Source organism: Cryptomeria japonica, chromosome 11, assembly GCF_030272615.1.
Source record: "Cryptomeria japonica chromosome 11, Sugi_1.0, whole genome shotgun sequence".
Taxonomy (NCBI): domain Eukaryota; kingdom Viridiplantae; phylum Streptophyta; class Pinopsida; order Cupressales; family Cupressaceae; genus Cryptomeria; species Cryptomeria japonica.
In genome coordinates, this window is record NC_081415.1 from 493,707,994 (window position 1) to 493,852,172 (window position 144,179).

Here is a 144,179-nt window from a genome sequence, read left to right on the forward strand (position 1 = left end):
TACTCTTAATCATACCGGTTCACCATTTTTTCACTTTATAAAATCTGCTCCAACTTTATTTAATACAAATCTAGGATACTCTCCATATTTTATGCTCTTGGTGTGCTCAAATTACCAATGCATACTTGTTAATCCCTCACATAAATTTTTGCTCTAAATCTACTTTAAATCAAATTATATTAGATTGTGTTTCTTACTATTCTTACCACATTTCATGTTGTTTTATACCACATAAAAAAGGTGTGATTTCTTCAAGAGAGACGACCTCTTGAAGAGATTTAGCCTTAATAGAAAATACTTGATTTATTTCAAGTGTGTCAAGGAGGTTATGCTTTCTTAAAGGGGTAAGCCCATGAATAATGATTGTATTGAGTAGGTTCACTAGCATTTATATGATAAATGTTCTTTATAGAAACCTCATGGGTCAGCCTAATAAAGATAATGTAATAATATCAATGCTTTATTGAATGGGGATCAAAAACCTTTTGATCTATCATTTGCCCATTTAAGCATACTTTTCCTTGACATCAATGATAACCATTTTTCCAACACATGCCTCTTCTAATGTTCTATTGTTAAAAAATAGGGTGAAGAAAACTTCCAATATAAACTTCTTTATGTGATTGCAAATCCTAAAAATAAGATTATCAATTATGAAATGTAAATGTGATTGCACCATTCAACATCAATGAAAAATCAGCAAACCAATAAGACATCAAATTTGTGTGAGGAAACCCTTTCCAAAAACAACTTCACTAGGGAAAGAGGGCAAGTATATTATTGATCATCAAAAGACAAATAACAACAATAATAAACTTCACTTCTCCAACTAAACCTGGAATCACCTAGAAACCTACAAATAACTCATGATAAAACTACTATAGCATGGCTCTAATTTATATCAAATTGAAAGGGGTAAAATGATGGAAGAGCATCTAGGGGTGTAAGAGTAATCTTGCATCAGCCAAAAAATATATATTATTTTTTTTTAAGATTGGGTGACTAATCTTCAATAAAGGCTAAATGCAAGTTGATATGTGTCTCCATGTTCCTTGCAAATTGTTCAAGGGGATATAGGGAATAAAATAATTTATTATTTGTGGCCCATATCAAATGGTAAATGTAATTTTTAAGGGTGGACACACGTCAGTGGTGGTTATAAGGCTTAATGGAGGAATTTCCCACCTAGACATCCATTGTGGGAAGTGGAAGAGTCTTGATTGTACATGTTTGTAGAGGATACAAGTATTAATGGAAGATTCTCTTTCTTAGGCACCCACTTTGGGAATTTGAGGAGTCTCTTTCTTAGGTGGCCACTTTGGGAATTTGATTCCTCTATTTGCTAGTTGTTGCCTTTCTAGGTGGTAATATGTTTCCCAGTAAAAAGGGTGTGGATTTTCCAAGTGGTTTTATCTCTTGGTTTTGGATTACCACAATGGTTTCCCTTCCACAAAAATTTTATGAATTGGAGGGGGGGGCCTTGAGCTATTTATTTCATCATTCAAAGTTGAGAAGAAAATAGCTCGTTCATATCAAATTTTCAAAAGTGCAGCTTGTAGCTCTAGCTTGTAGATTTTTTTCTAATTAGAAAGAATGTATGGATATGGTTTGTAAGTCTTTCTAAATATTGTAATTCATTTTATTGAAGTAATATAAAATTAATTATATCTTTTTGGCAATTTATATGCTATTATCTATTATTTTTAAGTATGAAAGTGTTGGGTGGAGTATACCTTCATCACTGATATCAAAACATGTGTTTGGGTGTGTAAGGAGAGTACCCCTCATGAGTGGTATCAAAGCATTTGTCTGGTTGTATAAGGGGATTACCCTTCATCAATGGTATCAGAGCATATGTTTGGGTGTATAATGGGAGTACCCTTCATCGTTGGTATCAAAGACATTGTTCTTTAGCGGGTAGATAAAACATCAAAATGTGAGGCACTCTACAACAAGTATGTGTGGGTGGAGTGTGTGATTTTGTTACTATCCTCTAACAAAGGTTGAGGCTAGGTAGAACGTGGATAGAGAGAGGTTTGTCTTCTATAAATATTTGTTGGGTGTGCAAGTTGAAAGAGGATGTACATAAAGGATATGTGAAGCAATTTTTCCTGAGAGTGTAGGAAAGACACCACATGTGAGGTAGTTTCTACAATGAATTGAGGGCGTTGGTAAGAGGGCCTATGTAGAGGCTTTGAGAAGCTGAAGATTATGAAGATGGAAAACAGAAAGAGGAAAATAGAAATTTTCATTAGATGGATTTTAAATATTCCTACACTTGTGAGAAGAGAGAGAGAAATAAAAGACAAAATGATAGCTAAGATGCAACTACAACCACATGATTTAATAGCAAAGTTTGAAAAGATAAAATGATGTTTTGATTGCAAGAAAGATGGAAGATATAGTAGAGTTTCATGTGTGTGGAAATGAAAAAGAAGAAGAGGCTATAGTAGGAGACTTGGAAGGTCCAATACTTGATAAAGATGAGCTAATGAGTTTGTAGCAGAGACATGTATATTGGAAAGCATGGAGAATGATATCAAAGAGGTTTTAGTATAGACTAAGATGATGGACTTTGAAGGTCCCTTATTTGATGAGCAGATTAACAAAGGTGAGGATGTTATCTTAAAAGAGAAACTAGAAGAATCAATAGCTTCTTGGAAGTTGAAGCTAAGAAGAAGGTGAAAGGGATTGCAACAAAGGCAAGTCTTTGTGATGGCTTGAATAAATTGATAATAGAGGAGGAAAGTAAAGAAAGAGGTGCAACAATGGATGAAATTGAGATTGCAGCAATAGAAGCATAATGGATCACATTGATTGCAAATAAAAGAGATGATGCAATAGCAATGTCTTGTTGAAGGCATGAAAGAAGAGAATGAAACTGAAGTTAAAGCAAATGGGAAGATAAAACCTTATTTTATTAAATGTAAAAGAGATGAAATTAATGCAAACTTGAATTTTGTAGAGATGAGAGAGGAAAAGTAATAAAATGCAGAGAATTTGGTTTTGCTAATTTGTATGTAGAAAATTAGAAATAGATGTATTGTGTTGCAGAGGGTGGTGTAGATGCGTATTGGTGGAGGTCACTATAATATGATGGATTGGATCCCACAAGATTAGAGAATAGTAAGAATTGCAATTGCTAGAGGAGGTTGGATATTGGTGGAGCTAGTTCTAAGTTGAGAAAAAGCAGCAAAGAACAGAATTGTCAGAGGAGAAGGATGCTTGTACGAGCCAGGTGTTGGAAGAGGAGACACAACTAATTTGAAGCATTTATTATAGTGATTTGGTTTGTTGAAGGTTGTTTACAACTTGAAGGGATTTCTTTATCATCTAAATCTATTTTGTAATACCAAGTTCATAAAAAAAATTCCTACTTTGTGTGTCTGATGCAGGAGCATCCAAGGTGTAAGAGTAAACTTGCATGACCCAAAAATATTAATTTTTATTTTTATTTAAGGTTAGGTAAATAATTCTCAAAAAAGGCTAAGTGTAGGCTAATATGTGTCTCCATGTTCCTTGGAAAGTGTTCAATGAGATATATGGGATAAAATAATTTATTATTTATCACCCATGTCAAATGGTAAATATATTTTCCAAGGGTGGACACATGTTATTGGTGTTTATAAGGCATAATTGAGTAATTTCTCACCTAGGAATCCATTGTGGGAAGTAGAAGAGTCTTGATTACACATGTCCATGGAGATTACAAAGAGTAATGGAAGAGTCACTTTTTTCGGCACCCTCTTTGGGAAGTTGAGGAGTCTCTTTCTTAGGCACCCACTTTGGGAAGTTGAGGAGTCTTCTATTGGCAATGTGTTACCTTTCTAGGTGGCCATATGTTTCCAACTAAAAATAGTATAGATTTTCCAATTTATTTTAGCCCTTGGTTTTGGATTACCACTACTATTTCCATCCCACAAAATTTCTAGAAATTGGGGAGCCTTGGGCTAATTGTTTCATTATTCAAAGTTGAGAAGAAATTTGCTCCTTCATTTCAAAGTTTCAAAAGTATTATCTTGTAGCTCCAACTTGCAAGTATCTTTGTAATGAGAAAGCCCATGTGGCTATAGTTTGTAAGTCTTTCTGAATATTGTAAATCCATTTTATTAAAGTAATAGAAGATCATATATATCTTTTTGGCAATTTCTATGTTATTATCTATTATGGTTTTGTATAAGAGTGTTGGGTGGAGTAATCCTTTGTTAGTGGTATCAAAGCATATATTTGGGTGTGTAAGGGGAGTACCCTTCATGAGTGGTATCAGAGCATGTGTTCGGGTGTGCAAGGGGAGTACCCTTCATCAATGCTATAAGAGAATGTGTTTGGGTGTGTAAGGGGAGTACCCTTCATCAATTTTATCAGAGCCAATGTTCCTAAGCATGCAAATAGAGCATCAAATATGAGGCATACTAGCACCAATATTTTTGTGAGGAGTGTGTAAGTTTACTATTATGCTCCAACAAAGGTTAAGGCTACGCAAAAGATGCATAGAGAGAGGTGTATCTTCCTAAAATATTTGTTGGGTAGAGGGTAGATATATGTGAGTTTTTTTGCAGGTGTATGTGCAAGTTGAAAGAGGAGATACATAGAGTATTTGTGGAGAAAGCTTTCCTACGTGTACAGGCAAAATGCCAAATGTGGGGCAATTTTTGCTAGGACCTAAGGGTGTTGGTAAAAGGATCTATGTAGAGGCTTCGAGAGGTTAAAGATTATAAAGATGGAAAAGAGGAAGAAAATGAAATATGTCATTAGTTGAATTCTAAAGATTCCTACACTTGTGAGAAGAGAGAAAATTAAGAGATAAAATAATAGGTGAGATGCAATAGTAGATGTATGATTTAAGAGAAAAGTTTCAAAAGAGAAAATTAGAGATGAACAGAAGTGAGGGTGATTAAAATTATTTTTCGGTATGACAATGTTGGGTGGATTAGCCCTTCATCAATGGTATTAGAGCATGTGTTTATGTGTTGAAGTGGAGAACCCTTCATTAGAAAACCATTATTGTTTCACCAAATAAGAGGCAAGAAACCACTTGCAAAAACCCAAGCCTAGGAAAGTGGACAATCATGAGACAATAAAAATATAAATTTCTTTCAATGGCTCTTGTAAACACCTAAATTTGTTCATACCTGACCACACTTGACCTCATTCCATTCTAACCAATTATAAATATATAGTATTTATTTAGTTCATCCTTTATCTTTACCCTTCATCCTTAATTAAATAGATTTATAAAAATTAAATTAATTCTAAATCTTATCCTACATATCCTCCAACTAAATCAATTAGTTGATACATAATTAATTGATTTAAACTAATTAACCTTTGTTACTATGTGACAAGTGTCCCTACCCCTCTCTTGCTCATACGTGTGATCATGAAAAGTCATGTCATAGCCACCCTACCTCTTACACATGTCATAGACATGTCACTTTCACAAGCAACCTAACTATTTACACATGTCACTTTCACAAGTCATCCTACCTCTTCCACATGTAAAGACATGTCTCTTTCATGAGCTTCCACATGTTTTCTCACGCATGGGAGAACACCTAGAACTCTTGCACCTCCCTTCTTGTCACAAAGTTAAGCCTCCAATATAGGCCCTCACTCCCATTCAATCCTAACCATCCATTTAATATTAAACCTTGGCCACTATTTTTCCTCATTAAAAGTCCATAAATTGAGGCCTCTTCTTCTATTTTGATCATCTCTCCATATCCTTTCACTATGTTGTCCATTTTATCACTCTATCACCTTCACCATGAAACATCGTGTTGATGGATCAATGAGCAACCACATCCAACCTATCAACATATTAACCTAGTTATCATTTTAGGGTTTTCATGTAGTTGTTTTAATAGATTGAGTTTATATGCATATTTCACTTATACATTTGGAAGCATACAACTCCAACATGAATTCCTAACACATGGCCACTCAAAGATTTAGCTTTCCATATGCTTCATAACTCATTAATGACTCTTCAGATCTCCCAATGGACAACCTTTCTCCTTCCAATCTTAGGAGCTCAATGCATGGCCCTTAATATGCCAATGTGGATGTCTTAAAAATGATAACTTATCCATTTTATCAATTCCTTATCACTATTACTTATATCTTGAAAATGCATTTACAATTGGCTATAAAGTATAAATATTAAATATTTTCCTCACATGTCCTATGGAACACTTCCCAAGGAACATGGAGACACATGAATGCAATAGGATTTGCAAGGTTTATGTATCCTTATCCTAACATTCTCTCGCTTGACATTATACATTTCAATTACATCCAAGAGATATATAAAATAAAATCAAGTACAGTGATCAAGGCCCATGGCCTCCTTGCACCAAGAGAACTTTTTTGTGGTAATTGGCTTCGTAAAAAAATCTAGAAGATTCTCCAAAGTGTCAATCTTATCTATCAAGACCTCACCATTCTCAACCATTTCTCACATAAATTGATACTAGAAATCAACAATCTCGGTACAAGCATGATTCATGGGATTCTTGGTCAAATAGATAACACTCTAACTGTCATATTCAATCCTTGCAATCCTTCAATCAAAACAAGTGTCTCTATAACTATACTGCCTCCTTAGAGCCATGTGTAGTAGCCATATACTCTACATCAATGGTACAAAAAGAAATTGTGGATTACCTCTTAGTGATCCAACTCATTGGTTCTCCAAACAAATTAAATACATAGCCACTGGTGGACCTTTGACTATCCATGTCTCCTAGCTAATTTGCATCAACAAATTTATGTATGTCCAATGAATTAACTACATAATTCATACTATTATAAACCAAACACTAATTAGAAGTAGCTTTCAAAGATCTAAACACCCTCTTAACAAAATTTCAATGCTCTATGCTAGGATTAGAAATAAACCTGCTTAGAACTCCCACTGCTTGGGCAATATTTGGTCTAGTGCAAATTATTGCATACATAAAACTCTCAAGGGCGCCAGCTTTAGGAAACTTAGACATATCCTCAAAATTATCATCAAAACTCAAACACATGTCTAGGCTCAACTTAGTACCAACCAAAAATGGAAAGCTAACTGACTTACAATGTTGCATATTAAACCTCTACAAAATAGTATCAACATACTACTATAGCTTAACCAAAGCTTTTTGTGAAGTCAATCTCTAATGATCTCCATCTCAAGAATATATTTTGTAGCCCCCAATTCCTTCAATTCGAATGTGTCAAAAATCTTAGATTTGAGTTCTCTAAGCATTACCTTGTTGTTACCAATAAACAATATGCCATCAACATACAAGACAATAATTAGTATTCGATCACCAATAACCTTATTATAAATGCAATGATCTTCCTCACTTCTCATATAAGCCAAGTTCAATGCAAAAGCATCAAACTTATGGTACCACATCCTAGGTGGCAATTTCAAACCATACAAAGATTTATTTAACCTTATAAAATAATTACTATGTCCCTTTCACAACAAACCATCAAGTTGTCACATATAAATCTCTTTCTCAAGATCCCTATGCAAGAAAGAAACTTTATCATCCATTTGCTCCATCTCAAAATCACAAACAATAGCAATTTAGACAATAAGAGTCTAATAGAAGTCAATTTTGCAATAGGATAAAATTTCAACAAAATCAACTCCCTCTCTTTGGGAGTGGCCCTTGGCCACCACTTCATCCTCGTGTCGCTCTAACTAATCATTTGCTCCAAACTTCATTTTAAATACCCACTTGCATCCAATGAGCTTCCTTCCTTTGGGCAAACTAGTAAGATCCTAGACATCACAATTGTCTAAGGGCATCATCTCCTCTTGCATTTCTTGCATCCAAGGTACACTTTACTCCGAAAAGATAGCCTCCTTGAAAGATCCAAGTTGATCATCGATACTTAACAAAACAAATACACAATAGAAATTTGGTTGGCTATACCTATCAATTGGTTTAACTTGCCTTCTAGATCTCCTCAAAGTAGGAGTAATTGGTTGTACCTATTCATCTTCTTCTATACATTTGAACTCTATGAATTGTCTTCTTCTTCTCCATCCTCAAATTCATCCAACTATTCTTTCACATGTGCATGTCTTGAAGTGCATTGTCTTTGTTTTCTTCTTTGGTTTTCATTTAAACAAGCTCTAAACTCCCTGAAATTATCATCTCTAGAAAACACCATTTTACAGGTTAGAAGATTTCAAAGCTTATAACCTTTTTCATTCTCACTATAATCAACGAATATGTATTTCTAAGTTTTTAGATCTAGTTTAGATCACTTCTTCTAAGGCGCATGAGAAAAAGTCTCACTACCAAAGACCCTCAATTATGGAGTTAAAGGCTTTTTACCTGTCCAAATTTCATTAGGAGTTTTCTCAATAAGAGTTGAACATGGTAATCTATTTATTAAATAACCAACAGTACCAACAACTTCTACCCAAAAGAATCTATCAAGCTTAGCACCACTTAACATGCTCCTACATCTTTCTATTAAGTTTTATTTCATTTTTTAGCTACCTCATTTTGTTGGGTAGTATAAGTAGTAGTCTTATGTCAAACAATACATGCATGCTTACATAACTCATCAAATTCCCTAAAACAATTTTCTCCCCCATTATCAAATCTTTAAACTTTTATCTTATAATTTGATTGCCTCTTAATTGAGGCCTTAAATTCTGTAAACTTAATGAAAACATCATATTTAAAATGTATTAAAAAAAATCCAAGTTTACTTTCAGACACCATCTATGAAGGGAACATAATGCCAAGATTTACCCAAAGAATCAACATCCACTAAACCACCCACATCTGAATGAATAATATCTAATACTATCTTTGCCCTATAAACCCTTTTAGTAAATGATGATCTATTTTTTCCAAACACACAATGCTCACAAAAGTCATTTTAACCAAAATAAAAATTAGAAAAGCAGTCAACCAACCTTTTATTTAGAATGGTCTTAAGACCTTTTTCACCAATGTGACAAAATCTATGGTACCAGAACATGCATTTTCAATGCTAGTTACATTAGCATAGTCACTAAACATATAGGCAACTAGCCTAAACAAAGTCCCTATTTGAGATCCTTTAACTATCACCAAACACCCTCTTACTAACTTGCAACCAAACTTATCAAATGTCACAAGCATTCCATAATCATTCAACTTGGATACAGAAAGAAGATTTCTTGCAACCTGGAATATGTAGAACATTATCAAGAGTTTTTATACTCCCATCACTGAAACACAACTTTACCTTTCTCTTACCAACAATCTTCTTTGTGTTGTTGTTGCCAAGGAAAATCTCTCCCACATCATATGTTTCATAAGGAAAAACCACTCTTTGAGGGGAATCATGTGGTTGGAGTAACCTAAATCAAACATCATCACTAATAATGTTAGCTAAAATAAACGAAGCATCAAAATCATTATCGAAGGACTTTTTTGTGGAGGAATCAACATTATTTTTTCTAAATTTACATTTCTTCTTCCCATGCTTTCTTTTACCGCAACTCTAACACCCCTAGACTTGTCTCCTTTAATTCCTATTTCTTTGGACCTTCCCTAGACATGTAAGGCATCTTAGGAGCCAACATTCATAGACTTTCTCATCTCTTTTGAATGAAGTTTAACAATGAAGTTATCCGTATTCAAATTGCACTACTATCACTTGCGGCAACGATTACATTTTCTCAAGATTTAGGCAAAGAGCAAAGCAATAAGATATACTTATGCTCAACACAAGATAACCCAAAATCAAATTAAATGCATTCCAATGATCAACAATGGATTTACCATCTTTCATTTTTTAAGAATACAACCTCCTTTTGAGATATAACTTATTCAAGAAACTTTTAGTTTAGTAAATATCACATATCCTCTTCCACAACTTGCATGTGGAATCCAAATAGTTCCTCATGCCTTCTTGTTCAACTTCTTCCAATCTTCATCAGTCATGGTAGATGGCTTTGTATCTTGTGAAATTGACAACCACTAATCTCTTTCTTCCAAAAGATCTTCCATCTTCAATTTCCACATCTTATAACCAGTGTCATTGAATTTGTTAATATATGTGTGAGAAGTAGAAGTCATGGCTTTCAATCCTTTCTCCAATTTGAAAAAACCACACAACAAAAGCTCCCACTATAACAAAAAAAACTTCAACACTTAAATAAGATAGATATCCCCCTCTCAAAAAAACTATTAGCTTTGATATCAAATGTTGAAAAACAAGATGAAGAAAGCTTGCAATATAAAAAAAATTATGTGATTTCAAATCTAAAAATAAGATTACCAAATTTGAAACATAAATGTGATTGCACCATTATTATATCAATGAGAATTAGCAAACCAATAAGACACCAAGTTTACATGGATAAATCTTCTTCTAGAAATAAATCCACTAGAGAGAGGGCAAGTATATTATTAATCTTCAAAAGAGAGATCACAACAATAATACACTTCACTTCTCCAACTAAACCTAGAATCGCCTAGAAAGTTGCAAATAACTCATGATGAAGTTACTATGCCATGGCTCCAATTTATAGCAAACTGGGAGAGGAAAAACCATTATTGTTTCCCAAAACAAGAGGTAAGAAACTACTTGCAAAAATCCACACCTAGGAAAGTGGGTAGGCATGAGCATAATAAAATATTTCTTTCAAATGGCTCCAATATGGGTGCCTAACGCATAACAACTCAAACATTTAGTTTTTTGGATGCTCCATAGCTTCTTGATGACTCTTCAAATTTCCCAAAGAACCCTTTTGCTCCCAATCTTAGGTGCCCAAATCATGACCCTTCATATCCCAATGTGGACGCCTAAAGGAGGGTAATTTATCCATGTCTTATCCTTATCACTATTACAGTTCACCTCTTGAAAATGCAATTACAATTAGCCATAAAGTACAAATATTAAATAGTTTCCTCATATCCTAAGGAACATGGAGACACATGAAAGACATGGGATTTGCAAGGTTAGTGTCATTTTATCCTAACATCTATATCCCACAGCTCTACTTTAATGAAATATCCATAATTTTTATTTCTAAGAGCTCACAAATCGTCTTTGTAAAAATTATCCTCACATTAAAATCTCCACCAAATAATACAGCTGCCTCTCTCTGAGTGTGAATCAACTATTTGACTTGGGACAAAAAATTATCCTTAGATGATAAAAATTGATGAATAAAACATTAAAGGTAGTGTTCAAACATTTGATTTAGTATGCCAGCCATTGCTTAAAAAGAGAGAATCAATTGTCATTGATTGAGGATTCCACATAATACATAAGTTGCTTACACATCCTTTTGCTTTCTTAGAGGTCATAAGGGTTGATGTTCTTATTCTAAGACAAATCTAACTCTACTTTAGCCTAAAAAAAATTAAATATATTTATCCATTAGCCTTCCAAGGAGCCTTCTATTGAGGAGGCATTGAAATCACTTTTATTCCAAGATATTAGCTATATATTATAAAGGCTTTGGTCTCTTGGTGCTCACCAAGATATCTTCAAGTTGGGAAGGATTCCTACCATAATATCTATCATTCCAGCATTTTAAAGAATATCATGTTCGTTGGTGTTCCCTTCTCTAACATTTTTGTCAGCCTTCCTCTCGTCATTATGTGTGCATCCCTTGATATGAACTTGAACTTCCATAATTCTTGTACCTATCCTAAATGTTCCTTCGATTGCATGTTCGATTTTGTAAATACAACACATTCGCTAATCAGATGGTCATATTCACAGCATCCCCTAAATCCAATTTGAATGCTTTTGTAGTCTAGAGGTCATTCTCAATCCATTTCCCTAGGTTTTAGATGATGTTTTATGTAGTAGCTTTATTAAATCTACACAAATCCTTACATTGTTGAAGAGACATTTACCATGGAATGGTGTCAAAGTATCAATCACTCGTAGTTTCCTTCGATAAGGTTGGGCATGTTTCTGAAAAGCATATCTAGAACAAAAATCTTGTGGTGAATTACACGATCTTATCCAAACAGAGGCTATAATTGGGATCTCCTTTGTCTTAGTGTTCCTTCAATTGCATGTTGGATAATGTAAATACAAAACATTCCCTAATGAGATGCTCATATTCACAGCATCCCCTACATCCGAATTGAATGCTTTTATAGTCTTGTTGGCACTATTTTCAAAAAAAAAATGCGCATTTTGTATTAGAGTTGCAATCATCAAGACATAATATAAAAATAGCAATCAAAGCTCTTAGGCTTACAGATTTGAGGAGGATCGTGTTTTCTTGCCATGTGGCTTTATAATGCCAAATCTACAAATTTAGCATGAGGTAGTGGGGGTTTGGGGCTAATTTTTATTATAGAAAGAAGATAAACATAAAAGTTCTACAAGGAATTTCAGTCATCACAAGGAGCTTATCATTTCCTTCACTCTTCATTCAAGTTGCTTTGGTGACAGTCCCGTTTTTCATCAAAGGGGGTCATATAAAGGCAGCCATACTTGAGAATCCCAAAACTTGATCAAAATTAATGTTTATCATTATGTTTAAGGTTCCATAATGAAAATTTTGTCTTAGTGTCTTATGCTGAGCAGATTTCTGAGGGTTCCAATGCATCAAGTTTTGAAAGTTTTTGGAGATGGACAAGACTTCGTAACTGCATCACCAAGAAAAGCCAAATTCATGTCATGAAAATTGTTTAGCGAGTCATCAATGGTGGTAAAGGTTTCAGGTTTCTTGAATCTACCAAGCTCAAAACAAATTAGCTGCTTCAAAAACATTGAGAAGTGTCATTCACGCATCAGACAGGTTATTTGTTCTAATTGCCATTGTTGGAGGAGCACCATTCTTGGATAAATTGATATATGAAACATTGAACGAATAACCTTTATAACCTTAGATATGGGTTGCTATACACCCAATCCCAGAGGAACATTGTTACATCCCTTGAGATAATCATATACCATCAAAGATAGTATTTAACCTTAACTGAAATATACAAACATTGAACAAATTACATATTGGTTGCTCAACATCCAACTGTAATGTTGAATTGAGTCCCACCCGAGAGGTAATGATCCTATAGCCCTCCATAACTCGATATGATAAGCTAAATTGAAATATCAAAACATCGTATGAACTGTAGCTTCAGAGTCATTGAATCTAAAGAAATGATGTTTTGATTTGTATTAAATAGATGCGTTACACATAACAGAATATAATTAGGACATGATTTACAAGATGTTCATATAATGCCTTTTAAAGTTGTATGGTATGATGGCCTCATATAGCCGTGCCTAGACCTCATGTCATATATGTCGGACCTCCATATTTGTAGAGAGAAAAATGATTCCGCTACTGGACTTCCAGTGATATAATTTGTAGGGGGATAAGACCCTAAATACATGATGACATAATCCCTCCCTAATCTGGGCACAACAAATATAATATTACACCCACTAAACAAATCTTGAGAATATTTTCCTGGTAACAAAGAGGTCACAAATACCTGAAACTCCTAGTGCCATGTTTTGCCTAGGATTTTGTAGGTTGACTTCAAGCTAATTATCTGTCCTCTAAGTTGAAAATACATATAGATCCCAATCATTGTAGAGATAGTTGCATGTCTGAATCACATTTCAAACAACCTCACTAAATAAAAAACATTTTTTACAAATGATACAAAGGTGTTTGAAAGCGTCCAGGAGGTGATCCATGAAAACTTTCTATCGTGTGAAAGAATAACTGTTGTTTATGTTGTTCTTGTCTTCCTGCAAGAGAACTCGTAAAAATAAAAAATTATCACCTCATGTGCCTGTTGTTCCTAAAATTCCCAATTTTATTTTAATTATGTCGCCACCTTTTATAGATGTTTTGTGGTAGTAACTGTGATTTATAAATAAAACTGTACCACTACCAAACTTGAAAATCTATGTGCCATATTTTATTACTATAATTACCAAAGTTAAATAGGTAAATGATACTTTATTCCAATAATAACAATAATTGATGTCAGGACTATGGATTACCAAAACTAACTGGAATTTGTATTTAATAATAACTAATAAGTGATTCTGGATGGGGGTGTAAACCAACTCCCACTGCAAATGACAAAATTTAGATGTCCTCCTCCTGAGACAAATTCCAGCATTCTTCTTAACATTACCACTCCTCAGAGTTTTTATCTGCTGTGACACAACTGAAATTAAACCAATAGCTCAGATATTGGATGAGATATTATACTTGACATTTGCAGGCATAAGTTTTGACAATATGCCTCGCAAAAGTGATACCCCACACATGGATATCAAACATAATCAGTACACTCTTACACTCACCAAATACTTAAGACACCTATTTGGTATGAGTAAATTTCACAAGCAATCTCCAGTAAGTGATGAAACCATGTGGTTCCAGCTCTTGAATATGGAGTCCCCTTCATCTATGCTTGCTTGAAAGTTTGTCTAGTGTAAAACATTAATTGCAATCGCCTTTGTTTATATCCAGGAATATTTTCCAGTGATTGTGATTTCATGGAAGCAGAGTAGTTACAAAGAAAATTTAAGATTGAACACTAAAAGATAAGCCAAGCCAATCCTATCCAAACCAAAAAAAGGAATTCGCAGTTTGTAAGCCTCGTTTATCAAGCACAACTATAATCACAGTGAAGCCAAAGTCTATCCTTATTCATTTAAAATTCTACAAGCAATCCATGTCACAACAGCTCACACCAGCTGAGAACAAATCTCTTCGTATTAAAATTGAGCTCCTGCAAATTGGGTAAAATCACGCATCTTTGCGTACATCCAACAATCATCCCTCCTATGCACATCTCTACTCAAATAATGTTCTTAGTACAATGCATTCTCTTTAATGACAAGGCACAAGTAACCAGCAGCTCATGGTATAATAAATATAGATGCACAAAATTACAGGAATGCTTACATCAGAAAGCTCCTGTTAGTGCCATATTCTTGCACATGGTCAGAATACAATAAAAAATTTATCCAGAAGCACTTTGTAAACACATATTGATCGCATACACTCGAAGTCCCACTAACTATTCTAATGGTATAGCTCTTTGGGCGCCTCCAACAATACACAGAAAACATGCAGAACTTTGTGTGCTGCCTCAAAACCTTGTACCTGCGCATTTACGATGAGATGCCAATGCTGCATGAGCTTCAATAATAGCTCTGCTGGGAACACTTAAAGGAAGGATATGTTGGGTGGCCAACAATAAAAGAATGGCAGACATTCAAATACTGGAATCAAGAGCTTTACACATCTGATTCAAAAAAAGCTCTGCAAGTTACATCCACCGCCACATAACAGCTGCACATAGATAGTACCCTACACCCAAGAACTATATATCGGGGTGCTACAACAGGATATTTCATGGAGCAATGCAATTGAAGAACACATAAGCTCTTGAAGATCCATTAATACAGTGTGGCGAACGGACACACAAGAATATGTTAGACCACATAACAAATTCCTAACACGAACAACAATGACAATTAGAATAGCACCACAACAGCTGATCAACAAACATTTTAGACGCCATATTTCAGCAACCTCTCTTTTACTGGAGGCTCAAGGGCACCCATGCATTGGTCCCATGTAGTTCCAAGCATCTGATCCAGAACAAAGCAAGGTCTCCCATCTCAGATAGTGAGGTCACACAGAAATAAGTGAACAAATAAAACTAGCAAACAAAAGCGAAATGTATCATAATCTACAGACTTGAAGTAGGTAATAGGATAAAAGCATTACAAGATTTACCTGCTTATAACCATGGAGAACATGGCATATTTCATTGTGTAGATCCTCACAACGTATTTCCTGAATGTAGACAGGACAAGTCACTAGGAAAGGTTCTCAAATCTAAATCTAAATTTAAATAGTAAACCTAAATGATCAGGGAAAATGTAGTTGAGGCAGTTACTTACATGCCAGCTTGCAATGGCTTGACACATATGAACAAGAGAGCTCAAAGCACCAGGAGGATTTGCTCTCACCTGTACACATTCATTAGTTTAATAAAAAATAGAAATGTTATAACAGAGAATCGCATTAAAGTGTTCTACAATATTCATTTGATGCATACCATAGCACACAGGCCTCGAAATGCATCCTCTTTCTCAATGTCATCACGAATCCTGTATGTTAACATCTATGATATTAATTGTGGGTTTATTCTTAGAAATACAAACAATAGATTTCCTATTTTCCAACATATTAAAAACACAGTGAATATACTAAAACCAATTAGAAAAGCAAACAGAACAGTCCGAAACTTGCCAAATGGAAAATTCTCTTGAGAGCAGTCTTCTATAATGAGCTGGGTGCTCAATAAGGGGATTTCCAACCTATTACATTCTATTTGTTGTAAATTGTTTTACAAGGATTCCTACCACAAATAAAAGACAGACCATTTAAATCTGCTTAAAAATTTCGCAAATACTAAATGCAACTTGTATTTTATTTAAAGCCCTCCCATAAATGAATTTTCAAAAGAGCACAAGAAAAATCCCCTAAAAATGTGATTTTGCAACAACAATTCTTACATGGCACCCAGCTGTTCCAAAAATTGTTACATGAGTACCACCCAGGAGTAAGTTAACATTGGTCATTAAATATAGTTAATTCTTTCATAAAAATTTTATGGCTATATCTTCTGCATAGATCCTACTTCAAGTATTGTTCCAACAGCAACGTTGACCAAAGGAAACACAAAAATACATCGGTATAGAGTAAATAACATGAAAACTGATTGTGCACTATCACTCACATTATGTGTATCCTGGGGCATGTGTCCAGGTACTAGAATAGAGGGATAAAAGAAGCACCACCGACACTGGCTAATGCATCCCACAAATTCCCCATTCAATTGCCATCATGATCCACATATAAAATTTAGATTGCATCTCAGAGTGTAAGAGGATGTGGAACATCCTCTAAAAAACAAGCTTTGGAACATTATGTACATCATCATAAAGTCGATACTTTTTCTGATCCACACATGATCATCCATATTTCTTTATATTCACTCTGTTGATATGACCAATGATGCTCTCAATACATGTTTCTACTCGCTCAAAATGAAGAAAAACATGCACACAATGTGTGCAGGATAATCTGCAGAGTCAATGGAAGAGAAGGCCCTGGGGTGGTCTGGACAATACCTTTCCAACCTTGAAAGAACATAAGTCAGAAGCTTAATTGACTCCAATCCATCATGCCATCTGTGCATGATCTAGTGTTAGGAACATTTGGCTCCAGCCAAATTGACAATGTCATCCAGCAGAAACGTTACAAGGCAAAAACATTCTGCTTCAGTTGATTTGCATACTGTGACTATGGCTGAATAGGACAAAAAAGTAATCATCTTTACTGGGGGTTTGATTCTCCTTGTTACTGTTTCTCAAGCATCTAATGCCACAATATGAACACTATTGAAAAATGGGTGTGGAAGATCCTCAGTGAAGGGCTCTTCAAGATCTATGAGATCATCTGATGGGGAGCAAATTGTTTGCTTACATATAATTCAGTGGGAAAAGGGCCAATGTCTGTTAATATACGTACATCTAAAACTTCCACGCACTAAGTGAAGATTCTTGTTGTACACGATTAGACATGATTGGAGGATACAACACTAGGATCAGGGACCCTGAAACAATAAGAGACCAAAATATATATTAAACAGATATTAGAAACGTTGAATTGTTAAAAGACATGTTGGATTTTAATTGATAATCAAATGAAGCAACTGGAATATTGGGTCTATAAGGGAAATGGGGAGACACAGACTAGAAACTAGCTCAGATATCTTAAATATGCCCTAGCTGAAAACGCCAATAGATATCCATATCACACACACACAAACACACACATACATTATATTTAAGACATCTGTTCATTACTTCTCCATATGTGTTTATTCAACTTTGAGTTCATTAACTCTTAACAAAATATGGCAAAACTCTTCTGCGAAAGAGAAGAACATTTCATTTTTTTAAAAAGAACATTCTTACAGAAAACTAATAGACTTGCGTGCAAAGAGAAAAACGCGATGGTGACATAAAATGTTCAAATGCAGTGAGCCTATCTTTGGATAAAACCCATCCCAGGCTCCCTAAAGTTATAGCAGTGCTTCCTAGAATAGATTCACACATAAAGTGTATCCTCATAGAAAAATAATACTTCCGTTCAAAGAGAAAAACATCATTGTCACATGAATTGTTCCATGAACTTCCATCCTATCTCAGGAGAAACCCATTCTACTTCCAGAAGTGATTCTCACACACAGAGTGTATCCTTACAGAAAAATAAGTGACTTACATGTGAAGAGTAATACACCAAATTCACATGAAATGTTCCATCGTATCTCTGAAGAAACCCATCCCAGTCCCACTAGAAGTGATTCTCACTCACGCACTCACACACACAATGTTAAAGATACCTATCCATTTCTTCTGCCTATCTTATGTTTTAACTTTATGTTCATTAACTCTAACAAAATATGTTGAAAATCTTCAGTGAAAAAGAGTAGTATAACACTAAGAGACTTACGTGCGAAGTGCAAAACACCATGGTCGCATGAAATGCTCCATATGCAGTGAAACTATATCTGGACAAACCCATCCCAGCCTGCCTAGAGTTATAGCACTGTTTTCTAGAAGTGATTTATTCAAACCCTGTAAAATCAAACACAAAAATGAACTCGGCCAATTCAATATAATAATAAAAAAATGGGGGAACAAATTGGAAAATGACTAACACCATGAGAACACCGTCCCATAGATTAAAGTTGAACTGATACCTCAGTATTAGAGAGGATTGGAACAAGACAGGACATAATACTCATTGCTATGGGTGATATCTCCTGTCGAAGCTGAAAAAATTTCAGATATCAGAATTAGAAATAAGACGGAAATGGGATACTTCATATCTATTGATTAAACAGTGAGAAAAATTGATTTACCTATTCTAAGAAGAAAAAAATGATTTGTACAAAAACCCACCTTTATAGCAATTTCCCCAATAGCCCAACAAGCATTATTTGCAACAGAAACATTTTCCTTCACTTCTGCCGGTTGCTGATCATTCCATAATCAAAACATTATATAACCAAATTATTAATTATTTTCATACATCATATATCAACATCCCTATCTTCATAGAAAGAGACAAACAAGCAGGAAACAATACAGAGACAAACAAGAAAGAATAATCTTTAAAGAAAGCTAGCATTGAACAATTACCAATTGCTTGGCAGCAGCATTCAGGAAATCAGCCAAATTTGGCTGCAAATGCACTGCACAGACCTGTTCAGTAAATGAAGAAGCAAACACGATACAAAACAACATAGAACAAGTAAGTTTCTCTTTACTTTGAATTTTAAATAAAACATGCTGCACAGAAACATGAATTCTATATACAGATTTGATAAGGTTACTTGCTTTTGCAAGGTCGCCAAGTAATGCAAGGGCACTTTGACGAACATCAGCAGCCTCGTCTGCACAACATTGTAAAAGTAGATTTCTTAAATCACTCCTGGCAACCTGCAAAAGGATCCATAAATGAAGACAGGTGAAAAAATGTCATGAGAAAATAAGAATATATTGCATAAATATTCAAACAATACAATATTCATCCAGTTGACAACCTTGCATCAAAATCTAAGTGTCTCTGACCTTTCAAATTATTAGCCATTTAATTGTACAAATAAACCAGACTCCAGTGACACAAACTGAAGATCATATTGTGAATAATGAAGGCGCTTGAAGGCAAGCTACATATTTCAGACAAAAACACATAACACAAACAAGACAATATGTAAAAATAACATGTGTGACATCATGTGATAGCTATAGAACATTGACTGATAACACTGGACAAATGCCGCCAACAATTGATATTAAGGTTACAAGATTAATAACAAACCAGACTTTCGATTCCACTTCCAAGGCCTTCAGCAAGCCCGGACAGCAAGTCCAACGAACAAACAATAAACTCCTTATCATATGTAACACCTGCCTTTATAGGATCAGCCTGAGTCACAGAAAATGAGAAAATTATTGAATCTACAAATTTTCAGAGAAATGGTTTGGATTACATTTTTTTTATTTTAAGGTTTAGAAACAACCAAACAGCATCAAAATAAACAAAATGACAAAAACTAGATATGATAAGATTGTAAGATATATTCTGAAGTTTAACAGAAGCTCTTAAAACGGTGGTACATTCAACAGCGTTGAATTTTCAACAGTACTTCTAGGCATACCCATCTTTTTTTTAAAACGATTGCTCATAGTGACTCCTACATGGAACATGCCATTAAGCAGAAGGAAGCAAAATAGTGGAGATTTTAAATTAAAAAATTACCTTCACACTTTGCTGGATTCGTATCAGGTTGATACATCTCAGGAATACAGGTTCAGCATACTGAGTAAACCCGGGACCCAATGCCTGCACAGTTCAGAAAAAATCTTGAAGAAGGTTCATCAAATAAGAAATACCTTTGAAATTAAAAAAATCAATAAATATAAACTAAAAGCTCCAATATAATAATATAAGAAAACAGCTGACATAGAACAGAATCAGAAAAGCATGGCAAATCAACCACAGTAAATTACAAAACCCTGCCACAAAATGCAGATATGAAAAGAGCAGCACTGAGACTTGACAATTGCTTTCTGTTCACTTAAGACAGAATTGCATATGTTCAATTGTGTCTTTATCTTTAGGAGTTCAACAGTGGAATGAGTTTAATCAACAGCAGGGTTTCAATAAAAGAGTAATAACAAAAACATGAGGCTGTAAACATTTAAAACACTAAGTATAATAATCATGCAAACCAACAGCTCAAATGAGTCAGAAAAGTCAAATGATCTATGACTAACAACTAATTGCAGCACTTGACATTCATCATAGCGTTCTAACAAGTTCTACAAGAGATCCATAATCAATATACATGCTGAGAATCGTGGCTACAAAATGACACGCATTAATTTTCTACAGCTTTGATTACTTCCAAGTTAGAATGAAAGATCTGTAATCACATAAAAATAGACAATTTGCAATGATTTTTAACCTACAAAACCCCAAGTTTGGGAGGAAAGTCTAAATGACAGGTGCCAGTAACTATCCTACCACCTTTGCAGAAAAAAAAAAGATAAATATTATTCATATATAGAAAAAGTCCAAATGACACATGTCTGCTCTATGAGACAAACTGTATGAGTGTTCTTCACTCTGCAAAGGGTTCTATGTTCACTTCATTTGTCTAGCAGCCTCCAAAATCCCTCTCTTACTTTTGTGAATTGCCAAACTTTACTCCTGTGCACTTGACTATCCTAACCATCCAAACATCTGAAGAGTAGGTTGGTTTTTCCACCTTCACCCATCAATTGTCATTTACAAAAATATTGTGTCAATTCAATTCAAGTTTTTGTCAACTCCACTGCCACCTCTTGTACACAATACTGTCCTGGCAGTCATGTAATAGCTCCAGCGGAAATGTTTCTATCCACTCATTGATTACCAAATTGCCCCCTAGTGAAATACCAATTTTGGCTGTGTCAAAATAGCAAGTATTTCCCAGAGTCCAATTTTTAAATCAATCATTTTATTGCATATTTCCACGGGGACAAATCCCCTGCCCCTCAATCACAATCAGGGAGGAAACTTTCCAGGATGTCCTGTTGCAGCAGAGGATATTTCTTGGTATTCCCACCCCCCCCCATTGCTGAGGACATTGAGGGAGAATCAGGAAGTCCCTGACAGCTTGGGAAATTCAAGAAGTCCCTCAACTGTCTCAGAGATGCAAAGGAATCTCAAGGCACATTTGACTACTAAAAGAACTGTTACTGTTTTTATTTACTCAGATGCACGCCCTCTTAACTTTATGAAGTAGTTGTTTAAATATTTCTTAATTTAAAGTTGTACATCACTGACACCTTGCTTCATAGATAACGGAGGGAGTAGTGAGTGCAGGCAGGTGGTGGATGTCATCAAGTTTTCATTAATTCATGAGTTCCTGCTGACTGCTGTAAGGAATATTTCAAAACTCATAGACTAGAAAACAGACAAGAATATAAGTAAAAAGATTCAAGAATGACAATATTACTGTTTTCAGCTACATAGCCCTTTGTCATTTAGACAGGTCAGATTCTCCACCTTCATTGTTAATTCTTTGAAGAATGAAGATTTGGTCCAAAAAAATGAGAAATTCATGTTACGAAAAACAGTGATAAAATTATGAAAAATTGCATGCCATGCACCATGGAGGTCTGTGTGGTCTCGAAGGCCTTAATTTGTGCACATCAACCCCACCTTGTACCACAACAAGGAACACACAAGGAGCATTGCAACCAAATGCCCCCCACCTAACTCATGGTCCTCAACATTTCCCTATGTACCATCCTAAAAATCTATGGAACAATGTTTTTTGAGCCTCTAAACCTCCTTGATTCTTTTGAATCATGCCTCCCTTCAGAAAGAGGCTTTTACTTGCTAGAAAGCTTAATTAGAAACAAGATGAGGAAACAATGCCCCCTCCTCTTTGTTGTACTAGCCCTACTTGAAAAAGACTCATGAACCTCATTCCTAGTCTCTCTCTACTTCCACTAAAGCACCACATCCTCGAAGAGCAATACCCTCTTTTCATACACTAGGTCTTCCTTCAAAGGTACCACTAGCTCTTCTTTTCCTTCATTCCACAAGGATGGTTCACACATCTGGAGATGTTTACAATTGACAGCTAAGTTGATTTTCATGTAAGATAGAAGATCCAACATAAGTGCATTCTCCACAATTGACAAGCTATTCATACACCCTTGTTTGGTCTTGAGAGTGAATTTCCACATATCCTTCGCCTTCAATTTCTCTTGATATCCTGATGTTAGATCAAATTTTGTAAAAATAATTGGCATGTTTCAATTAGTTCAGCAAGTCATCTATCCCCGCTCTAAAAACTATTGCAGTGGTTCCTTCACCTTATTACTCTCCATTAATGATTGTCTATGCAACCTATGTTGGGTAGAGAAGATTTGGTAACTAGATTGAACTCAAGTTCTACCTCTCTTAGGAGGAAACCCCTTTGAATCACAAAATAAGTCCTCAAATGATGCCACCAATTCTTCCAATGCCTTTTCATTTTGCTGCTATGTAAACATTCAAAAAGTTTTGACTACCTCTTACTACTAATCTTTAAAAAGTACAAGACAAAATTACGTGTTTTCTTGTATGAGCTCAAGTGCTTGATTAGTACCTGCTATAGCTATCCTTGACTTGCCATATTTGATTTTGTCCTAATGCATCAATACTTGTTTGCCCTTCTCATGAATATTGCATCTATGTCAAATGCATCAAGAGAAATCACATGTGCTTCAACTAAGTATCGTGCATTTACAGAAAACAAAAACTGCACCTCCTTTTAACTTGTATCCCTAGACCTTTCTTAATCCAACCCATTAAAAAAGACTATAGATGATAGTAGTTTGTGAACCAAGCTTCTCAACTATATGACCATCAATCTTGCAATGCAAACAATAATTCTTTAAATATTTTCATCGTGTACAATAATATTACAGTCTTTCCTTTGTCAAGCAAGGAAATTGGACTGCAAAGAAAATCCAAATATTATATTAATGCAAACCAGAAATCATATACATTCAAATGAAATGTAATGTACAGATTTATCCATGTGTGACCTTTCAGTTCATAAATGACTCTTCAATTCATCTTCAAGATAAATGTTCAAATTCTACAAGAAATTAAAATATCATTATACTATAGCCAAGGATTATATGCATAATATTGCATCCCTCCAAATCCATAGGGAATCCATAGGGGTTATAGTGAGACCAAGCATGCCTCTAGATTTTTCAAATTTCACTCTTCCAAGCACTTTTGTCAATATACTTTTCTATAGTTGGACCAAATATCAATTTGACATTGTCATCATTCACAGAGTGTCAAATCAAATGGAGTTCAGAGTTGATGTGCTCAGTTCAATCATGAAATACTTAATTTCTTGTCATTTTGTTTGCAGGAAGTGTTGTCAATCATGAGTGATGTTGCTGAAATTTGTCTCTTTTTTGGACAAATCCTCAAGAATCCTTATGAACCACAATACTTCCTTGGTTACCTCTAAAGATGCCATATATTCTACTTCTACTGAAGAAAGAATTGGCACTATCATTGGTAAACTTGATGAGATTTCCCATCTTCAAATTCACCTACATAGTCTGAATCTGACCATCCAAATAGTTTAAAATATGGTTCCTTAGAGTATTTTAGCCCAAACTCAAGTTCCCTTCAAAGAAGAAAGATCTTTCTTTGATGCTAACCAATGACTTTTCTTGGTTGTTGCACCAATCTTCAACAACAAAATAAATGTTTGCTCTAGTTCTGGTTGCATAGATCAAACTTCCAATAAGTTGTATATACTTAGTTATGTCTTCAAACTCTACAATTCATTTGATACCGACATATTTTGTTGCATGTGTGTGCTAGGTGGTTTACTTGTGTCATAAAATTATAATTCAAGTTTATTTCAATAAACAAATAGTACTAAAGTTCACTCAAATCTACCATTTCAAAACCTTTAATCAGTTCTACTTTCATTATTTCTTATTATGAGTAGATCATCCGCATATACAACTAGGTAAACAACTATTTTGTTAGTTGTCTTAACAAAAAGTGCTGCATCTTCACATTCAAAACATTTTCAGTTCATGCTCAACAAGTGCTTAGTGATTTTTTCATTCCAAGCTCTTCGGGCTTGTTTCAAACCATATAGCAAGTTCACCAACTTGCTTACTTTTTGTTCTTGACCTTCAAATGCAAAACCTTCTAGCTAAGACATAAATCATTACTTTGATATCACTTTTTAAAAAGGCAGCTTTCACGTCCATCTGTTTCGTGTTTGCAAAGCCAACAAAACCAAAATGATGGTCTATTTTGTTATTAGTGCAAAGGTCCCCTAATTGTCTATCCCTTGTTTCTAGCATATTCGTTAGCAACAAGCTTTATTTTATGTTTATCAAGTGAACCATCTGCCTTGTATTTGTTTCAAAAGACCAACTAACAATCAATGGATTATAATTGAGTGGAAGACCAACAAATTCCTAAGTTTCATTATTACTAAGGCATCATATTCAATTTTCATTGTTTTATCCACATCAAGCTTTTCTAATTTCAGCTTGTTTGAAGGAAGTTGATTCTAAATAAAAAGCAATATTGATTTATTCTTCATGATGCCATTCAAAGGTAGACTTTTCTAGATTTCTTGAATTTATTCTAGGGATTTTTCTTCTTGATGTCTAGTTTTGTATGCAGTTCTAGTGCATGTTTTTCCAACTCCACCAAGTCTAACATCTCTCAATGCACGTGTGCTCCAATTTGGAATCTTTTTCCATGTTTCTTGTAGAGCAATTTATGCCTCAATTATTGGAAGCAAACAAATTCAACAAACTACAAACTATGCCTCACCAATATTTGGAATTTTCATATCATTCTCCTTGGAAAAGTCAAATTTTGCAAATTGATTGTCAACTTAAGTGCCAATCAAAGCTAGCTATGTAATTTGTGGTTTCACAAAACAAATCTCTTACACTGAGAGGTTTCTTGTTTTTCTCATAAAAAAATTTTATAAACCTTTCTAGACTATAAATATCCCAAAAGGATGCACTTTTTACTAATAGTCCAACTTGTTCCATTTCTCCTTTGGAATAAATGTATAACAAGTGGATCCAAAAATTTGCAGATGTCGCACTAATGAAAGGTGGTCACACCAAACTTCACAAGGAGTTTTCATTTGAAGTGTTGCCTAAGGTACCATATTCCAAGAATACACTAGTGTTTAAGGCTTAAGCTGATTTTGCGCAAAACTGCAATTCAACTCCTTTAAATACAACATTGTCCGAACCTTATTCATCACAATCTTGTCCACCCTCTCAAATACTCCATTTTGTTGACAAATGTGAGGAACTACAAGATTACGTCTCATCACATTTTTATCAACATAGTATTCAAACACTTTTGACGTGAGTTCTCCATTGTTATCAATCCTCAATATGCCAATATGAGATTATGAATTATTTTCAACCATTGTACGAGACTTGAAAATTTTTGAGAGCTTCTATTCTAATTTTTTGCTTCAGAAACTAGATCCAAGTCACTCTGCTATAGTCATCAATGAACAACATTAAGTAATTATTTCTGTGAACTCAAAAGATTGATAATGAACCAGACAAATCAAAGTGGACAACTACAAATTCCTTTCAACTCTCCATTTTGACTTTTGAATTGGATCTCTTTGTTGTTTAGCCAAGATGCATGCTTCACATTTTACAATTGTTTTGGCAAAGTTGGCAAACCCAGAACATCATTTGAATATTGTGATAGTCGGCATGCCCAAATATTGCATGCCACAAAAAATTTGTTGGCATTCCTCCACCAATGTGAGCAAAGTTTCCTGAAATTGATGGCTCACCTTTGAGTTTCAACAACTTTGTAATGTCCCCACTTTGAAATAGAATTTAATGGTAAATAACAATAACAAAATCAAAATTCAAAAGAATAAAAATAAATTAATATTAAATTATTAAATAATATCATTAAATATAATTGAAATTTAATTAAGTTAATGAATGGTCAAAAGACATGGAATGAAAAGTTATGACTCCCTCAAACATGAGATAAAAGGGATAAGAGAACCTCATTTGAGAGGGGGGATAATTTGGGAATCAGAAGTGCAGATCTGATCATGAAAGGTTGTGTCCCTTTCAAAGGGCAGATATAATGAAGAGTTGCACTCTTTCAAAGGGTGTTAAGGGTGGAAAGGGTGTATCTATGATTCTATTGCCAAAGCCGCATACATGATGAAGAGGTGTGACCTCTCCCTCACATTGAGAGATATACAGGAAAGGAATCAAAGCATCCAGTGACATCACCATTGATCAGATCAGATCAGATCTGTTATTAAGTTACAGGCAGTAACATCCTTGTTCTTGGTAGTATGCAAGGGGATGTGATTCATATATGCAGCCTGATAATGCTGTTACGCAGAATTTAGTAGTAATATTAATATAGACTGCAATATGTATGATAGTCATACTTAATTTCATATATATTCATAATACATGAGAAAATAGTATACTTATAGTCTAAATCATGTTATTACTGTCAGTATTTAAGAAGATGGTATGGATTTGTTTCCAGAGAGGGGCAGTTTGAATCCAATCAATAGGATGATTCCCAAGATAGGGTAAGGATCAGCATCCCGTAAACTTTGAGGGCATGGTCCGAAGATAGGGTAAGGGCTTGGATCCATAAACTTTTAGGGAGCCTAGTGTATTTTGGTCTCTAAGCGCTTTGGTAACGTAAACATCCTCTTCTTCCTTAGAACTGTAGTAACAAAGGTTGCTTTAAGAATTATGGATGATATAAATCAATTATCTAGTATATTAGAATTAATTATCTAGTATGGGTAGATGAACAATTTACTTATTAATAATTGATAAATTAATTGAACTATGGAATATCACAGATTTGATTCATGTTAAGATACATTTGCCTCCTAATCAATTTAGTTTAAGTCACAAATATATTGAAATAGATTAATTAGGGTTAAAACAGGCCTAAACCTAGTAGGGGACATTACAAGGGAAAATTACAAACTTTCCTTCCTCAACTAGAGTCAAAACAACTATATATATTATCACATTTTCCTTTGATTATTAACTCTCCATCGTCCAACAAAATGGAGTGACCATGTTGTCCAATGAGAACCAAGGACAATAAATTCCATTTTAATTGAGGAAGGTATAAGACATTATAGACTACAAAATCTGGAAACCCAGGTGACTTAAGTTTAATTGTCCCTTTTCCTTCAAGTAGGAGTCTTGTTTTGTTTGCCAAATATAAAAGAACACATCTTTCTTCACTAAACTCCACAAAGAAGTCCCTTTGAAAAGCCTCAAATATCAAGGACTCAAGCATTATACCAAGTTGAACTTTTTGAAACAGATGAAATTAACATCACCTCATATAGAAAGAACACATTCACTTGTGAAATGAGCCAAATCTGATTTTGAGATTCTTCTTTTATTTTTGTCTCTCGATCTTATCCCATTCATAAACATAATCTTTTATTTTTCTCCAATATCAAGGACGCAAGCATTATACCAAGTTGAACTTTTTAAGACATAGATGAAATTGACATCACCTCATATAGAAAGCACACATTCACTTGTGAAATGAGCCAAATCTGATTTTGAGATTTTCTTCTTTTATTTTTGTCTCTCAATCTTATCCCATTCATAAATATAATGACTACTTTTCCTAAAACATTGTTTACCAAACAAATTTTGTGTCATTTTCCTTCTCATGGTGCTGACCTTGTTTCTACAAGTTTTTCCTCCTTGTCCTCCATTTATTCCCTTTCCTCCATCATTTCTTTCACTCTTGGATAATGAGATATTATCGGAAGAATTCTCTTTTTGATGAGCTTAGAAATTATTCTCATACATGCATTTTAAGTTTTCTTCAAAAGACCTTTTTCTATCTTAACCACATTTTCAACCAACTAATCAAAAGTAAATGACTTCATTTGATTGCTTGTTTGAATTTTTTTATGACTCCAAATAGGTTTATATGTAGACATAAGGGCATTTATAAAGGCAATTACTTGTGCATCAATTTTAACCCTAGTAGCTTCAACACCATGCTTGATGGCACAAATTTTGTTAAGCCTATCTCATTACATCACCATTTTACAAACCAAGGTTGAAAAACTTCAATTGCAATTGTACAATTTCAATTTTGAATGAGAACGATCTCCATCCACTAAGGCTCTTGTCAAAGCCAATGCCTTAGAATTTTTATGCCTCCAAATTTGTATTTTTAACTTTATAGTTGTTTTGTCTAGTTGTGTCTCCATCAAAAATGAAATTATTAATCATTGAAAATGAGAGTATTCTCAACTTGCCTAGACAATTCTGGCCAAGAATCATTCCTAGTTAGTCTTGTATCAACTATTCATGTAATTGAATACATTTTGTTGTCAATGGAAGATGGATAGGTTCCTAATCACTCCAATAGATTTTCTTTTCTATATACTACCAAACCAATAAACCAAACTTCTCATATGGTGTCCTTCCTATATATCTGTTGAAATGTAACAGAAGTCATTTTGACATACCCATCGATATCCGGTAGAAGCTTGTTCTCTCAGTATACTCATCAATACAAGGAAGAAGTTTGTCCTTTAAGTACATGAGAGCAAAGTGGTGCATGGCTCTTAGGCAAGACATAAAGGATTTTCCCAATCAATGGCAGCCGCTTAAAAAGAAATCCTTTTACATAAGTCATACTTCCCAAAATTCTTGAAATTTCTTATTGTCAGACTTAACATCTAACAATAGAGATGAATGGATAATGGAAGGAAACCAAAAAATGAAAAAAAAAAAAAAAAAACAGATAGTTCTCCCCAACATTTATAGGGTCTTAAACATCACTGTGGTCACTATATTACACATTGTCTGCGCATGGCAACTTTACCCATAAATGTGAACCTTGAAACTTGAAAGGAAAAATGTTGAGGTTATTAATTCCTCCTTTAGTCACTCGATCCTTCTAGTATAATCAATTTGCTTATATATAAATTGCTACGTGAAGATGCACGGCAAATGATCTTTATCAATTACACAGCAATTGTAATATCCCGACTTCACACGTATATTTTCTGCAGACCACAAACAGATATATATGTGTTAGAAGAGAACAGCATAACCCTCTATATCGTATACACTAAATTTACATCAGCCTCTCCTATGACGTATATGTCCGATCAGTATTGGTCTCTCACAACCACACGCCTAGCAATTGCCCCTGATAGAAGATAAATACTCGTTCAATTTCGGTGAGGGGTTGTGACCTCAATCAAGGTGGCATACCAAATGAGGGGGTGCGATGTGTAATCACCGATAGGCAAACAAGACATAATACGTGCTAACTAAACATAAATAATTAATGAAAGCAATGTGCATATTGGTGATTAGAATGATATATAAATTATTAAATGTTGAAGGCCTTAAGGCCAATTTAACATTTAATTTTATCCGACTGAAGCTATAAATCATCAACACTCCCTCTTAGCTAGGAAGGATAAAAGATATTGGAAGCAATATTCATAAATCGTATGATGCTTATCTTGAGACCATAGTTTCAAGATGTGAATTGCCTCTGTCGGCGATTCTATTCACAAATTCTTGAGTGGATTGCCTTTGTCGGCGATTCTATCCATAAGCTCTTGTGCGGATTGCCTCTGTTGGCGATCCTATCCACAAGCTCTTGTGTGGATTGCCTCAGTCGGTGTTTCTATCCATGAGCTCTCACGTGGATTGCCTCAGTCGGCGATACTATACACAAGCTCTTACGTGGATTGCCTCAGTCGGCGATTCTATCCATGAGCTCTTGTGTGGATTGCCTCAATCGGCGATTCTATCCACAAGCTCTTACGTGGATTGCCTCAGTCGGCGATTCTATCCATGAGCTCTTGTGTGTGGATTGCCTCAGTCGACGATTCTATCCACAATCTTGAGTTATTGTAAGATCGTCACCTTCCAATAACTTCAAAAAATACAAGTGGAAATCATTTAGAAGTCGTCACTTCCTTATGATTTACACAGGGCCCATAAAATAATTATTAGTATTAATAATAATAATCAATATTTACAATTTTACCTCAGAAGTGCTCAATCTTTATTAGTAAGCTCCCTCTCAATCACAAGGTATCTTGAGTTTCTTCTAGAGAACATATTTTTCTGAACATACGTCTGAATTTCTGACTTCAGCAAGGGAAGCTTGTAGTTTAAGTTTGAGAGGACAAGTTCTTGCAATGTCGCCATATTCGTCACATATGAAACATTGTACTTTAGAGAAGTTTCTAGGCTTCTTGAATGATCGATTACCAAATGTCTTTTTGTCCTTTTTCCTTTTCAAACTAGAGACTAGAACTTGAACATCTTCATCAACAGGTTTCATGATTCCTCTTGATATTAGGTTACACTCTTCTTGAATGCAGTCAGCTTTTAGTCTATCAAATTTGGGAACTTTGGATCGAGCAATAACTCCTTGTCTAAAGTTTTCCCATGAGATAGGGAGCCCATTTAGAGTTATCATAGTTATCTCCTTATTATCATAAATGTGACCAATTGATGACAGTTGGTTCCTTAATTCTATTATCCTCATAAAATATGAAGTGATAGTCTCTTCCTTACTCATTTTAATATTAGAAAGTTGATTTTTAAGTGCGAGTATTCTGCTCGTGTTGTTAATCTCAAACATATCTTTCAAGGCTTCGAACATGTCATATGCAAAATCTAACCTTGTAATGATAGGTAGTAGATGACTCTTTACTCCATCTACTAATAGCTCCATTGCTTTAATATTGTTCTTTTCCCACTGACTCTGTTCGTCTTTTCCATCAAGTTTAGAGGGATTCTCTATTATTGTTTTTAACTCATTCTTCCTTAGTACCAACATCATTCGTAGTTTCCATGAATCATAGTTTGAGGCACCTTCAAGTCTGTCTTCGAATCTGATTCCATTCGTCATTTTAAAATACAAACTTTCAAGGAGATATCAATCTGATCTTAGTTGGATCTTCCTTCAAGCGGTTAGGCTTTATAGAAGGAAACCTGGCTCTGATAACATGTTGAGGTTATTCATTCCTCCTTTAGTCACTCGATCCTTCTAGTATAATCAATTTGCTTATATATAAATTGCTGCATGAAGATGCACAGCAAATGATCTTTATCAATTACACAGCAATTGTAATATCCCAACTTCACACGTATATTTGCTGCAGACCACAAACAGATATATATGTGTTAGAAGAGAACAGCATAACCCTCTATATCGTATACACTAAATTTACATCAGCCTCTCCTATGACGTATATGTCCGATCAGTATTGGTCTGTCACAACCACACGCCTAGCAATTGCCCCCGATAGAAGATAAATACTCGTTCAATTTCGGTGAGGGGTTGTGACCTCAATCGGGGTGGCATACCAAATGAGGGGGTGCGATGTGTAATCACCAAAAGGCAAACAAGACATAATACGTGCTAACTAAACATAAATAATTAATGAAAGCAATGTGCATATTGGTGATTAGAATGATATATATATATATATATGTTATTAAATGTTGAAGGCCTTAAGGCCAATTTAACATTTAATTTTATCCGACTGAAGCTATAAATCATCAACAAAAAATGAAACCTATCAAATTGTTGTTCCCCATAAAAATGTCACGATGTCTCTTATCAAAACTTATCAATTTGGCCCACAGATTGGAAGCCACAAACAAAAATGGCCTAAATACTCCACAAATGCCATGTGTTATGCTTCTATAGCCTTGTATGTGTAATTGCTTGTTGTGAGAGCCACAAACTGGGTTGGTATTCCTTGTTTATGCAATAGAGGAAGTGAGAAAGAAGAAAGCATTTGAGAAACAAATGTCTTGCAGCATGCAAGAGTATTGAGCATGGGAAATACCAAAGATAAGCTGGTGTATCGAGCACACACAGCTTTTAGGGAGGAACGTGGATTTTAGGCAAGCACATGGGTATTGCAGCACAAGAAATGATTCGCCCACTGTAGATTCAAACCCTTGCACTTCCTGAAAGCTTTGAATAACACATGGAATGATTCACCCATCGTAGATTCGAACCCTCAACCTTGCTGTGAATAGCACATAGAACAGTGAACAGAGAAGATTAAAAAAAAGACAATAAAAAATGCCTTCCTTTTAGTTATAGTAGGAAACAAGAAAAGAATGTTGAGGATATGAGCTGCCAAGAAAGGACAGAAAATCACATAAAGATGGTCACAACTTTTAGAAGGAAACAAGAAAAGAATGTTTGAGGAAATGATAGATTAAAACCAAATCTGTTTTATGTCATAAAAAGAAAGTTTTAAAAATCTGATTTAGTCATAAAAACAAAGATTTAATGTGACAAAAAAAAAAAAGTTTAATGCAGATTTGATAATGTTTCATGATCAGATTCGGGTGCCCAAATATTTTAGAAATCTTCCATTTTTGAAAATCCAAACAGCAGCACCATTTTTAGTAGCTTTTATTCTTGAAGAGTTTTATGGACATTACTGAAACAAAAAAATATTAAGAAGGATGGGTGTATTATACATGAGGCTTTTTTGGTTGTTAAGTTAAGCGTTTTCAAAAACAGAAAAAGAGAATGTACAGATACATGTATATTTCGATTTTGACGAAGAGATAGAGGGTGATGAGCAGAGAAGAAAGTACAGATTTATGAAGATTGAGCAGAGTACAGTGAAGTTTTTCAAATTGAGTTTATTGGAGGTTGGTGCCTCATACTGAGTCAGTGCTCAGAGAGAGTTGGTGCTTCCAGTGAGTTGGAGCTCACGATTGTAAGATCAATGCCTTATGTGGGTTGTTACCTACAGTTTGTAAGAAGTTAATAAAAGTAATATTTTGCTGTGGTTTTTCCCTTAGGGGTTTTTTTGCATGTGTTGTTTGCTTCATGGTTTTGAAGTTATATTTGCAGATTTGAAATAAGTGTTAATATTTGTCCTAATGTTTATCTTACTCAATGCTTATCTTACTCAGTTTAATTAACTGACAATTGAATTAGATATCATGTAATGTTCTTATATGAGTAAAATTAAAAAATCAACCCATTGAAATCATAGTAGTTCACAACAAAACATCAAAAACTAACATAGATCATCTTGGCTTACACATTAGATGTCTTTTCACTAATTTTCCTATAATAATCCAAACATGCACTGAAAAACCCAGAAATCATAATCAGATGAGAAAAAACAAGCCCCAGATGCCCCAATATTAATTTCTCCATGCAGACCAAACCTATTAGATCAATAAATAATATATATAAACAACCCATTATTCACTTATCTTGATATTTGTTCTTAAATGGGGATCAACCAATGATGTTATCTCATCCCTAATACGTATAAATATAAGAGAATCTACCCATAAAAAAATACTCATAAACTTGAAATATGTATGCAAGTATGGTTTAATACATTAATCACATCACTAAATTGGAAAAAAAAATCAGAAGTCAAAAGAAGAAAACCACGTCATATATTTCAATTGTAAACATGCAGAAGCATACCTGTGCTATTGATGTGAAACATTCAAGCAACGGAAAAAGATCCCTGTCTGAATCTGAGTGTTGTTGCCATTTAGCAATCAGTGGAGGCATCAAAATCTCAAGATATTTTGGCTGTACAGAACCAGAATGCAGTACTGGTTACATGAAATTAATCACCTAATCCTAACTCTCAAACATTAAAATAAAATGCATGAAAGATTTTAAATATTCTTTGAACATTATATGTGGCAGTTTGCCTCATTATTTATCATCTTACAAGAAAGATATTCAAAACATTACTTAAGTTTTCTACATTTTACAAAACTAACTCAAAGAGAAGAGCAGGCTTGGATTAGAAACAACTATAGTCAAGAGGACCTCTAACAGGACAACCATAATTTACAAATGACAATCTAAGTGTCTAAATGTTGTATCTTGCTTGAAGGGTAGCAGTGGGAGTTACTACTCAAGGTTAAAGTTTTCAGAAAAAAGGAGGCCTAGGATACCCAATAAGTTTTGTTGATTGCTATGAAGACTAATGTATACCTTCACTTATATAGGTCACAAAGAACGAACTTAAAATGTGAAATCTAAATAAATAATGCTTACCATTCAGCTGCTCAAACAATAATATAACCTTATTACTTAAAGAATGCAGCTTTATAAAAAAATGCCAACTTCAACAATTAAGTGACCGTTATTATTGTTTTCAATCTATCATTGATGTTAGTTATTTAAAAATTGAAACCATAATCCCTTGCATCAACAAAACTTTAACAATAGAGTGAAGACAAGAACCAGCACTTTACTGCATTCATTAAATAAAAGAGCTATTAGGGGCTAGCAACAACACAAAAAGAGAGACAACCGTGTTCATTCACCTCCAACAATTAGAAGCAAAGAAAAGCTGCTTCATAGAAGAGACATTTGAAGATACCCCACAAACACCATCAAAGAAGTCAGTCATAGCATTGCTTCAAAGGCTACTCTGATACTTGAATGTATTTTCTGTTAATGTATAGATAGCTTCAGTAAGATAAATGATTGAATGAGAGATAAATGAAGTCTCTCATTCAATCATTTATCATATCAATTATTAAAATGAATAAACTCAAGCATTCAATTGATAAACATTCCTTTTATATTAACTGTTCGTTATCATAGTATTCCAAAATTGATAATATATTCATATTCACCGATTGACAAATCGAATTAACCTTTGCAAATATGACTTAATGATTATCGGTTAGACTATCGATTGATATCGATATTAGTCTATGTTTGCACCGATTAAATATCGGGTGATATATTAAACTCACACCGATTATATCGGGTGTTAAGGATAGTGATAATATAACCATGCACTGTTTAGCATACACCGATTATATCAATTGTTAAGATAGTGTTAATATAGCCATGTACCGTTTGGCATACAACGATAATTATCGGGTGTTTGAATATGCACCGGTTGGTAAAATAAAACGCCATGCACCATTATAGTGAGGGGGCACGATCAAGTGATGTCTTGATCGGCCATGTCCAAAAGACATGGTCGGTCAAGGCATCGCTTGACCGTACCCAGCTCACTATATATGTCAAATGAAATATGTGAGAATGGACATTGAAATTTATAAATGCTGCTCCTCTCCTGCCACATAAAAGAAGACAATCAGATTTGTATAATAATTCAGTAATAGAGAAAACACAATATTAAAGTAGAATATAACTTGCATATTGAATGTAAATTGAACATCATTTACATGGTATCAGAGCTATAGTTAAATCGACCCTGAGGCTGTTCAATTTTACGTAAAATTCAAATCAAGTATATATTCAACATCACAATCCTATCAATGGCTAGCACTATCAAATTTGAAGACAGACTCGCAAGGGGTGATGACTTTTCTGCATGGAAATTCAGAATTCAAATGATTCTAAAAGAAAACAAAGTTGAATCATTTGTAAAGACTGAAACTAAAGAACCTGAGATTGAACCTGACCAAGCAATTTGGAGAGAAGGAAATGATAAGGCTATCAAAATCATAGTTGATGGGGTAAGGAACAATATTATGCCCATTATAAGGAAACACAAAACAACCTTCAACATGTTCAAAGCACTTGAAGACGCTTTTGAGATATCCAATGCCAGTAGAACCTTGGCTCTAAAAAGAGAGATAAATCATATAACCATGATAAAGGGAGAATCAGTCAATGCCTACTTCATACGAATATCTACCTTAAGGGATGAACTGGCAACCCTTGGATATGAGATCCAAAGCAAAGAATTAACCCTCATTGCTTTAGATGGGTTGCCTAGTATCTGAAAAACGTTCGTCCAAGGCATCAATGCAAGGGATAACTTTCCAAAATTCGATAGGCTAAAGGCTGACTGTCTCCAAGAGGAATCAAGGCAAAATAAGAAAGGGATCAAACAAAAGAATATAGATAAAGATCTTCAAGTTCTAAATACGAACTCAAACAAAAAGGGCAAGCAGAAGCAATTCAGAAAGAGAAAAGGTCGTCACAACAAGAACTCCTTCAAGAAGGACCTCTCTCAAATTCAGTGTTATAGATGTGACAAATTTGGGCACTACGTTGCCAAATGTCTAGAAAGAGCTAAACAAGCCACATTTGCCAAAACAAGAAAAACAAAAAGGGAAGAGGACTCTGAGAAGTATGTGCTCTATTCAACACTCACAAATCAAGGATCAAACAAAGTGAACTCCTGGGTGATCGACAGTGGCTCATCCAGACACATCACAGGATTCAGAGAAGTACTAGACTCTATGAAAGAAGAGAATGATGAGGAGGTAACCATCGGAGATGACTCTACACACCCTGTCAAAGAAATTGGAAGCTGCACCATCAAACTAAAGTCAGGTGTATCATTACAACTTAGAGGAGTGTTATATGTTCCAAGCATTAAGAGGAATCGTGTCTCAATATCAGCACTAGAGGACAATGGATACAAAGTAACCTTCATGGACAACAAAGTGTTGGCTTGGCCAAAGAACTCATCCATCAAGAAAGCTAAAACAATTGGTCAAAGACAAGGCTACTTGTATGAGCTATGCACAGAGCCCAACTTAGCCCTAATTCATGAAACTACAGATGCAAATGAAATATGGCATAGAAGACTAGGCCACCTAAATTTTAGAGCTTTATCATCAATGGGAGACCTTGTCACAGGTCTACCTAAGCTAAAGCAATATCATTTAGGGGCATGCACAGGATGTGCCCTAGGTAAAAATACTAAGGATGCTTTTCAAAGTAGTACTAGGAAAACAAGTAAAATCTTAGAGTTAGTTCACTCTGATGTATGTGGACCTATGTCTGTAAATTCATTGGGGGGATTTCTATATTATGTAATATTTATTGATGACTACTCTAGGAAAACCTGGATCTACTTTCTAAAATGTAAAGAATCGGAAGAGATCCTTAACAGGTTTAAAGAATTCAAATCACTAATAGAAAATTGAAAAATAAATTGAATGAATGATTTAATAATCGGATGATTACATTGAACGATATACACACGTATATATAGAGGTTACAAGACGATGTTCTATAATTAGAACATAACGTTAAAGTAAAAGATTAAAGAGCTAAAAGCTAAATTAAGATTAAAAGCTAATTAACTAAAAAGAAAAAGCTAAATGCTAAATAAAGCTTAAAAGCTAATTAATTAATAAGAAAAAGCTAAATAAATAAAGCTTAAAGGCTAATTAACTAAAAAGCTAAATGACCATTGAACAAGGAACTAAATATAGGTGACTAAAATATAATTAAATATTCTAATACCCTCCCTTAATGGTCATGCTATCTATCACACCAAGCTGCCCTCTAAATTTGAGAAACTTTGCAGGGCTCAAGGACTTGGTGAGGATATCTGCAGTTTGATCTTCTGTAGGAATGTAGTTAAGTATCACTGATCCATCTTCAACATGTTGGCGGATGAAATGACAATGAAGCTCCACATGCTTTGTCGGCTCATGGAAGACTGGATTTTTGGCTAATTTTAGAACCCCTTGATTATCACAAAACAAGGGAGTAGGTCCTAGTTGAGACATTTGCATGTCTGCAAGCATCCTACGTAGCCAAATTGCCTCACATGATGCCTTAACTGTTCCCCAATACTCTGCTTCAGTTGAGGAAAGAGCTATTGCCTGTTGCTTCTTGCTGGTCCATGTGATTGCACCTGTACCCAAGCTGAAAACATACCCAGAAGTTGACTTTCTGTCATCAACACAACCTGCCCAATCTGAGTCTGTAAAACCAACCAGCCTAGGATCTTCGCTTCTACTGTACAGAATGCCAAAATCAGGAGTGCCCTTCACATATCTAAGCACACGCTTCGCTGCAATCCAATGTTCAACTTTTGGGGCTGACATGAAGCGAGAAATATAGCTCACAGCATAACTGATGTCAGGTCTAGTGGCGGTGAGATAGATGAGGCTGCCCACTAGTTGCCTGAATGAAGACTCATCCACTACAGGTGAATCTGATTTGGCTGATAGTTTGAGCCCCATCTCCATAGGTGTAGATGCAAGTTTACAATCTTGCATTCGAAACTTATCTAGTAGGCTCTTGGCATACTTTGACTGAGAAATGAATATGTGGCTATCAGTTTGCCAAACCTCTACACCGAGACAATAATGGAGAAGTCCCAAATCTGTCATATCAAAATGCTGACACAAATTTTGTTTGACCTGCATAATCAGATGTGCTGCATTGCCAGTAATGATGAGATCATCAACATAGACTACTATAAGCAGAATATCATCACTAGTATGTTTGACATACAAATTGGGATCTGAAGGACTCCTCTGAAAGCCTTGATAAATCAAATACTTATCAATTTTGATGTACCATGCACGAGGAGCCTGTTTGAGGCCATAGAGTGCTTTGACTAGTCTACATACCTGGTGTTCCTTACCGGCAACCTTGAAACCTGGAGGCTGCGTCATGTAGACTTCTTCCTGCAAATCACCATTGAGAAAGGCACTCTTGACGTCCATTTGATGGACTTTCCATCCCAATTGAGCTGAGAGAGAGAGGACAAGCCTAATGGTACTCATCTTGGTTGTGGGAGCAAATGTCTCTTCATAGTCGATGCCCTCCTTCTGTGAAAACCCTTTTGCCACCAACCGAGCCTTGTACTTATCAAGACTTCCATCAGCTTTATACTTGACTTTAAACACCCATTTGCAGCCAATGGGCTTCTTTCCTGGAGGAAGATCAGACAATACCCAAGTGTTGTTTTTCAAAAGACTATGTTGCTCCGCTGCCATAGCCTTTTCCCATTCAGGTACACCTTTAGCCTCTGTATATGTTTGAGGCTCATAAATATTGTGAATGTTGGCCATAAGAGCAAAATTAACTGTGTGTTATTGGCTCTTACCTCTAACGGATCTACCCTCAATGAGCTCATCATCATGAAGATCACCAATGGTCTTGGCCCACCACTTAGGCCGGAGAGTAGAAGTACCAACATCTACTGCACGATGAAGAGTGCCTGGAATATCTAGAGCAAGCTCCTCTGGATGTGGATCGAGAAGATCTTGAGGAAAGTCAGGGGGTGCAATGTCATGCCTGGGAGACCCCACAACTTCAGAGTCAACTAAATCCCTCCCATCAAGTGGAGCTAAGGGAAGACGAACACCCATACTTACAACCTTTGGAGGGTGATCCTCAGTGCTCAAATCAGGAGAGGAAGGCTGAAAAGGCCCTCTTTCTTCATCAAATACTACATCTTGACTGAATATGAGGTGATTAGTGTCTATATCAACTAGCCAATATGCCTTGTGGTTGTCACTGTAGCCGATGAACATCAATTTCTGACTGGATCCAGTTTGGTGCACATGGCATCTAGAATCCAAACATAAGTTGTAGAGCCAAAAACTTTCAAATGACTGATTTTGGGCTTCCTGCCAGACCAAGCTTCCTCTGGAGTCATCTTCTTAACGACCTTTGTGGGAGACCGGTTCAGAAGGTAGACTGCAGTGAAGACCGCTTCCGCCCAAAAGCGTTTTGGAACATTTCTATGCTCCAACATAGACCGAGCCATCTCAATAACTGTACGGTTCCTGTGCTCAACAACACCGTTCTGTTATGGGTTGTAAGGTGTGGTAAGTTGATGCTTAATGCCATGTGATGCACAAAAGTTGGTGAACTCTGTAGAACAAAATTCCCCTCCATTGTCGGACCGAAGAGTGACTATCTGACAGCTAGACTCTTTTTCCACTAAGGCCTTAAACGTTTGAAACATGGTGAACACCTCTAATTTCTGCTTAAGAAAATAAACCCACATGCCTCTGCTGAAATCATCAACAAATAATAGAAAATACCTGCATCCAATGACTGATGGAGTGTTCATGGGACCACAGATGTCTGCATGAACAAGTTGCAAGACCTTGGATGCTCTCCAAGCGTCTCCATCTGAAAACGGAGTCCTATGCTGCATTCCAGCTTGACACGCTCCGCAAACTCCATGATTCTGGGTTTGAATCTCAGGTAATCCTACGACTAGATCCTCTCGAACCAACTGAGAGAGATAGTGGACATTGAGATGCCCATATCGCTGATGCCAAAGAGTGTTGACGGAAGTACTCCTAACTGCCATGGCAAGCTCCTGAGAACCAGTAAAATCAACAAGTCTATAAAGACCATGATCCTCAATACCAACTGCAACTGTAGTGCGAGTCTCACTGTCAACAATGTTGCACTTGTGCAACCCGAAGACGACATCCAGCTGTGGTGAATGTTGCATAATCTGACTGACTGACAGTAGATTGAGCTTCATACCAGGTATAAAGTATACATTGAGGAATATTAAATCCCTCCCACCAGATGAAATCTGAACGTTGCCCTTGCCGACAACAGTATACTCTTCACCTCCACCAAAGATCACTGAAACAGTGAAAGGCATGTACTCTGTAAACCAATCCCGACGATGTGTGAAATGTCGAGAGGCTCCAGAGTCAATGTACCAGGCTAATGATTGAACATCATCAAAGGAGGTTTGGGCCATGAACGCATAGAAGGCAGATTCCTTCTGATCAGGATGCGTGGCAGAATTGGCTTTCTGCTTGGACCCTCCCTGTTTGGATTGTTGGGATGCTATCAATTTCCGGCAATCTTTCACCAAATGGCCATATATATGACAGTAGGAACATTGTAAGCTCTTCTTTTTGGAAGACTGCTAAGGTTGACCTTGACCTTGTCCTTTCTGCTGGAAAGACGGAGCTTTACCCTTGTACTTATGCAAAGCTGAGGCTGTGAAAGCTTGTTCAGTGGATGAACTAGCGCTGCTTCCAAACTGCTACTTCCATTGATTTTGTTGTAGCAGCTTGTTGCAAAGATCAGGAAACTTCAAATCAACACTAGTAGAGGAGATATTGAGTGTATCAATGAAATGCTCGTAGGATCTGGGAAGGCTTTTCAGCGTGATCACTACCATATCCTCTTCCACCATGGTTCGGCCTATAGCTTCTAACTGATCACGGATGTCCTTGATCTTCGTAAGATGTGTCTGGATAGATGACTTCTCATCCATCATGATAGAAAACAACATATCCTTCAGAAAGAAAGCTCGGCTCTTGTCAGGCGTTTCATGAAGATCCTTCAAAAGATCCCAAATCTCTTTTGTTGTTTTACCTGAAGGCACCTATGGGAGTTGATCATTTGTGACGGAGAGTTTGATAAGCATGAGAGCCTCTCGATTCTTCACATCATGTTTGTCTTGATCATCACCTGCTGTTGTAGGACGAGATTCCTTACCCAAAACAAGTTGATCAAGGCAACGATACTCAAAGATGGTAAGCATACGCTGTTCCCAAGTGTTGTAGTTGCGGTCGTTGAACTTCTGACTATGTTCCAACATGATGTTGGTTAATGATGCCATCACGGAAATCGAGGTTGATCGAGGTCAACTAAGTGAAAGCAAGAGACAAAAGAATTTGATTTTAAAAAAAAAAATCAGAATAGAAACAGCTGCTGAAAAAACTGAAATCCTATAGGAGAATTCTGGCACGAATTTTGAGGTTAGGAAGAAACTCAAAAATTAAAATTTTATACACTTAAAACAGCATAAATGGTGCCAAAAAAACAACAAAAATCCCAACGTCCAACAAAAATTGTGAACTGTTTTTAAATTCCAAGGCAAATTTGCTGGCACAAAAATCGAGGCACGGAAAACAAGGCACACAGAAAAATCTGAGACCAACCCAGAAAAGCTCTCGAAAAACCCACCAAGAATCTGAAAACAGAATGCAAATCCGATGGCTCAAAAATTGAGGCATGAAAAACGATGCACCCAGGAAAATCTGACGACAACCCAGTTGAGCTCTCGAAAAACCCACCAAGAATCTACAACCAAAATAAAATTTCGACTTGAACAGAAGGGTCAAAACCCTAGTCAAAAATTGCAGAAACCCTAGGAAAATTTTCAACCTGCAAAAAAAAACTGCTCAGGAAGAGAAAAAAACAGTTTTAAAAAAAATCTCTTCAATAAAAACTTCGAAAAATTTTAATAACAAAAATTTTCGAAATTTTTAATTTCCATGCTCTAATACCATGAAAAATAAATTGAATGAATGATTCAATAATCAGATGATTACATTGAACGATATACACACGTATATATAGAGGTTACAAGACGATGTTCTATAATTAGAACATAACGTTAAAGTAAAAGATTAAAGAGCTAAAAGCTAATTAACTAAAAAGAAAAAGCTAAATGCTAAATAAAGCTTAAAAGCTAATTAATTAAAAAGAAAAAGCTAAATGCTAAATAAAGCTTAAAAGCTGATTAACTAAAAAGCTAAATGATGAATTCTATATTACTCAAAAGCAAAGAATACATAATGATGTGCTTGTATATGCACAAAATCATCATTACTTAACTAGAAATAATAAGGAAATCATGAATCCCTATTCTAGCTAAAGAATTCAAACAAACATCAATAGAATAATACAATCAAAGCAATAAGGATGTGAAATTTTAATCAAAACTCCCTATTCCATGATCACATATGGCTTCCATTGTTCTTCTCTTTTTCGCCATTAAACAAAGAACTAAATATAGGTGACTAAAATATAATTAAATATTCTAATAAAAATTGCTCAGGAAACAAAATTAAAACCCTAAGAACTGATAATGGGGGGGAATACGCATCAGAATTATTTAAAGAGGTTTGTAAAAATTCAGGGATTAAGAGGGAGTTAACAATACCCTACAACCCTTAACAAAATGGGATAGCAAAAAGGAAAAATAGGATAATCGTTGCAGCTGCCAAAGCTACGATTTTTGATCAGAATCTAAAGATCAATCTTTGGGCAGAAGCAACTAGCATTGTTGTATATATGCAAAACAGATGTCCTCACTCTCATCTTGAAGATAAGACCCCTGAGAAAGTCTTTACTAAAACAAAACCGGATATAAGCCATCTTAAGATTTTTGGAGGCCCTGTCTATATTCATGTACCTAAGGAGAAAAGATTAAAATTAGAACCTTCTGGAAAAAGGGGAATCTTTGTAGGATATAGTGAAACCTCCAAAGCTTACAGGATATATATACCTAGTCAAAAGAAAATTGAATTAAGTAGGGATGTGATCTTTGAAGAAAACTTAGCCTTCAAAAGAGCCCAAAGCTCTCTAGATCCTGAAGTCTGTATCCCCAACCCCAACTTAGATAGAGATCCTACTCTTGAGCTTCAGAGGGAGAATCCTGAGGAAACTATGAGTGAAACTCAAAGTCCACCTAGAGAAAACCTCAAGAAAAGACCACTATGGGCCACCAAAACTGTAGAAGAAGCTCAGAAGTTTGTTGCTCCCTTAGGAACCTTCAGAGAAAGCAAAAGGCCTAATAAATTCACTTGCTATGTTGCCCTTATGAATGATCTCTCTAAAGTTGAACCAAACAATGTATCAGATGCACTTGAACATCAAGTATAGAAGTACGCCACGTCTGAAGAGTATCAGTCCATTATGGAAAATGACGTTTGGGAGATTGTTCCTAGGCCAACCAAGAAATCTGTGGTTTCATCTAAATGGTTTTTCAAGATCAAACACGCTGCAAATGGCAGCATTGAAAAACACAAAGCCAAATTTGAAGCCAACGGCTTCTCACAAAGGGAGGGAATAGATTATGAAGAAACTTTTGCACCTGTTGCCAGGTATACATCTGTAAGAGCTGTATTTGCCATTGCAACAGCAAAAGGATGGAAGGTAAACCAAATGGATGTTAAGACAGCTTTTCTAAATGGTGAGATCTCAGAAGAAGTCTACCTAGAGCAACCTGAAGGTTTTGAAATTCATGATGCAGAGTCTCATGTGTGTAGACTCAAGAAAGCTCTCTATGGGCTCAAACAGGCTCCCAAAGCCTGGTATGAAAGAATTGACACCTATCTCTGAGGACTAGGCTTCTCCAAAAATGATGCAGATCCTAATCTCTACTACAAAATAAATAAAGGTGATATGCTAATATTGATTTTATATGTTGATGACTTATTAATCACAAGAAATGATCACCTTATAGATCAATGCAAGAATGACTTATCCAAAGAATTTGATATGAAGAACTTAGGACTCCTTCATTACTTCCTAGGATTGGAAGTATGGCAGAATTCTGACAACATTATACTAAACCAAGGAAAGTACACCTTGGATATTTTGAAGAGATTCGGAATGCTAAATTGTAGACCCATGACCTCTCCTATGGAAACCAACTTACATAAACTTAAAGAAGAAGCAGCAGAGTCACAACCCACTGATCCTACCCAATACAAACAGATGATTGGGTCCCTAATGTACCTGGTAAATACAAGACCAGATATCTGTTATGCAGTTAATGCTCTAAGTCAGTTTATGTGTGAACCGAAGGAGATACCCCTGGTTGCAGTGAAACACGTTATGAGGTACCTACAAGGTACTCTAAACCTTGGTCTCAAATACGAGAAGGTTGATATAGACCTACATGGATTTACAGATTCAGATTGGGCTGGAAGTGTGACAGACAGGAAAAGCACTTCAGGGTGTTGCTTCAGTCTAGGTTCAGCTATGATATCTTGGATCAGCAGGAAACAGTCTTTTGTAGCTCAAAGCTCCACCGAGGCAGAATACATTGCAGCTTCTATTCCTGCCCAAGAGGCAGTATGGCTTAGGAAGTTGCTTGTGGGGTTGTTTGGAGAACCTATGAAACCCACTGTTATACACTGTGACAACCAGAGCTGCATAAAACTTTCAACAAACCCACTGTTTCATGACAGATCCAAGCATATTGAAATTCCATACCACTATGTGCAAGATATGGTAGATAGAAATGCAATCCAACTGGAATATGTTTGTACAGGAGATCAACCTGCGAATATTTTGATCAAACCTCTTTCCAGAGTGAAGATTGATCACTTCAAAAAAGGTTTAAGTATGATAGAAAGGTAATTTGTTTTGTAATCTATATTTGCATACCTATAAGATGTTTAATGAGTAAACCTCTTAGTCATGATAGGACAATTTTTGGATTCTATCCCCGAGGTTCATATCTAAGAGCTGACGATCTCTCAAGATAGTGAACACTTGTATGGGGACATTATAAGGTAACGATTTTATAATGTCCAAACCAGTTATCATGTTGGATCTCTAGTGGATCATAGATGAAGCCATGATTGTGTTATGGTAAAACATCCATATGTTGGATAAAGGTGAGAATTGAATATTTTCTCATATGATTATCCTTAAGTATTACGTGCTTAGGTAATACTGGTATCATGTGCTGAGGTGATATCCTGTCATCACAAGACTAATGTGATAGACATTTTGTATCACGTGATTAGGTGATACTTCATATCTTGTGAGTAGATGATATGATCCCCTAGAAAATTAAAATATGTAAAAGAATGCTAACTATCAGTTGAATTGTGATGCTTGATACACTACTCTTATTTATCTTACCTAGCTAAGAGAGAGTGTTAATGTATAGATAGCTTCGATAAGATAAATGATTGAATGAGAGATAAATGAAGTCTCTCATTCAATCATTTATCATATCGATTATTAAAATGAATAAACTCAAGCATTCAATTGATAAACATTCCTTTTATATTAAATGTTCGTTATCATAGTATTCCAAATTTGATAATATATTCATATTCACCGATTGACAAATTGAATTAACCTTTGCAAATATGACTTAAGGATTATCGATTAGACTATCGATTGATATCGATATTAGTCTATGTTTGCACCGATTAAATATCGGGTGATATATTAAACTCACACCAATTATATCGAGTGTTAAGGATAGTGATAATATAACCATGCACCGTTTGGCATACACCGATTATATCAGGTGTTAAGATAGTGTTAATATAACCATGTACCGTTTGGCATACATCGATAATTATCGGGTGTTTGAATATGCACCGGTTGGTAAAATAAAACGCCATGCACCATTATAGTGAGGGGGCACTATCAAGTGATGTCTTGATCGGCCATGTCTTTTGGTCGGTCAAGGCATCACTTGACCGTACCCAACCCACTATATATGTCAAATGAAATATGTGAGAATGGACATTGAAATTTATAAATGCTCCTCCTCTCCTGCCACATAAAAGAAGACAATCAGATTTATTATTTATATAATAATTCAGTAATAGAGAAAACAAAATATTAAAGTAGAATATAACTTGCATATTGAATGTAAATTGAACATCATTTACATTTTCTAATGACATTGTTCCATTCTCTTGTCAATTTGACCGAACTCACTCCTTCAAAATTTGACTTTTCCACATCCTCAAATTATCTTACACACTTGGCTAACATATCATCTACTTCATCTTTTCTTTTAAATATTGGAGCTCCATGAATGTGGCATTGCTACAAACTTACTGAAACTACAGAGAGAACACGTGAACAACCCATAAACTGGGTGAAGAGGAGAAACTAGGCAACCATCTTCTAAAATCTAGTAAAATAGCTATTAAGCGAGTGCATTTTCTCAAATATGATCTAACTCATAGGTGAGCCTTGGTGCATTTTCTCACAAGATTAAGGACTTGAGACCAGTGTCTACAATAAATGTATTTAGTCAATGATCACTAGCAGCTATTGTGTAACCTGACAGTAAATTTCAATCCTCACAAGCTTTGATCAACATCTGCTCAATGACCTTTCTCTCCCTATATATAGAATAAGATACCATTGGAGTAAGAGTAAGCTTAGGAATTACACTAGGAGGCTAGTTATTGAAGTTGGTAGTGGGTGTCATAACATCTGCTCAATGACCTTTCTCTCCCTATATATAGAATAAGATACCATTGGAGTAAGAGTAAGCTTAGGAATTACACTAGGAGGCTAGTTATTGAAGTTGGTAGTGGGTGTCATAGCAGTTTGTTGATACTAATTTAGGTGTAGTTAAATGAATCCATTTCACCAACTTCTCATGTATATCAGCAATGTGAATGATTAAACAATAGTATATAATTTGATAGATTCTAGGAGAAAGCTAAACAAATAGAAGCATCTCAAATTTCTTGTTAATCTTCTTGTCTGTATCCACCTTCTATTATCTCATGAAACTACTTGACGAACATCTGTTGATAGCATGGTTTCTTATTAACTTCAAAATATGAAACAGAGTCCAGACCATAAAGTAAGCATTTTCCTTCATTTAAATTAACAAATCTGATAAACAAATCTTCTATAAGCCCAAATTGCTTTGCCAGGTCTCCCATTTTGAGCATATGCATCCATACAGGTGCTATATTTCACAGGTGAGTTATTTGTTTTGTTATAAATAGGAAATAAAAATTATTTCAAATCCATGCATTCTTGCAACCAGCTTAGAAATTCAAGTCTACTATAAACAATTTCCACTTCTATGATGAAGTCTTTAGTGAGTACAAAAATTATGCAATCAAATACCTGTTGATGTGTTTTTTATGCACTATGCAACACAAAATAAAATACTAAGTATTCTATCCTCTCTTGAACAAAATCCTCCCAAGTGCTAAACTATGTGATCAAATGGGATGACTCCAAGGTTCCGAATGCAAGATATTGGCGTGCTCTTGAATAGACTCAGTGTTATGATGTGATTTTGCTGAAATCACAAGGGGATTTACGTTGAATCTTGAATGCTTGAATGTTGCTGGAAAGACGAAATTAACTTGATTTGAAAAAAAGAATAAAGGGTTTATAAAGTTGATATAATCCTAAGAATGCAAGAGCGATGGACAATCTTTGATGAAACTCAACTAGACTTTGCTTTGCCATGCAAAGCAACAACTCCACAAAGTTTAGTGTGATCTCCTAAGGTAGCATATGATATTCAAATCACTACCACAAACATAGACACCATCAAGATGATGCATATCATTGAAGAAGTAGCAATTGAAGTTAAGCTTGGATAAATGAGTTCAATTGACTATGCAAGATACTTCACAAGCAATGAAATACTAGTAGTATGAAAATAGGAGCTTCACCATCAATCATGCACAAAGATCTTTCATCCATCTAATTGTCATCATCTAACATGAAGATCCAACAAGAAACCATGCAATTATGTAGAAGAAACAACACATTCCACCATATCTTCAATGAAAAGGATGGTTATTTACAAGTTTGGCAACAATTTCTGCCTTCTCCTCTACTTCTAACTACTAGCTGCTATTGAACTATTAACCTACTATTAACTATCCACTATTCCTTTACAAATGAGAAAATTGAGCCTTATATAGATAGTTGTTTACAATGAATGGCTCGGATTGATTCACAATCAATGGCCAAGATTACAAGATAGAAACCCTAATTAGGGTTTGTTATACCTATTACAAAGCATTTAATGCTTGACCAATGATAAAATTACAAAATATAGGACACATGTCCTTCCTTGAAATTTTTACCAATAGATGACGAGGGCAAGTGCATTGAACTTTGTGCCTCCATGTGGTAGTTATCCACCTCGTTGGATGAGTCAAGTGCAATGAACCTAGACACTCTAACTTGGAACGTAGTGATTGAGTTGAAGATGATTGGGCGCCACCTCAGCTTTTCCTTGTAACTCATCACAAATGTAGGTGATTGATGCATATCTCTTGATACTCAACATTTCTAAGCTCAAACATGAATGAGACAAAGGTGGGAGATATTCCCAGATTGCATCATCTTCAAAATTCAATTAACTCTTCTGGAACTATCTCCTTGATCCTAAATCCCTTCACCTTCTTGCTTTGGAATTCCACCTTAGTGCTGCACTGGACGTAGACCCAGTGAAGTTTATGCTTGTTCTTTCCTTCTTGCTATGAATGCATTGATCATACTACTCCTTGCCTCTTATCTTACTTGTCTTTGATTCGCCATCATCTTGAAGCTGATCCGCATCACTTGTTGCTAAGTTTTTCATAGCTTGAGCCTCTCTCCCTAACCTCGCCTCAAGTACCATGAGGTGTGAATGTTGTTCATCTTTGAATGATTGTCTTCTTGGTATCTACTTCCTTGGGCTCGAACATTATGAACTGATCTCCTGCATATCCCCATCTCCTTCAAGTGATGAAATTCTTTCTTCCTTGCTTCCAAATCCTGAAAAGCAAAAACACCTTGATCAAGATATAGAAGATAACAATGTCATTCTTAGAATCTGAAATGAATTCCCTTTATTTGATTTCTGATTTTCACATTTCAAGATCTGATTCATGTCTGATTTTATTGATTTCTGGTCTGATTTGTTATGTTTCAGGTCTGAAACATGTCTGATTTGCATTGAATTCAGGTCTGAGACCTGCTACTACTCATGGATTAGGAAGTAACCTCTCAAGAAGTTCGGGTTTTTAGGGGTGCATAGGAAGTTCAGGTTTTTGGAGGTGAACCTGCTATCATCAAAAGTGATCGGACTTTTTGATAGTCATTGACAATGCTTGCAAGATGATCATATATGTAGCCCTTAGGTGGAAATGAAAGCTTCAAACCTTGCCTTCTACACCATTTGATTATAACCCTTGATCATTCATTCAATCAGCTTTAAAAATTGCTCTCTCTTCCGCATATTTGGTCGAACTTCTCTAGGCAATCTAGAAATTCACTCAGCATGGTCGGACTTTTTGGACCCCACTAGCAATGGTCAGGGATTTGACCCTGAACTGGAAGTCATGCTCTTGGTTTGGACCTTTTGATGCATCACTGGCAGCGACATCAAAGGGTGATTGCAACTCACTCACTTGCCGTTTCATCATGCTTCCACCACCTTTAGCAACTTCATTCATCTCAAATTTCATTAAACTTTAAAACCTTTAGGCATTCGCCTCAGTCAAAGTTCACTCAACCAAGTATGAAGACCTTTAACCTGATCGTACTTTTGATAAGTAACTAGAAATGACATCATACTAGTCAGAGATTTGAGGTATCACTGGCAGTGGTCAGGGTTTTCACCTTGGACTAGAAATCATTCAAGGTGGGCGTGGATTTGGTCCTCTAATGGAAGTGGGCGTGGATTTGGTCCTCTAGAGGAAGTGAAAGCTCCCAATCTCTATCATATACATGCTTTCAAACTTCATTGATCATTCATTTGGTCCATCCTATCTTATTTGACCCATTGAATTTATCTTCCATCATCATCTTAGTCATCACTTCTTGCTATCGTTTGGGTGGGGTTTGAGTGTGCACTAACAGTCACTCAAGAAAGTTGTGGTTTTGAAGGTCCACTAATAGTGGTTGGGGTTTTCACCCTTCACTGACAGTGGTCATAGATCCCAGGGTACACTAACAATGACTCAAAAAGTGTCAACTTCACTTGTTCCATTAGCTGGCTTAAAGCATTTCAAGTCTTTGTTAGAAGATTTCATCCATGTCAATCATCACTATCTCTTAAAACATCAAGCATTCACCTCAATCAATATTCATTTTGCCAAGTAGAACGACTCTCTCACCTTGATCAGGCTTTTGGTGGATCACAAGAAATGCCCTTTGAGCTAGTAGGACTTTTAGAAGGTCATTGACAGTGAATGAATGCGGGCCAGAGTTTTGAGGGGTCATAGAAAGTAACCTCTCTTGTTCAATTTCATGGGTTGTGGCATTACCTTACTCATTCCAAGGATCCTTCGTCGTCACCCAAACCTCCTCACAATTGGCATTCATCAGACATCTCAATTCTCATGACTGACCTCCACAATTACACTTATCATTTCTTCCATCTCTGATGATGATGATCAAATGAAATGATCATCATATATCATTCATTTCTAAGGTGTTGAGAACTGACTCATTTCATCCTTAAGAGAAAGAAATGACCTGCTCATTTCTTGGCAACCTGGGGCACTGCACCTCCTCAAGTAAAAGGTTAATAGCCAGAGACACTACCAGACAACTAAACTAAGACAACTAACCTAGAAAGCGGAAAAAAGTGGGAGGTCCCCATTTGCAATGGGACAATGTGTGAAATGGTCACAACAGTACCCAACTTACCAAAAATTCATCAAGGCTACTGAAAAGAAATGATAATAATTACTGCCCGGATTGTTTGCAACCACTCTTTAAAATAACAAGTTAGTCACCCACATTATTTCCTAAGGTTTGAGGCACTTTACGAAAATACATGTGTTTTAAATTAACATAGCTGGCAAGCATGTACATCAGGTGTTGCCACGCTTAAATTATTTCGCAAAATTCCAGGTAATTTATGAAAATAAATGTATTTATGATGAATATAGCTGGCTGGCGTGTATATCAGATGTTCCCACACTTAAACAGAATTATTGAAAAGACAAAAAACCATCTCCTAGTATTCTTGAAAAATCAAAGTTTATAGAAAATAGAAATTAGTGTAGTTGCAAGTCACAGAAAAACAAAAACCATAAAATGCATTTCATTAGGAGGGAAATATTTGTCTATAGAAGAACCTGATTGAGTTCTCCGCCAACAGCATCTGCAAGTGTACCAATTGCATCATAGACAATACGAAGATTTCGCCTCTGCAGGCAAATAAGAAAGCAACGGCAATTTATCCCTTGCTGTACTGTGATTGATATAAAGACAATCTTACAGAATATAAACAAAATAGAGCTAGCTATGCACGTTAATTTTTAAGTTTTTAACAATATGCGTTATATTGTTAGGTGACAGGTCAAACATGTACAGGACACAACATTAACCGCAATAGCAACAATTGCAAAGCATAAGGTAATGAGTTGTGCATGCATCTAGAAAAGTGGGTTTGCACCAAAATTTTAGCACATGGCTTTTGGTAATAATTAAAATTTCAAAACTATAAAACTGTAGAGACTAACTAGAAAGTTTTGAATTTCTTTTATTCAAAGACTTGCATCTTACAAGGTCCAAGACTAAACTGAACAATTATCTTAATTTTTGGTTATTCCAGCTATCAAACCTTTTGCATGCATGCCATATTAGAAAAACAAATTGAATTGTAAACTATTTTCATACTCAAGATACCCCATCATTCATAAATCCTATTTTCAAAAATTTACTTGTTTATAGGACTGGAGGAAGAGGGGCATCAACTAGAAGACAGATTTCAAAGTTGACTGACAAGGCATTCAAAAGTAGGAAAAGGAAGTAGGAACAAAACGATATAGACCTGGTATTTAGCGAAGGCACACAAAAGGTGTTGTAAAATGAGCTCCAGATGTGGTGCCAATTCTCCTGCCGCCTCCTGTTCACATTAGGCATAGATAAAATCTCGTTCAGAAAATGTAATTACCATAAATCACTTCTTAACAATATTATATTGATGTTTGTAGCTAGGTCGGATTCCTTCTAAGGCCGACCTAGCATATGAATGACTAATTAGCCTATCGGCCTTGGTCATGATGGATGTGCAAGATTAAAATCTAACTTGTATTTGGCCGAACTTATAATGGAATGTCATATTGCTTATAGGGCCAACCCTATTATATTATTGTTATTGTTAACTTTTTATCCTATATTGCTTAAGGGCCGACCCACTATGAAAGGGTGCCTCTTGCATATTATATACAAGGTGTAAATGTCATTCATTAGTATCAATTCATTCAGCGAATTACAACACACTTCCAGCAGAGCGAATATACTCAGATCAGCGAATTCATCCAGCATAGTGAATCCTTTCCTTGGCAAGCGAATTCAGTATTCAATCAAGCGAATACATTTCTCAATCAAGCAAACTCATCCTCAGCAGATAAGATCACATCATCAGCATGTGCGAATTAGACTGAAGACAGTTTGAATGCGTAGAGATCAGATGCATATGATGATTTAATTTGTTCATATAGCTTCAATAGGTGAAACAAACTTGTAAAGATTGATTCAGATTTGCTAAATATAATCAGAGATTTGATTGCTGGTTTTTTTAGCTTCAAGAGGAAGGTTTTCCCAGGGTATTTTGGTGTTCTCCTTCTTCATTGTCTTAATTTGTTTAATTGCTATCATTCTGATCTAAACATCAACATATTAAATATCCCAGGTCACACAATCCTCTGTTAAAAGAGAGAGGAAACATAATACCTCTTCGAGGGTAGCAAAGGCAGAGCAAGCAGCCTCCTGAACTCTCTTGTTGCTGTCTAAAATTCGTCTGAGAAGACCAGTAAGTACCTTATCAAATTGGTCATGCCCTTCTGTATGACCTGCAGCCTATAAACAAAAACATACAACAAAAAACCATTAGAGAGATGAAAACACTAGAAACCAGTCAAATAATATTTATCAAAAAATGGAAAGAAACAGCAACTACAAACATTTAATGAGAACTAGAAGGTGATTAAATAGAAAAAAATACTCTTATTGCTATCTAAATTACATTAAGTGTGGATACGTGCGGATACATGTGGATAGGTGCAAATACACAAAATTTCACAATATTTACATGAGGAGATTTGGCAGTATGCTTGGCATTTAATAGTATGCTATATTTAAAATGTGGAAATGAAAATGTAGAGTACTATTAATTATAATTGTGTGGCTTTGCACATGACTTGACATCCTTGGCTCATTAAAAAGATTAAGAGTATGCATAGCTTTGACATTTAATCATCTCTATTAATGATATATGATATCAGATTGTTTACAGAAACATTCTCATCCTTCTGATGACTTTTAAAACATACAGAAGCATCCTCAACCATCTGGTGCCTTTTGTAATTTGCCAGGAAATCAAGATAGTCAAATCAATTGAAATGGTGAATGAAAAACAGAGAAGAAAATAATTGTTCTCAAACTTTTAACTTTTCCTTTCCTTGAATCACAATTTCAACTACTAGAAGATTGCATGCAATGACATATTTGTTCAAAATGCTTATCTTGAAAAGCATCCAGCCTACCTGCATGGGGGCTGTGACATTGATCATTCATATGCTTTTCAGTTAAAAAAGAGGTTTCTTGATGCCTTATTTCCTCTTCCTTCTCTTTGATGGCTTACTTAGCATTAATGCCCATGATTTTCACATTTATCTTATCAGATGCATAAAACACACAATCATTTATAAAAGGGATGAGATTACAGGAATGGTTGCACTCCATACTCATGCATATTAAATGTCATATCCAGGAAAAACAAATGATATTAGGATGCTTCTTATTGTGCAGAATGCACCTACGACTTTAGCAATCCCCTTCTAGAGGATTATAATGCAAATAATACATGTGGGAGCAATGAGCAAAAGATTAGATTCATTAAAGTAAATGTCATCAAACTCATCTAAAAACTTATCTAGCAAAACCTAACAGTTTTATACCCTTCATTCTCTAGAACAACTGTGCTATGCACATATCCATCTTACCAAGCTCTAAGAGTGTGTTCCCCTTGTTAGCTTTTGAGATTCTTTTGCATCAATTAAGAGAATTCTCTAAGTTCTCATTTCTTGGCTGCATTCCACTGAACTATGAGAATTCAAATCATAGCACTAAGAAAGAAATCCTTATTATACAAGATAGTTGAAAAAGGAACTTGACTTTGTCCAATAGCTTCAACCATCAATTTCTCCCATGTAACTGTAATTAGAAGAGTTCATATAACCCACTACCATTCCAGACTTATTTCTGTCTAACATTGGTGTACATAATGACCCACAATACAACCTCTGACCATAAAAACAAAATAAAACCAGTAGTTTCATTCATAAAATTGGAAAGGTTCTTCATTGAAACAACACAAAACCACGGTTGGGAGAAACTGCACATCACATCAGTCATCATACAATATTTGTGTTCATGATTACATTGAGAATTTGTTCTAGAATAACCCTACAATACTTTAACATCCTCACACCAGGAATTCCTCATATTTTGCACCCAAAACTAATTCACCAACCTCAGTCTCAATGAGAGTGAAAAATATGTTGATCGAATCAATGATGATTGGTGGAAGGAGGAAATTTATCTAATGATGAACAAGTAAGTAGGGTAAACCAGTAATAGAAACTGGACAAAAAGCAAAGAGATGATGAAGTACCATGACTGGAAGCAAGCAAACTGCACAACGAATAACAAGAATGAACATAGTTAGATCAGGATTAAGACATGGAAAATATGGAGAAAATGGAGGGCACAATGGATATACCAGATTGAAGAGAGCAGTGACAATGCCAGGAGATGCAAAAAAATGTATAGAGAGAAGAAAGCTGGCACATAACAAGAGAACAATAGTCAGGAAATTGGAGTTGAAAAGTGAAAATGCCAGTGCTCCCCGGGGATGCGTCCCTTGCATTTTTACACCTGTCCCCTATAGGAGACATTTCCAGAATGTAGCAACACCTAAGAAACATCCACAGGACTTCAAAAAAATTGCAGGGCACATTAAGGGACGGTCGGGAGATGTCTAGATGTCCCCCATCTGTCCTGGGGGCAGCTAGCCGTCCCCTAACATACCCAAGGACAACTTTAGTTACTTTTTGAAATAAAACTTACAACCTTTCAATGCTTGTTTGGTTTATAACTTGTCCACTAGGATTTATTAAAAAATGTAAAAATGGTATCCGCCATTGAGGTATGTGTGGATTTGAAGGTTTTAATTTGAATTTGGTGGCAACGGCTCTATCACTCAACCTTGCCTTGTACTACGATGGGGAATGCACTAAGGATGCTGCCTGTAGTGCCCCACAAGGGGCAGATGGGGGCACTTACCCCAGACCCTTGTGAGGGTTGCTGCCCCTCAATCCCATTGGGGGTGTGTTGTGACGTTTTCACACATCGCCCCATTGCCAATGGGGACCCATGTTTTTTGCTTTTTAGGGTTTGTTTTTGGGTCTTTTAGGGTTTTGTTAGTTAGCCTTTGCATTTTGAGTGTCGCCCAAGTGATCAATAGGATAGCGATTCCGGCTTGAGTGATGTCCTAATCCTGAAATTTGGCTAAGTCTGGAATGTCCTGATCCTGAAATTTGACTAAGTCTGGAAACTGAAAAACCTCAAAAAACTAGATTTTGCAATATAACTCCTGGAGGTCTGAAACCACTCTCAAACATCCTGAAAGTATATATGGAATATAACTTAAAGTATAAGTGAAGGAAATGTTTCTTCTTTCTTATACTTAAATGTTATATTCCATTAAAATTGTCCTGATAGAGAGTTCGAAAAGTCAAATTTCGCTCCTGACCTTCATTGAGGTTCCAGAGCGAAAAGCGCTCCTGTCCCTCTCCAAGGGTCCAAGGCGAATCGCTCATGTCCCTCACCAAGGGTCCAGAGCGAAAAAGCTTAGTGGAGTCATTCCTGACCTTGTTTGGACAAATTGAGACATCAAAGGCATGAAGGAAGACGCAATCGATCCGTTGAAGATAATTTTCGAAGCTAGCAAAACACAAGTGAGCTTATAAATGCAAAATCGCTCCTGTCCCTCTCCCAGGGACCAGGGCGAAAATGGTTCTAAGGAGCATTCGTTCCAAAAATTGAATAGATCAAACTCAAGGTTTCAAGTAAAATGCCATTTTGGACGTCCAGGATGAAGTGTTGAACGTGAAAAACAAGAATTGCAAGGCTAAAGTGTAAGGGCGCTCCTGTCCCTCTCCCAGGGACCAGAGCGATCTTGTTGATGTCCATTATCTTGCCATGCCTAGGCGCCAATATCATCTATGACACATTAAATGCCAATTTCGATGAAACCTTGAGATATTTTAAAAAATTAAATTGGCATTTAAAAATAGCGCATAAGGTATTTAATTAATTAATTTAGCCTTTTAAAAATCGAAATTATTAACTACAAAGGCATTTAAATTAATTAATTATTAAATTAAATAAAAAGGGAGAGCGCTTGGGGATACTATTTTAATGTTTTTTTTTTAAAAAGTCGGCCTCCTTTTTATTTAAGTTTTGTTTATTATTTGCCTTATTTTCTAAGTCGGCCTATGGGCAATTAAAGAGATGAGCGCCTATATAAGAAGGGTATTTTGAAACATTTTAATCCATCATTCACTCATCATTTCAAATGCGATTTGGAAGGGCAAAGAAGAAGTGCGAAATCTAGCTGGAGTGGAGCAAGTTTCTACAAAATGTGGAGACTAAGGAAGGCGAAATTCATCTTGAATGCCATTGGAGAAGCATATTTCTTGCTAGATTGGAGGATAATTTCCAGATTTTTGAAGACATTTGAAGGCGAATTTCCAGATCTTGAAGAAGCTAGTGGAAGATGGAGTTCTTTTCCAAGCTAAAGGGGGTGCATTTTGCTAAAGGGAGTCTTGATCTACATTTTGCCTAGCGAATTCTCCTATTTTTGGCATCTTTTTTTTAGAATTAATTCCCAAGTGAAGGTATGGCGTAATTACCTTGGCACCATTTTTGAAGATTTAAATTTTGCTTTGAAAATCCTAAATTAGGAAATGATAACTCAAGATTTATCATGAAATTTCCTAATTAAAATCTTGAATCTTCCTTTTAAAGTTTAATTTTTAGATTTCAAGATATATTACTAATTTTGAAATGTTGTGTAGGTATCAAGATGGTGACTCCCAAACTCAAAGGATCTACAAGTCGGAAGGCTCTCATCAAGGAAAATCAAGCCAGAACAAGGACAATCAAGCAAGGACAAGGACGACCTTCTTCGATCCAACCTAGCATTGACAAGGGCGACCTCCTCCAACCTGGCATCGACAAGGACGACCTTCTTCGATCCAGCATCATCAAGATAAGGGCGACCTCTTCCAATCCAGTATTCCAAGGCGAGGTACAACAACCGTCCTGCACATCAAGGACACAAGAAGTTAGAGCAAAGGGTTCGTTGAAGGAGCAGATAATTTCAGAAGAGTTAATTAAAGCTAGCTTCTCAACAACATCAAGTTGAATATTTACCAAGTTACAAGTGTTAGACGAGGTGGCATCCTAGTCATCACTTCTCCAGTCAGTGTGGTCCACCTCAACATGTCCAGATTCAATGTACCTAACCCATGGAAGGTGGCACAAACTCCGATGTACCTACCCCGGCTATCCATTGGTCGATTTTTCCAGAGAGGACATGTGTCCAAGCAATACAATTATTTCATTGGTCAAGCATTAAATGTTATGTAATGGTTGTAACAAACCCTAATTAGGGTTTTCATTGTAAAATCTTGGCCATTGATCTCAAATTGATCTAAGCCATCGAATTGTATTGAGGGCACTCTATAAGCCCTGGCATTTCATTTTGTAAAGGTAATTAGCAATAAATTAGGAGTTAGAAAATAGTTGGAAGCATTAGATAGATAAGAGATAGATAAGTAATAAGATAGAATAGCAATTAGAGTAGAGTAGAGAGAGAAGACAAAGATTGTTGCCAAGATGTTGTTGTAAAAGACTTGTAACTTCATTGAAGAAATGGTGAAATTTATGGGTCGATTCGACAATTTGCATGGTCTTTATACTTCTCATGTTTGATTTTATGATTAGATGAGTGGAAGAAATGTGCTTGATTGATGGTGAAATTCGTATATCCATACTACTAGCAGTTTGTCGATTGCAGACTTGCCTTGCGTAGTCAACTGGAATCATTCAGCTTAAGCTTAACTTCAATTGTCGCTTCTTCATCGATATGCATCAACCTGATGGTGTCTATGCCTGCAGTGATGATTTGAACATCATAAAGCTTTCCTTCGAAAATCGCACTAGCCTTGTGGAGATGGTTCTATGATGTCAAAACAAGACTTAGTTAGAATTCCATCAAAGATCATTCATTGCTCTTACATTCTTAGTGTTAGGATTAGATCCTTTCCTCGCCCTCATCTTTTTTCCTTTTTTTTTTCAAGTCAAAGCTAGTAAGATCCTGTGTTCCAGCAATATTCAAAGCAAATCAGAAGTTCAGGCATCAAGTGTAAGTCCCCTTGTGATTCCAGCAAATCACATCATACCACAAAGAGCTTATCCACACGTAGAGACCCTACATAAAAGAACATTGGAGTCACCCTGATTGATCCTTTTTTGCGACATCTTCAGCAATCAGAGACTTTATTCAAGAGAGGATAACGTACCCTTGGGTATTTTATTCTGTGTATGATTGTGTTCAAAATACACGTCAACAGGGTGTTGCCCCCTAACCCCCATCAAACTGTCTAAACAAGTAATTATCATGTTTCATTCATTGTACAACTTGTTTATACTTTATAATATACAAGGACTGCCATAGACAACATTGGCATGCTATAGGCATTATACTGCTGAATACAAGTTAAGTCATGGTTGGCAAGAAATGTCACTTTGATAATGCAAAAATGTATTTGCACAAACAACTCATAGAACAATCCCATCTAAGGTCAAACTAGAACCTACCAATTATCTTTTTACTTAACCGTCCCTCTTTGTTAATGAGTTTGACAACAAAATATGCAGTCTTGAAGGCTTTATGAAAACTTTAGTAATAAATCCCTCACTTGAACATACACACAAATCAGCCATGTCTTTATTAACTCATGCTCATATGTATATATAAAGAACATCATTATTCCTATTCAATTACCCATGCCCACAAACATTCTATTATGTCTATGGTGAATGTTATATCAGTGTTATCATATGAATACTTGAAATTTCCTTATTTTTAAAAAATATTTTTTTTAAAAGCCATCCCTTGTTGTACTCTAAAAATGGTCAAAAAGTGCCCCTCTACGAAAAACACGTCTCATCATCCCTTACCATCCCCATCCCGGAAACTTGGGGGAGCATAGGAAAATACACATATAAATGGAATTTTTAAAACACTCCAGAAACCAATACCCCAATACCAATTCACATATACTCCAATGGGAAAGTAACTATATTAATATCAACCATTGATGAGATGATCCATTGTCAAAAGAGTGCGGTCTCCTGATGGCATCACCTCTCACTTTCATCAAATCTCTATCTATTATACTTGCATCCATTATTACTTTCTCATAACTAGTGTATCACAAAGGATATGTCACACATTTTTGTAGCATCATATGGTATTTTATTGCAAAGAAAAATTCACTAGCCCCAATTCTTCAACTCATTAACAGATTTATATAAATTATAGGTGTGCAAATGCAACAAGAAAAAATTAAAAACTAAGATGCTCTAATGTACACCAATACTAAAAGACTTAAAAATGAAATGAAATGAAAAATGCAATCCAGTAATAATAAAACAATAGTCCTACCTGAACAATCCATTTACTGTACCGAGAAAGAGTCCAACATGTGATGCTCCGCACCAAAGGATACTTATCATCAAGAAGAGGTACAAGAAAAGAAACCATCTGTAATATAAGACAAAAAAGTTGCACCATTCATCAATTGTATAAGGAAAATAAATTCAGAGAATATTTTCCAAATAAGAGAAACAATGACAGCATCTTTCACTTTACAAAGTTGCTTGTCCGGATGTCCCAAAATTCTAAAAGTAAAAGCAAATAATTCACATTACTATTCGATGTAGAAAGTGGAGGTAAACAGCTTCAGTGAATGATCAAATGGACCTAAACAATCTAATTGTCACAATAGCAGTCTAAAATACTAATGGCATCAATACCATCAATAATTTTTTTAGTAGAGATATTTTCTACCAATAATGCTAAAAGCGCAAGATGAGAAAAGAAGAAAGCCATTTGTGCAAAATGCACTTCACTTAATGCTAATTTGCTTGATTATTACAGCCAAAGTCTACATTTTCACTTGCTTTCAATATGTTTATTTTATATTATTAACAATGAAAAGATGGCATCCAGCATACATATATCAATGAATATCAATCGAATGTGTTGTTGGTCACAATGTCAAAGAAGAAAACCCTGTCATAAACACAAGATGGTATCTATAATAAAAATGTAGCCCAAATGGACAATAATTCCATAAAAAAATGGCAACAAACCATTTGTTTGAAGTTTCAACTGGCAACAGATGACTGCTAGCTAACGAAAACACTAGATTATGATAATAACGAAGCTAGTAAGCACTAAGAAATGTAACAACAACAATGGAGATAAATCCGAAGCTGTTTAACCCCAAACATAAAGAGCGAGCCCAAATACTAATAGTTTTTGTAGGGCAAGATAAGTAACTAGTGCATGTTTGGTGTACCCAAGTGCATTTGAAAGCACCCACTCATCTCCAGACTCACAAAAAACTACAGAAACTCAAAACAGTAAAAACAAAGTGCTAACACTGCAGTAATTAGATGCACAACACAGCTGATTGTTTACTGGTTTAAATTACCAACATGAAATTTCCTAGCAATTATTCTTCCAAAATCCTGCACAATGTGCTTGTATTTACATGTCTCACGATAATGATTATAACACTTATACGAAGAGCAAACAATGCTCACAGCTCCACTTTCTAGCCCGCCTTCAGTGTAGTTCCAAAAATATCAACAGAAAAAAAGTAAAACCAGATGTAGCAGGAAGAAGGACCCAAAAGTCTTACATTGAAAATAGTAATGGCATTGAATTAAAACCACAACAACAAAAGAAGCTAACGGGATAGAACCCAAAATAGGGATGGTAATGGCATTGAATTAAAAAAAATTGCGCACACACACACGAACTAAGGTTTGGCATTTGCTAATTTGTTCAACTATCAGTTCAACACAAATATTATGTATTAAGAATCTATAATGTATAAGATGTATGCTTTATGAATATTTCAAATTTCCCTATATATTTCAACTTCAAGTTTACCCTACAGATTAAGTTTTCATGTTTGCTAATTTGTTCGACTATCATGTGAACACTAAATTTAAAACAAATGTTATGTATTAAGGATCTATAATGTATATGACGAATGCTTTATCAATTTTATCTTATGAATATATGAAATTTCCATATATATTTTAAATTTCCCCTTTTAAATAATCATCCCTTGCCATCCCCAAAAATGGCCCTTAAAAAAAAGCCATTCTCTAAACTTGTTGCCCGCCACCCATATCTAGAAAACTCGGGGTTACATATGTTGCAAGTCATATTACTAGGGGAGCTCCTAGTGTTATAACAGCAAAAAGAATGAAAAGATGAGTTAGGAATGGACAAATAGCATTGTGTGGCACAATGTTTGGTAACATCTACAACCACTGCAAGAAAGAGAACTTTAGGATGTCAGATTATTCCTTTAATTTAAAGTTTAAACTAACCCCATCGGATGATGAAAGAAAATTGATTTTAACTGATGAGGCCATTATACATTTTAGAGAAAGAAAGCTAAGAAACAAAACCACGATAAAATTTCTGATCCAATGAAAATATATTCCCGAAGAATATGCAACATGGGAGAGTGAGGAAATCCTTTAGCATCCTAATTTATGATTGCTTGAGGACAAGCAATCTTGGGAAGAGCAAATTGTAATGCTCCCCACCTAATATTATAACAAAAGATATAATCATAAACAAGCTGTCAAGGATAATAAAAGAAGTGCCTAAGTAAAGATGATTAAAGTTATTAAATTGAATTAAATAACGAATAGACTTAATAATGGTCAAAAGGTGCGTGAAAGGGTTGTCTCATGAAGGAATAAGGTATATAAAGAAGATCACAAGGAGAAAGGGAGCCATTTTGAAGGCATTTTTATATTATTATCCATTGTGGAATGTGAACCGTGGTTTGGTAACTTGGAACGTAAACCCTTTAATTTCCATCATTGAGTTAGCGGACAAAAACTGTTGATTCAGGCAGACTTTCAGATGTTTAAAGGCATTTAAACAAAAAGAGATCACCTCAGATTGGTGGAATATTTACAGAGTATAAATTCTATCTTTTTGAGATACATGCTAAGCATTGAATCTGAAATATATGATAAAACTTTTAAAACCACAATTTCTGTGTTGATTGCATACGTATAATAAATTGTGCAACTGCTATTGTGAGTTAGATTTTATTATTTGAAGAAAAATGATGAAAATTTAAAAAAGGACATTACAACCACTTACATAGGATGCAAACTCATTGTTTGCCCTTGTGAACAGAACATTCACCGATGACATATTCGTGACTAGCAGTGCACTTTTTCTGATATGCACAGAAGCTACAATTTTTAAGGGTTTTCCAGGTTGAACGCTTAACATGTGTGTCTTTCAGCTTTCCAATAGCCATGGGAATTTGGTTAGAACGCTTAACATGTGTGTCTTTCAGCTTAACATGTTTGTTGAAAAAGATTGCTTGAAAATTACACAGAATTTTGTCAAGTTAAGAAGCAGAGAAGATGTGAAGAGGCAGCATCAATGTGTTTTGCATGTTCCAATAAGTAGCATGAGGCACGAAATTGCATGACACTAGTATCCCCACCGATATAATAGAATGAGCCACAAAACTGCACTCTTTCCTTGAAAAATAACCCATAGTTCCACAGGGATGTATCACCCCCTCAAAATAGCTATATCCTGAATGGGAACATCCCTCAGAGGTGGGGACGGGCAAGACTTCCCCCCACTGACACCACCAGGGAATAAATGTTTCCAGAACATCCTGCTGCAGTGGGCAGCATTTAGGGGGCACCAGGAAGCCCCTGAGAGCTTGAGAACTTTAAGAAGTCCCTCAACTATTTCAGAGACGACACCAAAGGGTCTCCACAATTTCTCGGGCACAGTAACAATTTTAGTTTGTGTCAGCTTTTTAAACAAACGGACAGCATGAGTGCATGTACAAATGGTTGATATTGAGAGAAAGAGGAATATTTACATGGTATTAGAGGTAAAAAAAAACTATTAAAACAATAGCTAGTGTTTTTGTTTACTCAGATGCATGCTCTCTTATCTCAACTTTAGGAAGGTGGTGTTCAAATATTTCTTGATTCGTACATCACTGACACCTCAAGCTAGGGAGGGATTGTGGTGAATGCTATTAAGTTTCCCTAAATGTTTTGAGTTTCTGCTGACTGCTCTAGGGAATTTCTTAAAAACAATGACTCGTCTACTAGAAAATAGAGAAGAATATAAAGCAGTATAGATATCCTAAATACGTCTATCTAAAAAATGCCAGGCAATATCAGTTTAGAGCTATTTTATTTACTTAAAAGTTATTTTATATTGCTTTCAAACTATTTTATTTACTATATACTCTCCATAAATTTCATGTGCATTAATTTTGGAAATATTATGTTTATTATTAAAACTTAATATTTGACATGTAAATACTTGTCAAATGTAAAGTAAAAAGTAAGAGATTTTGTTAACACACCCACACCATTACACTCCACCCCTTGCTGCCATTGTAGAATGCCTCTCAGCATTAATACAAAGATACAAGAATGATCATATTCATGCATTCTAGTGCACAGCCCTCATCATTTAAACTGGTCAGATTCTCCAGCTTCAGGGGTCAAAAGCTGGAGCCCCTGCCACCAAGCCCAAATCAGGGTCATTGAGACCCCACAAACCTTCATGGCACATGCCATTTTTCATAATTTTATCACTACATTTTCTCCAACACCAAGTCCTTATTTTTTGACCAATTCTTCATTCATTAAAGAAAAAAGCACAAAGGGACCAAACTCCCCTCCTGGTTTTAACATCATACATAAATTTGGGTCAATGGTCCACCTGTACCTGAACTTCATCCCTGGCATCCCCCCATCTCCCTTCCCCAACACCCCATGGAACAAGGAAAAACCCTTCCTTTGGGTTTGCCCTTGTTGACACCTAGATATACTTTTACGAAGCTCACAAGGAGTTTGGGTTGATGTCAACAATCTCAACAACAAAATATCTATTAAAATTAAAAAATGGAAATTAGACATAAAAAAAAATAGTAACAAAGAAAACAACACGTAAAGATTACATTCATGCCATTAAATTGTGCATAGTTAAATCAAACATATGCAACAGTTTAAAAATAATAAGTAATGCATCCCAATACTTTTATACGTACCTCACGTAAATGTGGGAAAAGTCCATTGATACAACCCTCTGCGATTGCACCCAGTGCCAAAACTGCAGCTTCTCTTTCCTTCCAAGCTATGTCAGTAGCACTTAACTTGGCCTGCATTTAAAATATATATATTATAGATTTGTATGCCATACAAACAAAGTATTGTAAATCAAATACATGTGATTTTCAAGTTGGCTTGTAATAGTGGGAAATTAAAGTATAAGACGTGACTTAGTACCAGATGCTAGAAAGAAAATCATCATAAACTTACAAGAAAACATATCTACACAATTTTAAATATGATTGCCAAAATGCCACAAATATATGGCAATTACATCTGCCATCAGTAATGCATTGAAGAAAGTGTTGCAGTTTTATAAACATTGATTTGTCTAGGCAGATATCTAGCAGGGTTTGCTATTCAAACTCTACTTGGGAAAGAAGGAATCCAATTCAGCAAATGGCATAATGTTTAACTGCGAAGATCATCCTTTTCTCCCACTAGATACATAACTATCACGCATATCCACATTAATTTTAAAGCACATATCATTACATCACCTATCAAAGCTCAAGGAAGCACTCAACAACGTGAGGATGGTCACAGTTTTAGCATAATTCTATAATTAACAAAAGTACCACTCATGTATGTGCTGACAATACATTTATGTATGCTAAAACAACAAGATAGATGAAAACACAAATGCCTGCGATTCGTTGTCTTGAAAAATTATATAGGTTCATGTTTTGGTGTAGTCAAAAGAAGCTTGAAATATTATCCAACATGCAGCTGACTATAAAGTGTGTTTCCTCAGAACTGCCTACGTCATGTTTCACTGACCTATTGATGATAAGAATTCACTATAGCATGAAATATCATCATTTCCTCCACCTAATTATATCCTTGAAATTTGTGTAGAATTTCAAAACTTCAAAGATTTAGTGCCTCATTTTATTTTCCTCACCAAATCATCTGCAGGAATGCAGCATTTGTAGAAGAAGGGGTATTATATCTGCTTAGTCAGTATTACAAATACTATTTTTCATTTGGAAACCAGGACATGCGTGTTACAAAAGAATTTTGCATTCTTTACTTGTCAAACTTACAAAACTCTATTGAAACTTTCTGCACTTCCAAAACCTTATCAAGTTTTATCTGTAGCAAATTCAAATTCAAATTTAAACCTGTTAATTTAACCTGAAATTTTGCCTCTCTAAGGAAACTACTTTTCATTCACCTGTGCATCTAACAGCATGAATTGGGAGAGATCTCTGCTCCTGTAGTCCTTTAATATCTTATAGACCACTTTGCTTCCTACAGCTAATATTCAGGTGTGCCTTACCTAGCTTCTCTTAAAGTGGAAGATTAATCAAGCACTTACAGAAGACATCAAATTTATGTTAAAAGTCTCCTTCCCCACCCTTTGGCTTCTGCAACCCAAGTTGGCTTTTTGTGTCGATCATTTCTTTGCACATTGCAAAAATCAAATGGCATTTTTATTTGATCGGACGATCTGCATGTCAAAATGTCTTACAACTTTAGTTAGTCAGGAAAGACTATGATCTCACCATCTATAAATCCTGGCATCAACAAGATCCTCATCATCACATAACATTTAGTTAGGCGAGACTATGATCTACTGATTTGTAGCTGATAACCATTTGGTGTGCAGTCTATCTATTATCCAATGATTTGATCCAAATAAGGTGCGACCTTGTGGCAAAAGTGTCTGTCTTCTTCATTGCACCAAACAATGATGCTTGGATCCTTTTCCATGAGGTCGTGGCCTCTAGCGATTGCACCCTTGATCAGACCTTCTGGACATGTCAACTCGATCACATTTTTCTTTCAGCCCGACTTAGTTAGTGAAGATGCTATACATCCTACTCTAATAGCTTCAACACAAATACATGTTATGCACAGAATAAATTCTCCATAACTAATACAACATTATACTGCACTTCTAGATCTAGCCAAACAACTTCACCTCTTGGTGTGCAATCTATCTATCATCATACAATTTGATGGAAGGAAGATGATGTTTGTGGGACTATAGAAAACCTGTCCATCTTCTTCATTGCACCAAACAAAGACGCTTGGATCTTTTCCATAAGGTAATGGCCTCTAGGCCATTAAGTCCTCAATTGGACCTTCTGAACACGCCAACACAATCATCCCATTCTTTCAGCCTAACTCAATTAGTGAAGACAGTATACATACTGCTCTAACGACTTGAACAGAAAAACAATGCTATGCATATAATAAATCCTCCACACACCTATACTTCTAGATCTAGCCATTGATGCACAGCAACAGCAATCCCTAGCCATGCCCAGGCCCAAAGAAAATAGCTCCAATGGCTAATTGCAGAGGATGCTACCTCTCAAGCCACTGTAAATTATACTATTAGACTGCACTGGTGACTACACGCTGATTGATAGCTCTAGTAAGTTGAACCAACACTCTTTTTGGTGCCAAAGGCAACACGGGGCTTTCTCTAAAATTTATCTTATTGGGGTAGTAATTTTATAGTTAAAGCCATATACTCTCACATTAATCTCAACCTAAGTCACAAGGTTCAAGTTCGACAGCCATGAAATTTGGATGAAATTCGACAAGAGAGAAATTCGAAAAAAAATTCGGATAAAATTCGCCTTCTATAATTTTGTTTATTTTTAAATATATGTATACTTCTAATAAATAATCAGTATAGCGACCCTTGTTGGAGAAAATCCGAGGGCGACCCAGCAGTTGCAGACACCCATGACCCAATAGATACAAAGCATATACAAAGAATACCCACAACCAGCTGAGTTGTGTTTAGAGGTGGATAGCAGTGCTTTCTGGAGGAAATTCGATTAAATTCAATTTTTTTTATATAAGTTTGAAATTCGAACCTCATCCATGAAAATCGCCGTATCCTGTGACTTAGATCTCAACAATCCTCACATTCAAATTTGATCAATCATAACTAAAAACACAACAGTAGAACCATAAATAAAAAGATCAAGATGAGTGCAAGCCAGATAATCTATAACAATGTGAATTTCTATTATAATCAAGGTGAGTCATGAAATATCAAACCTGAACTAGAGGCATAAGGATTGGAAGAATCTCATCACCAAATACAGTAGAAAGCACATCAAGTCCCGCAGCACTACATTTCCTCAAATTCCACGAATTGATGATATCATCCTCCTGTAAAGTTGCATTGCATGCGCCATTCAGCATTAGCAACAACACTAGAAGTAAAAATATCCAGCACAAGCCACATTAATTAGGCCAGTCAATAACAAGCATTTATGTACAATGATTATGTGAACTAGAAAACACTTCAATTTTAATTTAAACTGCAAGGCTTGAGGCTCAAACACTGTCCCATGCTTATTAATTGGCTGATTTTGTAGCCACTAACAAAAAAATTCTAGCAGGACATATGCAACAGTGGCAGGAGGTGGTAAATCCCTATGACCCTGGGATTACAACTAATCACAAGAGGAATCTTTCCAGCCCCGTACACATAAATAAATCCCAATAGTCTCACCTGTGTACACCCAATTTGACATTGGCTCAATTATTGTTGTGTGGCCTTCACAGGAATGATGTTTGGCATAAACATTATCAAAATTGGTGGCAAAGAGCTTTCACAGCTAGCAGCAAGACAATTAATGAGCATAAAAAATCTAGCTGAGTGACAGCAAAATGTTAAAGTTGAATGTCTTCATCTAAATATATTGTATCTACCTATTTGTGTTCCTGAATTTGTACATAGCCAGTATTAGAAAAGCAAAGTATGTTTCCCATATGTGCAAATAAATGTCTTTTGTCTTTTCATGGACACAGAGATGTGACTAGCATACTAGGCAGTGTGCTATAATACACAGTGAATGATGGCATACTAGGCAGCGTGCTAAAATATAAACTGAATGACAGCTTCAAAAGGAAGCAACAGAAAAACATGTGCATATATACCTCTTCTTCTTCATCAGTACCATCTGCCCCATGTGCTCGTGAATTACGAAATCTAGGTTTCAAATCCTGCGAACACAGAGCAGCCAAACAACATGCTTTATTTCCCACATACAACTTTAGCGACAGAAGTCTTAACCATTCCATAACATCGTAGAAACAACAGAGCAACCTGATCCCTGTCAGGAACATTTTCATCCGCCTGCAATGACAGATCAGAAATACTTAGGGGATAGAATACAATAAAAATGGAACTTCAAAGAAAAAAAATTATAATAATGACATAAAAATGTTTGTAAATAAAAGCATTACTATCCCAAAACAACAAACTCACCTCTGCATCAACAAGTGCCTCGTCATCATCTGCATACACCATGTTTGACAACAGAACCTACATAACATATACAAACAATGAAAACGCACACTAGAGGATGTTTCTTGAATATCCTACCATTTTAGAGACTTGCTATCACTAAAAGTATTGAGATCGGAAGTTGAAAAGTACCGCAATCAAACGTGGCAGAAATTCCCTCAATATCTGTGGTGGAAGATGAGCTTCACAAAATGCAGACCTGGTCAAGAAAATGAAGCGTTCACTTGTAAAAACTGTCCATATGATTGAATTATTTCTTGCACACCGTGAATAAAAATAAAATTTATGGTTAATGCAATCAGCCAGTTAGACTGCAAATAAATAATGCCAGGGGATTTTAACTACACATATCTGAAGCCTGAACAGTTAATCAGAAACAACTAAACATTCTAACAGGAATTCACTATTGCAAGTTGTGATAAAGATGATAGTAAATACCAGAATTCACATGATTCAAGAGCCACTTCTTCATCAGCATCCTGATTTGCTTGCAACATATATTCGATCACATTTCTCATGTGAGGCTGCACATTGAATGCTAATAAAATCAAACAAAAAGTAAACCCGGAGCATGTACTTTTCAAATTTCAAAAGTTATGACGTAAAGAAGAAACCTCATATGGGATAAATATTCTGATTAGATCTCAAGTTTACAGTATGCTACCAGATCCTACCTAGATGCCATAAAACTGGATCAAAGAATCCCAAGAATATGACAACAATTATAATCCATACACTGTAAAGATAATTATAGAGGCAAATAGAGCATCATTCACATTAGACTTCAAGGTAATTGAACAACCTCACTATAAACAGTAAAATGTCAATATATCTCAACAAGAAATCCAAGAGATAGCGACTTACCTGCAGAAAATCAGGTCGAACCTCAAGTAGCTGAACCAATGCGGCACATACCTGAACATCAGACTTAAATTATTATAAGAAAATCATCAACTCTAAGTCAAAAATCAGAGCAATACTCCTTGATATCTTCATCCATACAAGTTAAATAAATTTAAAATATAGACATGCTCTCTGAGCTAGTGAGAGAACATAAAAAGCACAAGGAATTGCAAAAAGCTATAGAGCTATAACTAGCCATACAATTTTTACTGCGTAGAAGCATACATTTTCAATGCGTAGGAGCAGCTTATAACGTTAAAGCAACACTTGCAAATTATAATATTGGTTTTTATTAATTAATGCTATTATTCTTTATCTTTTATATGATCAAAAATTACTGGAGGAATATTTTATCATAAAACTGAATGTCAGATATCATGCCAGAAACAATATTCTTACAGTTTGCAAATGCTATAAAAATAAGGATGCAAAGATCACCACTTAAGAAAAAGACACCCAATAACGAAGTTTAATGACAAAACTGACCAATTTTCTCACTTCGGCAGCAGGATCATGAGCAAGAGTAAACAGGCCCTGAAGATACTGATCCATGGATAATAGCAATGCCTACATGTACAACAAGAATGTCGTCACTGCCAATTCACTTAATGCATCATAGCAAGTGTGTACATTTCTTATGTTTTCTGATTAAAAGATTGTGTATATTGAAACCCAATTTGTGAGAGGAAAAAAATATAGTTCAACAGATGAACAAATACTTACTGTTGGCATAAGCACAATATACTGGTTGACAGAGCTAAGTGCCAATTTCCTGAGAGAAACATATGGTGACTGAAAAAACTGCAAAACAGTTTGAAAAACCATTAACAAGTTAGAACCTGGTTGAGGTTATCCTGGAACAAGGGTGTGTAAAATTTGCCAACAATCTAAAACAAGTACTAGAGAGGATATCAACCTGAAATAATCTAGGCATAAAGATATTGATAGGTCGCTCCTGGAAGCCTGGTACATCAGCATCCAGCCCATCTGGTATATCTTCACAAATCTACATCCACAAGATTATAATAGTTGAAAATTAGCATGCCAAAAAAAAGAAAAAAATAAGAAATCTTTTTCTCACCACCTATTAAAGTACAACCAACACAAATGGTTGATGCATTAGTATTATAAATTATCTATTGAATAGATTAATCCAGTTCAATCAGTGACTAGGTAGTGTATCAAATGATATTATAAATTAATTGTCACTCAGAACAACCAAAGAAGCAGCTAATTGTGTAAATGCTATGATAAATCTTCAGATTTTAAACATTTTTCTTTATGGATTCAACCCGTTTACATACAACATAGGCATTCTGCCTTTAAACAGATTATAACATGTTAAAGCAATACACCTATTCGAAAGCCTGATTCAGCTAAAGCTGCCACGGGTAGGGGAATCCTATTTCATTAAAGTCACATTGGAATCAAACCTGGCCCAATTGCACCTCCAGGCATTTGAACCTAGGTGAATGGTGCAATAAATCATCCTCACCAATTGGGCTCAGCCCCTCCAGTATTTAAATTAAATTTGAAAGTATATCTTGCTATGAATACCACCCATGGCTTTGTTTGCATTTATGTAAATCTACCTCACAAGCATGCACACACAGAAAAGTATGTTCATTGCCTTCTCCAATAAACCTGTTTCTGTTTCATTCTTTACAATTCCATCCATCAGTTGAACTCCTCCAGTTTCTATCCCAAGGTTCCATAGGCTGTAATACCTATAAGTTTATAACTTACAATACAGCTGCTTATGCCTGTTCAGAAAGAAATTATCAAAATATTCCATCCTAAATTGAGTTTGGAAGTGCACTGGAAGGATCAAATTCAATTTTGGAAAACATTCTAGAGGTGTAAGCTAAACTTGACAAAATAAAAATCACTAAAATCATTCTGTGAAAATGGACTCGGAATTTTCTCTCTATCAAAAATCAAATGATTGGAAACACAAATCATTCCTATCAAAGAGAATTATGTTTCTGAAAAATCTTCCAAGCAGCCAATTACCAGTAATGAAAGGAATGAAACATTAGATTACCTTTGATAATGCATCGAGAGCACCTTCCATCAGATTGAAATCATTGCTATCAAAGCATTGAACCAATGCCTGCAGCAGTTCTGGCCAACCCTGTACCTGTCCTTGTTGGACTATAACACTAACAACAGTTCCTACCGTTGAACGAAGGTGTCTGTCTGGCGCCCCCAAACAAGGAAGCAACTCTGATTTGATGTATTGTTGGTAAGGAGGAGTGATCAATGAAAAAGTAGTCCTCAGATTGTTTTTCAAGAGGAGCCCTGCTGCTTGCCGTACCTCAACAGATTTTCCCTGTCCAGGTATCAATTGCATGCAAATCAAACCATTTTTAAAGATTTTGAAAAATAATCCACTGAATTGTGCATTAATCCATGCATATAATGAAAGAGACTCGTGTCTCAACAATAACCAAAGACTCAATTCCAATTAATTCCCAGAAAGCAATTGACAAGGTTACATGCTTTAGAAACAACTGTAGCACGTCAGTATCACACATTATATTCTAATCCCAGCCCATAAATCCATTGCAAATACATTAATTTTGTATTTTCATTTATAAGTAATCAGCACTCACGATTATATCATTCAGCATAACTAGGCATCTGTTTATAGTCATCGAGCTCTCTTATTGCTAATCTTCAATCACATATTTGACATGTGAAAAATCAAAACATTTGGAAACCTTCAACTGTGGCATTATTTGGATTATATCTGAAATCAGATCTCTTAGATGTGAGGTTTTTCTAATCAAGTGAAAAGAAATAAGTTATAAAATTGTTTTGTATGAGGCAGTTATATACCTTATTAATTGCAATCACCAAGAAACATTACTCTCACCTTGACCAGACACATAGCATCAATTGTACCCCTTGATCCATATGTATATAGTGTACCTATAACCTTATCATTCAGACTCCTTTCTATTATTACTGATTTACTAGCATAGATATCTTAAACACATACATCTAAAAAATGTTGCAAAATATCAGTAGCTATTTTATTTAGTACACACATAGATGATAGACACATAAATTTAAACAAAATTGGTAACAATTATTTTATTTTTTCTAGATTGTTTACTTTCTTTCATTTGTAGGGCTATTTTACTTTTTTATGTAATATTAATTTTTCCTTTTGGAAAAGTCACCATTCATTATTTCGGTAATTCTTTTGTTTTGTTTTTACTTTGAAAAGTGCAGTAAATATTATATTCTTATATGTTATTTTTGAATAGTTCCATTTGTAGGATTTTTTTTTGACATCTTTATATTTAAAAAATACTAATAATGCCTCTGTATAATAGAAACTAATCAGTTGATAATATATTTATTTATTTATTATTGTTGACGGAGAAAGATATATATTTGTTTCGTTTTATATTTATATGTTTTATTTTTATTTTTCTTTATGTCAGCTATATTTTTTATTTTATTGTTTTTGGTTGTCTTATTAAACATTTATTGGTTGTGTATTGGTTTTATGTACACAGTCACAATATAAGACTTTGTAACCTGCTGTCATTGTAGAACATCCCTTGGAACAACTAGTACAGATATCTTAAATACATCTATCTAAAAAACACCCAGAAATATCAGTTAAAGTTGTACTTATTTTATTTTGCTTTAGAACTATTTTATTTACTACATAAATACATGGACATATAAATTTTAATTTTGAGTTACGAATTATGTTCTTTATCTAGATTGTTTCTGCGAAAAATAGTATCAAAGCACACAATTAAACATCAAAGTTTTGGAGTATTCAAACATAATTTTTGACAACAATACATGGAATTCATGTCAACAATCCTCAGGTCAGATTCGGTTCATGACACTAATTGATGTGTTTATCAAGATTGAGTGTGGATGGATTGTTTCTAATTCCATGCGTACCTAACTATTGCAATTTACCAAAATCATATTTGTTCTCATATTCTCCTAATGCTTGGAGATCAAAGACTTTCCATCCAAGAATAATCATCATACCAAAGACTTCCACCTTAACCGGACATGTCCTATTAACGTGCCCCTTGATCCATATATAAATAGCTAACACCTCATTCATCCATACTCACTTTTCTATTCTTACATTCTTATTCTATATTCAATATGAATATATTACATATGCATGTACCTGACAGCAAGCCAAAAAGTTGGAGTGTAGACCAAATCCTAGCAAAGGGCACACATAGAGAGTAAGAGAATAATTGACTGGAAGGGCTGTGTATTATATGGCAATTGGAAAAATTAGAGAAGTATATTTAGCAATATATAAAAGGCTTTCCAAGATCACCTTGATATCTTCTCCAAAAATAATGTTTTTTTTTCGCTTTTAGATGTTCTGCTTTGTTATAGCTTACAATTTTCGGGATCAACGTAACTAATATAAAAAGTAAATTCGTTAGAGTTCAGTACAGTATGTGTGCAGTTAGATCAGTACAATTACAGTTCAGTAAATTTGGTTTAATACAGTATATTTTCCCTTTGTGATTGATTATAAACTGTTGGTTGACTGTAGATAGCAGCCTGCCCTCTGAGGAAGATTTGTTATGTGACAAATTCGTTAGAGTTCAGCACAGTATGTGTACAGTTAGATCAGTACAGTTATAGTTCGGTACATTTGGTTCAATACAGTATATTTTCCCTTTGTGATTGATTATTAAATGTCGGTTGACTGTAGATAGCAGCTTGCCCTCTGAGGAAGATTTGTTATGTGACCTCCACACATTCGCAATGGAGATCAGGTCAGTTTGGGGACACCTGGGACAGATCTGCCTAGGGGGAATGTCCTCACCTAGCTCTCAAATTTCTGGTCCATTTTATTGAACATTAGAATGCTTGTGCTTGTCAGAAACATAAGAAAAAAAAGTAAATATAACTCTACCGTAAAGAATTGATCTTAAAATGGTTGTTAAAAAATTCTATTTAAAAACTACGTGTTCACATATTTTTCCTGAGATAAAGGGATGCAAAACCTACCGACCAGCTCCTCTTGCACATACTCAAGCGTACTTCATCTATTGACCCAAAATGTGGTTGCTCCTTAGAAAATCAAACACAAAGCTGAAGCTTCAACTTTGGATTATGATCTAAACAAATCCAAGCATCTGGCTTCTTCATCTTCATAAGCTTAATCTGTCTTAAGTTTCTTAGAAAAACAGATGACTTGTTACATAGTTTGAATGAGTTTTGGTAGCACATTCCAAAAGATGTTGAATAAAAGGAATGTCGAATAAAATCTTAGAATAGATTCAATCACTCCCTCATACACTAATTGCATCAGATCTGTTGGGCTATGGTCTAGTAGTGATGTGGGGTATTTATAACAATAGTAAGTTGACTTGAAGGTGCATTGAGGCCAAAAGCATTCTCCAACTCATTTTGGAAACAAGACCAAGCATCTTGTAATGTCCCATACCTGATCTATTTCAATATATTAAAATTGATTGATATTCTTCAATTAGTTATTAACGAGTGCTTATCTATTTTCCTCATTAGATGATTAATTTCATTATTCATAGTTCTTAATATAGATATCAGACCCTACTACTACTTCAGTTTTAAGGGAGAAGGGTTTACGTATGTTACCAAAGCACTTAGAGACAAACTACAATAGGTTCCCTCAAAGTTTACAGATCCAGGCCCTTAACTATCTTGGGTCTATACCCTCAAGGCTTATGGGTCGCTGATCCCCACCCTATCTTGAGACTTAACCTATTGCTTGGATTTAGACTGCCCCTCTTTGGAACATCTCATTACCATCTTCTTAAATACTAACATCAATAGCATGATTTAGACTATTAAGCATAGTTTTAAAACTCGTGGACTCGCCACGGACTCGCCACGGACTCGCGAGTCCATGGGAGCCACGAGTCGACTCGCCAAGACTCGCCGAGGCGAGTCCTGGCGAGTCCATCTGAAAGACTCGCGAGTCTTTTGCAAGGACTCGCGCGAGTCTTTTGCAAGGACTCGCGCGAGTCTTTTGCATGGACTCGCGAGTCTTTCAGATGGACTCGTGCGACCCAGAGAAAATGTCATGCAAGCTTTAAAATTGAGTTTAACATGTGAAAAAATTAGGTCTCTCCGTCAGGATTCATATATGGAATATAACATTTAAGTATAAGTGACATTTCCTTTTATCTTTCTTCTTTCTTATACTTTAAGTTATATTCCATATATACTGTCAGGATGTTTGAGAGTGGTTTCGGACCTCCAGGAGTTATAATGCAAAATCTAGTTTTTGGAGGATTCTTCAATTTTCCAGACTTAGTCAGATTTCAGGATCAGGAAGACATTCCAGACTTAGCCAAATTTCAGGGCATTTGAAGATCAAGATGACATTCCAGACTTTAAGTTATATTCCATATATACTGTCAGGATGTTTGAGAGTGGTTTCGAACCTCCAGGAGTTATAATGCAAAATCTAGTTTTTGGAGGATTCTTCAATTTTCCAGACTTAGTCAAATTTTAGGATCTTTCGGCGATGCCCCTTGACCCCAACTTGGGGGCGTTGCCCCGAAACCCCCGTCGAAAAATATGGGGGGAAATTGCGCCGATGGAAGTAGGGAAAATTTAACCTCCGAGTCTGATTAGGCTCCATATAAAAGCATAATTAGCATTGAAGAAATCTTGGTATTATACATTTTAGAGTTGAAAGTTTGAAACTATGAGTATGTGACATGTGTAATGTTTCAATTATGGCTCTTATGTTCTCTAAATGCATTAATTTCTTTATGTTTTTTTGTAAAACTACGGTTTTTTTTTTTGCCGAGTCCTTGCCGAGTCTTTCACGAGTCTTTCACGAGTCCGAGTCCGAGTCCAAATTTTTGGTTTGCCGAGTCCGTGGCGAGTCCGAGTTTTTCAACTATGCTATTAAGTATACTAAATTCTTATGTATTATGACTATATATATATATATATATATATGAAATTAAGGATGACTTTCCCACATATTGCAGTCCATATTAATAGTACTATTAAATTCTGCGTAATAACATTATCAGGCTTTATGTATTAAGCATACTTATTAAACACATCCCCATGCATACCACCAAGAACAAGGGTGTTACTGCCTGTAACTTAATAACAGTTTTGATCTGATCTGATCCATGGTGATATCCCTGGATGCTTTTGATTCCTTTCCTATATATCTCTCAATGTGAGGGAGAGGTCACACCTCTTCATCATGTATGTCCTTTGGCAAGGGACACACCCTTTCACCATTAGCACACTTTGAAAGAGTGCAACTCTTCATTATTTCTGCCCTTTGAAAGGGACACAACCTTTCAGAATCAGATCTGCACTTTTGATTCCCAAATTATCCCCTCTTCAAATGAGTTCTCTCCCCTCTTTTATACCTTATATTTTGGGCGAGTCACAACTTATCATTCATGCATTTTGACCATTCATTAACTTTAATCAATTTTTAATTATATTCTTTTATATTTTTATTTTTATTTTATTTTTATTTTTATTCTTTTGTATTTTAAGTGGGGACATTACACATCTGGCTTCTTCATCTTCATAAGTTTAATCTGTCTTAAGTTTATTAGAACAACAGATAATTTGTTACATAGTTTGAATGAGTTTTGGTAGCAGAATCCAAAAGGATGTGAATAAAAGGACTATCAAAAAAATCTTAGGATAGATTCAATCACTCCCTCATACACTAATTGCATCAGATCCGTTGGGCTATGGTCTAGTAGTGATATGGGGTATTCCTAACAATAATAATCCAAGTTCATAAGCCAGCAGGTGCACATTGCCCCACTAAATGGCTTTCTGCTAATACAGTGTAGCAGTTGGCTTTCAACATATCTTTTATCTCGGGATGATGTGAGAATGTGATTGGCTTCTCACCTATTGAATATACTATTTTTTACTGGAACCCATATAAATTGAATAGGAGAGCAGCCTACTACGGGACTAATGTTTGCGATCCTTGAAGACTGAAAATCAAAATCAATATATATGTTTTTTATGACTGTTGCTTCATGGTGATCTTATTTCCTTGGTAAAATAGACAGAGCCCACGGAACGAAGTCCAGAACCTCTATGGCTTTAATCATCCGGTGTCAATGTAATTCTCCTTCTCACTAGACAACTTCAATTGATATGCCTAAGTTCTCTGATCTCTCATAACATGAGATGGACCAGATTGTCTTAAATAGTTTTGAACTTTTGAGCAGGGTGTCAATGATTATGCAGGAATTTACAGCTAATCTGCATAACATCATAACAGGTTTGCAAGCACTTAAGGCAAATATCAGATAAAAGTTAGAAACTTCGAACCTCTTTCATAGTAAACTTCCGAAGACTAATATTTATATAGTATTTCTCTAAAAGGCATCTTTAGCTTCTCTAAAACGGTACAACTCTAGCAATCACAAATTAAAAATTAATAACATGGAACCAAAAAAATGTAGTGACTAACAGACAAGAATACTGAAAATAACTGTCCAATGATACCGATCAAATTCTGTGTAGTCGTTGACAAATTTTGCTTTTTTTACAACTTATTCTTGTATTCCATCTCTACATATTGAATACATTGAGTTTAGATGGTGAATTATAAAACAAAGAATCTCAAACCCTTCTGCCTAAGGCCACAAACGTTAAGCAAAAGTTTTTATTAACCGGCACAGAACATCTTGAATCATTTTGCCAGAACCAGCAACGGTGATGCCCATCTGACTAGTAACAAGCAAAACACAAAACCGGGTTTGCCACAAGCCATACCACAATACGCAAACATTAAATAATTCATGCTTCATCGTACACTAATTTGTTTATAATTTAATAAAGTATAATATAAAATCGATAATTTTAGAGACAGAAGTATTGCTTTTCACGACTATTGCTCTTTTCAAATTCCATTTTCTCGATGATGAATACGTTGAATTTAAATGATGAACTTTAAAACAAGCTCTAGACGCTCAAAGCTTTAATCACAGAGCTTAAAACAACTATGAAATTAGGCTGAGAGCTACGCAAAATATCAAGAGAAACAAAAAACAAGTCTTTCGCAAACTTAACCACAAGCTGCAAGTACTTCAGTCAAGCACAAAACGAAAAAAGTTGCATCGTCAATTTACACTGTCTGTATTCTTAGCTAGGGTTTTTCTAATGTTAGAAGCTTTCCCTAAACAGTCACTTCCTTGAAAAAGCATAACAATCAGCAAAATAGAAAACTAATAAAATCTCATCAGAATGTAGCAACAAAGTAAAACCTACAAACAATCGACTCTCAGAAAAACATCAGATGAAAAAAAGGCAAATTTATCGACAGAATTTTAAATGGCACGTAGCCAAACACAAAAAAAAAGACAAAAACATTTTGATTAACGTCAAAGCAAGGTTAGAAACAACGTGAACAAATACCTGGGCGCTCGAGGCAGTGTTAAGGCAAAATAGTTGTCAACCGAGAATATCCACAAATTTATAGACCAAATTTCCAATGGCACGCAAAAAAGAAAAAAAATAGCATTTTTAAAGTCAAAGAGAATACCTCTGCCCGCGCGAGTATGAAAGCCAAATAGTTGCTGAAGTCAGGAAATTGACTGTAGCGCTGCAATTGCTGCCAAATACGGGCTTGATCAGAAGTGGGGGACCTGTACTCTTCTAACAATCCACAGATCTCTCTTAGCCCTTCTTCTTGCGGTTGCCAAATAGCTGTCGCCATTCTGAACACCTCTGCCCTAACAGCAACAATACACAGCGCGAAGAAGAAGAGGAAGAAGAAGAAGAATAGGCTAAAAGCCTCTGAATCTACAATTTGTTCTTCTCTTCTCCCACTGGTTTTAAGGGTAGGTGATCGGGGAAAACAAATACATAGAAAATTGCTATTGAAATTCAGCTTCTTTCCTATCAACCACACACCTGAAATAAGAACGAAACAAAGGAAATACTACTGAATTTATTGGCTCATACTTGGCGCCCGGTCACATGGAGAAGCACCGGCCTTTTTGTACATAATTGAGTGGAAATTTAACCAAGGTTGAGATCACATGGGGGACCGTTACATCAGACCATTTTTGGGATTTTTCTTCAATGAACGCGCCCGACATTATAATTCAAAGAAAAGCGGGCTAACACTTTGTTGGACTTAGGGAAAGAAATCATTAAAACACGGTCATATCGTAGTTCGCTAACTTCCTTAAGCACCAAAGGCGAGGACTACAACATGAATTTGGCGAATGTGGGAACCAAAGCAAAACACCTAATTTAATTTAATTTATGAAAGTAGATAAGTCTTCCTTAAAGTAGTTTTCAATATTCCCCATGAGGCTTTTAGATTTTGTACTTTGAAAAGATTATTATATACTAATGTATTGTTCACTCAAGAATGTAGTATTTCAGGTGTGCAGTTTAGTAGGTTCCCATGTTGTGCATGAGTTTTTTTTTTATTAAGATCTAAGTCTTTTATAAGTTTTTTGTTTTTTTGTTTTTTTAAAGAAGATTTGGATTCAAATGTGAACTTTATCATTAAATCAAGTGTTTTTTATGATATTCTCAAACTTTTAAATAATATAAAAGAAATTAGTTATGTATTACTATTGTACTCGCATAATCTTTGATCAAATTTATCGAAGTCATGTAGTGCCTTCTTTCTATTATGCTCGCATTAATTTTGACAAAATTTATTGGGGTCATATAATGCATTTTTATTTCCTTCCAATGTCTATAAGTAATAGGGCTTTAATGTAAGGGATTAATTTATTTTTTAATTAGGAGGTGTTTTCTTGAAAGTTCATTATCTATATCTATTGTTAGTCTAAATGAACTAATAAATGGGGCTTAATAAATCTTCTTATTTGGTCCAAGGGGTTGAGCTTAACTGGTTAAAACACTGGGCTCTCACTGTGGAGACCCAAGTTCAATTCCCAATAGGGACATCTGAAGTGGAATTCTAAGTTGTGACTCTTGGCCTTCCATAGGATGGGGAAGGTCTTGGGGTCAATCAAATCAAACAGAATAATAATAATAATTCAAAGATATGTAATGGGGATGGGGCCCCCTACTGTGTCCCCACTAGTTCATAGCTCCAGTCAAAAGCTATTCAGGCTTCGGCCAATTACCAATAAAAAAAAAAAAAAAAAATCACCTTTTTAACATTAATATATTTCTTTTTTCATAATATATTAAATTGTGGTTAATTTAATAATGTTTAGAGGTATGTTAATGGGTCGTGGCAGGTTAATCCTCTAGTTACTAATAAAGAAATGGTGGTATGGACTACTCCCGAATGAGGTTGGGTCAAACTTAATTTTGACGATGCTTCGAAGGGGAATCCAGGTCCATCCAAAGCTAAATGTGTAGCTAGAGATTGACAGATACAAACATTGGCATGGAGTATGTGAATACTTGGCTCAATCACGAACAATGTAGTTGAAGCAAAAGTGGCACTCCCAACAGTGAACCTAGTGAAGAAACTATTGGCTACCTTGGTCCATTTGGAGGGTTATCCATAGATTATTGTGTATACTATTATAAAGAGTGGTTCTAAGAATTGGAAAATTTACAAGTTGGTGAAAGTACTTAGGGAGCAATTATTATCCCTTAAAGAGTTTAAGATCTATCATGTACGTCATATGGGCAATATAGAGGCAGATGACTTGTCAAAGTAGGCTATTGATTTAATATTTGAGATTGAAGAAGAGATTTGGGAGGATTGTCGAGGGAGCAGATTGGATGAAGTGGTACGATAGGAGCATCGATTTCATTAAATGTTTCTCGTTTGATTGTTGTCGTAGTGTGTAATGGGAAATTTGCATAGTAAGCTTGGTAGCAGTGTGAGTGCCAAGCATTTATTGAAGCTTGCTTATCAAGATAACCGTGTAAATAATTTTCATTCACTAGTTTGTTGATATCGAGAGTCGAAGGTTGGTGAGTAAAATATGCAAGTGAACTTCTCATTACAAACGCTCAAGCCCATGGTGGCATTTTGGGGTAAGGTCTCAGAAGAGCATCTAAAGTGTGTTTTCAAATCCAAGGATGATGAATTCCTCCATAAGGTAATTGTGGTTTTAGGCAACTCTTTTCTAAATCCAGTATACAAATACAGGTTAAACACAAACATTGCTTCTTTGTTCTTGGCTTGGTGTCTTGAATTGTGTTCTAAGGAAGAGGCCTTTTGGATTGTTACTCAATAGGTATGGGAGGAGTGGTGTTGGGGATTGGCATCATTCATGGCGATAGCTAGATTAGGTGAAGGCTTTGTGGCTCCAAGAGGATATTGGTTGCATGTTGGTGAAGTCATTCCCCCTCTAAGACCTTTCATAATTTGGAGGGTTGACCAAGATAAGGAGTTTTGTCGTGTTGTGGCCCAAATTGGGCTAAGTTTGATCAAGAACTATTTACACACTTTAGAAGTAAGAGCTCGTCATGAGAAATTGATGTAGAACAGGGATGAGAAGAAGGACGAGTTGAAGAGGAAGAGGGGACATCCACCATGTTCAAAGATTGCCAAGAAGTATAATAGTGCAAAGGAGTTGGGCGCATCTTTCAACAATGGGAAGAAGAAGGTGACAGAAGAATCTCTGGAGAGGTCCAATTAGAGCTTTCTAAAGGAGTCTTTTTGTCTGCTAATTAGGCTAGGAGGGAAGATGTGGAACTAAAGGATAGTCAGGTATCTCTATAAATTTTTGTCATGGTTTTGTGGTTAGTTGTTTGTTTTGGGGTTAATAGTTACTAGTCTATATTTGTTGTAATTGCTTGTGTATATTGGGGTTTTGAGGTTGGTGTAGTAAGTTGCTATCTTTTTCCCCTACTAGTTATAGAGGATTTTTGGGTAGTGGTGTTTTAGCTATCCGAAGTACTTTTAATGTAAATTTTGATACTTTAAGATTAATAATATCAAACTTTTACCGATCAAAAAAATTGTTTGGAGAGGGTAAAAGCTTAATTAAGACATGTTGAGATGGAAGAGCATCTAATCACAATAATTAGATATTCATTACTCATAAAGCCAAATAAAATGGTTATAATGGTTATTTTGCTCGTCAATATAGTTACGAAGCTTTATACTTAGTACTTTTTTTACTAATAGTCTTACACTTGTAGATTGTGATATCTTGCTCATTATTCATTAGAGATATTATAATGGCAAAAATTGACTACACATGCCCTTCTCCCTTATGTTTTGACCCACTTTGATTACAATGTCATATATGTAGTAATTAGCATGCAATTGGTATAACATGTGTAGATTTGGCTTGCATCATGATCATTGTCATAAGTGATCCCTGTAGTTTCATTCCTAACCCCCAAAGTTATTATTCCCTACCTTAGATAAAATATGCAAATATAAAATTTATCAACATATGGGTGCTACCCCTAGCAGCTATTTACCTATAATAAAAAAAATGCAAATGTAAACCTAACCTAGTTTATTTTTGTAATCATGAATTTAAACTCAAAACTTTTAAAATTTGCAATTCAAAATATTTTTCAAACATTTTATTAGCCATTACAAATTGACTTAGCACACATTATGTTGATTTGTGTGCTATGTTGTTATATTTAAATACATTTATTCACTCATTTGAATATTACTTGGAAATTAATTGAACACATCTAGATATCAATCTACGAAATGAACAAAAGGAAGTTAGCACACAATCATAACATCTATTAGAGTACATCATCCAGGGTATGTTATGTGGTTGCTTCCTATATTCAAATCTTACCAAAGCTAGTTTTCCAAGGTTCTAACATAGGATTACATGGACTTGCAATCCTATATGTGGTTGTAAACATCATTATTCATACAATTATTTAGATACCGAAGACCAAGGAAAATATGATCCAACAAATTACATTTTATCAAATAATATACATGCACAACAAGTTCAAATTTATGTAGAATATCTACTTTTGTGCTCACATAATTGATTTAGAGGCAAAAAACAACCAATTTTTAGAAATTGAAATATTTGTCCATACCTTCTTCCACATTTCCCTTTGTCCCATTGTTCATTATGCTTTTAGTACACTCTCTTTACCACACTTGTACCTCATATGATATTCTCACATCTTCCTCTCCTTCATCCCATACCACTCCACCTACAATATACATTGTTCTTACCAATTCCCTCTATAATGTTAGATTTATTTCTATGGCTCATTCCTCCTTATTCCCACCTTATACCTCATACTATTCCTCCTTCCCTCCCACCCTATGCCCCCTCCACTTTAAAATGTGATCCTTAGATCCATGAAAATGACATCACAGTTCATTATATTTCTTTTAAATCATCTAACATGTGCTACTTCCACTCTTGTCCTTAGTTCGACCTTGGATATACTATTGCAAGGAACAACTAACCTTAATAAGTGTTATGTTTAACAAGAAGGATTCCATCACGTACAATCCTCTACATCATACACCACTTAATTTTCAATTTGTTGCATATTTATTGCCTCTTGGGTTTATTGCATTATGATTTGAGCTATACAAGGGAAAAGGCAATCTTAATGTTCATTTGCAATATTTCAATGTAGCATGTTTAGATTTTATAAAGGAAGAATATATCTTAGGCAAGTTGTTTCTAAGAACCCTAAGAGAATGTATTATTTGATGGTTTTATTCTTTATCTCCAAGTTCCATGCATTCTTTTGATGAATTTGCCACTACTTTTTTAAAGCGTTCTCGCATTAATGTGTGTGTGAAAGGATTTAGGAATGATATACTAAGCGTGCATAAAGAAGCAATGAGCCTATAAATAATTATGTTATTCACTTCCTATCTTTATGTGGCAAATTTAAATCTCATTTTGACGATAATGAAATCTAGATAATCTTTATGAATGAATCCTTCCAAACATTAAGATAAATGGGCACTTTAGTAGTTTTCCTTCTTTTGAAGATGTTTGTAATCACTTAAAGAATCTCGAGGTCAAATTGCTTGTATCTAACATGCTTAAGTATGTATCATCATCATTGTGTGGTCTCCTATAACAACCAATGATTTATATTTGCATGATCTTGCACTTCAACTTAGAGATATAGTTATCCTACACTAAGCAAACATTAATTATTACAAGATACATTAAATTGTCGACCAAGGTTGTGAACTTAAAATGAGACTTGTATTGCATGTACACTAGGAGGTATTTGGGTTTTTTCTATGCTTTAGGAATCAAGCAAATCATTAATCTGTATCTGAATCACTACCTAATTTGTAAATGACAAAAGGGAATAAATAGTACTACTAAGCTACAATCTACAGTTACAAGTAAATGACTGTTACAACTAAAGAAAAATGATAGTTTCAACAAAAGAATATTTTTTTTAGTTGAAGACATATATAGAGTGCACATTAACTAATTTATATACAAAAAATAGGCATACTATCAATAGTTTAATGTACTCGATGATAATCAAAGTGCAGTCTTCTAAGAAAACTAACTATAGAGCAACACCTAAACTCGAATGGGCCTTTAATTGGGCAAGTGTGCTCGCTAGGCTGAATGATTAAATACATTTATTGCTTCACCGTTACTTTATCCAAAATCAATCATGGAAGTAAACACTTGTAGTAATTCAATTATTGATAATGGAAAGAATAAATTACATAGGATGATTGATATGATCCCTCATTCTTTGCAATACATATATAAACTTAACTACTCTAACTAACTTTAACCTAATCATGCTAATATTTGTTTCTCGTCCCTATTAGTTAGAGAGAGGATTATTTGTTAGAAAGACACAACTAAAGGATGCAAATAGAGTCATATTAGAATTTTTCTATCATCATAAACAAAGACTTGATGATGAAGACAAGTGTGCAACATAACGACATTAACAATAATTGCAACAAAAGAGTTTTTAATGTTGTGAACATTTGTTGGCAATAGGAGTCTTATCTTGTTGCTTTGATGAACAACTCAACACTCATCACTCTTGTTGCTACAGGTCCACATTCTACTTGGTTGCAAGAACATCATTGATTTTGCAATTTGTTTAGCTATAGAAAGTTTGCATCATCGTATCCTTAACTCCTCTTGCTACAAAACATGTTAGCCTTAAAAAATATTCATTTTAGATAAATCGTAACATTTCACTATGTTTTTACCAATACACGCATGTGCGCACGCACACACGCATGCACATGCACACACACACGCATGCACGCACACACACATATTTTTCATCACCCTTTTAATAACCATTCTATAATGCTTAATAATTTTTATAAAGTTGAAATTGTATTATGTAGTTCATATAAAAGTTCATAAATCTTAGAGAAGTCTTAAAAGATAAACATAGTAATTAGAAAGCAATTAAAGTTACTTATAATTCCCTCTCCCAACTCAATTATATGCTTTTTGTCAAGCAAGAGGAAGCATTTGATTGTGTATCAAAGTCAACTCTCTAAAGTCCCTCGAGGTGGTGATGTCATCGTGTGGAGGTGGAATCCTTTCATTTTCTCTATCCTACTCCACTAGACTCTTTCGCTTCTACGTCATAAGGTATGCCTCTCTACCATTGTAGAATAGGCCACCACAAGAATGGTAGCCAAAACGTCAAAGGTACCCATCACGCCTCATACTCACTTGTCAGCTTCATATACTTATGCACTCTCTAGATTATTGTATGAAATTTGTAGAGGGAATGTGGATACTTCCTCTTCAACCCATATATCCTAGTTGATGTCATCGTGTAAAATGGAACTCAAGGACTTCCCTTCTAGAAGTTTGTGCCAATTTCCCAAACATAATACGACTTAAATATCTAGACACCATTATTTTTTCCCAAGTAAAAGGCTGACCAACAACTACAAACCAAGGGTTTAATATATGATCTGGACTACTCGATTCTAGCCTTAGAGCCAATGACATTGATTTTTTCATTTCATTATAATTCTACATGTGTTTTCCTCTATTTATTTTATTATGGATGAATGAAGATAGGGCATGTAGCTATAGGTCTCCTACATCAAGAAGTGGCTCCATTGTGTATCTTACGGAACTACATAACTATGCACGTAAAATTTGTAGAGAGAATTTTGCAATTTTGGGGTTGATGCTTGGAAAATGTTAAAAAAATGTCTCGTGGTAACCAATAAAAATGGCATATCACAATAAAATTTCATAAGTTGAAAACTTTAAAATTGTTCTCTTAAAAATAGAGAATACACCCTTGTGGGTAGCCTATATTGAATGATTTCAAGCACCATCAGAGCCATATTCTTAATAATTCCCTTTAATTTTCTTATCTCTACATCCTTCTTTTGAATTTTTGCATTCGTCTCCTCCTCCTTTTTCCACTTCTCTTCATGCAAATTCATTTGGTACACTTGTTTCAATCATTTCAAGGTAATAGCCAACCAATAGAGGTTAGGAGAGTCATGGTGAGTGATTCTTGTTTGCTCCTTCCTAACATCCTCTTCTAATTCCATAATAACCATTATAACTAACTGTTATAGCCCAATTTCTTGTTGGATGTTGATCCTCCATTCTTTATGTTGTGTATCCAACTCTTGTTCTTCTTATTGCATATGCATCCCCTACTCTCCTACTACATATCCAACCCTTGTTATTCATGTTTCATATCCATCCCATGTTCTTCCTATTGCCCAACTTTTGGGTGATCCTCCTAATCCAAAATTAGCTTGTTAAATGAGTGCCCCTCACTAGTCTCAAAAGGGGAAACTTCCATTTCATGATCTTAATGCTCATTATGCACATAGATGCCTTCCCTCTTATAACTAGTTTTTTATTCAACAAGTAATGTTTGTAATTTTAAAAGGGTTTTTTGTAACTATCTACTAATTTTTTAAGGCGATGTGATTACTTGGCAGTTTTTAACTTTATTTTATTTTCTTTAGGGTTTTAACAAGAGACAACCAATTTTATTTTCTTTCCACTTTCAAGGGAAGCTTGGGCTACTTTTTGACTTCTTGTTTTAATGGTGGTTATATGTTTATGGGAAGATGAAGGCTCAAGAAGAGGATTTGATGACTTAGTTTTTGGACTAGGATTTTCAAAAGGCACATCCATATCAGGAGTAGTTGTGGATTTAGAAGAGCTCATTTTCTTGTGAGGTAATTCTCATGTGGGAGAGGTTGCATGAGAGGAAGAGGCTTTGATAACATAGGATGCTAGGAGTTCACTATATTTTTCTTCTTTTTTCCCAACCTCGTGGACACTCTGACAATTTGTTTAAATGTTAATGTTTAACCATGGGGCCCAACAATCACCCTTCTTTCTCTCTTCTTTGCTAAAAATCCATCTCATGGCATATTGATAAATAAACATTTAAACTTATTTTCACTACTAATTGAATAAAACAATGGTGGGATAAATTCATGGTCTTGCCTTTTTTAAACTCCAAGCCCATGCAATAGAGTAGGTGATAAAGGTAATTATGAACATTAACATGGTGACTGTGCCTTAAGTAACCAAGTAGCTTAAAATGGGTTGAGTATAATAGTGAAATCATATCCTTAGAAGTCAAATATTTGATTACATAAGTGGTAGCACATGCCCACCTCCACATCAGGGAAGTGCATTTTGTGCCCTAGGAGGAAGATTCTAGCTATGAATCACCTAATCTTATAAACTCTTCTCAAGTAAAGATTCCATCATAGCGTTTAGGAAATGCCCCCACTTCATTCCACAACCTTGTGACTTTGACAATGATTGCTATTTTTACATCCACTTATTGGCCCTTTATCATTGCTACATTGTCCTTTAATATTTGGGCAAATTATTGAGCTACTCGCTCATTATGATTCGTTAAGTGTAAGAAGTAGGCTAGCCAATCCACATCAAGGAAAACATGCATATAGTCCAGAGAAACGGGACTCGGACTCAGCTTGGACTCAGCAAGGCCAACTCAAACTCAGAGTCAGACTTGGCTAGACTCGGGAAAGTGAAAAACTCAAAAAATTTAGAGATTTTTAAAGATTTAAAACTTGTTTCATGCACCCTTTATTGAATACTCCTTAAAGACACAATAACATCATCAAACTCATCTCATTTGATTACATACACATGTATACATCAATCACATAAGCATAAACACAAATTATAGCTGAAGGAAATAACAAACATATATATAAATATTGTCAAATGTATACAATATTATAAAACTCATGGAATAAAAAATTCATGTCATCGTATGGTCATCATCAAATGTTCCATACAAATACCAAAGGTAAATACAACTACAAGCCTATGGCTCAGAAGAGCATGCACCCTCTAGCCTCGGCCCCTTGTGAAGGCATCTAAGGTAGGTCCTTGATGATTCGACAACCATAGTCGCTCCCCGTGACACCATGTCATGCTCACCAACATCAGGAACATTTGTGTCACTATCTACTTCTGAATCTCTTGTCTCTGCTTGTGCTCTCTGCTCCTCCTCTGCCATGGCTACAGCCTCAACCTCTATATCTACTTGGTCGATCCAATCAGTGTCATCATCACTAAAGACAATCGCAAGATCTGTCTCAGTGGCCCACTTTGCTTTAGGATCAACCTCATCTAGAATGATAGGAGAGATGTCAGCTAATGCATTCTTTCTCATTCTCAAGCGGAGGTTGTAGTGAACAAATACGAGATCATTCATATTCTTCACGGATAATCCTTTGCTCCTCTTGGAGTGTATGTGCTAAAAAATACTCCAATTGCACTCACAACCAGATGCGCTGCATGGTTGGCTCAAGATGCAAATGGCCACCTTCTTAAGATTTGGTGTCATTGGGCCAAAAAGTTCCATGAATTATCTAAGTTTGAAATGATAAAAATAAATAAAATTACTCCCAACCATAAACTCATTTAACAATATACAATAAAATTAAAATTAAGCCTTACAATTTATTTTTACCTGGCATCATAGTTGTCCTACTTTCGTTGGCGATAGGATGAGAGAAGGTCCCCCCTTATACATTTGAGAATAATTGTAGCTCTCGACTAAGCTATGTCTGAGTAGAACTAGCAGGTGCCATCTTCTCCATGATTGAGTATAGCCCATTAAGGACCTCCACATTAGCCTTGAAAGTAGGGCTAAAATGGAATGCCAGATTCAGATAATAGGTTGTTGCATGGATGGGCCTATGAAATTGATGATGCCATCTCCTATCAATGATCTCTTGAATCGGACCATACTTGCTCTCATCTCCTCCATAAATAGATTTGATGCCCTCCTTTTCCCTATCCATGTCCTCATATATGTAGCCCATTGCGGGATTTTCTCCATTTGGAATTCGCGATCAAACCACCAAGGGCTTAACAAACTGCAAAATTGAAAATATTGTGTAATTTAAAAAAAAGGGCAAATAAGAGAATATGATGAATGAGTTATAAAACAAAAAGTTAAATTGTAGAATTTATAAAAAAATTACCTTCACTATCTCATCACAAGGGATCCAAAAGTCTTGCTCATAAAAAATGCAGTCTACCATATCTTTCCCTGCAAGGGTGACAACATAGGATGAAGAAGACCACTCCTCACCAACAATCATGCGTCTCAAGACCGACTTACAACGAATCATGGACTGCAATGTGATGAAGTTTGTGACAAATCTTGTGATTCCTGGATGAGCTAACTCCTTCTGCTCTGTGTATTGTCTCATAAGATCCAACACCCATAAATGATTATATACAAATTTGCACACATTTCTCGCCCTTTCCACACATCTCTTGACCCATGGGAGTTTTCCAATATCCTCCAACACGAGGTCAATGCAATGGGCAACACATGGAGTCCAAACTATAGATGGGTGCCTCTCCATCAATACTCTACCTGCAGCAACATAATTTGTTGCATTGTAATTAATGAAGTTAAAAAATAATAATTAATTTGCAAACAAAATTAGTCTCTAATCAAAAGTTTACCTGTAATAACATAATTTGTTGCATTGTCGGTCACCACCTGTACCACATTCTCCTCACCCACCTCATTAATCACCTCCTCTATCTGCTCACATAGGTAGGTGACATTCTTGCAATGGGAGGAGGCATCAATGGACTTGATGAAAACAGTGCCCCCTGAAATAAAAAATAAATAAAGCAAGATCAATGATCATGCAATAAATCATTAAATGAAAAATAAAAAATTAATGACTAAATGAAACTAAAATTAATCAATCACCTGCGGAAGAAACAAGAAAACTAAGGAGAGTTCTATTTCTCTAATCTGTCCAACCATCAGTCATGATGGTGCAACCTTTAGTGCTCCATATCTGGCATTGTTCACCTAATTCCTTCTTCACATCATTCACCAATTGAGTCAAAATGGGTCCCCTCAAATCATACTCAGAAGGGGCTTTGAACCCCGCCTCACATATGGTAAGGGTATCAACCATTTCTTGCTAATAAGGAGACCTGTCACAAATAAATTAAATGAGATAAGTTAAGTATGTACTATGTTGTATGCAGGGAAAAAATAAAACGAAGAATCAAAGTATAAAAACTAAAACAATCAAACATAAAACATTCACCTGGTTGTAAAGAATGGAACACTGTCGTAGACCCAAAACCTGCCAACTGCCATTTTAGCGACATCATGGAACTCCTTGTTCCAACCCATGCTCTCAAGCGACTGTTGGGACCTAGGAGTAGTGTGAGGTGCAAAGAAGGTATCCAACCTAGATTTACGAATTATAGGTCCAATGCTAACACTCCCACTACCATTGGCAGTGCTAGGAACATGAGTGGTGGCACCTGCAGAAGCAAAAGCACTAGCACCAACAATAGCATGGTGAGTGGGATGATATGGAGGCATGGAAGAAGGCCCTCCAACACAACCTAAAGTTGTATCACTTCCAATGGCCACAAGATCATCATTTTGCTTCTTTTTGTTTTCAATTGCTTCAACCATTACATAGCACTCGTGTATGGCCTCAATCGTTGCTTCATTGCATCAGTCGACATCATGCCCATGCACACCAACAATATGGTATTTCAATCTATATATGCCTCCATGGAATATTGTTTTGCAAAAAAAACACTTTGTCTGCCCCTTTTTTGGCCCTGGAAAATCCTCATGAAATTTCCAAGAAGGGTCCTTTCTAATTGGGGGTCTGGAAGAAGACATTTTATGATAGTTTTGTGAAACTTGAGGCAAATAAGAAAGTGAAGGTTGTTGCAATAAGAGTCACAAGGAATTACAAATACAAAAAAAAATCAATGCATTCATTCTTTGTTGTGAATTCATTCTCATTGTACATTTTTTTCAAAAAAACTAAGGTAGGGTTTGTAAATTTTATTTTTTTTAAATGTAGGGTTTGATCAAAATTTCAAACCCTACTTTAAAAAAAAAAATTACAAACCCTGCATAGTAACATATAAAAGATTTTGGAAAAAAATGTAAAACTTTCAAAAGAAATGAATATAAAATTAAATTTTTGCATACAAGAAACAAAAAAAGCTCAAAAAATCAATCTTACCTCTTACAACAAGTTTGAAATGAGCTTCAAACTCTTCCTTTTCAACTCTTGATGCACCAAATCAAAGTATAATGCAGCCCCAATGTGATGAATGGATGAAACCTTGAGCTTCCCCCTTGCTGGTTTTTCTTCAATGAAACCTTGTTTCTTTTCACAACTCACTTTTCTCCTCCTATTTTTCCAAATGAATGAAATGAAGTTCACTTTTAGGGGCATAGTGTAATAAATCAAAAAAAAAAACTTGAAAAAACTTTTTAAAATGTGTTTTTGTTGCCTTTTTTCATGCCCAATGCAGTCGAGTCTGCACGACAGGACTCGTTGAGTTTGGGCAAAATCGGCGAGTTGGGCAAGTTTGCCCCTGGACTTGGCCGATTTTGAGTCCGAGATTGTTGGACTCATGGGGGGTGACTCGTACTCGGACTCGCCGAGTTTGGGCGATTTATGGCGATTTTCGTTTCTCTGATATAGTCTTTGATTATTTAAGATCATCAAATGGTCTATAGACTCCTTCCCAACTAGATCCCCACCTATTTTACTCAGATTCTACTCCCATTGTCTACCTTGTGATTCTACCTTCTTCTTTTCTCACCCTTCATTGAATAATTTCCTTTCCTTGTAATTTGGCCTTCTTCCTGTGTCAATCTTTAATTCTTTTTGCTCCATTTTTTCTTTATAATTCTTTTCCACCTTTTTTTGTAAAAAAATAATGTGAACCACACTTTTTTAGTCATCTATAGCATATAATGGCGTTACGGTTACTACATGTGATTGGTTATACGTTTGAATATGAGCAAAATGGAATAATTGTAGATTATTACTATGATAATTGTCATGAAGAAGTGCATGAATAATACATGTGAATTGTGATAGAAATAGAATTGTTGGTGAAAAAAATAAAAAAATGGCGTGTTTAGATTATCCCCCCTGCTCAATGATGACCTATGTCCTTACATGCCAAAAGGATTGGTAAGGTTCATGGGATAGGGATTTATTAATTATTTAACATAATCATCAAAGAAACAAAAAAATATAATATAATGTAAAAGGATTGAAAGAAATATTTTGAGAAATAATCATTGAATTATAATGAGTAGAACTAATGTATTATTCATAATGACTAAGAAGGATGAGAGACTATGTGTTAGGATCAAGTTCTAAAGATTTATGGCATGTTTGGATATTTGATGGAGAGTATAAGTGATATGACAGTTGATGATCATGTGAAGAATCGGTTATGGTTGCGAGAAGTGTGATGTATACTAATTAGATGTTGTGTGGATAAGATGGATCTACGTGGAAGATGCATCCAATGGCAATGACAATGTAGCATTTGGGGTGACGTGGACATAATTAAAATTTATGTCTATTTATACTTTTAGACAAGTCCATCAATTAATGGTTATGTGTTCTAGTCTCATTAATGTGATGGGAAATGGTTGTGTGTTCAATAGCAATGAAGGCTAGTGTTGCTTTATTTCCAATGAGAATGGATGGTCTGCATGACATGTGCAAGGCAACATCAAGGAACTTTATTTTTGAGAGATAAGTTTAGAAATCATTCTTGAAAGGCATCAAGGCTTGAGCAATTATTCTCAGGTCCAAATGTTGTGGGATCCTTGGTTACTAATGGGGATGTGAACTGTATCATGAAAGATTCTTTACTCAATGGCCTCTAATATAGCTTCAATCAATGATCATTGACCAATAAAGAGAATCGTATTGGGTCAATGATGGGCAACCAAATTGTACCATTTAGATATGCTACATCAATTTCATATGGACCTGACAACATTGTTTGTAAATTTCCCTCACGATCCTTATACCTAGAACAATATAGGAGAGTCTAGTCACCTTTCATGAACTATTTTGTCTTCTATAACAACTAATAATTTATGGTTATTTTGTCTTAATGAAGCAATCATGTCACTTCATTCATTTATTTTGTACTGTATCTACATGATGAAGTTCTCTCAAGATTTCATCAAGGGCATTTAATTGCATGATTTTGTCCTTCTGGGATATTGATAAGTCCATACCCAATTATACTATTATCTATAATGTTTTATATTCAAACTTAATAGGAAAGACAATCTTCATCCCATACACTAAAACTTATGGTGTGACTCCTTTTGTAGTCTTCCAGGTTTTCTTGTAAGCCCATACGGCTTAAAAAATTCTAGCTACCTAATCCTTTTGGTACAAGGTAAATGTATTAGTTAATATGGTCTCGATATTTAGTAACATGAACTTGGCCATTGGATTAGGGGTGATAAGGGGTAGACTTCTTATGCTTGACACAATGTATTCATTTACTAATGTTTGGATTTATGTTAATGTGAACTAAGGTCCATGATCAGTAATAATCTGTAAAGACACTTCCATATCCCATAAAAATTTCTTCATACAAGAATTCAATAACTTGTGATGTAACTTGTGTAGATCACTATATACTCCTTATTATTTGAAGGACGGTCTATAAAACCTATAAAATCAAGCCCTCATTTATCAAATAATGAGAGAACTGACGATGGTTGCAAGGGCATCTCATTGCTGCAGGTTGGATGACCCATCCTCTCGAATCTATCACACCACCTAGTGTAAAAAACTATCAGATGATGAGAGGGGGGTGAATCGACATATGCAAAAACTTGATCTAATTAAAACACTTAAACCATAACATCCATTAATCATATGTACATGAAAGTAAATAATTGAAATGATAGATGCATCCACACAAGAACACCAAGATTTTTATGTAGAAAACCCAAACTGGGAAAAACCATAGCGAGAATCAAACTCACAATATTGTAAGGAAGTTAAGTAGCAGAACAAATTCCTACACTAACCTTGAGAGGAGGGTAATGCAAAAACTTTTACAAATTGTTACAACAGTTACAAAAAATAGAAATAGATATAATAACATTCAAACCATAACACAGTGATTTACGTGGGGAAAACCCTTTCGGGAGAAAAACCCCACACTCCAAAAGTCGCCCAATATATTATTCTGCAATCAAAATAGATTACAATATACTTTCAGAGCAAGCTCTTCGCAGGAGTACCACTAATCAAAGATTCAGAGGTAACTCAATAGCTATAAGACTCTTACACACAAGCTCTATCTCACGCACCTCATATATAGGATATACAATACAAGAAACCGTCAAACGGTATTACAAAACCAAGGGGCTAAAACCACCAAATAAGGTGTAGCCAACCTTATCTCCCTTCTAGATGCCCTATGATGTGTCCCTCCCTTTTTACATCTCATTTATGTGTCCCATGTATTTTATATTTCCTATTTTAGGAGTACAAACTTCCAAAGGCCATAACTTGAGAACCATGTGTCCTATTGACGAACTGTTTGAAGCGCCAAAAAGCTCGCGAAGTGCTCTATTGCCTCATAAACCACTAAGCCATTTACGTCCACTTTTTAGGGCATTTTGGGACCTCTAAATTCCTCAAAATCAAATTTAAACCTTTCACTAGACCCCTCCAAAATGGAAAATTTAATATCTTCAAAAACTAGCTACGATCTTGCAACGTAACTTTACCGGAATGCTTATCTAGCCAACCAGAAGCTTCGGGGAGAATTTCACACCATTTCATGCTCAAATAAAAACTTACTATAAATAGTAACCTCATGTAAATGCAAGGTTGAGACACCATTTTCCCAACAAATCTCCCACTCGTGGAACACCTTTCAAGAGCAAAGGGAGTATCAACACAATAAATCAATTTCTAGGGGCCATGAGGCCCATAGACTCTGAGCACCATCTAAACTTCTCTTTTCTCACAACCTTAGTTAAAGAATCTGCAACATTCATTAAATTTTCTACCTTAACCAGCTTCACCCTGCTATCTTCAACCATATCTCTGACAAAATGATATTGAACATCAATGTGTTTGGTTCGGGCATGAAATGTCGGGTTCTTAGCTAGGCAGATCACACTCTGACTATCACAATAAATTGTCACGACTCCTTGTTTTATTCCAATGTCTTAACATAGTCTTTTAAGCCAAATGGCCTCTTTACAAGCATGAGTAGTTGCCATATACTCTGCTTCAGTAGTGGACAAAGCAACCACAACGTGTCGCTTACTCATCCAGCTAATTGCACCATCAAATAAAGTAAACACATAAGCATTGGTGGATCTTCTGCTATCAATATCACCTGCCCAGTCTGAATCCACATGACCATGAATATCAAGGGAAATCATGTCTCCAATTGAATTACCATGATAACACAAAGAATACTCTAAGGTGCCCTTCAAATATCCGAAGACTCTTTTGACTGCATCCCAATGAACTCTACCAGGATTAGACATATATTTGTACATAACTCCCACTGCTTGGGAAATGTCTGGTCTAGTACAAACCAATACATACATCAAACTTCCAACTGCACTTTGGTAAGGCACTCTTCTCATGTCTTCCATCTCCAATGGGGATGTATGACAATCTACAAAAGATAATTTCGTTCCAACTATAAAAGGAACACACAATGGTCTACAATCTTGCACGTTGAACCTCTGTAACACTGAATTCACATACTTATTTTGGCCTAGCCATAGCTTTATGTTCACTCTGTCTCTTCTAATTTCCTTCCCAAGAATGTGTTTCACTGCACCAAGATCTTTCATTTCAAATTTAGCAATGAGCTGAAACTTTAGTTATGAAATCATTCATTTACCTTTACCAATTAATATCATATCATCAACATACAATACAATGTTCAGGAAATGATACCATCAATATTATAATAAACATAGGGATCTAATTTAGAACGCTCAAATCCCAAACTCAACACATATGTATCAAATTTCTGGTACCACATCCTAGGACTCTGTTTGAGGCCATACAGGGATTTCTTTAATTTACAGACCAAATTAATTTTACCTTTCACCACATAGTGCTTCGATTGTATCATATAATATCGGAAAGCAGTTTTCACATCCATTTGCTCAACCTCTAAATCATAAGCAACAACAATAAAAAGCAAAAATCTAATGGATGTCATTTTGGCAACAGGAGAAAATATCTCACCATAATCAACACCCTCAACCTGAGAGTAGCCTTTTGCAACCAACCTTGCTTTATACTTCTCAATGCTTCCATTTGAACCAATCTTTTTCTTGAACACCCATTTGCAACCAATAGGATTTTGTCCTTCAAGAAATAGTACAAGATACCATGTATCATTCTTTTTCAAAGCTCCCATTTCTTCTTCCATAGCAATCTTCCAGGATTCTGCATCATTCATACTTAATGCCTCTTCTACAGATTTTGGTTCATCCACATTAGTATTCAAAGAAAAAATACATATTCAATCATCAGGTGAATACCTTTCAGGTGGTTGTCTATGTCTTGTAGACCTTCAAACAAGCCAAATTGGAGGTTCTTCCTCCTCTTCTGAATATTTAGAGCTAGATGAGCTCTCCTCAACTTCTTGCCTATCTAGGGGTCTCGATTCAACTCTTTCAGGTGTAGAAGGAAATTGAATCACATCTTCCTTTTTAATCTATTATGGCTGTAATGTAATGGAAGGAGACTTAATTTCTCTAAAAATAACACTTCTACTATTAATTACCTTTTGTGCAACAGTGTCCCAAAGCTTGTATCTTTTCACACAATAACTATACCTGATGAAGATATATTTCACAACCTTGTTCTCCAACTTTATCCACTTTTCCTTTGGCACATGTGCATATGCCTCACAACCAAAAACTCTAAGATGTCTCAATGAAGGCTTGTGACCCGACCATGCTTCCATAGGCATTTTTATCAACAAGGGCTGATGTAGGAGAGTTGTTAACCAGGTAGCAAGCAATGGCAACAACTTCAGCCCAAAACTTTTGTTTTAGACCAGCACCACTCAACATACTCCTAGCCTTCTCCATCATTGTCATGTTCATTCTTTTTGCAACTCCATTCTGCTATGGAGAATATGGAGTTGTCTTTAGTCTGTTAATGCCACAGTCTTTACACAATCTATCAAAATCATTAGAGCAAAATTCACCGCCATTATCAGTCATCAAACTTTTAATTTTCTTTCCAGTCAGCAACTCGACCATTGCTTTAAATTCTTTAAATCAACTGAAAACTTCCGATTTACTCTTTAGAAAATATACCCATGTCCTTCTACTAAAATCATCAATAAATGAAACATAATATGTGGATTTTCCAATCGAAAGAACATCTACAGGACCAAACACATAAGAATGAATAAGATCCAAAACACCACAAGGTTTATGAGAACTCAAGTAAAATTAAACGCGGTTTTGTTTTCCATAAATGCAATGCTCACGAAAATCAAAGTCAAGATTACAATCATTCAAACCTTCAACAAGGTTTTTATTTTTCAAGGTCCTTAGACTCTTTTCTCCAATGTGGCCAAGCCTCTAGTGTCATAACATAGTCTTCTTTGCAAGTAACTTTGCTTCAGAAGAAAGAGCACCCTTAGGTACCCAAAAGCCATTTCCATCTACTGAAGGTAAAACCCTCAAATCTTCCTCATATTTACTTTTTACAAAAGTACTATTACACTTAGTAGTTTATGCATCTAACTTATACAAAGTCTTGAACTTGACACCTTGTTGCTTAACAGATTTGTCTTCTTTAAAATCTCTATTCTTTACTTAACCTCTATTACCCTTTAAAGGCAAATTTGCAACCGCACAATTGGATAAATGAAAATAATTTGTTCTCCTTTGAATTAAGGTACAACTCCCTTCAAAGATCTTCAATGAATTAACTCAATCTATGAGTTCATGTACACTTTTAACCTGAAAGCATTAAAGGCATTCACCTCCATACATCAATATGCTATGAAGATGCAAAATACTCATATATCAATTTAAGAAAATAGCTCATTGACTATCTTAACTGATCCAACTTAATACACATAAATGAAAGAATAATTTTCAACTCTTAACTTTGTAAGTATTTTCAATATGAGGAATGAGATCAATTTGAACAAGAATTCATTCACACAAAAATAAATTCCCCAGATTTCAACACACAGATTCAAACTGTCAAAATAGATTTCATATATTCAATCACAGATGAATAACTTTCCTCACATCTTAAAAAAATAGATACAGTATCTAGAGCTTATTTCATCACACTAACAAAATTTATCGAACCCTTCCAGAGTATTAGAAAATAATTTTTATAGCCACAACCTGGCTAACGGTTTAAAGAGGGAAACACGAAAATTCAAGATTTCTGCCCCGAAGTTTAAGAGAAGTTCACTTAAAACTAAAAAAATGATAAGGCACTAACAGGGGACCTTAACATGTCAAATGATAAGAAAACAATTATGGAGCATTCTGATTGGGCTCAACAGTTTTGACAGTTGTTGCATTCCTCCATTTAGCATAAGCAATGGAGAAGTCTCAAATTAAAGCACCATGAGGGAGTCTCTCATGTATCATCCTCTGCTTCCAGACCTCTTTTTCCCTACGAACCTATGCAACTTTATTAGAATGACTGTCCAGGTGTCCAATGCATAAAAATAAAAGAGATTCAATCTTTGCAATGGTGGTTAGATCATCCAGAACTAGGTCCTTAGCATCTTTGACATAATTAATTTTGCCTTCAAATGATTCTATTATAACCTTCGTAGCTTCGAGGGTCTTCCCGTCATCTTTTAGACACTTGATCCTGATGCACACAAGTTCATTTCGCATGGATACAACTAATTCTGCGAGTTGGTCCACTAGTTTTGTAGATTCTTCATAATCTCGTTTTATTAAGGAATTCCTCCATTCAATATTTCTCTGGCAAACATACTAAATACTATCATCTAAGCCAGCTACAGGTTTCTCAGAGAGAAACTTCATTACCCCATAGATTTACACTTCTCGCATCTGCGCTGCTTTCGCTGCCCATTTAGCTTCTTCATTTTTCCAATTTATGATTTTGGCTTCCAACTCCTTCATCACCATTAACGCCCCATCGTAAAATCTGCTCAAATTAATAAAATACTCTGCACCTAATTTCTAAATTCCTTCTAACCACTCTATCACAGTTTCTATAACTAGCCTACATTTTTGTATTTGCTCTAGGGTCTTTTGATTAGGAGGTGACTTAGGGTCAAAGGACGTTGGAATCTGCAATAGAGGTTGAGGGTTTGGATTATTAATTGCTTCAATGTACTATGTCATTCTCCTTAGAATTTCCTTCATCTTATGCTTATCTCTCTCATCCTTCCATATTCTATTGAGTATTTTCTTGGTTGATGTTTCAATATGGAAGACATCAGCTACTTGGGTTCCCGCGCCAAGATTTAGTTTTTCAACTGTAAAATCCTTTGTAGTAGGGCTAGCTACGAATTCATCCATATTTCGACGAGCAATTTATGTTGTCCAATTACCTATGTTGTCATCAAAAATAATTTTGGAAATTGTCTTTAGTTTCTTTGCCTTGGGAGTTTTTCCCAGGCATTTACCATATCTTCCAACGGAACTGAAACAGGGACTATGTTCCTTTTCTTACTACCTAGAGTGTTCTCTAACCATAGGGGTCTAGTGTGCATAGGGGTTTTATTAGGGCCATATTCATCTTCCTTTTCCTTCCTTACCACCAATGTGGTAGCAGTATTTGTCACATCACCCACCTATTGATTATCGCTTGTATTGTCAATGTTTTTCACCTCCGAGTCTGGATGGGTTGAAGTGTTGTCCATGTCAGGAGAGGCATCCAAATCAACTACCATTGTATTCATAGATGATTGCTTTACTTTGTTTCTGGTTCTAGACCGAGTGGTCCTGGTAGGAGTTGATTCCTTTTTTACTCTCACTAGCCTTGCTGCCTATTCAGTCTTAACCTATGTTTTGGAAGAACCTACAACACAAGGTGTGACAAGAGAGTTAGATACTGGGACTTGAGTGGATGAAGTTGAGCTCTTTTTTAAAATTATTCCCATTCTTCATTCTCTTAACCATTTCTTAGTCCTTTTGATGACTGGAAATGTTCTTGTTTGAATCTAATCCTCCTCATCTTTATCCCAGTCCACTTCTGGAATCAGTCATTTCTGTCTACTATCCACAAATTGAGGATCAATCAATTCACTATCATCATCTTCGACATTAGCAACATTCATTTTCAGATCATAAGCCTTGACTTGCTGTAAGGTGAATCTTTGATGTGCTCTCTTCTTGACTTCAAATTCATCACAACAGTCAGCCCAAAAGTCATCCATATTTAGCACATGATTGAAATCCTTTCTCAATATTAGATGGGTAGCAACAAATCCCTTGGCATAAAAATTAGCTTGAGGTCCATACAATTGGAGATTCAATTTCTTAAACTCTAATTCCAAATTTAGAGCATCAGAGACACTATTACAAATGAAATATGTCAATTCAATAGGGAATGAGACACTTGACTGATGTTTGGCTCTGTACTTCATATCAATGTAGGCTAGCTGCCTACATATCTCCATCAGAATTGTTGGCATTTTGATGATGTTTTGATTGTCATTGATGGACACACACTTTGTTGATGTATGAGTTATGCTCAACCGGTAATTGTTCCAACCAATATTGTGTATTATTGAATGTATAGTCTTTAGACTATCGGTGTTTTGCAGAAAATGGTTTACTGGTCACAGATTGTATGAACACCGCAAGTGGTATGAAGACCCCAAGCGGTACGAGGATCCCAAGCAGTTCAAGGAGCTCAAGCGGTATGAAGGAACCAAGTGGCAGTTAACTTTTGATTGGAACACTACGATCTACCAGTCTTCATTTTTGACAATCGGTAATCGGTATATTGTATTAACCGGTATTACTCTGTGATGAGTTACCAACCGGTATTACTGTAATGTGTGATGAGTTATCATCCACCGACAGTTTGGCGGTGTTTTTGTGCCGTGTTACCAAATGTGTCTAGATACACTGAACCTAGGAACTTGTAGTCTAATCTTATTCGACTGACATGAAATTAGTTTCCTTTATAAGGACATCATGTTAGGGTTTGCATGTGAGATGTGTGATATGTGAGATATAGGATTGAAATGGTTATGTGCGATCATTGAAGAAAAGATTAGGTCTGTGTGAAGAGACAGAGTGTGGAGATATTGAAGACTGAAGTAATGCTAAAATGCATTAACAATGAGCTGTCAAGGATCTAACTAAGCATACTGTGCTATCATCTAGATCATTCACTTGTTGATTACTAATATCTTCGACAAGTTTGAAACCCTTAACCAGGTAGGCCCAGCAAAGCCTTTGTAAATCCTCTAACAAGGTGGTTCACAACTGTGGATCTAAAATCCTTTAACAAGGTACTCTTTAATAGGACTTATCTCCTAACAGAGATCTAGATTCCTAACAGGATCTATTCTGGTGAAGAACATTGTATGACCTTAACCGGTCTAGTTTCTATTTTGCAGATAGTTACTTGTGAGTTTTTGCTCATCGTGGTTTTTCCCATTTGGGCTTCCACGTCAAATATCTTATGTTATGGTGATTGTGCTCTTGTGGGTGAATGATTTGTTTTCTATTTGGTTTGCACTTATCTTAACCGGTTTATTAGTGAATCTGTTGCATCGGTTATCTGCTAAACTATTTAAAAGATTGATTACAGTATTTTTTGGTATACTAATTCACCCCCCCTCTTAGTATTCATCAATTGGTATCAGAGCCAACCTTTCTATAAGTCTAACCACTTGGAAGGAGATATGGGGGAATACAGTGTGAGGGAACTTACTCATTATCTCACTTTGACTAAGAAAGCCTCTGATGAACTCAAAGTCAAGTATAAAGCCTCTTTGGCCAAAAGAACAAAGCATGTTGAGAAACTGATAGAACTCGCTGAAAATAGCTCTTCTAATGAAGCGAACATGGATGCCCTAATTGAAGAAGTTGAAAAACTAAATGAATCTAAAGCCAACCTGAGAAGAGAGTTGGAAGGACTGACTATCAGAATGAGTCATGAGCTTGAGAATAGGAGGAAAGCTGAAGATCTGGTAAAACACAAAGATCATGAGATCTCCAAGCTGAAGCAAGAAATTAATACCCTTATCGCTCATCTTCAGGAGAGTAAAGGGGAAAAGGAAGAAATGCAGGGTGAACTAAACATGGCTATTTCTGAGAATGCAACCTTGATGGAATCTAATGCTGCTATTTCCAAGGAACTTACCGAGTCAAAGGAGATACTTGCCAAATTCAATCAGAGTACTACTAAGCTAGAGCAAAAGCTGGAATCGGCAAAGCCAGTAAAGAATACCACTGGACTTGGTTTCTCTAGATATGAGAAAGGTGAGACCTCTGGAACAAAAGTTGAAGCATCAAAGAAGCAACCGACATCCAAAGGAAAAGGTAAGCAAAAATTTAAACCTGTTTGCTTTAATTGTCTCAAAGAAGTACATACTGCCAATGTGTGTAAAAGCAAGGCCTACAACAATTTTCCTTATTTTCAAAACAATATGCCTAAATCTAATAGATTCAATGGAAACTGTTATGCATGCAACAAGTTTGGGCATAGAGCATTTGAATGCAGGTCAGTTTTGCACAACACTGAGAGATGTCCTCCAAGGACTCAAGGAGTTATTCCAGAATTTCTTGTGAACCGGAATCCCAACCAGTATAATACCTATGACCATCAGTCAATTGGTTATCAAGCAGCAACTAGTTGGAAATCAACCTGTTTGATCTGTCGTGGTAGTAGTCACACTGCTGCAACATGCAGAAGAAAGAATGGTAGTATGTGTTTATGATGAAAATGGAAACAACACTGTAGAAATACTAAATGAATTCAACCATAAAACCCTAGCCTAACAACAACAAAGATCCACCATAACATATGAAGATTGCCTAAGACAATGCAAATCAAATGAAATCACAAAGATTATACCATCACATGTCCCATAGGGCTTGGATCCCCATTCTTCCTATCTCCATTGATCTTGCTTGATATATTTGCTTTCAGATTTTATGTGTACACAAGAGCTCAACAAAGAACGGAAATGTGGTTGCAAGTAGGCTTGATCGCATATGAAAGTTTGAATGCTAGAGTCGTCGGGAATTGAATAGGATGATTTGAATGATTAAAATTGAATAGGGTTGATAGTGAGATAAGTATTCTCTTATATAGAAGACACTGTAAGAAATGGAGGGATAAGATTGAGAGGTGTAAAAGATAAATGGTCAGCTAGGATTAGAGGGTAGGTAGATAAAATAAGAAAATAATAATAGGGTAGGTAGTGTAGGAATTAAGAGATGAATGACATGTGTCATAGGTAGAAAAGGTTAATGAATTAATTAAATAAATAAAGATTTATTTAATTAATAGAAGAAGTGGGATCAATTAAATAAATAAAAGTATTTATTTAATTTAGGAAAAGAGTAATTTAAATAAATAAAATTATTTATTTAAATGAGAAATAAGGCTAGAAGAGGATAAATGAATTAATTAAGTAAATAAAGATTCATTTAATTAATAGAAGAATTAGGCTAAAATAATTAAATAAATAAAGATATTTATTTAATTAGACAGGACAATTTTAGGTGTCTACATTTTGCCCCTTTTTGAGACAATGCGCTTGTCGCGTTGTTTCAAAGAAGATAATATGAACTGATACAAAGTTGCCCCAAGATGGGAATGATATGCCCCCTTGAGAGATTGGATGAAAATGTCTGAAAAGATCGCAAACAATCTCTCGATAAAAAAGAAAGGGTAGAATAGATTGATCGGATGAAGTGACAGAGTCACGGGGTAAAGAAGATTGAATAGGGCTAGGGCTAGGGTAGTCTATAAAATAAACTACGAGGGAAAAACATCCTCATTGTCATCCACACATCCAAGAGATCAGAGTGCAGAGAGAGAATAGAGCAGCAATAGTCAACAGCGATGGCATTGGTTCACAAATTTGATCGCGTTCACCGATTTCAAAGGCCAGTAGATGCGAGAGAGCAGGTGAGTAACACAAAACCTCCTTGTACATTGTTGCAATAAATATTGTCATAAATGCATGTTAGGTAGCGCATTTAATGTATTTTAGGATATGTCAAGCGGGGTCAAAAAATGCTAAGGCACGTCTGTGCTGGTGCCAGGCGCGTCTAGGTTGGCTAGGCGTGTCTGTGTTTGTGCCAGGCGGGTCTATGAATGCAAAGGCGTTTATGTCAAATACGAGCACGTCTGTGTTGTGCAAGCGCGTTTATGCTATATGGGCGCGTCTGTGTAGAGTAGAGGCATGTCTATGTATGTCAGGTGCATCTGTGCAGAGAAGACGCGCATGTACAGTATGTAAGCGCATTTATGTCATAAATGTGCATTTGTGTCTTCTAGGTTGAATCGACAGTTCTGTGATGAACATACGTTGTCGATTGGATAAGCTGCTGAGAGGATACACTTGAGCAGGTCCTCTAGGTAGACTAGAAATGCAGATAGGGCTAGGATTGACAATTCTGTGATAGAACATACGTTTCCAATCAGGAAACTACTTAAGAGGATACACTCAAGCAGAGGCCCTAGGATAGGATAGATCGAGGCACTTTGTGATGAATAAGGAATGCCAAAACATAGTACTTTGTGATGAACAAGGAGTACCAAAAAGAGCAGCACTTTGTGATGAACAGGGAGTGCAAAAATGTAGTACTTTATGATGAACAGGGAGTACTAAAAAGAGCAGCACTTTGTGATGAACAAGGAGTGAAAAAACGTAGTACTTTGTGATGAACAGGGAGTACCACTAGGATAAAAAGCAACACTTTTTGATGAACAAGGAGTGCCACTAGGATAGAGTGCCATAAGCACTAGGATAAAAAACAACATTTTGTGATGAACAGGGAATGCCACTATGATTGACACAGTTGATTTGCTTGACTGTAGGAGGACCTACCTATGCTGGAGTCAGGAGAGAGATTCTTGTCGACTCAGAGTTTGCGAGCAGAGCTGACAGTCGAGGAGAGAGTCACAGTTCAGGCTATGGGCCTATGACATATTTTGTATGTGCCTGAGTTTCGGGCGAACATGGGATTGTTGACTACGCTAGCTGAGACATGGCACTCTGAGACTTGTACTTTTCATTTGTCGATGGGTGAGAGGACAATCACCTTAGAGGATGTATATGGGATATTGAGGATACTGATCGATGGGGAGTTAGTACCCTACAATCGAGAGGGAGACAAGGATGCACTAAGACGAGTGTTCCAGGATCTGGGATTGGAGATGAGGGCAGGACATGTGGCTTGCGATACCATGACACATACATGATTAGCAATACCAGTAGTGTTGGCAGGAGTGATCAGTGGGTTCCTCTGTCCGGACAGGGCGACACGAGGATTGGCTGTGGGATGGGGGAGTACACTAGAGACATTGGTGACAGAGCACACCAGGTTTGCATGGGGACCGTGTCTGCTGGCACACTTGTACTATGAGTCACATCATTTTGTATACCATGGATTAGTAGGATTGGGCTGCGGAGTTACATTGTTGCAGGTGTGGGCATATGAGCATCTGTCGGTGACACGACCGATTCATTTCAGAGGCAGGGGCCATGGGCGTAGTTTTGTGCATTTGTATGATATGATTACATCTTAGCCACGGATTGGGAGATTAGAGTACTGGCGCAGGGTCATTGATGAGATTGACACTATAGTATGGAGGCTGTATTGAGAGTGCGAGGAGTGGGAGGATGACACAGTGGAGATTCCATATGTATTCTAGAGAAGGCATATGATTGGGGTGGACTCCATATGTTATTGAGAGGCAGTTGATTGACAAGGTATGTAGGCAGTTTGGCAGGATACAACAAATGCCACGGGGTTCAGGGATGTATGCACGAACAGTGAGGGATTAGGTGCATTTGGGGCCATTGCTTTCTTATGATCAGGCTGTGACATAGATGGTAGAGATGGTTCCCATGCCTTGGGATATATGGGCAAATGTAGAGGATGCAGGGATGGATGGAGAGTATACTGCATATAAGGCAGAGCATCCGTTTCCATGACTGACGGATCCAGGGGAGCCGATAGATGGAGATGGTGGAGGTGATGGGGATGATAGTGGGGATGGTGGAGGTAGAGGTCGATGACAGAGGTGGGGCACAATGGTAGAGAGGAGAGTGGCTCTAAGGAGAGAGGGCGGAGAGGAGAGACAAGCTCATGTAGTGAGGGGCAGAGGTGGATTATCGTTATAGGTGCCAGCAGCACAGGTTCCCAGACAGGTACAGAGATGGGGACAAGGATAGGAGCAGCCACAGGGACAGGGTGAGGGGGAAGAGGAGGAGGATGAGCTACTATCCTTAAGGGAGATCTGCCATGGATAGGCAGATGAGATCCAAGATCTAGAGAGGGAGACGAAGAGGCTCAGGAGACAGCTGAGGGATATTGAGCGGGAGAGGGATCAGGCTATCCAATGCTATATAGAGGCTGAGATAACATTGAGGGTAGGGAGGCAGGCAATAGAGGACACAGGAGTTGGATACGCCTATGTTCTGTGGATCGAGGAGGAGATAGGCTACTGGAGAGACCTATACTATGGAGTGGTGCCACCAGAGCAGCAGGCTAGGAGCTTTCGTAGACCATCGCAAACTGCGATGACCACTAGAGGGAGAGATAGGAGACAAACATCTAGCGGTGAGGTCATGGGTCCTCCACCACCACCAGATAGAAGGGATAGTAGAGATGATCCTGGGGCGGGTCCTTCCAGGGCTCAGACTCCATCGAGGCCAGCCGGCTCCGAGGGAGGGAGTTCATCATAGCCTTTGAGGGCTTCCTATGTATCAGTTTTGCACCATTTTGTATGATGACACCTTCGGGCGATTGTAGCCATGTGATTTTTGACATCATTGTATCACGACACACACACACACACACACACACACATATATATAAAATCCTTGCGGTAACTATATGCATGTGTACCTATGTGATGCTTATGATATGGATGCAAATATGTACATGATGAAATGCCATGTTTTTGTTCTTTTATGTTTTTATATGTTATGCATATGCAATTGTGGATGTATGAAATGCAAATGAATGTGATAATGTAAAGAACTATTTACATGATGAGAATGTAAAATGTGATAATGCAAAGAACTATTTACATGATGAGAATGTAAAATGTGCTAACATGTATTGTGTGCAGGATGTGATGTACTTGTGATATCTATATGTATGTATGAAATACTAATATGTGGTAATGCAGGTGCAACTACATGAAATGCAAATATTTTTGGTGTATCATTATATTCAGTCATGTGATAGCAGGCTACACGGACTCAAGAAGGACGATGGAAGTCAATCAAGAAAGGGGGATGGAAGATAGAAGATATGAAAGTGAAAGAGCTTCTTGTGCATTATCATCATTGAGCTTTATTGTGGCAAATAGGTTATGACAATTGAGGCATATGTTTGTCCCAAAAAGTCATTGTACCTGTTTGCATGGAGATAAGACAGTTGCAAACAAGGAATGCCCCAGTTCATACTAGACTCACAGTGTCCTCATATCCTTGGACAAGTCATAGCATTACTAAGAGAAAATCCATAGACAACAAAGAAAAATAGGTGACGATACCCCATCCTCGCCTTTCTAGTCAAAGACATCCTGGAGATAGAATCTCTAGTTAGAGGCATCCTGGAAAAGCTAAAAGACATATCACCAAAAAGATAAAATTAAAAGAAAATCAAGACTCGACACCAACATCCACTATAGTCCTCAAGTTTAGTGTCTCTTGTCACTTGTATAAGTCTTATTTGATTGTGGTCATAATGTTTACTTTCACAAAAGGATAGATAGCATTGAACCATAATGTTGTCCGAGTCTGTTGAAAGATTTGATTTGTTGAAGCCTGTTGCTGCTTGTATCTCATATGAAGCTAACTGAATCCATGAAACTAATACTTTATTGCAAATAAGATGAAACTTTATTGTGGATTTGTGATGCAAGTGCTGCTTTATTGTGGATTGTGCATGGATATACTGGAAGAAACTCTGTGATGCTCTTATTTCCACACCCATCACTAGACGTAGGATTTGCCTTAGCCACAGATAGGAGCTAATTTATTATGGATGGAAAGGGTGAAAAGGGGGTTATTAGGAATGGCTAACCAATCTTGGGTAGATCAATAACAAGCCATGATGGGAATGGGTAAGTTTATTATGGATGGATAGGCTGTGAATGTGTGCAAAGTGAAAGGATGAAATTGAATCCTGAAGGAGGGAGGAGCAATGTCTCTACGCATGGCATCGATGACCCGGTTTTCCCCATGGTACTTGCCCAGGGCGCCACTGAAGTGGTTTTCACCATTGGATGAATTTATTTCTATTTACTTTTTTCAATTTTTTCAATTTTTTTTGTGTCACAAGGCGCCTGTTTGCCAGGTTTTCACCAAGTAATGATTTTTTATGTTTATGATTTTTTTGGTCTTTTTTGATATTTTTTTTATTTTTTTGTATTTTTTTTATTTAGGATACTATGAAGAGCCATGTGTAAAACTTGCGAAGGTGCATTTTGTTGATAGGATCCTCCAAAGGTTCACCCTCTAGGGTTGAGAGTTGATATGCACCAGATCCATAGGGTGCTGTAATGATGTAAGGACCAATCCAATTTGTTTCAAACTTGCCCTTCTTCTCTCTGTCTTGCTGATTTTTAGGATTTTCTCTGAGAACTAAGTCACCTACCTCAAATATGCAAGGCTTGACTTTATGATTGTAGCTGCATTGTTCCTTGACTGAATGATATGTAGCTCGAGTGACTGTCTTCCTTGCTAAAGGAATTGAGATAGAATTACTAATGTGTGGACTACATTTGCCCATATGCATGTCACCTAAAGAAGTTTGGGCATTCCTAATAACAAAGTCCTTCGAGGAAGTTCCATTAAAGGTCCAAGATGTATTGCCAAAAGGGAAAGGATGTGTGAAACAAGTGGGTGAGTTATGAAGGCTTATGATTGCAAAAAGAAGTGAAAGTAGGATGGCATGATGGAGACTTAGGATCAACAAGTATTCTTTTTGACTTGCAATTATAGAACTTTTGCCCCCCGTTATTTTGGTATTAGGGTAGATCAACTCTTGTTCTTTTTTCTCCATATGATTTTTATCTTTGACCTTGATTTTTGCAGAGTCCAATAGCTTTTGATTTTGATTTGGACTAAAGGACTTTTCTTTATTATTGACTTTTAGATTTTTCTTTTCAAAGCTTGATTTGTGATCCCCGATTAGTAAGGGCTTTTGTAATTCTTGTCGATCCAAGTCTGGAAGTGGAGTGAATGGAATGAGTGGATGATATGGTAAGGCTATGTGAGTTCTCAAGAGGGTTGGTGATACGCTCAATAGATTCTTTACTAGAACCACTCTTAGGACTATTCATATCAAGAGCTGCTTGCATCACTAGAGGAGATTTGCATTCAAACTTAGTAGCCACAACACTAGGTGGTTCACACCCAATTCCTTGGCATTGCAAATTGTTTGTAGGTTGTTCCTGTCGACTGAATACCTTAGGAGATAGTGGGAGTTGATCAACATGAAAGATATACTCACCACATCCCAGGTCTTTAATCTTGAACTTTTCTTTCTCTGCTTGTTTTGATGTGGAAGCTTTTAATGATTCTAGATCAACATATGCTGAAGATGGAACAACTTCTCGATTGGCTAGAATTGTTATTTCTGATCTAGGTCACTGATTGTTGCAATATATGAATGGATTTAGGTCAGCTTTGACGGTCACTTTAACTACATTGTGTGGGAACTTGATACATCGATGATATGTAGATGGTACTGTGCTCATCTCATGAATCCATGGATGCCCTAGCAATATGTTGTATGTGAGATCCAGGTCTGGGACTTAACAAACCACATCCTTCATAACTGGCCCAACTTTGAGAGGTAAGGTGATTGTGCCCTTGGATGAGCACTCTTCATCATCATATGCCTTGATGGTAATTTTGTTTGTAGCATTCACAACTTTTTCAGATTATCCCAATTGTATTATTGTGTTCAAAGTACAAATGTTCATACCTGCTCCTCCATCTACCAGGACTAATTTTATTTGGTGTTTGTGTAGGAAGGCTTCAATGTGTAAAGGTGCATTATGTGGTTGGCTCATAGAGGCATCGTCAACTTCTAAGAATGTAAGAGAATATGGAACAAAAAGGTATCCCACCATGGCTTGAAACTGGTCCACATTCAGATCAGTGGGGACGAAAGTGTCTCTCAAAGTTTTGTCAAGAATGGCTTTATGTGCAGGGGATATGCATAAGAGCTCGAGGATGGAGATAAGCATGAGTGTCTTTCCTAATTGTTCTACAAGGTCATACTCAGGTTTGGTTGATGAGGAAGCGATGTTTTTGGCTGGAGCACCTTGCAAGGTGAATTTACCTCGATGAGTTGTAACATTACATTCAAAGGTAGGTTCAGAAGAAGATCCAATGCCTTTTAGGACAATCTTGGGTCTTTGGGCAGAATTATCAGGTGTTTTGACCTTGATGATAATGGTAGAGATGTAATTATCCATCAAAATATGATTGACAGTTGAATCTTTGTTATAAGATGCTCTGGTATAGTTGGTTTGGTCATCTGTGGCTTTGGCTTTTCCCTTATCATTTTTTGGGAACAATTCTTTAAATATCTCATGTTCTTGATTGGATGAGTGTCCCTCGATCTCAATGTTGCCTCTATCAATGAGATCTTGTATGATGTTCTTCAATCGATGACAGTTTCTTGTTTTATGTCCCTTGCTTTTATGAAATTCACAATATTCATCATCATTCCACCAATTTGGTTTGACCTTTGGCTCATATGGAGGCAAATCTGGAATTGTTATTATTTTGTTTGCCACTAGCTTCTTGAAACCTGACTCGAGTGGTTCTCCCAATGGGGTGTACTTCCTTCGTGATTTGGAAGTTGTTTGAGTATTCACTTGATTGTTTGTAGAGCTTGATCTCGAAAAAATAATTTTGGGTTGTATTGTATTGGCATCAACAACACCATCATTGACTATGTTCTTGTTTTTATTCCAAAATCTTGGCTTGTCTTTTCCTTTAAAGTCCTCTTTGTTTTCTTTGAATATTTTGACGATGCCTTGCTTAATTAGGACCTTCTCTGTTGCTAAACATTTTTCAATGACGTCCTTGAAGGTGGACAAACAAGCTTTTCTCAAGTCATAACCAATGTCTTTGTTGAGATTTTGGGTGAACATCTCTACCATTTGTTTTTGTGGAATTTCACAAGAGCATCTGCTGGCTAGATTTCTCCATCTTTGTAAAAATGATGAAAAAGACTCTCCATCCTTTTGCTTGGTGTTGCACAAAGTAGTGACTGATATGTCTGTCTTTATGTTGTATGAGAAATGTTGGATAAATGCCTCTGCCAAGTCACCCCATGAATTAATTCTAGATGGGATTTGGGAAGACCATTCCATAGCTTGATCACCTAAGCTCTATGGGAATAACCTCATCAAATATGTCTCTTTTGCTGCTACCTCAATGCAAGTTGTAAAAAATTGTCTTATATGTGCCTTAGGATCTCCTTTTCCTCTGTACTTATCGAACTTAGGGGTCACAAAATGTGTAGGAAATGGAGGCATTGGAATGCTCTTGTCAAATGGATAGGGACATATGTCTCTCATTGTGTAAGTTGGCTTCAGTGTATTTATGTCCTCCATTTTCTTTTGCAAGTCCTTGATTTGCTGTTCCAAATTGTTCTTAGGTGGAGATCGACTTCTTAGACCATATCCCATGCCTGAACCACTGTGTGGAGGAGGATCATGTTGCATATATGGATGGTATTGATCATACACATGTTCATATGAAGGAGGTATATAATGATGCTATGTATAAGGACCATTTGGTATAGAGTCATGATGAGGAATATAATATCTATTTTGTCCATGTATACCATACTCTACAGGCATGTCATGAGTTTGTTCTAGTGTGTTTCCCCCAAATTTGACACGGGGTTTCCTTGTGTCCAAATTTTGATCATGCCTTTGGATATCCAATTGCTTTGGTGGTTGGTCCTTAGCATTGGCGTGTGATTGAGTATATTTTTCTGTATAAGACTTCCATAGTGGTCTGTAAAGGTGAGTATCATATGCTTGACCATGTGTGTATGGGACCTCAAGTTTTTGAAACAAAGATGATGGTGATTCAGGCATAAGATGTGGTCCTCTATTGCCTCCACTATTAGGGCTCCTTTGATCCATGTTGAGGTGAGGTTGTTGCAAAGGTTGATTTTCCATTATTTGAGACATGTCAAAATCATGAGGGATATTGGCTCCACTTTGTGCCATCACTTGTAAGAAATATTGTCTATCTCTCCTCATTATTTCCTCAACCAATCGATTAAAACAGGGATCCATAATGGAGTCTTCCACTTCTGCTGAATGTACTGAAATGTTGTCCATATTGTCATTGTGTGTATCATTGTTGTTTATAGTGTCCATGTTCTCAACATTTGGAATGTTTCTATAGGCATCCATGTCAGGTAATGTAGTATGATTAGAATTGAAAAAACATCATTGTCATACTCATAGGCACTCATGTTTGCGGACTCTTGAGCCTCTTCAGCTTCTCTCCTAGATTTTTAGGAACGGGTTTCAACCATGAATTAGGTATTGACCAAGATCTTTGAGACTAGATGAAAATGGAAAGAGTATGGAGGACCAAGAGTTGCATGGAATACAAATGAATCTGAGGTTTACTTGCAATGTCCAAAGTGTAAGACCAAGTATGTATGTAGTAGAGTAGGTGTGACTTCCAAATAGATAATCGTTTCTCTTGATGAGGTAAGTTGACCTTGACTCTAAGTAAGACCAAATGAGACCCAAAGATGATAGACCTTGATGAGGGACCACTTAGCAAATTTTTGTTGTATGTAGTGTGTTGACAAAGTATGATGAGGACAAGCAAGTGACCTTTTGACTCAAGTTTAGACAAATGTGAATGTAATGCAAGGTGTAAAGCAATGATAGACTTTGTGAGACCCAAAGATAAGTTGAATTCTAGATGAAAACCCAAAGAAATAACTTAGGAAGCTCAAGAATTTTGAAACTGATTGCTCTTGTTTGTTGGACTGTAAATTTTTCCAATTCTGAACACAGACATGCTTGTATACTTCACAGACGCGGTTATAAAATCTGAGTGCAATTTTTCCAATTTGTGAAGTTTTTGTTGTGACCAAATCTGAATTTGTTTGACTATTCTTTATGACAAGAGGACACAATGTTGATGAAGACTCAATGTTTGCAAGTGTGTAGACTAAAAAAAAATGACTCAAAAGAAAGTGTGTTGTTTGATGTAAAAATGTTTTGTATACACTTGAAGACACAAAAGACACAATGTTTTTGATGTTTGATTTTGAATGTTCAAAAGAAGACAAGCACAATTCTTATGGTTGGCCAGGACAATAGTTGTTGATCCCACATGGGGTTTCCCCTAAGGCTATGCTATTCAGAGCGGATACTTAGATGCTTGACCCTATTGGCTCCACCCTTGGCACTCACTTATCTGGGGCAGCCAAGCATCAGTCCCCACAAAAACTCCCTGTGGCGAACTTTGTATCTCTACCAAGAACCGTATGTGTGTGGGTCGCTCTAGAGGTCCGACCTCTTGACCCAACAACTAGAAAGATTTTGGCTTTCTAAAAAAAAAAGGTGTTAGTAAGGGCATCCGCTCATGTGGCCATACATGCAGCACTTTTAGGTCTGTAAATATAGAAGGCTCTCAGCCAGTAGGGGTTACGCCCTACAACTGATCAAATAAATTTGATCAAACGGGTTTATGGGGAGACATAGTGTCTGTATGAACTAATCAGCACACATTACCCGTGGCTTTCGCCATGGATACAGTGGTTTATAATGGTTCAGAAGAGGATGAATTTTCCTCGCTACCACTTGGGTCCTTCTCTCCTCACTAGTAGTCCTAATGACCACACGGGGAGGCAGACCCTCTAGAGATTAAACAAAAAGAGCCTATTGCCCAAGACATAAAGGACACTGGTTCAATTTTAGTGTACCAATTGAAGTGTTTGATAATCTATGAAAACAAGGCACACAATAAAGATTAAAAAACCTTGCCAAAATTCTGCAACAAAGATTTTTTAGTAGTTTTACAATAATACCCCTCCTGCAAGGACACAAGTTAGGTTAATTTTTAGATCCAAAAGACTATGTGAAATAGGGGCCTTCAACAATGCGTTTTTTTTACCAATTCAAAGATCTGATTCATCATAAAAAAGATCACCTGTAAAATTTCAAGAAATTTCCAGAAATGTAAGAAAATCCAAAAAATTTGCTAATTTGCTCCAAAAATTAATTTTTTATGAAAAATCATTAAAAATTCATATAAAATGCAAAATTGATCCAAAAAATCTGAAATTTTTATTGGACACTCCTGATAGTCTTCCAAACCTGCATAAAAAAATTCTGCAAACAATCCAAGTAGTTTGTGAGACATGAGCAAACTAATGCAAAACCCTAATTTTTAAAGATCTGATTTTTTAGGAATGATTTTGCATCAAATTTAAAATCACAAAGAATAGATCCTATGTATAATTCTGAGAGATTTTCAAAAATGTAAGAAAATCCGAAAAATTCGCTAATTTTCTCTCAAAATTATTTTTTTATGAAAATACATAAAAAAATCATAGAAATTTCAAATATCCTCCAAAAAATCTGAGTTTTTTACTCAGCACCTTTGATAATGTTCTTGACATGTTAAAAAAATTTGATGCCAAAATTCAAAATAGTTTGTGAGATCGGATCAAAATAATGAGAAACCCTAATTTTTAAAGATCCAATTTTTGAGGAAATATTTGGCATCAAAATTAAAATCACAAAGAATAGAGCCTTTGTATAAATCAGAGATCTTTACAAAAATAGAAGAAAATCCAAAAAATTCGCTCATTTGCTCTCAAAATTATTTTTTTATAAAAATTCATAAAAAATTCATAGAACATTCAAATATGCTCCAAAAAATCTGAATTTTAGATTGCGAGCTCTTGATATTGTCCCAAACCTGCAAAAAAAATTTGATGCAAAAATTCCAAGTTGTTTGTGAGATCGGATCAAATCTCTCCAACATCTTGATTTGTGTCCAAAACCCTAGCTGCACAAGGTTATTCTCCAAATTGTTTCACAAAACAACAATATAGGGTTAGAAAAACCTGCAAAAAAATACAGATCTAACAAAAATCCATGTCCCACGGGGCATGCCAAAATTTTTATGATGAAAATGGAAACAACTGTTGGCATTACAATAGAAAGGAGATTGTTGGCATTTCAATAAGGATATTGAGAAGGTTGTTGGAGATTGTTGATATAACTGAAGAAGGATGATTACTGTCTTAATAATATTATTTTGTTATTGATGTCAATAAATTGATTTTCTGATTCAGTATGATGTTGCCATATCTTGAGAAGTATGTTTTGATGAGTATTAAGAAGTCGGGAAGTGACACAGAAAGAATGTGATAATAAAGGGGAGATATAAGTTATTCAATGGGCAACTATTACCGAGTTAGACAATGATGAGATCATGTTGTTTTGATTGTTTTGATATCCTACACATGTTGTTGATTATAAGTTTAATACTATATTATGTCACCGAGCAAGGAACCTAGTCGATAAACCCTAAGGTTATCGATATCGGTTAATGAAGGCAGAATGTCTACCGAGCGAAGTTCAATATTAACTGAGTAACAACCGAGTTATAATAGATCGAATTGGATGGATAAAAACATTATTTAATGAAGGATGCTGATGAGCTGGAGATGAATAAATGATTAGTATGTTGCGCAAGAAGTTTGTTAAAGATCTACGACAATGAAAAATACAGGAGGAAGATCTACAACACAGATTGAACGACAATAACCTAGCACAAGTTCCTAGGAAGGAATGCAAGTTCCAAGGCGAGGTAAAACATTTTCAGATCGAAGAATACATTGAACCTAGTCAAGTTTGATGATCTGGTGGCTAAGATTGATCATGGGAAATGTGATCAAAGGAGATTAAGCGGCCATAAATTGTTTATAAATAAAGAATTGTTGATAAACAATGCATGCGGCCAAATGTATGCATAGTGATGCTACAGGAATGTTTACCGAGCTCAGAAGCTTGAAGATCTGATTGAAGAACAGATTGAGAAGCCTAGCAAACCCATCAAGGGATTAGATAAGTCTTATGACAAGATTGTTTTGAGCAAATAAGAATCTGCTTTAGCATTTCAGATGTGAAGTTGTAGATATATTTTATTACTGTCGTTTATTTTGTAAGTGACAGGAAATCTCTTAACTGAGTGGACCTAACAGTCTTATTTGTAAATCCTCTAGCAAGGTAACATTCTAAATGAGTGTTTGAAATCCTTTGACAAGGTCACTTCTAACAAAGTGCAAGACTCTAACAAGTCTGAGGGAAATCCCTTAACCGGGTCACATCTAGCAATGTGTTTGTAATCTTTAACATGATTTGCTTTTAACCGAGCATACTCTAGAAGGGTATATTTCTTAGTGGGTCCAAAATCCCACAGTGGTTTTTCCCTATTTAGGTTTCCATGTTAAATCTGGTGTTATATGTGTTGTGATGTTATTTGTTCATGAGTTTGAATGTTTTACAGTTTTGGTTATGTATTTTGAAGTATAAGCTACCGAGGTTGAATCTGTTGAATATATTGAAGATTAAGTTTGTATGATTCACCCCCCCCCTTTCATCTTGTTTACTATTAGCATCAGAGCTTTACAATTGGTATCAGAGCTGTGGACTCCAGAAGAAAAGTTTAAAGGTACTTGAGGCAAAGATCCGAACATGTATAAAAGGGATGCACCAAAGCTGAACAAGTTAAGTTTCTCCACATGGCGGAAAAGGATGAAGCTGCACTTATCAGGAATTGGAGAATATGCAACATATTATTTGGAGAATGATTACATAGCACCTAGCACCAACCCGATGACCTTGGAAGAGATAAAGGCAAAGCAAGAACATATTCAGGCTATGATTGAAATAACATCAGCATTGATCGACTCAGAGTTTAATGATCTAGAAGGCTGTAATGATGCAAAAGCAATGTGGACCAAGCTCATATTTGTGTATGGCGATGATGAACATGTTCAAAGAGCAAAAATAGATAGTCTAAGAGGACAACTTGAATCCATGAGAATGAATGAAGGTGAGAACATAACCCAATACAGTACAAGGTTAAAGGAAATTGTCAATCAAATTAAAGGAGCAGGAGGAACTATTGAAGAAAAGGATGTAACAAGTAAGTTGTTGAGAACCCTTCTACCTGCTTATGCCATTCGAGTCTCTGCAATCAATGAATTAAGGTCTATACCAAACATGCCAGTCTCTTTGGATGCCACTATTGGTAAGCTACATGCATTTGAGTTAAGTAATTTTGATAACAGTGGGTCTTTGGTAAATAAAGTAGAATCTGCATTTAGTTCTTTTCATATTGGTGAATTTGATGACTATAATGATAGAATGAATAAGTATTCTAAAAGGAAATCACAATGGAGCAAGTGAGAGATTTCGTAAAAACATGGAAGAAGTACACAAACCGTATGAGGAGATCAGAAACCAAGAAGAGTTTGAAGCACTATTGGCCAGAAGGTTACCAAGAGGCAAAGGTAAGTATAAAGGAAAGCTACCTTTAAATTTTTTTAACTATGATAAAATAGGACATATGGCTTCTAACTGCCCTGACAAAGAATCTAGTGAAAAGAGAGAATACCGAGATAACAGACAAAAAGACAACCAATACAGAGGACACCGAGACTTCAGAAGGAGAGATAGAAAGACATGCTTAGTAGCTGACGAGGAATCCAACGATGATAAATCTGATGAAACTGATACAGAGGAAGTTGTTTATGTGGCTATTAAAGATGGATTAGATGAAGAAAGGTATGAAGAAAAATCCCTAATATCTCACATAAATAATAATGATTCTTGGATCATAGACAGTGGATGCTCACATGACATGACATGTGATAAACACAAGTTTGTTAAATTAGAAGACTATGATGGAGGATATGTAAGATTTGGTAATGATGCACCATGTCCGGTGAAAGGTAAAGGATCTATAACTCTTCTTGACAATGCTAAATGTGATGATGTATACTGGGTTGAAGGTTTGAAATACAATTTGTTGAGTGTAGCACAGCTAAACAATACAGGATACTGAATAGAATTCCATAAGGGATATGTCAAAGTTCATGACAAACATGGAAAGCTGGCTGCTACCGGGACACAAACAAAAGGTAATACATTTCATCTTGACTCAACTCGGAACAAATGTCTATATGCAAAAATAGAAGATACCTGGTTATGGCATAAAAGGTCTTGTCATATAAATTTTGATAATCTGATCAAAATAAGTAAGAAGCACCGAGTAAGAGGTCTACCGAGCTTGGAAAAACCTGAGAATGCTATGTGTTGAGGATGCCAGATGGGTAAGATGACAAGATCAAGCTTTACAAGTAAGTCCTACACTTCTAAAGGAATTTTAGATTTAGTACACACTGATCTTTGTGGTCCCATGAAAGTTCAAAGTTATTATGGTGACAAATACTTCCTATTATTTGTGGATGACTACTGAAGGATGATGTGAGTTATGTTTTTAAAAGAAAAATTAGAAGCTTTTCAAATGTTTAAATGGTACAAGGCAAGAGTTGAAAATGAAACAGGAAGACAACTGAAATGTCTTAGATCTGATAGAGGAGGAGAATTCACTTCTGATGAATTTAACTTATTCTGCAATGATCATGGTATAAAAAGGCAAGTGTCTGCACCGAGAACACCTCAGCAAAGTGGGATAGCTGAGAGAAGAAACAGATCAATTGTAGATTGTGCCAGAACCTTGATGATAGAAAAGAGGGTACCTCAAACATTTTGGAGAGAAGCAATCGGCACTTCTGTTTACACCCTGAACCGAGTACAACTGAAGAAAAGAACTATGAAGACACCATATGAAATCTGGTATGACAAGAAACCTAATGTAAGTTATTTTAAAATCTTTGGAAGTATATGTTATGTTCACAAAGATGACAGGAATGGAAAGTTTGATCAGAAAAGTGAGGAAGGAACATTTATTGGTTATTCTTCTAGGATTAAAGCGTTTAAATGTGTGATCAAATCATCTAACAAAATAGTAGAAAGTGCAAATGTGAAAATTGATGAATTTGCAGAAATAAATGATGAAGGAAATTCCAAAGAACTAGAAAATTATGAAGAATTTGTTTATGTTCAACCGAAAAGTCCTACTGAGAAAGTTACTGAAGAAAATGAAGATAATAACCAGTTACTGAGTGATGAAGAAGATCATACAGAGCCTACCGAGCCTATATTAGCCAAATATGTTAGAAGAAATCATGCATCAAGTCAGATTATAGGAGATAAGGATGATCCAGTGATGACAAGGAACAAACTAAGACAGAACACAAGTTTGATATCTGAATTTGAACCGAGAATAGTAAAAGAGGCATTTAACAATGAAGATTGGGTAAATGCTATGACAGAAGAGATTGATCAAATCAAGAAGAATGAAACTTGGACATTGGTCCCAAGACCAAAGGACAAAAATGTAATCGGTACAAAGTGGATTTTCATAAACAAGCTAAATGAAAAAGGTGAGGTCATTCGGAACAATGGAAGACTAGTTTGCAAAGGTTATGCTCAAGAAGAAGGAATAGATTATGGTGAGAATTTTGCACCTGTGGCTAGACTTGAGGGAGTAAGAACATTGTTGGCATATGCTGCTTTCAAAAATTTCAAGGTATATCAAATGGATATTAAATCTGCATTTTTGAATGGTATACTAGAAGTAGAAGTTTACATTGAACAACCTGAAGGATTTGTTGAAGACAAGAGTAAAGATCAGGTATGTAAATTAAACAAAGCTTTATATGGTCTGAAACAAGCACCTAGAGCATGGTATGAGTGACTGCACTCTTACTTGATCAAGAGTGGGTTTATAAGGACAAGTGAAAACAACAATATGTACATGAAGAATGATGAGGACAATGGAATACTGATCTCAACCATATTTGTTGATGATATTTTTTTTTGTGGAAATAACTCTCTATGCAAGAACTTTGGAAATGAAATGTGCAAAGAATTTGAGATGTCATTAATCAATGAGATAAAGTATTTTATAGGTTTACAAATACTGCAAATGAAAGATGAAATTTTCATTACTCAATCTAAGTACATAAAGGAAATCTTGAAGAAATTTGGAATGGAGGATTCTAAACTTGTAAGTACTCCTATGACTACTAACTGTAAACTATCAAAGAATGATGAATTTGCATTTGTTGATGAGACACTTTATCGATCTATGATTGGAAAGCTGCAATATGTTGTTCACAGCAGGCCAGATATAGCACATGCAATAGGAATAGTTGCAAGATTTTCTACAGATCCCAAAGAAACCCATTTGACAGCAATCAAGAGAATTTTCAGATACCCGAGAGGCACTGAAGACTATGGCTTAGTATATGAAAAGAGGAATGATTTTGATTTAAAAGTTTATACTGATGCTGATTGGGCAGGAAACATTGATGACAGGAAAAGCACAAGTGGTGGAGCTTTCTTCTTGGGAGATAGACTAGTAAGTTGGCTTAGCAAGAAACAAGGATGCATTTCACAATCAACAGCTGAAGTTGAATATGTTGCCGCAACATTGAATTGTACAAATATAGCATGGATCAAACAACTATTGGAAGGTATAAATGAGAAAGTTACCAAGCCAGTAACTATATTATGTGATAATACTAGTGCCATTAACATTTCAAAGAATTTGGTAATGCACTCTAAGACAAAACATATCTCTATAAAGTATCATTATCTTAGAGAAGAAGTTCAAGAGAAGAAAGTTGTACTAGAATATATCAGTTCAAAGGAGCAAATAGCAGACATCTTCAAAAAGCCACTGCCAAGGGACACTTTTGAGTATCTCAGAAGCAAGTTAGGGGTCCTACCCCTATCTTCTACTCACTGACTGAGTTCAGTGAAAGCATCAATTTGATGACTCTATCGAATATTATTTGTGGATTGATGCTGATTTACGCACTTTAGGAGGTTTTCTAAAGGTGTGCAGGAAATAGTGATTAGAGACAAGTTTCTCTGACTGAGACTGAGATGATACATGTGTAACACAGCAAGGCAAATCACTTCAAAGGGGAAGAAACCATGATTTAGCTCTTTTTATTTTTGGCATTGTTGTCAAAGGGGGAGAAGACTAAATGGAGAATATAACAGAAAACCAATGCCAAGGGGAGAAGACTTCAGGCGAAGGTTCGATCAACTCAAGGATAACAGGAGAAGAGTAAACAACAATCTGAATCTGAATCAGTTGGAACAAATCAAGTTCGTATTACCATTTAATTGTTGGTTTTGCCATCAATGCCAAAGGGGGAGATTGTTGGCCTTACAATAGAAAGGAGATTGTTGGAATTTCAATAAGGATATTGAGAAGGTTGTTGGAGATTGTTGATATAATTGAAGAAGGATGATTACTGTCTTAGTAATATTATATTGTCATTGATGTCAAGAAATTGATTTTCTGATTCAGTATGATGTTGCCATATCTTGAGAAGTATGTTTTGATGAGTATTAAGAAGTCGGTAAGTGACACAGAAAGAATGTGATAATAAAGGGAGATATAAGTTATTCAATGGGCAGCTATTACCGAGTTAGACAATGATGAGATCATGTTGTTTTGATTGTTTTGATATCCTACACATGTTGTTGATTATAAGTTTAATACTATATTATGTCACCAAGCAAGGAACCTAGTTGGTAAACCCTAAGGTACCTAGTCGGTAAACCCTAAGGTTATCGATATCGATTAACGAAGGCAGAATGTCTACCGAGCGAAGTTCAGTATTAACCGAGTAACAACCGAGTTATAATAGATCGCATTGGATGGATAAAAACATTATTTAATGAAGGATGCTGATGAGCTGGAGGTGAATAAATGATTAGTATGCCACGCAAGAAGTTTGTTAAGGATCTACGACAATGAAAAATACAGGAGGAAGATCTACAACATAGATTGAACCACAATAACCTAGCACAAGTTCCTAGGAAGGAATGCAAGTTCCAAGGCGAGGTAAAACATTTTCAAATCGAAGAATACAATGAACCTAGTCAAGTTTGATGATCTGATGGCTAAGATTGATCATGGGAAATGTGATCAAAGGAGATTAAGCGGTCAGAAATTGTTTATAAATAAGGAATTGTTGATAAACAATGAATGCTTGCAAATGTATGCACAATGATGCTACAGGAATGTTTACCAAGCTTAGAAGCTTGAAGATTTGATTGAAGAACAGATCGAGAAGCCCATCAATGGATTAGATAAGTCTTATGACAAGATTGTTTTGAGCAAATAAGAATCCGCTTTAGCATTTCAGATGTGAAGTTGTAGATATATTTTATTACTGTTGTTTATTTTGTAAGTGACAAGAAATCTCTTAACCGTGTGGACCTAACAGTTTTATTTGTAAATCCTCTAGCAAGGTAACATTCTAAATGAGTGTTTGAAATCTTTTGACAAGGTCACTTCTAACAAAGTGCAAGACTCTAACAAGTCTGAGGGAAATCCCTTAACCGGGTCACATCTAGCAATGTGTTTGTAATCTTTAACAGGATTTGCTTTTAACCGAGCATACTCTAGAAGGGTATATTTCTTAGTGGGTCCGAAATCCCACAGTGGTTTTTCCCTATTTAGGTTTCCACGTTAAATCCGGTGTTATATGTGTTGTGATGTTATCTGTTCATGAGTTTGAATTTTTTATAGTTTTGGTTATGTATTCTAAAGTATAAGCTACCGAGGTTGAATCTGTTGAATATATTGAAGATTAAGTTTGTATGATTCACCACCCCCCCCCCCCCCCCCTCTCATCTTGTTTACTATTAGCATCAAAGCTTTACAACAACAATGTTGAAAGACTAAACGAATTTAACCACAAAACCATAGCCTAACAACAACAAAGATCCACCACAACATATGAAGATTACCTAAGACAATGCAAATCAAATGAAATCACAAAGATTATACCATCACATGTCCAATAGGGTTTGGATCTCCATTCTTCCTAAATATCATTCAACCACATTAAAATATCACATGTTTATGATATGATTAGTTGAATTAAAATGTTTATGCTGAAAGTGGATAATAACAATATTGAAAGACTAAATGAATTCAACCACAAAACCCTAGCCTAACAACAACAAAGATCCACCATAACATATGAAGATTACCTAAGACAATGCAAATCAAATGAAATCACAAAGATTATACCATCACATGTCCAATAGGGTTTGGATCTCCATTCTTCCTATCTCCATTGATCTTGCTTGATATATTTGCTCTAAGATTTTATGTGTGCACAAGAGCTCAACAAAGAATGGAAATGTGGTTGCAAGTAGGCTTGATTGCATATGAAAGTTCGAATGCTAGAGTCGTCGGGAATTGAATAGAATGATTTGAATGATTAGAATTGAATAGGGTTGATAATGAGAGAAGTATCCTCTTGTATAGAAGACACTGTACGAAATGGAGGGATAAGATTGAGAGGTGTAAAAGATAAATGGTTGGCTAGGATTAGAGGGTAGGTAGAGAAAATAAGAAAATAATAATAGGGTAGGTAGTGTAGGAATTAAGAGATGAATGACATGTGTCATAGGTAGAAAAGGTTAATGAATTAATTAAATAAATAAAGATTCATTTAATTAATAGAAAAAGTGGGATCAATTAAATAAATAAAAGTATTTATTTAATTTAGGAAAATAGTAATTTAAATAAATAAAATTATTTATTTAAATGTGAAATACGGCTAGAAGAGGATAAATGAATTAATTAAAAAATAAAGATTCATTTATTAATAGAATAATTAGGCTAAAATAATTAATTAAATAAAGATATTTATTTAATTAGACAGGACAATTTTAGGTGTCTAAAGTATGAATAACGGACCATGGAGAACACCTTGAATGGTATGCTATCATTGCAACAAACTAGGACACACTGCCAGAACTTGCAGACTAAGAAAGAACCTATCGAATGATATACCAATCACTCCAGAAGGGAAGATTGATGTTGAAACCATTCAAGTGGAAATGAACAAAATGTGGAAAAAGAAATCAGAAAGAGAGTCACAGGATGAACCTGCTTCTGCACCTAGTGTGGAAGTCTCTGAACCGACAAATTGAGCTTCAGAAAAGCTTAGGGGAACATATCGATGAAATATTTCAAACCCTTGATTTATATCGGTAAAGACCCTTACCGATATATGTTACCTGTTAGATAGTAGAAGATCTGAAGTGGTAAAAGGCAAAATTAGGGTTTGAACCCTAGCGGTGATGCATTTATTACGGTCGGTGAGAGTTGTTTAAAAGGGATTTTCGTCGTCATTATCACTTATCTATTTTCGAAAGAAGAATTTTTCAAGAGCAGATCAACCAGAGCGATTTGTCTAGCAGTTGATGAAATCTTGCAACCATCTTCAAGCAATCAGTGAAGAACTCTAAGCGGTGAACTTGCAATCGAAGTGGTGTTTTGTGCGCGACATTGGAAAACCTAAATTCCAGTTTGTGAAGGTATTTTCCAAAATTCTTACTTATCATTTGATCATGGCTTTTGCATTGCACTCTAGTTCTAGTGTACCTGTAGATTCAGTCAAATTTCTTCAAAAGAAAATGAAATACAATGCCCTATCTCAAATACCCACTGGAGTTATTGTTGAGGGAGATATTTCAGGATATATAGATTGTAAATTGGAAGACCTAGGATCCCTAGTGATTCATTCCTAGCTAAGTCTGTTATGTGGGGATGACAAGAAGATCAAACCTGAGTATAGTGTCCTTGAGAAGATGAAACTCTCCTTTGAAATTTTAGCAACCAGTTTCTAGCAATGACACTTCTATAAACTGATTTCTTCTCAGAGAAAAGCCCCTGAGACTTACCCACTGTCCAATCCTTATACTGCTCTTTCTCAGGAATTTTCATTACAACGACAATGACCTCCCAACTAATCCTGAGTATAACCTCACCATCCGCACCTTTTATACATCTCTAAGCAGGGTCATATCTATTCATGCACTCCAAAACCAGCTCAGAACATGACACAGCTAGATGGAAAGTAGCCGCTTCTACTAACCCACTATCTAGAATTTTTTGCATTAAGGGAGAACTAGTATAATTTTGTGCCCTTTCATAAAATTCATCTAAATCTACTGGAAACAGAAAAGTATCTCCTAATTTAGATAGGGAACAAACTAACCATGACCTTTGGTCTATCTTAGGCAATGTGGGTCTCATTTTGGATTTACAAACAAAAAAAGCACAACAGGAGAAACAAACTGAACTAATTGAACTACCAGATAAAGCTTCCAATTTATGAAATCACAAGAGTGAGAGGAAATTTTTTAACTCACCTTTCATGTAAAGCTTTGGATTCAAAGGGTCGAGAACAAAAAATATTGCCTGCGCAAATCCTCTACCTACCAAATTAGGCAAATGAAGAAGGCAAAGTAATTATTTTTAAAAACAAATCTTGAGGGAAAGCTTAAAAATCGGTCACACAATTTCTATGATTTGTAACCGCATACTTATTCGTGCCAAATTACTCTAAGAATACTTAATTCTGACAATTCATTAATTACAAGTCTTTTCCCTTCATATCCTTCCTTTAAATGATTATTATCAAGTACGATCTTTCATCATAACTCATTTCCTTGAGGTTCACCTTTTGAATCTGGAATATTCCTTATATGATTGCTGCTGATGCGACGCTTCTTTATTTCCAAAGCCATCGATCCTTGAATCTTGAACTTTGAACTTTGAACCCTCCGAGAAGTGGCTCAAAAGTTCAAGTTCAAAAGAACAGAAAAGGACAAACCAAGACAAAGACACCAAAATGCCATGGCTCAGATATTACAAGAACATGACTCAAACATGACTCAACTTTCGAAACTTTGAATCGCGAACTTTGAACTTTTTGAAAAGGTTCAATAGTTCAAGTTCAATGACAATTGTTACAAAGACCTTTAACTCTTTAAAAACCAAGCCGCAATACAACATACTCCGCTTGAACTTGAACCTTGAACTTAGAAGAGGTTCAACTGACAGGTTCCAGTTCAAGAAAAACTTCAACAAGACAAAATCGAGACTTACACAAGCCGAGACTAAATGAACACTCCTTATTTTGATGACGTGAGAACAAAATGCCCACGAAAATGGGGAGGGTAAAACACCTCTAACAATTAACATAGCACCCTTAATCATCTTACATACCGCTTCAGAAAAGACTACCTACACACCCACATCTATTAGTTTGCTCACAAATAATAGATTTTGTTTTAAACCAGGGATATGCAGCACACCATTAATCCTTTTTATTCTACCATAAAAAACCTGATTCTAACTTTACCTCGACCAACAATGTCTAAATGTGAATCATCACCCAAGTACACCTTACCTCCATTAAATTCTTCATATTCAAAAAGTCAATCTCTATTGGCAGTCATATGAAAAGATGCACCTGAATCAATTAGCTAGGCATCATTACCTGCATGAGTCGCCAAAGCTGCAATAAATGCATCACCATCTTCCTTCTCAGACTCAGAATCAAAATCAATCTTCTTCTTTTCTTCTTTGTAGTCCTTACGGACATGACCTGGCTTACCACAATTCCAGCAAATGACTTTGGACTTTCCAGGAGATTTCGATCTCCCTCTCAATTTGGACTTATCGTGCTCATTCTTCTTGCCTTTCTCCTTAGGTCTTCCACGAATAGTTAGGGCTTCCTTCGAACTGTGGGATACCTTCCTTCACATCTCTTTACCAAGTAGGGCACCCACCACATCTTCAGACTTCAAAACAACAGAAGTACTACCGATAGCCATAACAAGAGAATCCCTTGAATCGAGCAATGAACAAAATAAGATCTGGCATTTCTCCTCTTTGTTCATCTTAAAATATAGATACTAATTGAGCCACCAACATATTGAATGCTTCCAGGTGGTCTGCAACTCATCCACCCTCTTCCATCTTCAAGGAATACAATTTCTTCCTCAAGAAAATTCGATTTAATAAATATTTTGCTTGATACATTTCGCTAAGCTTAGTCCATAGCTTCTTTGCAGTGTTTTCTTCATGGACATTGATCAAAACAGAGTCTGCCAGGCATGGTCTAATTAGACCCTCGGCTTTTCAGTCCATAACATCATACTGAGCCACCGCAATAGGATCTGAGGGCCTTTGGACATTTGCATCAACAACATCCCATAGATCTCGATCTATTAGCAAATCTTCCATCTTCAGCTTCCACATCTCAAAATTTATTCCATTAAATTTCTCCACCTCTATTTTCCCTGATGAACTTTCCATCTGAAAATTCCAGCAACAAGATCAAAAAGTGTCTTCTGCAAAAGCTCCCACTCAAATATGGATTAGTTAAAAAAACCCAACAACCCACAACTGAAACTAAAGGTGATCAAGCTCTGATACCACTTGTAAGGAAGATAAGTAGCGGAACAACTTCCTACACTAACCTTGAGAGGAGGGTAATACAAAAACTTTAACAGATCATTACAACAGTTACATAAAATAGAAAAAGATATAATAACATTCAAACCATAACATAGTGATTTACGTGGGGAAAACCCTTTCAAGAGAAAAACCCCACACTCCAAAAGCTACCCAATATATTATTCCACAATCAAAACCGATTACAATATACTTGCAGAGCAAGCTCTTCATAGGAGTACCACTAATCAGAGATTCAGAGGTAACTCAATAGTTATGAGACTCTTACACACAACCTCTATCTCATGCACCTCATATATAGGAGATACAATACAAGAAACCATCAAATGGTATTACAAAACCATGGCCTAAAACCACCCAATAAGGTGTAGCAGACCTTATCTACCTTCTAGATTCCCTATGATGTGTCCCTCCCTTTTTACATCTCATTTATGTGTCTAATGTATTTTATATTTCCTATTTCAAGAGTACAAACTTCTGGAGTCCATAACTTGAGAACCATGTGTCCTATTGACTAACTGTTTGAAGCATTAGAAAGCTCACAAAGTTCTCTATTGCCTTGTAAACCACTACACCATTTATGCCCACTTTTTAGGGCATTTCAGGGTCTCTAAATTCCTCAAAATCAAATTTAAACCTTTCATTGGACCCCTCCAAAACTAAAAATTTAATATCTTCAAAACTAGCTGTGATCTTGCGACGTAACTTTACCAAAATGCTTATCTAGCCAACCAGAAGCTTCGGGGATAATTTCGCACCATTTCATGCTCAAATAAAAACCTACTATAAAATAGTAACCTCATGTAAATGCAAGGTTTAGACACCATTTTCCAACAAATATATGTTTTAAGTGTTTACAATGATTTTGGTCATTGACTAGGGAGCTCACTGCTTCAGACTTGCAGGCTAAGGCATACAACCTTAAGACAAGATACATAAGAGATAATTGCACAATTTAAGAACACTTCTTTAGGGAAAGATACAAATCACTTGTCCAAATGCAATAATTTGAAAGATTGAACTGCAGGAGAAACACATCTATCAATATGTTGGTAACAACTCATTGATTAATACACATCTGATTCAATCTTCATTCCTACACTATAACACATTTGAACCTCTATATTACTTCAAACTTGCATTACATTCACACCATATATCTTGCATCCTTATCTCCATACAATACAATACATATCCCAACTAACATGTCTTATATATACCAATCAACTCATCAATATTCTTCATAAAGTTGACCTAAAGAAGATGTAACATGTATATTTACTATCGACCCAAAAATGGTTTATAAAACTCACGCAAAAGGAGAAAGAGATGTGTAGAGACCTACACCAAGTTGGCACACCTCTAAAAAGAATTCTATACTCGCCACATGCAACCACTTGCATAAAACATCTTCCCAAGATAAAGCATTGTACACAAATTCTTAATCTAGATCAAAAAATGAGATAAGCATACTGCCATAAAAGAAAAATGACATTTTTAGGAACATGATCCAATGGTCCATAAATTCCTAAGAGTACTAGTAAGACAAGGAATGTAGTTCATATTCCTCCACAACATGCTGAAACTTTATAAACTCTACACTTATCTTGTGGAACACTCATCTGACATAACTAGACCAAACAAAAATCACAAATACTTTGGAAGCATAACATGCTAACACTATTTTCCATCCAAAACATCTTCAAATAGACTCCAAGAATCTGCACAAAATATGTTCATACATGCATTGTTTGTACTCAACTGGACTACTCTGTACACAACCGAACTACTTCTGGATGAGAGAGTTGACATTAATGACTATATAATAAATTTTCTCCCCCTTTGTACAATACTCCATCAACAAAAACACTCTCAAAAAGAAAATATGTACACAATTTTAAAAAAATGCCTAAGCAAAGATTCATCTGTACATTTTGCATGGCAAGGACTATTATATCTTTGCGAATAACTTTTAATTATGTCCACACAGAACTCCATTTGACTTCCATAGAGATTAAAACTTCAATTTGACTCTCCATCTCCAAAATAATTTGTTCTACAACATCACAACTTGCCAAATAGGTATGGATGCACTCAGTGAATGAGAATGTTTCCGAACCTTTACCATGCTAGAGAGATGCATGTCAACAATATCCCTTAATCTGGAAAAATCTTTCTTCACACATTCTTTTTGCTCCACTATTCTATTCAACTATTTGTATTGTTGTTCTATTTCTATTCTTCCCTTTTGCATCCTCATCATTTTTCAAATTATTTTCTCTATACGCTTCCAAGGTTTTGGCCTCAAGAGCATCAATCTTCTTCTAAATATTTCCCGTGGACTCAGGCCAGGGATGACAATACTTATAAACTTGTATCATATTATCCACACTTTTCTCAAACGTTGCAATATTGTCCTTCAGTCATTTGTGTGTCTCGACACACTTATTTGTTAGCCATTGTAATTTGTTATCCATCAATTTCTTCTCCACAAAATCTCCAATCTTTATTTCAAGATATGAGGCTTGTCCCTTTAGCTCTTTTAATAAAGTTCTAAATTGTGCTTCATCACTCAAAGATTCATCAATTTGAATATCTAGAAGTTGAGAAACTTCATCATATATTCAACTGACTTCCTGGACACAAAATATTTCTTTCTAGCTTTTAGATGTTGAGCATCACCCAATTGTAGCATTTAGCAGGGTAATCACTTTTCTAGAACTAGGCTTCCTTGAGTTACCAATACCTATAGTACCTTAGATGTCATTGTAGACACCTAAAAATGTCTCATTAATCATACACTAATTATTTGTCCTAATTAATTAAGTAATTATTTAATTCAGCTAATTATTCGTCGAAATTGACTCAATCATCACATTCAACATTTTTAATTATTCAATTTCTATCATTTAATCAATTCTTCATTTAACCCCTTTCTCAAGTATTAATTAAATATTATTTATTTAATTAATTATGATTAATTCCCTTAATTAAATAATCTTTATTATTTAATTAATCACGTTTCTAATGTTTAAATAATTTCATTTATATTATTTAATTAATTAATTCATTCCTCCAAATCCCCAAATTTAAATTTCAACTAATTTCATCTACGGCCATCGAACGCATGCCATGCTCTCCTCCCTCACTCCCTAACTCTTTCTAATATCCCTCACTATGGATGGATAATCTCCCTCAATTCAAATCATCAAATTAACATTTCACCAAATTTGAATTTCAATAAATTTTAGTTAATCTCATGTGCATTTTAGCATTCGAAAACCCAAATTCAAATCCAAATAAGATTAAAATTGAATTTCAATTCAATCTCCTACAACACATGTTGAAAAACTTAACTGATTCATCAAATCAGTTAACTCAGTTAACTCTCCAATCTCCCCTTTTCACTCTAATTCACCTTTTCTAACTAATCAATCAAATCAGTCATCTCCTCAATCTACTCAGTCAACTGGCTAATCTATTTAGTTCACTATCCAACCTATTTAGTTCACAATTCAATCAATCTAGTTAACAAGTCAATCAAGTGAGTTAACAAATCAATCAACTATGTCAACTGATCAATCTAAATCAATTTAGTCCCAATCAGGACTTGAGTTCAAAATCCCTCCCCATCTCTCTTGAAAACCTATATAAACAACATCAATTTCTCAAATCAGGTTAGAATCACAATCTTCAAAACATATTTCTACTTTATACAGGAATCCCAGTGCAACACCTAAGAGCCACACTCATACACAATTCAGAGAAGAGCAATGGAAGTCTTGTCAAATAAATTGAGGGAGTCTTAATTAGATTATTTTTTGAATTTAATTGATTTTGCATTATTCTATTGTCATTTAGGAGTAATCTTAATTAGATTAGAGTTGTGATTCACTCTTTTATATCTGATTATGTTATTTATGACTAATTTACCCCTAAGAAACAATGGTGAACCCGACGTGAAACACTAACTTTCTGTTTGTTGTTTTCTCGTGATTTGCAGGTGCTGTATGAAACCAGAAACATATGATACACATTTGTATTCATAGAAATTCGCACTTGCTTTAATTAATGCACAATTGTTCACATTTTGATTCACATTTGTAGTCAAAATAACTCACAATTGTTTAAACTGATTTGCACTTACAGGGAAGGGTCAAATTTTCAATTTTCTTTGTCATTTTTGCTTGTGACTAATTTGCGACGCAAACCCATAAATTTCTTTCAGTTACAGGAAATTTATTTTGTATGCATGAAATGTATCTAACCTCATGGAAGGAAGAGTAACCTTCAAAATTTCAGGTTCTAGAAAGAGGAAAGAACACAAGAGACAAAGAAAAGCACATTAACAACAGATAAAAGCAGAAAAAGAGATTTCAAGATCTCAAAGAAACAGTTGCCCTATCCCGATATTATCATATTATGCACAAGTACCTGGATAGATTCAACATATTTGACAATATTGAGATCATGGGAAACCTAAAAATGGATTCGGTTCATGTCAGAATTGACTGACTTTTCTTCTGTCTTTTATTTCTATTTTTTAATCCGCATTTGTGCAGAGAAAGATTCACACTTGTTCAGAGATTACCACACAATTGTATGCACAAAAATTCGCATTTGTGTTGATTTCAGTTTGCATTTGTTCACAGGATAGTTCATATTTTTTCAGACATCAACAAAGCATTTCTATTTTGTATTCTTTGCATTCTCTGTGACGAAAGTGTTATGTTCCCATAGACAGAGAAGTCATATTTGTAACCGAAAGCAAAATTAGGCTTGTGAGCCCCCAATGTGCTAATAATGTTGAGACATGGACCAGCTAGGAATCGAACCTAGGACCTTCCATACGCTACTGGAGTGCTCTACCACTAAGTTATTGGTCCCTCTTGGACCAGTCCATCGTTGGTCCGAGTGTGGCTTATTTCCAACATCAACACCCCCCTTAAGCCACACCTCTCGTGTGCTTGGGGCTCCTAGCCTAGACCTGGCTCTGATACCATGTTGAGACATGGACCAGCTAGGACTTGAACCTAAGACCTTCTATATGCTGCTGGAGTGCTTTGTTGGCAGTGGGTCAGCATCCCTCGCGGGGATTCGTGACATGGTTTAACAGCCTCCCGTGGATTCTATAAGTCTAGTGGTTGTATCGGGCATTGAAAGGTCGATCTTTTGGTGCAACAGCAACCCTAGCTTGTAACAAGTGGTATCAGAGCTTGGTCACAGGTTCAAATCACGTAGGCCACGACTAGTGACGCTGGGAGGAGGATTGTTGGTAGTGGGCCAGTGTCCCTCGCGGGGATTCGCGACATGGTTTAATAGCCTCCTGTGGATTCTATAAGTCTAGTGGTTGTATTGGGCATTGAAAGGTCGATCTTTTGGTGCAATGACAACCCTAGCTTGTAACAAGTGGTATCAGAGCTTGGTCATAGGTTCAAATCACGTAGGCCATGGTGAGTGACATTGGGAGGGGGATTGTTGGCAATGGGCTAGCGTCCCTCATGGGGATTTGCGACATGGTTTAATAGCCTCCTATGGATTCTATAAGTCTAGTGGTTGTATCAGGCATTGAAAGGTTGATCTTTTGGTGCAACGACAACCCTAGCTTGTAACATGCTTTACCACTAAGCTACTGGCGCCTCTTGGACCAGTCCATCATCGGTTTGGGTGTGGCTTATTTCCAACACCAACAAATAATTCTCATGGTTTCTTGTAGGGATAGCTGGACATAGTTTAGCTAATCTTTCTTTTGGTTCTCTTAAAAAGAACAACACAAATTTCATTATTGCTATATGAGTTAAAATGAACACCATGTCTTTTGGAGCAATGTATTTAGGTAGCATAGATAATTTTGCAATGAAGGCTTAAAAAGAACTTTTGCATTTTGTGTTTTCAAGGTGATAGGCATATTCTCTCCCCTTAACTGAGTGATCAAAAATCTAGACCCATCTTTTTCTTGCATTCTGTCAATTTTGCATTAGGATAAAACCTTTAGAAGGCCTGCCTCTCGAGTAGCCCATAAGGCCAAGTGAGAGGGAATGACCTAAGTGGTAACGACTAACACAAAGTATTCTAAACCACTATAAAATAAATGTGTTTTGAATGAAAATTGCAAGCAATGGGTGATACATGTTGTCATAACGATGTTATGCCTCCCTCAGTGCCTATATGGTACAAGAAAATCTCTTTTGTTGTTCCAAAATGAGGTTCACTAGAGTCTCTCTCCAATCCACTTATTTTAGCAATCTTAGATTCAACTAATTCCTTAGAAATTTCATATGAAAGTTCTAGAATTTGTGCAACTTTGGCTTCAACTGCCATTATGTAGGAATTATCTTTGCTCACAAGGAATGTGAACGTATTTTTGCATTTCCAGACCAGATCCAGATGAATTATCTTTCTCTCTCTATTGTATCATTTCTTAGAAACCTTTGAACCAACCACCAAATGTTCTACAATATGACTTATCATCCATACTGAAACTTTAACATAATGTCCAATTTGTGCTCTGAAAGGTGTAGACTATTCCTAGACATAGTTGTCCCTTCCAAGAAGCTCATTCATGTACATGACAATAATTCATATAATCAATGAACCATATTTAAATGGGTACTTACTTTTCCTTGTCATATTCAGGTTCTCCATCAGCTGCTCAAACATTAGTTCACATAGGTCAAATCCTTCTCTGCCAACCATGATTTGAAAAGCAGTATGTATCACAATAGTAATTGTAGAACTCAATCGATTCTGATAATAGACTTTGTATGCTATTCCCTTTGTTATGTATTTTACTCTTAGATCAACGATATCTAAATAATGACCATTCCTTTTTCCATTTGATCTTGAACCAATCAATTTTGTAGCAGTATCACTCTTCAGAAATTCTTTATCAAAATGGTGCCATTTGAACATTAACCAATCAAAGCCCTAAGATCATTCTTCATGATCTTGTAGGGCTTGTCTAAATACATTGTATCTCCATGAATGCGACTCAGAATAATTCTAATTCATTTAGTGTCACAAGAGAAAGCAAGAAACACCTTCCAAATATTTAACCCTAACTTTGAAATGTTCTTGTATTGGCTCTTAAGGGTAATCAAATTATCTTCCATCAAATACTTCTAGAGATCATTAAATTTTGTATGACTTACCTCCTCCATTTTGGCATGGATATATGCGCTTCTCATGGTTTTGAATGCACTCATCCACAATGATAGAGATCGATATCTCACACTTTTAGTTCAAAACAAGGCCAATTTGCCTCCAAGTGTTGACATTACCGCAATCCTTCCACCAGGGGTAACATTGACCCAAAATGTAACTCAAGTACCTAGTGTGGCACAAACTCAAGCTACAACCACTTCAGCTCAATCAATAGTTACATCTTCAAGCACTAGTCTCACATCTCAAACCACACCAAATGTTACAATGTCGAGCATGTTGAATACTTCAACCCAAGATAAAACAACCATGGATCAAAACACTATTTCTACAAGTACATCTCAACCTAGAGTATCAGTTCCCATTGTATCCACATACAGTGGTCACAATATGAACCAAGGGTCAGCAAGAATGAATAGCTCAAGCCAACCAAGTGTCAACACACAATTTTCATATTTCACACCACCTGGTGGAATCCAAGGCACACAATTATATGGTCAGTCAACATTTCAACAAGCTCCAAGGTACTCAAACACTATTCGGTTTGTGGGAAATACTTATAGGGCCAATACACCTTTGACCCAAATAGAGATTTTGGCTCAACAAGTGGAAAATCTCCAAAAGCAAATGACCAACATACAAACAATTAATGAAAAGGAGAGATATACTAAGGAGGATCTTCATTCTTATCCTTTTGATAGGACTTTGTACATGCCACCATTTCTGCCACATTTTGAGACTCCAAGATTTGACAAGTATAGAGGGAAAGGTGATCCCTGGGATCATGTCAAAGAATTCTTCATAGCATGTATAGAAGTGGCCCATGAAGACACATACTTGATGCACCTATTCCCCAAAAGTCTTGGAGGGACTGCATTGGAATGGTTTTCACATATACCACCTAAGATTGCTTCATGAGGTGAGTTGGTTGAGCTATTCATCACAACTTTTTCATTCAACATAGACAATCCAGTTACCCTAATGGATCTATGTGCAACTAGAAAAAAGGAAGGTGAAACATTTTCTACATTCTTACAAAGATGGAGAGCTCTATACCGCAGATGTCTCAGTCACATTCCCGAAGTTGAGCAAGTAGACACTTTTACTGAGAATCTTGTTCCTCAAGTAAAATATCCATTGCAAATGTAATGTATAGACACTTTCAAGGAAATCATAGAAAACAACATAACATGTGAGAAAGGATTGTTAGAACAAGGAATATTGAAGCATCACAAGGATAATGGACCAGTCATGAATACAATCAATGAAAAGCCAAAGTTTTGGTCTAAGAACAAGAATGTTACAAATGATGGGGTTGTGGATGCCCGTGTTGTTAATAGAGCTCAATCAGTGGTATCAATTCAAGGACTAGTTGATTCTTTCAATAGGAATCAAACTCAAAACAATAATGCAAATGCCAATGCGACTCAGTCAAGCAATCTAAGACCCCCAAGGATCAATGCACCAAAAAGAAATTTCACACCATTGGGGGAACCAATTGAATCAACTCTCAAGAAGTTGATACAAAATAATGCCATAACTTTGCCAAAGGCTCGATCTTATGAACTTGGTCCATTCAAGCCTGCTTGGTGGAATGGCAATGATTTATATGAATACCACTGTTCCAAAGGGCACAAAACAACAAGCTGTTACAAACTCAAGAAATTGATACAAGACCTTATTGATTAGGGAGATATCATTGTGGATGCCAATAAAGGATCGACTAATACAAACCACACCATATTCAAAGACCCATTTGTTAAGCATGATAAAGGGAAAGCATGATAAAGGGAAAGCTTCTAGTTCAAATGCACAAAATAACAATGCAAATTATACCAATGCTGCATATGATTATGCAATCAATGCAATCAGTGTAGGAGATGACATAGTGGCCACAGTTATAGTAAATCCAAGGAGTAGAGATTGTGTTGTTATCACCCGAAGATCCAAGGTCACATTGCAAGAGGTACCATCAAACCCCCCTCCACTGACAAGCAATTACAATATGGTTGAACAACTGAAAAGGACTCCAACCCAAATTTCATTGTTTGAGTTACTTCGCATCTCACCGGATCATAAGGCAGTCCTAGACAAGGCATTAGAAAATCTGTTGTGGCTAGAGATATAGATGAGAATACATTTCAATCCATGGTTAGAAACTTGGCAACTTCCATGGTAGCATTCACTGAACATGATGTACGTACAGAAAAGCCTATGCATAATGATCCCCTACACAAAGAATCTCTCGTTTACAAAAAAAAGGTTTGAAGAGTACTCATAGATGGCGGAGCTGGGCTCAATATATGCACCTTGCATCTAATCAAAGCTATAGGTTAATCTAAACATCATATTGATCCTACCAAGATAATCAATATCAAATCTTATGATGATGAGGAAGACCCCTCCAAGGGTTTAGTAACCTTGACAGTGCAAGTAGGACCATTTAGTACATATATCACTTTTCAAGTCTTAAACATAGAATTGGGGTACAACATGCTACTAGGAGGCCCATGGATACATGTCATGCAGGTCATCCCATCAACTTTTCACCAATGTGTTAAGTTCCCTTACAATGTCATTGAGATCACCATACATGGTGATCCAAACCCTTTTTAGCACTGCAATTACCTAAGAGAAAGCACAGATAATCAAGTACCCATCAATCAGGTAGCTCCACTCCACATGCAAATGTAATCCCTAAATATTTCAGAAACACCAGCATCATCATCCCACACACCTACAACACCTCCTCTTCAAATCAAAGATGAAGGGTGTGGCGAGTACTCATGTTTCAGAACATTGTTAGTATGGCAACTATCTCCCAGGTCCTTTGGGAGAACATTACCAAATCTAACAAACAAAGATAAAGGGAAAGAAATTGTCCATTTTTTATTATTATTATTATTTTATTAGATGGGGAGAACTTAATGAATAATCTCTAGATGAAGATGTCAATGGATGGTTGTATAAAGAAGAAAATGACACTCCAAACATCAAACTCCCCTTAGAAAAATATGGTAATGGTTTCAAGATGTTATAGTGACATGGTTATGATGGAACCACAGGCTTGGGGGCACATGCACAAGGCATTATAGAACTCATATTAACTTTAGAGAATCTAAACAATTGGGGATTAGGCTACACTGGCTTGACAAGAAAAAGAAGAACATCTAGACTATATACCCCAATAATAACAAGTGAAGATCGTGACCTTGAATCACCAAGGTGAAACAACACATTACAAACAGTCTTTCAGCTAGCATCCCATGTCAATATAGTAATGGAGACATGAATTTCACCAGCATCAAATACTTCCACACCATCATCACCATGTAGTACATCAACAAAAACAAGGATAGCACCAACAAGAGATGGTAAATCAATATTACCCCTATCTCTTATTTAAGCACTCAATGAAGCTTCTATCACAAAAGAAGAGCTTGCTAATCATGATACTCTCCCCTTCATCATCAATACAAATGAAAATCTTCTTTCTCCAATTGAAGAAATTGATGAATACGAATAAGATATAGAAACATACATAGAGAGTATAATTGATTCACATGATTATGAGTTTCTATCTACACATAGTTGTAGTACATTTTTCAACATTTAGAGCTTATGACAAGCAACCAATTGAGGATGATGACATTAAATATAAAGACATACCAATCTACCCACCATTAGTCAAGTATGTTTTTAACAACAGAATCTGCATGATCTTGACAACATCTGCTCTTGCTGAAAAAAGAGATCTTTGTCTCATGTATCCTCACCTAATAGACTGGGGGCAAGAAGGGCAACCACAATTATATTGGTTTCAAAATGATGAAGCCATAGCTGAATTCTTTGATGCAAGGCATGGACTTCCTTATGATGATCATAAAGTTGGCTTTGCCATAGATCTTGATAGAACTGCATATTTTAGTGAAGCAAGCTCCTCTTCCGATCTAGATGATGAAAATGAAGCAGAACGTATGGTTCACAACAGATTGGATAACCTTCCCATAGACAAAGAACAATCAACATTACTAGTTGAAGAAACTGAAGAGATCAATATTGGAGATGTTGGTACAATACACAAGATACACCTGGCAAAATCTCTGAATTCAATGGAAAAAGAAAAATTCATCCAATTTTTCACACAAAGTCCAATCACCTTTGCATGGTCTTATTTTGATATGCCAGGGTTAGATCTTGAGTTAGTCTTGCATCATCTACCATTATTGCCAAGAGTAAAACCATACAAGCAGAAACTTAGGAAGATGCATCCTCACATAGCTTTGTTGGTCAAAAGGGAATTACAAAAATTATTAGATGTCGGTTTCATCAAACCCATAGACTATGCAAAATGGATCTCTAATCTAGTCCCAATAACCAAGCATACTGGAGGTATCAAAATATGCACCAACTTCAAGGATCTCAACAAGGCTTGTCCAAAGGATGATTTTCCACTCCTTAACATAGACATGATAGTGGACTTGACAGCTGACAATAAAATGCTATCACTCATGGATGGTTTTTCTGGTTATATTCAAATCAAGATTGCACTAGAAGACCAACATAAAACAACTTTCACTTGTCTATGGGGAACATATTGCTGGAATGTGTTGCCATTCGACCTTAAAAATGTCGGTGCTACTTATCAGAGGGAAATGACCACCCTATTTTATGACATGATACACAAAATCATGGAAGACTATGTGGATGATTTACTAGCTAAAGCCACAACAAGAGATAATCATTTGGATGCCTTAGCTAAAATATTTGACAGACTCGAGCAATACAATGTCTGTCTCAATCCCAAAAAGTATGTGTTTGGGGTAACATCCGGTAAACTATTGGAGTTCATTGTATCAAATCATGACATAGAAATAGATCTAGAAAAGGTCAAAGCTATACTAGACATGTCATCACCCACCACACTCAAGCAATTAAGAAGCCTACAAGGGAGACTACAATCCATAAGATGTTTCATTGCAAAATTGGCAGACAAGTGCCAACCATTTCAACATCTTTTGAAGAAAGGTGTCACATTCAAATGGACAAAACAATGCCAAGAGTCATTTCAAATACTAAAAGAATATCTTTTGTCCACACTAGTTTTTGTACCACCAACAATGGGAAACCATTACTCTTGTACATATTAGCAAAAAAATCCTCCTTAGGTGCTCTCCTAGCACAACATGATGAACAAGGAAAAGAGAGAGCTATCTACTACATTAGTAGAACACTCATAGGATATGAACTCAACTACACAACAATAGAACGAGCATGTCTCACAGTGATCTTTGCATCTCAGAAGCTAAGACACTATATGTTGACTCATAAAGTCCACCTCATTGCACACTTTGATCCACTCAAGTGCTTCTTGAATAGAGCAGTATTAACCGGAAGACTTGCCAAGTGGGTCATGATACTAAGTGAATTCGACATAGAGTATGTTGACATAAAGTCCATCAAGGGACATATCATAGCAAACCAACTAGCAGAGGCACCCCTACATGACAGTCATCCAATGGTGGTAGATTTTCCAGATGAATTAGTATTCACATGTTCAACACCTACAAACTAGAAATTGTATTTTGATGGGTCCTATACAAATCATGGGGTGGGAGCAAGAATTCTCTTCATAACTCCTCAAGGAGAGTCCATTCCTAAATCATTTAGAATCAACTTCTCTTGTACCAATAACATATCTGAATATGAAGCCCTACTAATAGGAAAAATCATGGAGTTAAAAGTCTATGGAGATTCAGAACTTATCATCAATCAAGTCAATGATGATTATAATACAAAAGATGACAAGCTAACACCTTATAAACAGTTGGTGGAAGAATACAAGCAACAATTCACCAATATAACATTTGAGCAAATACCAAGAGCACAAAACAAAGCGGCTAATGCTATGATGACAATAGGCTTTCTCTTGGACATGCCTAACAATGGAACTCACTTTGAGTTCATAGGCGAGCAACTTATGGTACCAACATATGAAATATCATCTATTGAATATGTTTGCATGATAGTGGGACCTGAATCTCCTTAGTACATAGATGTATATGCATACCTTCATGATCAATATATGCCTCATGATCTCTCACGCAATCAAAGAAAGACACTTATCCATCAAGCTGCAAAACATACAATCATTGCTAATACTTTATATAGAAAAGGCCTAGATGGTACTTTACTCCGATATCTCAATATGGAGGAGGCACAGATTGTCCTGAAAGAAGTTCATGATGGGATATGCAGAGCACACTCTTCTAGTCCGACATTAGCAAAAAACATTTGCTGAGAACTAGGTATTATTGGTCAACGATGGAAAAGGATGCCTACAACTATGTCCAAAGATGCAGACAATGCCAAATATATGGAGACCTGATCCATGCACCTGCCCAAGATCTTCAACCAATTACATCACCATGGTCATTCTCATAATGGGGACTGGATCTCGTTGGGAAGATAAACCTTGCCTCCTCCAATGTACACAAGTTCATACTCACAACTACTGAGTACTTTACCAAATGGGTTGAGGCAATTCCTATGACCTACACAACATGCAAACAAATAGCTAAATTCATCTTGAATTATATCATCTGCAGATATGGAGTCCCCATATGCATTGTTGCCAGCAATGGGTGACCCTTTAAAAATCAATAAGTCAATGAACTTTTTGATAAATTCCACATTCAACAACGTTTTGCAACTCCTTATTATCCCCAAAGCAACGGTCAAGCTGAGGCAACAAATAAAACCATATTGAAAATTTTAAAGAAACTTGTCAATGACGTTGGATGAGACTAGCATCTTCAACTGAATCCAGCTCTCTGGGCTTGTTGAATTGGTGTCCGCACAACTACTGGTGCTACACCTTACTCTTTAATATATGGTTTAGAAGCTATTTTATCTATTGTTTGCCTAAGAAATTAGAACAATAACTAAACTAAAAGTCCTAACTCAAGAATTGGTCATCCTTTTGAGTATCTATCGTTTCCATGACTGAGGTTCATTTACTTGTCAACCCAGGGACGTATTACTTGAAATGGGTCTGCATTGTATATGCACTAAGTTCTGGTAAGAGTCATTCTACACTACCTGTAGTAACTAAGTCTATCTGAAATAACAAGCTAAAATATAATAACTAAATGGATACATAAAATATTAACATTAACAAAGGATTCTAACCAAACAATTGTTAACTAAGTTCAGAGCTAACACACAGGAATTACTTTGTCTGCCTTGGCTGCAGGAATAGTCACATGATCTGTTTCCAGTGGCTGTAGGAATAGTCAGTTGCTAGAACATCTACTGTAGCAAAAGACAACTTAATCTAATAATCACACAGGAATACTCACCAAGTGGGCCCCCTTGGATGAGTGTATCCAAACTTCAAAATGATTGTATAAACTCAGAGTAACATAGCTTT

General features: G+C 35.9%; 1 protein-coding gene across 1 annotated transcript; it reads right to left on the bottom strand.

Annotated features, from left to right (window-relative positions):
• Window positions 1-14,634: 14,634 nt before the first annotated feature.
• On the bottom strand, window positions 14,635-80,595 carry LOC131068306 (transportin-1). The gene is made up of 29 exons (XM_058003472.2): window positions 80,200-80,595; window positions 72,697-72,984; window positions 71,569-71,658; window positions 71,376-71,453; window positions 71,139-71,219; window positions 70,614-70,664; window positions 70,188-70,273; window positions 69,882-69,948; window positions 69,711-69,767; window positions 69,549-69,578; window positions 69,380-69,445; window positions 68,492-68,605; window positions 65,407-65,517; window positions 60,711-60,809; window positions 53,645-53,770; window positions 52,740-52,814; window positions 52,042-52,113; window positions 34,172-34,282; window positions 20,360-20,443; window positions 19,919-20,026; window positions 19,435-19,536; window positions 19,237-19,299; window positions 18,997-19,071; window positions 18,795-18,866; window positions 18,545-18,669; window positions 16,080-16,131; window positions 15,922-15,990; window positions 15,755-15,814; window positions 14,635-15,606 (listed from the first exon to the last, which is right to left on the bottom strand). The coding sequence occupies exons 1-29, from the start codon at window positions 80,371-80,373 to the stop codon at window positions 15,526-15,528; spliced, it is 2,667 nt and encodes an 888-aa protein (XP_057859455.2). The 5' UTR covers window positions 80,374-80,595; the 3' UTR covers window positions 14,635-15,525.
• Between the last annotated feature and the right edge of the window lie 63,584 nt (window positions 80,596-144,179).

What these genes read in the sequence shown, in the direction of transcription:
- LOC131068306 (XM_058003472.2), bottom strand. Translation starts at nt 80,373, where the DNA reads ATGGCGACAGCTATTTGGCAACCGCAAGAAGAAGGGCTAAGAGAGATC. An exon ending in ATATTGTGCTTATGCCAACA is followed by an intron (nt 71,220 to 71,375) that starts GTAAGTATTTGT and finishes TTGTACATGTAG; the next exon opens with GCATTGCTATTATCCATGGA. An exon ending in ACAGTAAATGGATTGTTCAG is followed by an intron (nt 53,771 to 60,710) that starts GTAGGACTATTG and finishes TTTTGTTTATAG; the next exon opens with GCTGCAGGTCATACAGAAGG.